At 35.8% G+C, this 112,105-nt stretch overlaps 5 protein-coding genes and 1 pseudogene across 14 annotated transcripts; 2 read left to right on the plus strand and 4 right to left on the minus strand.

The window, feature by feature from the left end:
• Positions 1 to 5,187: 5,187 nt before the first annotated feature.
• Positions 5,188 to 8,022, minus strand: LOC127566348 (uncharacterized; annotated as a pseudogene).
• A 4,261-nt stretch (positions 8,023 to 12,283) lies between these two features.
• Positions 12,284 to 12,917, plus strand: LOC117573154 (cytochrome c oxidase subunit NDUFA4). Its single transcript, XM_034256112.2, has 4 exons — positions 12,284 to 12,380; positions 12,453 to 12,495; positions 12,588 to 12,734; positions 12,790 to 12,917. The coding sequence occupies exons 1-4, from the start codon at positions 12,307 to 12,309 to the stop codon at positions 12,850 to 12,852; spliced, it is 327 nt and encodes a 108-aa protein (XP_034112003.2). The 5' UTR covers positions 12,284 to 12,306; the 3' UTR covers positions 12,853 to 12,917.
• Positions 12,918 to 14,788: 1,871 nt separating this feature from the next.
• Positions 14,789 to 16,387, minus strand: LOC127566344 (uncharacterized). 3 transcript variants are annotated; one of them, XR_007955646.1, is made up of 2 exons: positions 15,144 to 16,387; positions 14,789 to 14,962 (listed from the first exon to the last, which is right to left on the minus strand). XR_007955646.1 is itself a non-coding variant. In XM_052008370.1 (2 exons), the coding sequence occupies exons 1-2, from the start codon at positions 15,319 to 15,321 to the stop codon at positions 14,949 to 14,951; spliced, it is 192 nt and encodes a 63-aa protein (XP_051864330.1). In that variant the 5' UTR covers positions 15,322 to 15,403; the 3' UTR covers positions 14,789 to 14,948. The 3 variants fall into 3 exon arrangements, 1 of the variants encoding a protein (XP_051864330.1); XR_007955645.1 differs by having other exon boundaries at positions 15,028 to 16,387; XM_052008370.1 differs by having other exon boundaries at positions 15,144 to 15,403.
• Positions 16,388 to 22,036: 5,649 nt separating this feature from the next.
• Positions 22,037 to 24,030, minus strand: LOC117573162 (28S ribosomal protein S5, mitochondrial). The gene is made up of 2 exons (XM_034256124.2): positions 23,738 to 24,030; positions 22,037 to 23,190 (listed from the first exon to the last, which is right to left on the minus strand). Exons 1-2 carry the CDS (start codon positions 23,862 to 23,864, stop codon positions 22,097 to 22,099), a joined length of 1,221 nt encoding a protein of 406 aa, XP_034112015.1. The 5' UTR covers positions 23,865 to 24,030; the 3' UTR covers positions 22,037 to 22,096.
• A 2,110-nt stretch (positions 24,031 to 26,140) lies between these two features.
• On the plus strand, positions 26,141 to 91,288 carry LOC117573244 (autophagy-related protein 2 homolog B). Of its 8 annotated transcripts, XM_034256299.2 has the most exons (20): positions 26,141 to 26,379; positions 27,884 to 28,205; positions 31,939 to 33,053; positions 38,055 to 38,329; positions 48,863 to 49,025; positions 51,563 to 51,645; positions 55,329 to 55,468; positions 56,277 to 56,397; positions 58,111 to 58,565; positions 59,370 to 59,533; positions 61,584 to 61,688; positions 62,718 to 62,800; positions 74,785 to 74,917; positions 75,705 to 76,334; positions 76,436 to 76,650; positions 84,139 to 84,963; positions 85,273 to 85,400; positions 88,022 to 88,176; positions 89,719 to 89,862; positions 90,943 to 91,288. In XM_034256299.2, the coding sequence occupies exons 1-20, from the start codon at positions 26,215 to 26,217 to the stop codon at positions 91,171 to 91,173; spliced, it is 5,652 nt and encodes a 1,883-aa protein (XP_034112190.1). In that variant the 5' UTR covers positions 26,141 to 26,214; the 3' UTR covers positions 91,174 to 91,288. The 8 variants fall into 8 exon arrangements, 5 of the variants coding, with proteins under 5 accessions (XP_034112190.1, XP_051864334.1, XP_051864335.1 ...); XM_052008374.1 differs by lacking the exons at positions 84,139 to 84,963; positions 85,273 to 85,400; positions 88,022 to 88,176; positions 89,719 to 89,862; positions 90,943 to 91,288 and adding an exon at positions 78,854 to 84,037; XR_007955648.1 differs by lacking the exons at positions 76,436 to 76,650; positions 84,139 to 84,963; positions 85,273 to 85,400; ... (1 more) ...; positions 89,719 to 89,862; positions 90,943 to 91,288 and having other exon boundaries at positions 74,765 to 74,917; positions 75,705 to 75,837.
• LOC127566346 (cytosolic non-specific dipeptidase-like) lies at positions 46,125 to 47,149 on the minus strand. Its single transcript, XM_052008377.1, has 2 exons — positions 46,332 to 47,149; positions 46,125 to 46,279 (listed from the first exon to the last, which is right to left on the minus strand). The coding sequence occupies exons 1-2, from the start codon at positions 47,035 to 47,037 to the stop codon at positions 46,236 to 46,238; spliced, it is 750 nt and encodes a 249-aa protein (XP_051864337.1). The 5' UTR covers positions 47,038 to 47,149; the 3' UTR covers positions 46,125 to 46,235.
• Positions 91,289 to 112,105: the final 20,817 nt, after the last annotated feature.

The raw sequence follows: 112,105 nt of genomic DNA on the forward strand, positions 1-112,105 counted from the left end.
TTGCTGGCAGCTCCTGAGAAACCTTAAGTTTCTTAGCGATGAGCCTTTGCCGTTGGTCCATTGCCCTACTATGATATGGGTCATTAATTAAATAGTTTTTTTTATATCGATTAAAAAAACTATGAATAAATTAGCGCTCCATATTTAAAGAAAATTGCAAAATGAAATATAAACTATTTATTCCTATTATTCATATTTATTCTATTTATCTATTTATTTAGTTTTTAAGTATTTATGAAATAGATCTAAATTAGCTTTAATATTTCAACGTTCTTATTCCGTCCATGTTTTCTTTTGTTACCTTATTTGCCTTCTCTTTATGTTTCTTAATTTAAATAAATTTGTTATAATGTTTAGTATGTGCGAGTAAGTTTTCAAATTTGGAACCATGCAGCGTTTGTATGGGGAGGGTCGAGTAACGAGGAGCTTCTCCAAGGGATCCTGTCATTTAAATGGATTTTTACATTGGCTTTGCAGGATCATGGTAGGGTGGGCGTCTGCACCAATGAGTGCACCGCAAAGGAGAAGTGTTCCAAGTCGAAGGTAGATCCCTAACTTGTCTTTCTTCTAGTTTACTTTCAACTCTTTTGTTTACTGTCCTTGTATGTCTCTTCCCCATTTTCCCCCTTCCTTAAGTACGCGAATTTTCTAATAGTATAATTAATCTACGGAAGCACCTAGCGGAAAGGATTTTTTCTCTTTAGCCCACTCCCATCCGACCAGACAACAGCCGTAGCGATCGCGTACACCTTTCGTATCGTTACAAGTACACCAGCTTCTAAAACGAACAAGCTTCGTTACACGTTACAGTCTCCATTTGAAAAGTTCAAAGTTTTAATCACATCCGATCCAACATTAGTTTATCCAAATTTCCAGAAACCATTCTCATTAACAACCGATGCTAGCAATTTCGCTATAGGCGCTGTTCTGTCACATGAACACAAACCAATTTGCTATGCAAGTCGAACTTTAAATGAACATGAATCAAACTATTCAGCTTTAGAAAAAGAACTATTAGCTATTGTGTGGGCAACTAAATATTTCCGTTCTTACCTATTCGGTAGAAAATTTCAAATTTTAAGTGATCATAAACCATTAGTTTGGCTCAGTAATATTAAAGAATCTAATATGAAATTTAAAAAATGGAAAATCTGATTAAATTAGTATGATTATCAAATCAAATATTTACCAGGAAAAGAGAATAATGTAGCAGATGCACTTTCGCGTATCAAAATAGAAGAAAATTTCCTAGGAGAACATTCAGTTAGCACATGAGCAACTATACATAGCGCTCAAGATAACCGAAAGGCCTTTAAACTATTTTAACAGACAGATAGAATTTCTGAAAGGTGATGATAACAAAGTCGAGACAACTCGTTATTTCCATAAACTGAACTAAAGTAATGAAAACAAGCCTGAAATTAATTGACTTACAAACCTTTGCAGAATTCAAAGAGTTAATAGTGAAAACACAAAAAAAAACTTTTTCATCCAGGAATTGAAAAAAACAATTAATTGTTTCAAAGAAAAATACTATTACCCTGACTATCAGAAATTAATACCAAATTTATTTAATGAATGTGAAGTTTGTAATGTAGGTAAAACTGTACATAAAGACACAAAACTCACTTTCGAAATAACACCTGAAGTTCTTAACGTTAGAGATAAATATGTAATAGATTTCTATATGATCGATAAAAAACAATTTCTTTCTTCGCAACATTAATAGAAGTTCAAAGCGGAGATTGGTTAGAAGCCAAAAGATCTTTATTAAAAGTTCTCAATGAAATGGGAAAACCCTTAGAGATAAAAGTAGATAAAGATTCAGCATTTATTCAGCAGCTTTGCAAATTTGGTTACAAGAAGAAAATATAAAAATTAACATTACCACAAGCAAAACTAGAATATCTAACATAGAAAGATTCCATAAAACAATAAATAAAAAGTTACGAATAATAAGAAGTGACGATGATGTAGAAAACAAAATAACAAAATTTGAAGCATTCTTATATAAATATAATCATAAAACAAAGCATAAAGCTACTAATAGAACCCCAGCAGACATTTTTATTTTTGCAGGAACTCCTGAGTATAATTCACAAGAAGACAAAGTAAATCAAATAGACAACCTTAATAAAAACAGAAGTAATTTTGAAGTAGATACAAGATTTAGACAAGCCCCGTTAGTAAAGTCTAAAATAACGAACCCTTTCAAAAAGATGGGTAATATCAAGAACCTTGATGAACAACATTTTGAAGAAACAAACAGAGGAAGAAAAGTCACCCATTATAAATCAAAATTTAAAAAGAAGAAAGTAATTAATAAAAGTAAATATTACAATTCCATGCCAAACGATGAAACATCCTAAGTTGCTGTTGCTATTTATACTATCAATTATTTGTACACCTATAAACACTCAACCAGTTGAAGTTCACCCTATTCAAAACGACCAAGGATGCTCCCTATTCGAATCAGGAATAATCAATTTACCTGTATTTTTTTAACATCATTACTTAACTGTAAACGTGTCACAAATAGAAAATTCTTTTGACTTATTAGTAACTCAAAGCCATATCTTCAATAAATACCCTGAAAAAAGATACTTAATGAATAAACTTGAAAAACAAATGACCGGTATTAGAATAGCAAGTCGTACCAAACGTGGTTTATTCGATTTTATAGGATCTTCTTTTAAATTCCTTTTCGTTACATTAGATAATGAAGATAGAAAACAAGTTGAAAATCAGATTAATATCATCGCCCACAATTCAAACCAAGCAAGCAATCTTAATAATTTTATAAATAAATTTGATCAAGGCATAAATATAATAAATAGCCAAAGTAAAATTCTGAAAGAAGACAACTAAATTCGTTAATATTTAATATTGAACACTTTACCGAATATATTGAATTGATTACAATTAACCCGCTTAGGTATCTTTAATCCGAAACTACTTCAATAGATCATATCAATCATGAAAAATTAATTAGTATAAAAACTTCAGATTGGTTCAATCCAATTGCAAATGAAATTTTTCTGATGCAATCTTCTTAGCAATCTCGAAGTTAAAACTTTCGAAATAATTCCATACCCAGACGGAAATGGACAGATCATTAGTGAAAATATTGAAGGGAAATTTTATTTACATAATAACTTTGTTTCAAATACTATCTCAAAGAAGATCATAAATGACCAATGCATTGCAAATATAATAAAACATGAAGCACCAGTTTGTACTTTCAATAAATATCGCAAACAAGTTCTTATACAAATAGTAGAACCAAATATTGTAATAACTTGGAATATAAAACGAACCAAACTAAACCAAAATTGTAACAATTTAGTTATTTACATTGAAAAGGATAAAATAATTTAAATTAAATTAATTGTACAATCGAATTAAAAAATGTAAAATTATCAAATAGAGCCCAACAATTCACAACACTTATATTTACAGAATACAATGTAACTAAAATAGAACCATTATCATACATAGAAACAAAAGAAATGATTTTGTATAACAATACAGAAAATATTAACTACAAATATTCAACAATTACAATTGTATTAATCTTAATTCTTATTGTTATATACTACTTAGCAAGTAAGAAAATTAAAACACCTTTCAACACAATTATACAAAAATATGTAAGAAAAAATGAAACGAACACAAGTGCTAATGCTGAAATTGAAATTACAAAAAACCAGTCCCACTTATATACCCTGAATTAAACGCTTGAGGACAAGCTAATTTCTATAGGTTGGGGGAGTGACATATCCACCACCACACTCATTTCTCGTACGTGACACATTCTCATAATTATTCCCGTATCTCCAAAATATCCTATTGCATTCACATAAAGATCATATTATATTCAAAACATAAACTTGTCGCGATAGCGACCAATCGTAACAAACAAAAGGGTTCTATTGCATTAAAATAAAGATCATATTCTAAACATAAATTCATCGCGGCGGCGACTAACGTCAAGCAAAAAGATCCACTTCATACCACTTAAAAAATTCCAGTGCAATTTGAGGACTCAGCATTAAAACAGTAACACATACATAAAACATTACACATATGTTAGCTCTAAGTCGCAATAAGAAGTTTCTTGTTCAAACGAGTAGTCAGTTTTTAAAGACACTTTCCTCAGACAAGACGCGTAGCCCGCTAATCTTGCAATACCCATAAAGTTCGTCTACAAGTTATTTAAAAATAAAATCGTTGTTTTATTTTTTAACCTTCGCGTTACGCGAAAACGCCCTTTCTGAAGCATCACAAAATCCAGTACCATGGAGCTTCACTCTTGTTTGGAACTGAACCCACCTTGGAATCCGAGTCTTAGTCAGAGCAGGATAACTCCCGCGATACTCCTTCCACTGAAGTAAAATATCCGCGGGTAGAGGTTCGTCCCGTTCGAGCATTTTCGACCAGATCTCCTGCATGAAAATCTTGGGTCGGATAACGAAAGGGGCCAGCCACGCGGCTGGGGCGAAGAGTTTGGCAATCTGCGATAGTACTTTCCTCTTCGTATAGTAGTCCTGATGGACCACTTCTGGTGGCATGAAGAATAATTCGTTGTCGTGAGCTTGCCACCTGATGCCCAGAGATTTCGCCATACTCGAGTCCACGAGTTCTAGGAAGTCCTCTCGGAGTAGGAGTCTTGTTGTTCGACGTGCACTTCCCGGCGTTGTCCAGGGCTGCACACTCTTCCGTAATGGTCCGGATGGCCTCTTCCTTAGTGTGTGTCCCTACCAGGACGTCGTCAACGTACATGCCGCCAGAGATGACTCGGCTTGCGAGAGGATACTGCAAGCGTATATCTTCAGCGAGTAGCTGGAGAACTCGTAGGGCCAGGAAAGGCGCGCAGTTGACACCGAATGTAACTGTTTAACTCGAAGTTACCGATCTCACCGTCCGTGACGCGAAACAGGATTCGCTGGAACGGTGTGTGCTTCGAGTCCATAAGGATGACGATACATCTTCGTTATGTCCGCATTGAACCGAAAATATCGCCATTTGAGGATCTGCCAAGTAAGATCCGATTGGAGAATGGGCCCTGAATGAAGGATATCATTCAGACTCTTCCCATTTGAGGATGGACAAGAAGCGTTAAAAACAGCTCGCACCTTTGTTGTGGTGCTATCTGGATTGAAGACGGCATGATGAGGCAGATAAAAATTAGGAGTCGTGACAATCGCCTGCGGCGATGACCCAAGTCATCGAGGCTATCAGTATAATTACAAAATAGCCCTTGTTGGCAGCAGCGGACTGGCAAGCTTTTAGTATGGCGAAAGATTCGGCGGTGAAAGTTGAGCAGTATCCGGGAAGGAGACCACCAACGATGATGGTGATATCGCTGTTAACGACGGCAAAGGTGGTGGCATCGGGAGTTGTAGAGCCGTCGGTGGAAAGCCAAGATTTTACACCAAACTTATTCTTTTCGCAATAGAATCTGGCCAGAAATTCGGAACTGAAGGTTTTGCTTTTAGGAGATGATGCAAGGTTTGTGTTGACGTTGGGCTTTTGTCCAGACCAGAAAGGCCGCGGAACGATTGCAAGACTTTGTGTGGGGGCGGTCAGGCCAAGACGTGTACTGTAAATGGCGCAACGCCGCAGAGTGGAGGTGCATTTATACTTCCGTTTGTGTTTCGATATTCCAATGAACTCTTTACTTAGCAGGGCATTCGGTGTGTTGTACAGTTCTGAAATGAGCTGCATGGTTGTCTTTACAATGCGATCTGCTATACTAGGAAGGCCAGATTCCACTAATATGCATCAGGTTGGGGAGGAAGGAAAAGCGTGATTGTATTTTTTTGATGTGGGCCATCCGTAGATAGGGAGCCCGTAGTCGATTTTAGAGAGCATTAAGGCACGAGTAATATTTACAAGCGTATTGGTGTGAATTCTAGAATATTTAGAGTTTATAAATTTAATAATATTAAGCGAGAGTCTATTTGTTTTCTGAGGTCGCAGTAATATTTAAATATAAGTTTAGAGTCGAAGGATATGCCCAGTATATCTAGTTTAACTACACTTTTAATACTTTAATAATAATAATAATTGTTCTTAAAAATTAGGTCTGGAAATTTACAATAGTGCTCAAACGTAATTATGAAGAGTACAACAGAGAGTGGAGAGCCTTGTGGGATACCATTATATAAACAAAAGGTATCGAAAGTGGTGTTGTTAACTCGGACCCCAAAGGAACGATGGGTCATAAAGGCATTTATAAGATTATAAGGCCTAGGACCAATGCTCCAGCATTTAAGTCTAGATAGCACTGCATGTAGCCCCAATACTTGCAGCTTATGTTGAGAGACAATGGAATATGTTTCATGGGGTAGGAAATTTATCGGCACCTGGGCTTTTTCCTTTAGCAGTTGCCAGCGCTGCATCTATTTCAAACAACGTAAAATTCTCGTCTAAACGTTTTGGCCGAGACAGAAAACACGTTGGGCTGATATGTTCTAGATAGATACAGTAGTTTTTGTTGAATATAAACTGCTAAAAAGTTGCTGTCCCTTGAGTAATTTAAACAGGCTTGGCCGATCTTTTTGGCAATTAGATGGGGACGGGTAACAATACCTGAGTCTGTTTGAATAAATTTTATAGGGATGGAAGGAGCGCCGGATAGTCATGTCAGGATAGAATTGGACGGAAAGGAATAAGGTTATAGGGAAGTGATCACTGCCGTGCAGATTATCTAAGATAGCCGAACTACACCTGTCAGCAATTTGGGGAGATATAATTGAAATATCAACATGGGTGAAGGAACTGTGTGTTGAAAGATGGGTTGCCGAACCGTTGTTAAGGACGACCAAATTTTTTTCCGCAATGGCGTGCTCAATGTTCTTTCCGCGGCGACTGGAAGCAGACGAACCCCATAAGGGGCTCCAAGCATTAAAGTCACCCACCCACCCAGTCAGAGGCCCGTTGATTTGGTCAAGGATAGCAGAAATGTCCTTGCTTGAGACAGACTGGCTAGGAGGAATATATGCATTGATAATGGTAATGATATTACCAATATCCAGTTGTAAGGCTGAACAGGCGCCTTGCTTGGCCGACGTGTTTTGTGGTCAGTTGAATAAGTAACCAGTGCACTGGTCGATTTCCACTCTCAAATGACACTCATAAATGGCGGAAGATTTTCATTCAATTGTTTCGACGCTGATCCGCCATTATCTACAGGTACAGTAACTGTTGGTTGCGTCTCACTCCTACATAACGGTACGGTTCCACTCGACGACAGCGCACTTAATTGCATTTGAAATACGCTTCCAGGTGGATTATCTTCTTCACAAGACTTGCAATCGTAATCCCACTGCTGCATACTTCGCTAGCACTATCTTTGCGAACGCATTGAAAGCATTGTCGCTTTTTCAATGGCAGCGTGTAAACTGCCTCCAGCGTCAGCGAGTGTAAGTGTCGCAGGTTTCCGTAGTACCCGACCAATCAATAGTTTCTCGTTTTTCTGGGGGAATGTTGAGTTGACATTTCCAACAAAGCGTCGTCCCTGACAATCAATATTTAGCATTTCTCTTCCTGAGGTGGAATAGTGCTTCACCCGGCACTCCAGTTCCCTTAACTTTTCAAAGCAAGTTTAGCTTTCTCTCCAACACTTCACATCAGCTACGATTCGTAGCCTACGAATAACCAATTCGTTGCTGCATGTGGCGTGCGAAGAAATGAAAAAGGCCTGTCGCCCACATAATTAGAATTAGTGCTGGAATCCGAAAAAGTTCAGTTTATTCCATAACATATCGCTTACTGCAGTGATTTCCTATAATTCTGTACAATTCGAACTTAAAGGCACATTTTTCAATCATTCATTCTGTACAATTCGAACTTAAAAGCACACTTTTCAGTCAGCATCTTAAATATAATAGGATGTCAAAGTCACAAAGGTCATTGTTGAGCTATAAAGCTTTTCTTAAAATCGGTAGTGTGCCGTAAGATACACTCTACTCCCGGCTACCAGACCAAGAATCTCGGCGGTATGAGCTTGAAAGACATGGCGTTTATTATTGAAGCGCTTGTCTAACAATTCACGAGCAAGACGACCAGCATTTGCAGTCTCTAAATTAGTGATCTAGATATCCTTGTCAATGATTGTCGAAAACAGTTTGATGAAATCTGCATACTGCGAGTATCTACCAACAGATATCGGCAACGTAGCTCCAGCAAGGAGTGAATTGAGTGCCACAATCACCGTCCGCTATTTTGGCTGCCCAGCTCTAAATGTAGAGCTGGCGCCTAAACATTCTATTTTGCAGACAGATTTATACAATAATATTATACAATTTGTCTCTTAACTCGCTGCCACTTTGGTAAAAAAAAACCAGCTCCTCAAGCTCATTATACACCAAATTAAAAGACGATTCAGTCTGTTCAATTAGCTTCAAATGCACAACTAATTCACTATCATCAAGTGATTTTACATTGGCAGTTGTTAGTTGAGCACGAAGCTTCACTGCAGAGCGAAAGATCGATTTGGCTTTGAGCGTCAAAAAGACAGTCTTTCGATGTGGATGTGCTTTGCGTATTGCTATCAAGCCACATATTGCAGTCAAGCCCACACAACCGGCTAGCTTCGTTAGTTTCGAACTTATTCTTCCATATTGTTTCAAACGTTATAATCTTGCAACTAGTGACAATACAAGTTATAATAGTAACCAACGAAAGTAGCTTAAAAATGGCTGATAAATTTAGAGCTGTGTGCTTTACAATCTCTTTACAATTCCGTTGTGTCATATAGGTTTCGGCGGCTACTGTTTAACCAATCATCAAAATACCAAACATTTCGTTCTTTGAACTTTCGGTTACAAAAAACGATATACTACTAAACAAGATACAAATGAACTTACATCGATTCGTGACAATAACAATATCAACTCAGTGTTTATACCAGCTACCCATAGGGTAGAAGGGTATTATAACTTTGTGCCGACAGGAAATGTATGTAAAAGGTAGAAGGAGGCATCTCCGACCCTATAAAGTATATATATTATTGATCAGCGTCAACAGCCGACACGACCTAGCCATGTCCGTCTGTCCGTCCGTCCGTATGAAACACACTGGATCTCAGAGACTTTAAGAGAGACTTTTTTACTTAAATGCTTTTTTAGATTTTGTTCTACTATATGCCCAAAATTATGGAACAATATTTGCTGAAGCTGTTCTGTTAATGCTTACCATCACTTTTAGTGACAAATAGATTGTATAGTGTTGTAAAGCAACCTCAAAGAACACGCCAATTCTTATCGTAGCGTCACTAAAGGCAAAACTGAATTGATCTGAATTTCAGTGTGTTTTGATTGTTTTAAAAAATGTCAAAATGTCAGTTACTGCATATGTATGTACAATCACCGCAAAACTTTCTGATTTGAGCGCCCATGCCTTGACCAGAAAGCATAAAAGTGCTAGGGGCGGCTTTATGCAAAAAAAAAAAATAGATTTTGTAACTTTGCCGGTGAAGACTATGGAGCAAAAAGCAGCGCTATGCCTTTTTGTAGCCGAGCATACATACATTTTGGCTCATTTGAACCATTTAGGAAACCTAGTCGTTAAATACTTTGAAGACAACGGCGCTATTTCTACTTAAAATGACAATACACTTTATTCTAAATCATGCATTTACTGTTATGGCTTGCGCAGACTGGACAATTGCTGCTATACATATGTATAAGCTTCCTAATAAATTCCCAAAAATAATAGGAACAGGATGAACATATGAACATAAAAATGAGGAGAATGAGGACAATAGTAATGAAATTCTCAAAATATTGTAAATATTAGATCAACTGCTTTTCAAATTCTATACAAATTCCATACATATAAAACCGATTTCGTGCGCTCACTCTGTGTCTATCAGAAAAATATAGAGAATCCAATGAATTGAAAACCAGCTTTTTTATAGTTTTTTTTTCGAATTATTCAACTTTTTTGCAGCGTACTTCCCGTCAAAAACAGTTTTTTTTCTCAACAAACGTTGGCAACACTGCTTCTTATGCCCCTTGCATAAATTTCCTGCCGGCACAAAGTTATAATACCCTTCTACCTTATGGGTAGAAAAAAATAGATGAAATCATCTTATTTGCCTAGTTCTATAGCGACAATATCCTAAGCACATATTGTAATTTAGTTGCAGTATTTTTTTTATTTTCAATTTCATATACGAGGGTTGATACTAGGACCAGTGTTACCAACTCTTCTGGTCAGAAAAAAGCTAAAGTGACATATGAAAAAAGCTAGAAACCGCCAGAGAATTAGAATGATAGCCAAAATATAAAACGAGGTTAGTAAAAAAACAAATTGTTATTAAGTATTTTTGAGTAGTTCGTAAATTTCGTCAATCATGCCCTCTTGTGGTACACTTGAAAATTGTTCCCGCACAACAATCCCAAATGGTCAATGGGGTTGACCAATGAAATGCATCGCAATATATAAAGACAATGCCGCCTCTTGCTGACAGCTTTTTGCAGAGACTCACGGAACAAACGTTATTTTGTTTGTCTGTGAAAACCAAAGATGACGATTTTTGATGATTTACAAATTCCTTTTTGCTTTTTAAAAGTCTATTAAAAAAGTTTGAACTTTAAAATTTTGTTTTTACATTTTAAGATAACAATAAAATTTCAGTAAATAAGAGAAAATATAAATAATACAATTATTATTAGTAAAAGTTCAATCTTTTTTAAAAGATAAATACTTTTTTGTAATTTAATTTTAATTTTAATTTTCGATAGAAAATTTTCTAATAAATTAAAATTAAAACTGGTAAAAAATTTAAATATAAATATTAAAAACATAGTGTTACAAATATAATTAATATTTTATTTTAATTATGTTTTTAATATTTTTCTATAATTCTGAAATGTTATTGTTTTCTGAATAATGTAAAAAACTACATTTTAAAGTTCAAACTTTTTTTAAATTGAGTTTTATTATTTAAAATTTCAAAATTGTAAGTCATCAAAAATCAATGCGCGATTAGATTTTACTTCTGTCAGTAAAGTTGAAAGGGAATGAAAAAATTTAAATCGCATTAAAAAAAAAACAAAATATGCATATATTCCCGATCGGGATTTGAACCCGGGCCCACAACACGTTGGGCTTGCAAACCACCAGCAGAGCCAACGCGGTCCCTGTGCAAGTGCCATTTAACTGCAAACATATAGAACGCGAGCAATTGTTGTTGTCTTTATCTTCAAGACTTTCGTCGCGGCAAAACAAAATTGGCGTGCGCCAGCTGCTTGTTTGCGAGGCAACTGCACGTTGCAAAACTTTACATGCATACACATACTAATATAGGCGAGCATGTAGATACATACACGCATACATAGAAACGAAAGCAGAGCGCAACTTCGAATTTTCGAATGAGCCGAAGAGGCTCGGTGTTCGAATCGCAGCGCACGGCCCGACTGAGGCTGCAATAATACTGTTTTTAATGATACCTTTTGGATGTATGACTTGACGCATCTACATATGTATTGTATGGTTAGTGGTACATAGTAAAAGGATTGAAAAATCTGCAAAACGAAAATTCGACTCTTTGCAGATATTGTCGTTGCAACATGCCAAATTCAATTGATTTGTGATAACAATAATCACAGAAATTGAATTTTCTCGAAAACGGCTATAACGATTTGAATAAAACAATAAGCAAAATTTGTGTCTATGTGATTCAAATAGAATGAAATAGCGTGGCATGATCGACAAGTTCGTCAAATGTAAAGAATAATTTAATGATAGTGTTAAATATTTTTTGACCGTTGACTTAAATAAAAATATAAAATGACGTATATTTATTAATTAAAATAAATCAATTATATTATATGTAAATAGCGAACGTAACATTCGACCTGAACGGAAAAAACCGAGGTTTTTTGGTGCAGTGAAAATAGGCTATACGTTGTCTCTGGCCTGACTGGTTCGGCACTGGTTCCAGTTACTCGATGAACCTGCGAAATGAACTTGTTTTGGCGGGTCAACCAAAGGTAATTTTTTTAAAAAACCCAATTTTCATTCCCGATTTAGTGCATAAATACTGTATGCAATGTGACAAACATAGATTTAAAGGAAAGATAATTTAGTTTTCTTTTGTTTTGCATTTAAACTTTTTTAATTTAAGACTATCACGTAAATAGACAAAAATAAAATGTTTGTTTTATCCGATATTTTTGTATCGATATGTGACGCTAAAGTTGCGGGGTTGACGTTGCTATATAACTAATAATTACGATACATCGGTATTAATGTTGAGTTGAAATGAAATAAAATCGAACTATTAATGCTGTAATGTTTTTGCACATCTCTAAAATTTTCTATTTAGTTATTGCGAGTTCTTGGTTTAAGCAATTTGAAGTTTTAAAGTATAAACGATTGAGATTTGAAGTATTTTATAATAAGCTATCTGAATATTAATGAGTTTCTTTTTATTTCAGAATGCAAGGATTAGGATTGCAGAGTCTTAAAAAAAATCCGGCGGTATGTAACATTTCATTTCTGTCTTGTTATGCAACCAAATTTAAATTGTAAATGCAGATTAGTAATATTTTTGTTTTACTTTTGGACTTTAGCTGATTCCGCTGTATGTTTGCGTTGCTGCTGGAGCCGTAGGCGCCGTTTATTATATGACTCGTCTTGCTACCAGAAATCCAGATGTTACATGGAACCGCACTTCAAATCCAGAACCATGGCAAGAATACAAAAACAAGCAGTATAAGGTAATTTTCAATTCTAAAAAAAAAAAATTTAATTTAATTTGTATTTTTATTGCAGTTTTATTCTCCCATTAGGGATTATTCCAAAACCGAGAGCGCAGCTCCCAAGTTTGAAGAATAAAGTGTGGTAACATAAACACTGAATATATTATCTTAATAAATGCAGTAACCGTGTAACAAACTTAAGTTGTTCTTTTTTATTATTCAAAACTCCTTTTAAAGAAGATATATAACAGACAAAAGGTATATGGGCAGGTTACTATAAAATAAATATATACCGAATGCTATATTTAGTATATTTTTAGTGTACTCCACTCAAAATATACCATTGAATACAAAACTTACCAGATTGTCAGTCAAAGCAACAAAGACCCGTAATAATTTGGCTTACTTTTCCATACAAAAGTGTTTCTTTAATTTTTATCTGATTGCAGCCATATTTTTAGGAATCATAAAGACTATATTAGAGTATGTATCATGACTAGATTAAAAATTACGATTGTTATTCGATTTTCGGTGGCAAAAATTTGAAACAAACTTGATCAGGGTGCAAACATAACAAGTGCCGTCGAAAAAAAAATATGAATATCTCTCCAGAGATGTAGATGTTTATACAAACGGACGGACACACGGACTATATCGTCGCGGCTATTGACGCTGATCAAGAATATACATATGTACATATAAGTTAACAAATAAATCATTTATTTGTTTCATTACTCCCGGAAGCCAAACGCCGAAATCTAAGCGTCAGCGTTTATCACTGCAACCGTCATCGGCAGTAACCAGACACTTATGTATGTATGTTTATGCCGCAACATAGCATACGGTTATTGCCCGCTATTATGCTGACTCGACTTGCCGATTGATAGTTGGTGGCGTGATGCTTACGCTGCAAGTATTTCTTTTGGGTTTAGCTTAAGAATAAATATTGTTTATCAATTTAGTTTTAATTCGGTCTTGGCTGCAACGAAACGGTTCAGCTGTCCCATCGTTTAATTTTTCATTGATCACGGCACTTCGGCCTGGTCTTTTACAAATATCAAAATTCTTATACTTAAAATTTACACTACAACTACAAGTAATATTGTAACGAGTTTATGAAAATAAAAATTAACTCTACAATAAATAAAATAACTCAAACATCTAATTGTCATCTTATATACTTTATAGTGTCGGAGATGCCTCCTTCTGCACAAAGTTATAATACCTTTCTACCCTATGGATAGCGGGTATACAAATTATTTGTCTTTAAAACAACACAAGCAAACGTTTCAATTTAGTTATATCTACATATATTATTTTAATATTTTTTGTTATAAAATATATTGCTCTCTATATCACCTTACAATCCTTTGCACGAAGTATCGAAAAATTCAAATTCACTTATAATTTACAGATGAATCTACATAATTGTAAATAACTTAGAAGTTATTCAAAAAATAATTGATAATGTTTTAATCGGTTGCAGGTGTTGAGTTTAAATATGTTTTATTTCACACGCTACTGTGTCCATTCACCTCTAGTAAGCAATTATTATATTATTAACAAAATAGTGAAAGTGTCCCCCATGTAAAAGTTGTTAGAAAAGATACCTATGAAATTTGACTGACCAAATCTACAATTCTCAAATTGCGACAGAAAAAACCAATTAAATTGCAACCTAAGCCTAAGCTTGAGAGATTTTAGTCCTACAGTCCCTGAGATTTAGGTGTTCCTAAGACAGACGGCTATATCGTTCTCCTTGCTGATCAAGAATATATCTATGTACATATATGATTTATGGAATCGGAGATGTCTCTTTCTTCCTGTTACATACTAGAGGTGGAGAACTATCGATAGTGGGCGCCATCGATAGTCGACGATGGTTTATTTTAAACTATCGATAGTGTCGATAGTGCCATCGATAGTGGCTCGATAATGGCTCGATAGTGTAGCCCAACAAAAAAATTTTTTTTAAGCAAATATAAAAATGTTATGCTTTATTTTAACTAAGTTACGATTTAAAAAAAAAGAATGAAACGAATACAATAAAATATGCTTTATTTCAGCCAAGAGTTGCGATTTAAAAACAAAAGAATGTTAACATTTTTTTCTTTGAGCCGGGTTCGCCTCTCCGATATTATTTGGCCCGCCTTGCTGAATGTTCTTTCAGACTCCACGGACGTAGCCGGAATGCAAAGATATTTGGCGAAAAGGCTCCCAATGGCAGGGAAATCAGTTTGATTCACCTGGAAAAAAGTAATATACTTAATTATATGCAATTTATAACTCGGCACTTTTAATTAAGGCATACCTTCATCCATAATAGAGGGTCGATATCTTGTCCGACAATTGCCCTTTCCAGATACTGCCTCTTAGTTAAAATTGCATCTACTCTTGAGTTTACAGAATTATTCATGGAACGCTCACCCAAAAAATCTAACAAAGTATCCTGTAAACTTGAATCCGGTGCTACGGGTTGATTACTTGCGGTCTCTTTAACTGGAAAATTGGCCAGCTCATTTTCAAAACATGTTGCTGCTTGTTCAGCGTTTGAGCTATGTTGAAATCCACTTTTTTTGAACCGTGGATCCAAAAGCGTAGCCATCCTGCAGACTGTTCTCTGCTCATATACGGAAAGACGTTACTTGATTGATTCCATCAATATTTTGTTTAAAGTTTTTCCTTGAAGAGTTTGTAGTAAAGGTACAACACTTTCGATTTTCCGAAAAAGTCCATATGTCATGGGAATAATCAGCGATATCGTTACGTATTTTCCGCCAGAAATTTTCTCGCTTGCTTGCTGAAAGAAAGCCAATACTTTTTCAATATCTTTCAGCATAAGTATTTCCTCAGCAGTAAATGGCTGCGGTGCATTCGTTGTTGATAGTAAAACTTTGGCAATGGCATCGTTCATTTTTATAATACGCTCAATCATAAAATAAAAACTATTCCACCTAGTGGGCGTTTCTTGCAACAAAGTATATTCTGAGCCTTCTTGAGCTAATTTGAGCTTTTCATTTGATATAGTGCTTTGCTTGAAAAATCGAACGATTGATTTACATTTAGTAAATAAAGCTTGAAGCACTGGGTCATCAACTTTTAGAGCATCTTGCACCACGAGATTTATAGTATGCGCAAAGCATGGCAGATTGCGAATATGCAATAGATCACATGCTTTAAGCATGGAGCTGGCATTGTCGGTAACAATACATACAGTTTTTTCCAGTATGTTCCATTCAATAAAAATGTCCCGCAATGTATCAGCAATGTTTTGTGAACAATGATTAGTTGTGCTTAGAAGTTTTTTTGTTGCTAAGGATGCTGTTTTTAATTCGTAGTTATATACGAAATGACCCGTCACAGTCAAAAAACTAGCATTGGCACTTGATGTCCACAAATCACACGTAACTGCGATATTCGAAACATTTACAAGGATTGCTGATAACTTGGCAGAAGTTTCGGTAAAATAATTATGCATCAGCACATCTCTTAAGTGCGTCTTGCTGGGTAATTTATACCGAGGATCCAATACATGATTGTATTGCACGAACCCTTCGTTTTCGACAATATTGTAGGGCTGCACATCTTTGGCAACCATTTCAGTTAGAGCTTTATCTATGTCTGTCTTTCTTTTAGAATTTGAATCATACATGACGGCTCTTTTAAAGTAAGACGCCACAGAGGTCATGCTCGATCTGCAACTGCTGCTTGTAGATGTAGTGACGTTCCTCTCAGCACGTACAACTTGTGTGCTCGATTCTGCGCTCTTTCTTTCCACGCCAGGATGGAACCTTTTTAAATGGTCGTGCAAGTTAGATGTATTGCCGCTTGTCTTGTATTCTTTGCCACAATCGAGACATTTGGCATATTTCTTGTCGTCAGACCTTTTAAAATATTTCCAAACATGTGAAATTTTCGACTTCTTTTTGTTACTCTGTCGATTTGGTTCCAAATCTTTTTCAGAGTCTGTGCTGGAGGAGCACTCACAGTCCGGCTTGTCGGCACTTGATGAAGACACTCGACGTTTACCTTAAATTTAACAAATTATAGATCAAAACACTTACGTATATAATATAATAAACATACCCAGATTTAAAAAGCGATCCATATTAATTTAACTAATTGTTTCTTGTTTTTAAATTTTTCCTCGCTGTTGCATTTGACGCCGACACAGAAAATGCGCGAACAAATTTTTTAGGGATGTAAGAAGCGCACTATCGATAGCACCATCGATAGTGGATGGGCCACTATCGAAGGTGTCTGCTGCCATCGTTGGTGGCTCGATAGTGCTAAACCATCGATAGTGGCGATAGTGCTATCGATAGTTCTCCACCTCTATTACATACATTTCTTACAGTCAGTTGATTATTATACTCTTCTACTCTATGTGTAGCGGATATAAAAACGCTCGTCAAAAAATGTTCGCATCGGCATTTCGTTTTACATTCAAGCACAAAATAAATACATATAGCGTATCGATGCTCCAATACTAGAATATAAGTGGATCTCAAATCAGCTTTCCACAGAAAATTAAAAACCTATTTTCACTTCTTTCAATAGGAGGTACTACTTGGACGACCTGTAACGATAAACTTCATCGCCGATTTTTTTTAGACAAGTATATTCGTTTAAAGCAAAAACAGGGTGTTGTTTTTCCATGAGTAGTATAGTGAATATACATACATATATATTTATATATAGTATTGCCAACCAATTAAATGCTATCGATAGCTGTGGATGTATTGGTTCCGATCAGTTTATTAGCGGGGTTAGTTAAATCTATGAATATTAATATTTTTCTCATTTCATTTTTTTTTTTAATGATCGGGTGGTTTTTGTGATGATGATGATAGCTTATTGGAAGAAACTTTCGATATTATAGTTGTTACGGACTGTTTGTCCTCCCTGGGGCCGCGCCGGCTGGCTCATCGGTACTCAGGTGAAGTTCCATCCCTGACCCGCAGTCCGCATAATCGATAACTTCACCGAAACGAAACAGCTGCTTTAAAATAGAAGAAACGTATCACTAACAAAACAAAACAGCTGCCGCTAAACAAAAGGAAATGTACAAACAAACTATTGACGACAGTGAGTAAAAAGAAAACAACAATAAATACACTCACTGATCCATTTTTATGTTTGAATAGGGCCCAGTTGGTCCCCGGCGTACCCACCTTGCCTGAGATTGACCACATCGGCGCCATCTCCCTTGCGTTGGCCACTACATCAGTGGCTGCTCCTCATCAGGCGTACAGCTGTGGATTTCATCTCCCTCCCATGCTGAGAAAACTTACACAACCATGTTCATCAACGTAAGTACTATTATATTATTCAAGAATTTCCTTAATTACTAACATTTAATTTATTATATTATAATATAATATTTATATATTATAATATTTGAACTTCAATATGGAAAAGAAACAAGATTCAAAAATCACGCAGTAGGACGATGCGAAACAACAATGCAGCCACAACGGAGTGATGGACAACTTCTATACGTCGCGCATTCAGGAGATTGGTATATATATTCATTTATTAATTTATATAAGCATATTTGTATGCATATATACATATTTTTGATTCGCTTAAATATCTACCTCGACCTGCCTAAGAGCTCTTGGGGTTAGTGAAAGGGCGATTTAGGTGAGGTGATAGAAAATATAGATATATATATGAATTTGTAAATATATAGATAAATATATATATAGTGACATATCCACCACCACACTCATTTCTCGTACGTGACACATTTTCGTAATTATTCCCCTATCTCCAAAATATCCTATTGCATTCACATAAAGATCATATTATATTCAAAACATAAACTTGTGACGACAGCGACCAATCGTAACAAACAAAAAAGTCCTATTGCATTCAAATAAAGATCATATTCTAAACATAAATTCGTCGCGGCGGCGACTAACGTCAAACAAAAAGATCCGCTTCACGCCACTTAAAATTTTCTGGTGCAATTTGAGGACTCAGCATTAAAACACTAACACATACACAAAACATTACACATATGTTAGCTCAAAGTCGCAATAAGAAGTTTCTTGTTCAAACTCAACATATTGTAAAGTTAGTTTTTAAAGACACTTTCCTCAGACAAGACGCGTAGCTCGCTAATCTTGCAATACCAATAAAGTTCGTCTACAAGTTATTTAAAAATAAAATCGTTGTTTTATTTTTTTTAACCTTCGCGTTACGTAAAAATATAATTATATATCTCGCGCGAGTAACTTTACAGGTAAGTTTGTGTTCAATTAATGTGTCTAATCGTCTCTACTCTGTCACTTTTACAAAAATAAATGAGGATCTACTTTCATTCATTTTCAATTTAATTTAATTTATAATTTTAATTTACTTTAAAATCTATATTACATTTTAATTTATTTCTTAAATTTATTATCGTTTTTCTTTGACACGAACATGTTTTGGTTGCCTGTTTTATTCAATAATATTTTAATGTTCTAGCGACAATACAAATAATAAATTAAGAAGTAGTAATTGAGCAAAGCGAGAAAGTCGGCATATGAATAAAGGTCTCGAAACTCCAAACTAATTAGTTGCTGTTTAGTTTATGGTCAACGGCAACTCGAGCGCGATCGAGCAATCTGCTACCACTAATGAATGCGTGTCATGGAATATGTCGGAGTGAAAGTGGTCTCGGAGTGGGCCTGGTGTCGCCGCATTGACTCACCAGTCGGACTCCTCCTCTTTGTTCGGCGTTGGATGCGTCGACTGGCATCCGCTGTTCCACGTCGTTGGTGTTGCTCCATCTGGTGGTGAACGGCGTCCGTTCCTCGTGGTTCGTCGTCAGAAATGCCTGGTGTCGCGATACCAAGTTCAAACAAACCAGTCGGCATCTATAGCAGGTGAGTCAATCTCACTACAACCGTATATCCTTTCTGTGAAAGACTCCAAACGATCTTCCCTGCAGATCTTCTAATTGTTTTTGTTGTCTCCTCCACTTCCTTGGATGGACCCTTGTCGCGCAGAGGTGGGACTTCAACCTCGTACACTACCTGTTGGACTCCGTGTGGATACCGGGTTTATTGTCCTTGTGATGAGCGCTCTCGACGACTCATGTATCGCTCCACTTCGATACATTCTTGGTACGTATATCCATGGCATATATGTATCTTGCCAAACCATCCTTTAATAATACCCAATACATTTTGTCCGTCTCCAGTATCTGGACGCCTGTTCACATGGGTATTCGTCAGTTCTTTGCGTGCGGATCGTACACCTTTTCAGGGCTGCTCGTCAAATAATCCGGACGCGGATTATGCAATGGCGGCACCGGCTCACTCTTGTGGACCCTCGGGATTGCTCCTGTATTTGCCATCGATTATTGCTGCGCAGCGGCGGGTCGACTGCCACTACTCTCGTCCGTCTGCGGTTGAATGATCTCCTGCATCAGCTTCATCATCTCCAGGAATCCTGCGCGAATCTCATCGCGTATCGATGCTGTAATACCCTCCTGCAGTGAACTCCTGTAGGTCCAATGGTCCTGCGCGAGAGCTGCGTTCACGATCGACTTGAGGACTGCATCCATCGGCTCCGGTAGATAGATTTGTCGGCCTGTATCCGTCGAATTGCTGGCAGTTGCTGATACCACCTCAGATACTACTGCTGGTTCACGACTCTCTGACATTTTTGTCGAATGTGCTCGACTGTGAGATACCCGCTATCCATTTTGAATAAAAGCATAATATTTCGGTAATAATCTCAAAATATTAAAGAAAATATGCATGTATTCTCGATTGGGATTTGAACTCGAGTACCACCGACCGGGTGGTTAAAAAACAAAAAAGTTTGTACCCCGAGCGGGCTCGAACCCGAGCACCACAACATGCTCAGCTTGCACTCTACCACCAGAGCTATCGCTTATGAACCATCTATTCATTGAGATACTAATACGACTACATACAATACATACATAGCCGTCGTTTTTGCCCATACAAAACTATTTCTTTAATAAATTAAACAATTTTTATCCGATAGCAACCAAATTTTCAGGAATCACAAATACCATTGTTATTATTGTAAATACCAAAATTTGTCTAGCTTTAAATTACTCTTGTTATTATTGATTTGCGGGGGTGGAAGTGGGCGTGGCAAAAATTTGTAACAAACTTGATCTGCCTGCAAACATAACAAATGCTGTCGAAACAAAATTATAGCTCTATCTCTTATAGTCTGAGATCTATGTGTTCATACGGACAGACGACGCTGATTGTTGACGCTGATCAATAATATATAGACTTTATAGGGTCAGAGATGCCTCCTTCTACCTATTACATACATTTCCTGCCGGCACAAAGTTATAATACCCTTCTACCCTATGGGTAGCGGATATAATAATAAAACAGCACTTTTTTGGCTACATTCAAAATGGGTAGTGCGTATCTCACATTCGACTACGCTTAACTGTGGTTTTTTTACTTGTTTATTTTGTTAAAAAAATTCTTTATTAAGATAACACTTGCTGGAAGATACCGCTCCCCAGAGGAGTCACCGCACCCACAATACAGCAATTGTCAAAACTGCTTAATAATCTGGACAAAAAAAAAATTATTTATATCACAAAGAAACACACTTAACTGTTAGAACGTGTATGTATTTTATAATTTTTCCTATTAATGAAAGGTTTATTTCTAATTTAGTTTTGCAAGAACCTTACCTTTTTAAATTTGTATGAATGGGACAATTAGTAAGTGTTTCATCTGCTTTTATTGTTGTGTAAAAACATCGGACATAAGCCTCTAATTAGACCATCTCATTCGCACTACACCACAGGGCGGTGTCACAATAAATAAAACACATTTCATGGACATAGTTAATTTTTAATTTGTTCATATTTTGTAGGTCATAGTAAAATATGTAGCTTTTATAAAATACAAAACAAATTTGTCCGCAGCTTTCCCGTAATGTATTTAGTTACATATGTATATGTAAATATTTGTATTTCAAAATGAAATCAAGGCCATGCAGTTTATAGGTCTTTCATAAAAGTGCACTTCAGCTTCTCATTTCAATACGTAAAAGGCAATTTTCCGCCTTTTTGCGACCCCTTCCCGCCAAACTTTGGGCCTTCGCTTAATTCAATTGCAAGAATTCCAAACAAATAGTGAAACATCTTTGCAACAACATTAATTAAATATAGTTAGAATTGAATATAGAACGAATTTCGATGTAGTGCACCATATTGTTATAGAAACTTTCTGGTGTCATATTCTATCCCAAATGAATATACTCGTACATACATATTCAGATGTAGCGTGTTTTCAGATATTTAAGAAAAACAAAGAAAATATGTTTTAATAGTATATTATAAAACCGATCACATTAAAAAACAAAAACAAATACTGGTACTAAGTATAGTTATAGTTGTAGTTATTAACCAGTTTGTGTAATCGTACGTTAGCTTGATTTCGAAATCGCTCTTTTTTTATTTCATGTTTAGTATAACCCATTGATTGAGCGTAAAATGGAGGAACTGATTTTTTTCGTAACACTATTTTGTTTCCTAAAGTGAATTGCATAAAATCAATTATCCGGTCGTTATCTGCATTCTTAGGGTCCATGTGAGGACTGGCTTTTATTTCTGTATATCCATTTCTAGCCATTTGACTTTCAACAATATGTAAACACGATTCATTTGCAATATCCTGGTACGTTTTTTGGCGCATAAGTCCAATAAAGAACGCTTTTACAATATGTTGGAGATTTGTTGAACCTTCAATTTTTGCATGTAAATCTCTTATCCCTATTGCCTTGCATATAGTTTGTAGAGCGCGATGACATACCAATCCATATCCATCAGGTTTTTTTGAAACAAATATTTTTGTTTTTCCAAACCCGGTATAAAAGTCGTGATTTATGGTTCTATTTTCATAAAGGTTAATGCTCATCAACTTTTGCCCAGCCCGATTTTTAGATTTTCGAAGAGCGGTTCGAACTTCTGGACCTTTAGCTAAAGCAAAGCCAGCCAAGCCATTTTTATTTCCAGTCACCGACAATACCGAGTATCTTCGTTTTCTTCCCATGTTTCCTTTCATTATAAAAACTATTTTATTTTCAAGCACAAATGTATCGAATGAAGTGAATTCCTCCTCCCCCACAGTGTCGGGAGGCCCAATACTACGACCAGGCATTTTGGTTCCAGACCATCCGCGGTCTATTGGATTTATTTTCATTTGTTTGAAATTTCCCATAGAATCACGAATTTTTTGTATGTTTTTCTCTCTATCAATGTTTTCAGATTGTTTTTGTTGATGTAGAAGTTCGTTGCCTCTAATGATTGGAGCGTTTAAGCCCGGCCAAATACACGTTTTTTTTCCAATGCCAATAGCTTGCCCTTTATTAAGGTCCTTTGCTATTTTTTTTCCTGTGCCTTTTCCACGTCCTCTCTTTTTACCAGCATTACTAACAGCTGTTACCCCGCGCCATATATCTTCAGCAGGCACTATAAAGCAGATAAGAAATCAGTAGTGTATATAGAATACAAATGTTAACAAAATTAGAAAAATAAAAAAATGGCTTAATGGTTTAGGTTCTGTGAAATAAAAAATTCGATCAATTCGTTGTCGTAGGTTCTCGAACATTTTTTATCAGTTAGAAATCCCAGGTTTTCGAGATAAATTTCTATTCAGCGGATAAAGCAGGCCACGAGAGAATTTGTTGGAAAACATGTTGTCAAACCTGAATTTAATTTGCCACCAACTAGTGCAAACATTTCTCGCAAATATTGTTTTGTTATATTTATCAACGAGTCAACATGTCACAGGTCACCGAGACAGTAATTGCCTTGATGGCAATTCCCATGATTTATTTCCATATTTATTTTTATAGACATCGCTTTTAGCTGGCCTGTTTAAGGATTGATTCATTCAACTCCTTATATATTATGAACAGTGACTGCAGCTCCTGAGTAACTGTAACTATTACGCTATGGTACTTGTCACATCAAACCAGCAACCACATTAGACTTACATAATTTATTTGATACTCACATTTATTAAAGAAACTTGTACTTCGAGAAATTAATAAATTCGATGATAATCCACCTAAATTTACAAAATTGCCCACACGAAGGGATGACTTCCATCTCTGAATGGATTTTAATAGTAATCCGGCCATTACCAGCACTCTCGTTTTATTCGACTAGTTTTGTAAATTTGGTCTGGAATAATATCTAGGCATATTTATCGATAAGACGCCACTATGCAAATATCGGTATGTTTTTTGATAACATTCTATATTTTTTGTTTTTAAATTCTTTTTCTTATAAAATACTCATTTTTATTTGTTTAATAAATGTCTCAAAATATTTTGTTGATGCTTAAACTTAAAAATTTAAATTTGAAGTCAAAGTGCATTTTTATAATTTAGTTTGTCAAAAGAATACAAAATATTGGTTACACTGGCCGAATCATTAAACATATCAGAAATGTCAAACCGTCTGTCTAATGTTTCCATTAACAGCTTTGTGAAGTGTATACATACACATATACATATACACATTACTAGAATCCACGTCAAGACTCCATTTCTTATATGTATATATATTATGCTATCACTTAACAATTTTGAAAGTATTTGCCTTCCCAACAAAAAAATTAAAGATTAATAATATTAAAAAATATAAGATGACACCTTCTTCACCTATTTCTTTGGCTACACATGTACATATGTACATATGTAACTATCCCAACCACATTTTGTTGCAACTTTGTGGTTGTTTCTAAATTTTATGGACAGTCCTGCGTATCCATAGCTTTAATTGTTTACTCTTCAACGAAAAAACAATGGTATTCACATTTGTAGATACATGCATCTGTAGATACATTTTTTTCGTTCGTGGAATAATATATTTTTTTACAATAATTACGTTTCCAGAATAAAATTTATATCATCCCGTATATTACCCTAAGGTAGTGCTGCAAAAACATCGGCACACTATCGATACTATCGATGTTTTTATTTTTTTTAAAGAAAACATCGATGTTTTTTTGCGCTATCGATGTTTTGTTTGAATGGATTACCATCACAAAATTTACTAAAAGCGCGCGAAGCAGGTTTGGGTAACATTATATTTTGTGTGTTCCAGCAACGTCAATTGAGAGCGAGAGGATTTTCAGCAAAGCTGGAATTATAATTTCAAATAAAAGGGCATCCCTTAAGCCCTCAAATGTGGATAAAATAGTGTTTCTTAGCAAAATTCAATGGATAAACGAATAATTATTATTACTATTAACATTTATTATAAGTCCAACGATCTCAACAGATCTCAAAGCAGAGCTTTTGGCCTTGAAGGCTGTTATTATTATTTTGTTGATTTGTTATTTTTGATTTGCTTACTATTCATTGAATTAAATTTATTATTTGTTTTCTTTAGAAAAAAAACTCGCTTTTATTTAAGATTTTAAACTTGTATATCCAATAATTACAAAAAAATTGTTCTAAACATCGATACTATCGATGTTTTTTTTTTAAAACATCGGAAACCTCGATGGTGCCAAACCTCGATGTTTTTGCAGCACTACCCTAAGGGGACCAAGCGCATGTACTTGAATGGTGCGATTCTATGATGCAAACGCTTCCACCAAACTCACATTATTTGAATAACTGTTTAAGGGGGCTTTTTATAGTGCGAAAAAGAAAAAGGTTAAATTTAGTTTAAATGTATATAAACCTCAACTTATTGAATGTCTTCAGTGTCATATAATTTATTAAATTGCTCATTTTTGATTGCTTTGCTTCTATTACCCGATATACTTGCTTTTCCTGTCTGAGTTTGATTACTTTTGCACCCCAGGGGTTTGAATCGTGTGAGTTTGCTCATTCAAGCTGATGCAAAAAAGGAAGGGAAATTGACAGAGACATAAGAAAATGTTAAAAGATAATCGCCAAGTTGCTTATTACGATGTAAAACAGATATAAGTAAAGTCAATTGATGTATAATAAATAATTTGGATAAACATATAATTTTTGAATGTTCTCAGCGTCGCATAACTTATTAAATTGCTAATTTGCCGGTTGATTTGTTTCTAGTGCTTTTGACATTCTTCTTCCTGCCTGAGTTTTTTTACTTTTTCATCGCTAAACAGCTGGTTGCGTGATGCAATTTTGGTGTAAGCACTGGCATCATAGAACTGCATCATTGCAGCAAATGCCCATAGTCTACATATTGGATTAATTGCCTTTTTCCACTGCCACTCAGTTCATTTACGTTTCGAACCGCCTTTTTTTCTTATCGGTTTTTACATGGGACGAACGTAACATTCGACCTGAACGGAAAAGAACCGAGGTTTTTTGGTGCAGTGAAAATAGGCTATAAGACTACAATCTCTATGCGATATATCGTATTTGTGGACAGATTGTTGTGGTGATTTATCGATATAAAATCTGTCATAACTAAATCAATGAAAACAATAACAAAGGATAAGCTGAAAGATTGATTCATCAAATAATATTTCAATTAATTAAAATGTCTTGGTTTAATCTATGGGATGGATTGAAAACTAAGACGTGCAGATACCTCTTACAAAGGTATTTGGGACAGTTTTTTGAAAATAATCTAAATTTAGAACAGTTAAAAGTGGATCTTTACAATGGAAAAGCTGTTGTTGAAAATATTTCACTAAAAGTAAATGTAAGTTCTGCTTGAAAATGATTATTTACCAACAAAGCAATGCTTTGATTAGATTTTTTTGCTAAGCTATTCAAACCTGATGTAAAGCTGTTTATAGGTCAAATAAGTTTAATACGATCAAAGTATCATACTTGAATTTAAACAATCATGTATGTACATGTGTATGTACATATGTATGTGCATACATATATATTTATTGCGCCTTACCTATTACTGCCGATGATAAATAAATATGTTCGCACATAGGTTTATGTATTTTTCTATTTACTTTACAATAAAACTATTAAATTCCTCATTGTTAACATACAGAAGATAAGATCTTTTATCATATAATAATTCAGAAATTCCCATACAGAGTGTGTTAAAGAATGTACATACGAGAACACATCTAAGTTTGTATAAACTAAGTTTGTATGGAATATGAAGCAAGTTCTCTATCTCTATAGTCGATTGACAAGCAACTATGCTAAGCGTGCCTATGTACACATGTACATATGTCAATAAAATACACAAATGTATAGACTCAAGCATTTTGTTTATTTCCATTTGCCGCAGTTAACATAATACATAGATGCGTCATCCCATAAAAAATATTCAAAATATCATTAAAAACAGAATTATGGGGACCCCCGTCGGGCCGAGCGCTGCGATTCGAACACCATTTGTTATGTTTAGAGTTGGTATATACAATAATTTTGGTATATACAATAATTTTGGTATATACAATAATAACTATAGTAGTTATGATTCCTGAAAATTTAGTTGCGATCAGATAAAAATTGTCGAAGTTATTAAAGAAATACTTTTGTATGGGCAAAAACTACAACTTACTAGGGGTCTTAGTTGCTTTGGCTGACAATCTGGTATATTGTGCCGTCTATGGTATATTTTGAATGCGGTATTATATCGATACACCACATATACCATTTGGCATATTTTTAGTATTTTTGCAATATATTCGGTATATTTTGAGAATAATACCGCAAAATATATTGCTTTTATTCAAAATGGGTAGCGGGTATCTCACAGTCGAGTACACTCGACTGTAGCTTTCTTGTTTCAATTTGCGGAGTCGGAAATCGGCGTGGCAAAAATCGAAAACAAACTTCCCTTACGTGTCATTCGAACATGAATATATCGGCAGTTGGTGCTCATAAAGAATATATATATATATATATACATATATGAAGTTATTTTATTACTGTTTTTTTTTCTAATCAAAAATTAATACCATCTACAAATTTAAGTTCGAAAATAATATATTCATACAAAATTCAAAAGTGCCCAAGAGAAATACACCTTATTTGGTGTTAATTTAAGAAATTGTTAAAAAAAAACAATTTTGTGATTCCTTAAATTCGTATAATTATTTTAGCAAATCAACTTCTTTTCAATCATCAAAAAAATAATATATTTTAAACTAATTTTAATGCAAGTAAACGTATCCTATGACACTAATATGCTTCTATTGTAATTAAATAAACAAACTTTTTACTTTTTTCAGGCTATAAATGAATTATTTGAAGAGCAGGGTTGGGCTTTTGAAGTTATTTCTGGACACATTGGATGTTTGACCGTAATGGTACCATGGAATGCTTTGATGACAAATGACAGCTCTCTAAACATCTCAGATATGACAATAACTGTGAGGCCAGTAACCCGGTCTCAAAGTGCCACAACCATGCTAGAATCGATGTGGTCATCTGTAAGCAGCTCTATGCAAATGGCAGAAGAATGTATGAAGCAAATCGATGAAGACATACCGTTTTTAAACCACAGCAACACACTAGTTGGACTAGAAAAATTTGCTGAAACAATTGATAATGGTGAGTTTACAGGAAGAGTGGAAAATGTTGGTGCAAATTTTGGTTTAATTATTTCAGATGCTTCAGAAACCCTAAAATTTGAAAAGTTTTTAGCAATTTTACCAACTTTATCGAACATGACCTTTCATGGCTCGCATCATATCAAATTAAATTTTCCTATCTTTAAAATCTTTAAAATTTAAAAAAATCAATGCTACAGTCGAATTGGCTCAACTGTGAGATACCCGCTACCCATATTGAAATAAAACAAAACAGGAGTGCATTACTAAAAAAAAAAAAAACTGAAATAATATACCGTAATAAGCCGAGACATAGCAAATTGTATTTTTGGTATATTTGTATAGTGGTACATTCAAAATATACTATACAGTGCAAAATATACTAGACTATCAGCCAAAACAATTAAGAACCCTAGTAAGTGGGCGAATTTTCCTATACAAAAGTATTTCTTTAATAACTTCGACAATTTTTATCTGATCGCAACCACATTTTCGGGAATCAGTTTTTATTGTATGTACCAAAATTCTTTATCTCTTATAGTCTCAGATCTAGGTTCTCATACGGACGGTCGGACAGAAGGACATGGTTGTATCGTCTCGGCTGTTGACGCTGATCATGAATATGTATTCTTATGGGGTTGCAGATGCCTCCTTTTACCCTATGGGTAGCGGGTGTAAAAATATCGTACAACAATCATTAAATAAATGACGCGAGATGATGGTCTTAAAGAAAAGTTTTGTCTGCTTTCTATCCTTTACTACTTTTTAGCTAATACGTGTATCTTGTTGAGATACTTTCTAGTTTTCTATAGTTTTACTTTCGGCTTTTGCTTCCATATTGTTTTCCTTAATTGAATGAATCAATTTTGCATTATCTTTTTCAATAATCTCAATTCTAATGTTCACATCAGCATTTAAACTTTTCACTCGACCATGGATCTGAGGGTTTTTAGTTTTTATAACCGCTATAGGATACAGGAAATGTACGAGGTGTGTTCAAAAAGTAAGGTGACTTTTCAAATTTCGCGGGCAACATATTTTCGATTATCGATTTTTTTGTTTTGTTATATTGGTACACTCTTCCCTAACATCTGTACCAAGTTTCAGTTGAATCCCCTTTTTTGTTTGGTTGTGAGAGGCGTAAAGGTTACAAGTTGTTTTGCGTGCCCGGCGATTTTTTGCTATCGAAAAATATGGATCAAAGGATTTGCATCAAATTTTGTGTAAAAAATAAAATTAAGTGCTCTGAAACACTTGAGATGTTGACAGTGGCATACGGTGAAACTGTTCTGAGTAAAAAAAATGTGCACAAGTGGTACAAACTCTTCCAAGATGGCCGGGAAGATGCCAATGACCAGCCTCGCTCTGGACGCCCAAGCACGTCAACAACTGATGAAAACGTTCAAGCAGTGACGAAAATTGTTTTGGAAAATCGTCGAATCACTATCAGAGAAGTTGCTGAAGATGTCGGTATATCGCTTGGCTCGTGCCATGAAATTTTTTTCAAACATTTTGGGCATGAGTCGTGTGTCAGCGAAGTTTGTTCCGAAATTGCTGAATTTTGACCAAAAGAACCGTCGCATGAGCATGAGCTCAAGAGCTGTTGAATGACGTCAACGACGACCCAGATTTACTCAGAAGGGTCATAACTGGTGACGAATCATGGGTATATGGTTATGATATCGAAACCAAAGCCCAATCGTCCCAATGGAAGAGCCCAGGTGAGCCAATACCGAAAAAAGACTGCATCGCTGAAAGAGCTCAAGGCTATACCGAAAAGTGCTTATGGGAAGTGCTTTGAGGATTGGAAAAACCGTTGGCATAAGTGTATTGTATCTGAGGGGGATTACTTTGAAGGGGACAACATAAATATTGATAAATAAATTAATAGTTTTTCTTGAAAATACAAAGTCACCTTACTTTTTGAACACACCTCGTATATACTACTGTGCGAATAAACACCTTACTTGTTGTCCACTATACTAAAAGTAGCACCTATAAGGAGGAATCCCGATTCTATAAAGTGTATATATTCTGTCCGTCTGTCCGTCCGTTCGTATGAAACACTGGATCTCAGAAACTAGTTAGTTATCAATTTTTCAACAGCTTTTGTTGTTTTCGTTTTAGGTAAAATTAATCGAACCACAATAATTTGGTTACGATCAAATAAAAATTATTGGTTATTTAAGAAATACTTTCGTATGACAAAAAACTCGTACTGCAATCGAGTCTTACTTGCCTGACAGTCCAGTATATTTTGAACATAATACAGTATCGATATCGATATACCAAATTTATCCTTTTGTATTGTTTTAAATATTTTTCGGTATATTGATGCGGTATATTTTTATCTAACAATCGAGCACACTCGACTTTAGCTTTCTTACTTGTTGTTTACTATGGTAACACCTAGAAGGGTGAATCTCCGATCCTATAAAGTGTATATATTCTGTCCGTCCGTTCGTAAGAAACACTGGATCTCAGAAACTAGTTAGTTAGTTGTTTTTTTTCGACAGCTTTTGTTGTTTTTGTTTTAGATAAAATTAATCGAATCGCAATAATTTGGTTGCGATCAAATAAAAATTGTTGAAGTTATTTAAGAAATACTTTCGTATGACAAAAAACTCGTACTGCAATCGAGTCTTAGTTGCTTTGCCCGACAGTCTAGTGTATTTTGAACATAATACAATATCGATATCGATATGCTAAATTCCTTTTGTATTGTTTTAAATATTTTTCGGTATATTAATGCGGTATATTTTTATTGAAAGCGGGTAGCGGGTATCTCACAATCGAGTACACTCGATTGTTGTTTTTTTCCTTATCTATTTTTACTGCCCTTTATTTTGGCATAGTCACTGAATTTGGACTCTTAGACTACAATTAACTGAAAACATACTTGATATGAAACATTACAAGTGCTGACGAAAAAGAATTAATGTTCCATTTTATACAGTCTCTGCAATGCAGTGTTTCGAACGGATAGACAGGCAGACGCCATTGTATATTTTTATACCCGCTACCCACAGGGTAGAAGGGTATTATAACTTTGTGCCGGAAGGAAATGTATGTAACAGGTAGAAGGATTCTTCTCCGATCCTATAAAGTATATATATTCTTGATCAGCATCAACAGCCGAGACGATCTAGCCATGTCCGTCTGTCCGTCTGTGTGTCTGTTCGTCCGTCCGTATGAAACACTGGATCTCAGAGACTATAAGAGATAGAGCTATAATTGTCGACAGCATTTGTTAAGTTTGCACGCAGATCAAGTTTGTTTCAAATTTTTGCCACGCCCACGTCCGCCCCCGCAAATCAAAAAAATCGAATAACAAGCGTAATTTTAAAGCTAGAGTTGAATTTTGGTATATACAGTAATAACTATAGTAGTTATGAATCCTGAAAATTTGATTGCGATCAGATAAAAATAGTCGAAGTTATTAAAGAAATACTTTTGTATGGGCAAAAACGCCTACTTACTAGGGGTCTTAGTTGCTTTGGCTGACAATCTGGTATATTGTGCCGTCTATGGTATATTTTTAATGCGGCACAATGTCGATACCAAATATACCATTAGTGTTTTTAGTATTTTTGTAGTATATTCGGCATATTTCCGCAGAATATATTTATTTTATTCAAAATGGGTAGCAGGTAGCTTTCTTACTTGTTATGCATTACATAAGCTTGCACTGTATTACCATATCACATACCCTAATTATTTAATTTTATTTCTAGTTCTTAATCGCATACACGCCAAATTAAGCAATACGACTCTGAATATTGAGTATAAGCTGCCGAAATCTTCCAAGAAACTTGTCGTTGTGCTTAAAGCAAATCATGTAGAGTATAAAAACCAAACTGGTTATGAGAAGAATACAACTCAATGTAAAGAACCAGGCAGAACGAATAAAACTGATGAGCAAGCTCCCTTTATTAATACATTACCAATGATTGCTAAACATCACTTAGTGACAACTGAGTTAACTATATGGACTACTGAAATAAATACCAGAGAAATACAACAAATGGAAATTGGACGACTATGTAAAATTGTTGAATTTATAGGAGACCAAAACTTTAAAATTAGCATTAAACAAACTGAAAATATAGTTGGGCCGAAAGTGAACTTGGAAATAGTAATTGACCACATTTATACGATGCTTACGCCACGTCAAATCAAACTCCTTACTCGTATTTCAAAGGCATTTAATAAAGAAAATCCACAAGATAATAATAAACTATTAAAACCGTATGAAGACATTAAACCGGAAAATTGTAATATATCCTATCCCATGAGAACGGCTGACATTATTGACAAAGATGTTGATTGGGACTATGCACAAAAGTCGAAATTACTTAACGATTTTGAAAGAACTAAAAATTGTGAATCGATTATATCAACCACATCCACAAATAGTATGGCAACTACGTTTAGTAATACTCAAATAAACGTCGGAAGCAACGAAATTTCAGGAGAAATTTTGAAATTTAAAATTCAAATATTCAAAATTGTTGGAATAATTTTACATAATGAAATTCTATTGGAAAGTTCTGCATGCAATATTGCTCCGAATTACATATTTACAGATGAGAGTGTAATAAAATATTCAAAAATGGCTGATCATTTTTTTCCGAGTACACGTAAAATGGATAATTTACTAAACAGTTCAATCCCAATATCAAACAACAACTATATTTTTTGTATGATATCCTCGTTATTGGTCAATGGAGAGCAGCAAAGATTTTGTCAAGAGTTAATATTGAAGACAACATTATCAGCTACAATGGTGGATTTCAATGAAATTGTTGACAATGTAGAGTATCCCCTCATTTTATTTGATAGAAAAAAGGTTAGTGCTAAATATATTCGTAATATTATTATTTTTATTTTTATTATTTTTTTACTCCCTTCTTGTCAACTTTTAACGGACAGTGAAAATATAATAAGCTAAGACAATCTTTTCCAACTTGCTAGCATTCATATAAAAAAAGTTATCTAAAATATGATTATCCTAGCATTATGCCAATATATATATTTTATATACTATAAACAGTTTTCTTGTGCTTGCTTGAATTTTAATTTCCAATTCAGAATATTTGGCAACCGTGTATACGGTTACGACTTTTTTTTTTAAATTCAGAGAAAATTGCTGCCCCAAGCTGTAGTTTTTTTTTTTTTAATTTTTTTTTTAGTTTATTAATGTGTTTAAGGCATAGTGCTAGTTTGTTCAAGTATTGTCATACCACCTCCGACTGTTCTCAGGACTACTAAATCTATTAGTTTTTATATTTATGTGTCATTGTTATTTGCGCTTGAATAGAATAAAATTGAAAATGTGGAAAATAAATAAAATGTATTAAAATAAATTAGAATTAGGTTAAATATATACGTGACTACTTGTCACATATATAATTAGCCTAATTCTAATTTAGTTAGCATTAGACAATTGATAAAATCTATACAATTAATACCATAGAACTCTTAGAGGGTAAAGCAAGGTGTAATAGGAATGGTAAAGATTAGTCGCGATATGATCGTTAATAAGTTTAAAGAAAAAAAAAGAAATCTAGCTCAACAATTTAATGGGAAAATTATCTGATTTAACTTTAACAAATTGAATTCCCTAGTTCCAAGTTATCGAAACCTCATATAGGATAAGATGAGATGCTCGCAACCACCGCGGCACGTCGCTGCAACAGAGCCAACTTTTGTTTAAAAAAAAGTAAGAAAGCTAGAATCAAGTGTGGTGAAATACATGTGCCAAGACATTATTTTAATATTGTACAATTTGAAACTCTTGGTTGGATCTATAATTGGTGCTAAGATTGATTTTGGGCAATTGTTCGTTTTTAAGAAAATTACAAAAATTTGGGCATTCGCACGCGACACCGAAGTTAGTTTTTCAAAAACCAGTTAAAGCACTGATTTCATTTAGTTTGAATTAAGAATATTAAGTTGTTTGTATACCAAAGGGTAGAAGGGTATTAAAACTTTGTGTCGGCAGTAAATGTATGTAACAGGTAGAAGGAGGCATCTCCGACCCTATGAAGTAGAATATATAATTCTTGATCAGCGTCAACAACCGAGACGATCTAGTCATGTCGGTCTGGCCGTATGAACACCTAGATCTCAGAGATTATAAGAGATAGAGCCATCATTTTCGACAGCAACCAAAATCGAATAACAAGCGCAATTTTAGAATTAGAGCTGCGAATTGTGGCACTTTTCTTTTAAAAATATCTTCAATAAAGTTATATACTTAGGTACATGAAAAACTTAATTACCTATCTCAAATTATATCATTAATGTCAAAAATGCTGTTCTGGTAGATTTTGTCTGTTGGTTATTGCACCCAAACCAATGCATCTGGCTTATATCAAGTATGTTGTGAATTTTTCATCTAACTTATAATGACAAACCCTCAATTTGCGCAGATGATATGAAATTTATATTGTTTTCTGCACATAAAAAGAGTAATAAAAATTAATTACCGAAAACATAAAAAAAACAAGTAAGAAAGCTACAGTCGAGTGTACTCGACTGTGAGATACCCGCTACCCATTTTGAATAAAAGAAATATATTTTGCGGTATTTTTCTCAAAATATGCTGAATATACTGAAGAAATACTAAAAATATACCAAAATATAGTACCGCATTCAAAATATACCATAGATGGAACAATATACCAGATTGTCAGCCAAGGCAAATAAGACCCCTAGTAAGTAGGCGTTTTTGCCCATACAAAAGTATTTCTTTAATAACTTCGACAATTTTTATCTGATCACAACCAAATTTTCAGGAATCATAACTACTATAGTATATACCATATAGCTTTATTTCGTTTGCTATTCAATTTTTTTGATTTGCGGGGGCGGAAGTGGGCGTGGCAAAAATTTAAAACAAACTTGATCTGCGTGCAAACATAACAAATGCTGTCGAAAAAAAATTATAGCTCTATCTCTTATAGTCTCTGAGATCTAGGTGTTCATACGGACGGACGGACAGACACACAGACGGACAGACAGACAGACGGACATGGCTATATCGTCTCGGCTGTTAACGCTGATCAAGAATATATATACTTTATAGGGTCGGAGATGCCTCCTTCTACTTGTTACATACATTTCCTGCCGGCACAAAGTTATAATACCTTTCTACCCTATGGGTAGCGGGTATAATTACTTATCATGTCGCGACAAATTTTAAACAACTTTTTTTGTTGGTTGCAAAATATATGTTTGGATACAATTTCTCAATTGCTCACTGGACAAAAACTTTACAGTCAGCGCCACAATAAAAGCCGGACTTAAAAAATTTAGAAATTGTGCAATCACAATGCTGGGGTTCCCCTAAATTTTATTCTCTGGGCATTATTTTTTTAGGCTACTACTAACTATTTTCGACATCATTTTGTCATTTGAAGAGCGCTGTTGCTTAAGTTGCCTTTGGTAGAATTTTTTTTGTAAAGACACCTGTAAAATCATGTCAAAGCAAAAGCAGTTCATTGATCGCGATAAAGAAAAAAATATTTTATTGGCTGAACAAAATGTGTCAAATCGGCAAATAGCGGCTGAAACACATTTCAATGAAAGCTCAGTGCGTCGTTTTTTAAAAAAATATCGTGAGACAGGTGAAGTAAAAAGGAAAAAGGAACAGAACGAGCCTACAGGATCGTTTCAAAATTGCAGTGCAGATAAGTAGATGCAAGTCGCACGCGACAGAAATAGAAACTGATAAGAAATTTATCATTAATAGATATTGCATCATTGTGTTCGTGTCGTTTTGTTTCGGGCTCATAAGCATAGATCCATGATTCCTCACCTGTGACTATCCTATAATTGCACCGCGAATGTATTTTTTCAAAATTTCTTTGCAATCGACACGAGCTTTTTTTTGAGCAATTGTCAAATTATGCGGGATCCAACGAGAACAATCCTTTTTTACGACCAGGTGTTTATGCAAAATCAAATGTATTCTGGTGGACGAAATGTCCAAGGATGTCTCTATCTCACGATATGTGAAATGACGATCCTGCATTATCAGTTCACGCACGGCATCAATGTTTTTTGGCACATTGACTGTTTTTGGACGACCTTTACGACCTTCGTCTTCTAGCGATTATCGGCCACGAGAGAATTAACTAAACCAGTTTTTCATAGGGCTATAGGATGGCGTTTCATCGCCATACAAAGATTTAAGTTTATCGGCGCACTCTTGTCGTAATAATCCACGTCGAAAGTTGTGAAAAATTATTGCTCGAAAGTGTTCTAATACCATTTTTCTGCCGAGGTAAGTTTTTATTAATCGTTTGTCGATGTCAAACGTGGTCACATTAAAAAAAATTTTTTTTTGGAAAACAGCCAATTGGTTTTAATATGGCAAAGTGACCTAGGCCAGAAATATATATAGCAACCCTCGTATTCTTTGGATATAAAACGCGATTTTAAAGTGCGAGTATCAATGCACACTGACTCTCTTTGATAAAATGAATCAAAATCAAACTTGTAGTAAAAATGTTCAAAACAGAACTTTAGCTCATCTTTGACTTTCCATTGAAATATTTCAAAATGTGTTATGCGTAAATGTAAAATACGCTTATATTAGTTAAATTTAATATTATCCCTATGAAGCTATGTGAAGACAACATAGTTTGAAATTTTTGGCGGCGGTTGCAGTTTGTGGAGGATTACCCATATGCTCTTAAAAAATCCTGAAATAAATTAATAAAATGGTCTCCAAGATTTGACGTGAAAAAATCGAATATGGGAATACTGCTGTCTACCCTCTATTTTAGTATACCAAATATTAGGCTAAAGGTATGTTCGTCCCCATCATATACATATGGGTATATGGTATCTGGTAAATGTCGCGTGCGACCACCTTTACCGTTAAAAAAAAAAAAAAACTAAAATTTTAAAAATAACTGAAGGTTATTCTTAAAGCTTTAGATTAGTACTATTTTAAGAGCTAAGATTGATTTTAGAAACTTGTTCTGTTTTACGATAAAATATATGTATAAATACGTTAATTTTTTGGTTTTGCGTACGAATTTGTTATTTTTTGAACAGAAAACAAAACAGAAAGAAAATTCTAAAACCATTCTTAGGTCTAATTAAAGTACTAATCTAGAACTATAAGAGTAACCTTTTCTAATTTTTAAAATTGTTTCAGGTTATGTTTTTTTTTACTGAAAAGATGGTCGCACGCAACATCCGTCAGAGAATTACCCATATGTATGTATAGGTTCTTGATCAGCATCCGTCTGACTGCTTATCCTATATTTCTAATAATAAATGAGCATTTTTTTTACATCTGTTAGTCTTGCACGCAGATGAAGTTTGAGCCACCACGGGGAAAAAAATTATAATTTTAAATTTTATCATTTTAATTCTGAAAATTTGGTTAAAATTAAATAGAAATATGCAATAGTATCTACAGTCTTTATCATTCCTGAAAGTCGCGATCAGATTAAAAATGTTTAAGATATTAAAGAAAAACTTTTGTATGGGGAAAATGACTTACTTACTTAGTTGCTTTGACTGAAAATCTAGTATATTTTGCACTCTATGGTATATTTTGAATGAAAATATCCTTTGATATATGTTTTCGAATTTTTGCGATATATTATTTTGGTAAATATATTAATTTGGTAACGGGTACCTTTCTTACTTGTTTTGTAAATAATTTGCTGCCGAAATCTGCTTCTGTTCTTGGATTAAATTATTGTGAATGAGTCATGTGTCTTAACGTTTTAGTTTAATACAATATACCAAGAATAAGGAAGATGTGCGACATTTAATAATATTCTTATTGGATTATTATAATCGGTATTTATATATTTATTTTCAGAATTGTTTCGAAGGATATCACACTCGTCCTGAATTCGTTCTATCCCATACATCTTCATGCTTCTTTAAACAGAATTCAAACAGAAGTAGCAATAAAATTGAATGTATTCTTGATGAGTGTACTATAGATATGGATATTACAATTTATGATCGATTGAGTGATCTGCTTGAGTTGTCTCCATTCGACAAAGAGAGTGATACTAACAAGCCATTGCAAGATGACTCAATCCCAATGGATATTCACTTGAAGTGCAATTCATTCAAGTTACAGATTAGGTAAGTGATTTATACTTTTATGTTCGACTATCGGAATAGGAAATTAATTGGTATTCAACTGCTGTACACAAAAAGTAGTTTTCTAGAAAAATTTTCCGCAAGTTCTCCCGTGATGCGTTCTAGTTGTAATCCATTATCCATTATGTAATCGATATCTTAAAAGTATTTTTTCCTGAGGCCATTTAGCTATTTGGTTTCTTAGCAAATTCATTTTATAATAATTAGTTTTCAAATATGAATTCAAGATTACTTACCATTTTTATTTATTTTCCACAATTGACGGTCCTTCTTGTTATTCGATTAAGTTAAACCAGGAACATAAACCCTCGTTGAATTAATAGTTGTACCGACTGTCGCTAAATCGTTAGAAGCAATAACATTAACAAAGTCAAGTGTGCTCAACTGTGGTGGCAGCTATCTAGCCATTTTCATCAAAAACCAGTCGATTGTACTCGACTGTAAGATACCCATTTTCAATAAAACTAAAACTGAAGGTTATATTTGGTATATACATAGGTATATTTCATATTAAAATTTTACCATAGAGTACAATATATACGAGATTGTCAACCAAAGCAACTAAAACCTGGCAACTTTTGTCATAAAATTATATTTTAAATAGCATATACATATAACATATACATAAAGAATTCAGTTATGATTTATTCCAAAAATGCTAAAAATATAAAACAATCTTATTCTGGGAAATAATAACATATCTCTTGTTGTCTTTGAAATCCACACGGAAACACAGATGACTATACTGTCATGATGGTTGACGCTATTCAAGAATATATGTACTTCATAGAGCCAATGGCTGCAAACAGTTTTTGCCATTTCAAGTCTTAATATCTTGTATAATCTAGGCATCATTGTGAGTACCAAAAATTAAGACTATCAGGCGTGCTCCAGTATTCACTTTTCATTTTCGTTTTGCTATCAAAACCGAGATTCACAAGTTTTTGATCATCGTTTTGCTATCGGAACGTTTTATTTCTTACTGCTGAATCAGCTGACGTGTGTTTTGGTCAGAAGTAAACAAAGCGAAAAAATGCCTTTCGTATGTCCAATTTCCTGCATGGATTAACTCACATAAGGAAAATTTTACCCTGCATAGATGATTTATGCTTGCCCTAAAAGAAATATATTTGTCTATTGTCTTTTTTGCAAATAAACAAAGCGAAAAAATGCCTTTCGTATGTCCAATTTCCTGCACATAAGGAAAATTTTACCCTGCATAGATGATTTATGCTTGCCCTAAAAGAAATATATTTGTCTATTGTCTTTTTTGCAAATAAAGATTTGAAACTTACATTAAAACAAAATCAGTGGAAACTTAAAGTCATCTGTTTCATTAAACAAGTATTTTTTTTGTGCTTTGAGTTACCACCCGACCCATGGGCAGTGGGGGATTATTTGGCCGCTCCCTAACCACCCGACCGAGAAATGGTCGACGCCTTTATAAGGTGAAAACCGCCACGATAAATTGATTGAAGTGTTCAATCAGAGGTCCAAATTTGTTTCTGTTATGAAGTCTATGATGGTTTTAATGTGCTCGACATTTCCTTCTTTCAAGAGATCGTGAATGTTGTTGTGTTTTTTCTTAGTGTTTGATAACCTTGTCGTACAGCCTCGTATTTCGAACAGCTGAGGATTGCATGTGAAGTGTTATCGATAATTCCGCAAGTATTGCACAAGTTGTCCAAAGTGACATGCATTTTGAAAAGTGTGGCCTTATCGAAGCCGTTACCACTTAATAAGCGATTGATCGTTTTTATGTCTTTTGGTTTCATATTGAATTTATTGTTGGAAAACCACAGTTTCTTGATTAAATATGGAAAGATGTCACAGAAACCTCGAGGTTTCCGAATTACGAAGGAGTTGTACTCCTCTTCCCATTCCAATTTAATGCGTTTTTATATCTCGTTGATTGCGTCTTTGACTGACCAGTTTAGCAGTGTGAAGCTGCCTTTTGTGCGTGCTGCATTATCGGCTTTTGTGTTTTGTGGGATGTTTGGGATGTTTTGCGGAATTAGATGGTGATGCCGGTCTATTTTTTCAATGATGTTGACTGGATTGTGTGGAGATTGTGGATTGTGGATTGTTTTGCGTAGATTGATAATGCTATTTTTGCTGTCCGTAATAATAGCTACACGAGGAAGATTGTTGGATAAGGCAAGTCAAGTGCTTTGTCAATTACAAGAGGTTCAGCAGAGAGTGAAGACAGTACTTTGTCTGTGTAATAACTGGCTATGTGCTTTGACCTCTCGTGCAAAAAAGCTGCACCTGAATGTGTTCTTGTAAAAGTAGTAAAAGCAGTAAAAGAAAGCTCAAAATTATCGCGGTATATCGCGAATAAAACGCAAAGGGTTTCCTCATAGCCTAATTGAGTGGATATCCTTATACCTTAACAACAGAATTCAGAATGTTTATGGTTTTGTATCTAAATGTGTCCAAGTCACTTCTGCTGTGCCCCAAGTCAGTCATTTAGGTCCTCTATTGTTCACTTTGTTCATAAATGATCTTCCTTCTGTTATTGAGCATTCCCGTGTACTTATGTACGCCGATGACGTTAAGCATTGCCTGACATTTAATGATAGTCTTGCGAGCTCACTGTTACAATGTGACCTTAATCGTCTAGAATCTTGGTGGAGAGTAAATATGTTACATCTCAACTGCAATAAGTGTAAGGTTATGACCATTTGTAGGGGTTCTTCCCAGTTAAATAACTATATGTTATATGATACTCCTCTTGAGCGAATTGATGGTGTGAATGACTTAGGGGTTCTGCTTGATGCAAAACTAAAATTCGATAAACATATTCTGTCTGCTGTAAATAGGGCCATGGGTGTTCTGGGATTTATAAAACGCTGGTCGAAAGAGTTCAATGATCCCTACGTACGTCTTTGTACGTCTCACTGGTTTGTCCTATCCTTGATTACGGATCTCTTGTCTGGAATCCCCAGTATAGGGTTTATCAAGATAGGATTGAATCGGTGCAGAAACAATTCTTATTATTAGCTCTTCGTAGCTTAAATTGGTATCCTAATGTTAGATTAGCACCGTATCGCAGTAGACTTTTATTACTAAACCTTCCTTCTCTTTCTGACCGTAGAACTATGCAAGGTGCTGTTTTTATACAGAGACTAATTAATGGTGAAATAGACTCTTTGGAGCTGTTAAGTCAAATTTGTTTTGCAGTTCCTGTCAGGATCACTAGGAATTTTCTTCCTCTTCTCATTTCACGTAGATCTACTAACTTTGCTTGCCATAATCCCTTCCGTATTCTGTGTGTGAACTATAATAATCTCAATAACATAGTTTGCTCTAGTAAATCTATTCCTTTACTTAAAACCTTATTATTAGCTTATTGATCGAGTATTTATTTGTTATTTATCTTATTATACATATATTCTAACATATTTTTAATCTAATTTAATTAGCTGTCCAGCGTCTTTTAATATTTATTCGCGGTTTTCGTTTAATACATGCTGTTCACAAATTTATTTTGTTTTGTCCGCGCGTCAACAAGCCCGTGCTTGGTATCGCTGGGCCACTTCTGCCGTTAGTACGTCAACGTCCAAAAAAATAGCATCGCATTCGATTTTGGTAATGGGACTGAGAAGTTTAAAGGTGATGTTGCTTTTGATATAAATTCCTACCCCTCCATATCCGTCTTCCAATAAAATTTGTAATCAGGTATGCTACAATCTCTGTTGTCCATAACCCAGATTTCTGAAAGAATAGCCGAGACACATATACAGAAGTTGTTTGTTGTTGTTGTAGGTCAGTCTTTGGATGTTAAATTGGAGTATCTTCATGATGATGGAACGTTTCCGAGAGGGAGTTGGCTAGTTATTTTACGAGAGGCTATTTAAGTTTCTAGCATAGGTCACTTCTAGCCATATTAGGACCATTTGGCTATTTCCTAAAAAAAAAGTTTGGACTTTTATCGATAAAAGCTACATTCAACTTTTTCATGTGCGACCACGTTTGATATCGATAAACGATTTATCAAAAACTTACCTCGCCAGAAAAATGGAATTAACTCGTGAAGACTTTAGAGCAATAATTTTTCACAACTTTCGACGTGAATTATCACGAAATTTCACCCTATGAAAAACTGGCTTAGTGAATTCTATAGTGGCCGATGCTCGCTCGAAGACAAAGGTGAAGGTCGTCCAAAAACAGTCATTGTGCCAGAAAACATTGATGCTGTGCGTAAACTGATAATGCAGGATCTTCATTTCACATATCGTAAGATAGAGACATCCTTGGACATTTCTTCCACCAGAATACATTCGATATTTCATAAACACCTGGTCGTAAAAAAGGATTGTTCTCGTTGGATCCCGCACAATTTGACAATTTCTCAAAAAAAAAGGCTTCTGTGGATTGGTTCAAAGAAATTTTGACAAAATACATTCGCTGGGCTTCAAAAGACATTTATAAGATCGTCACAGGTGACAAATCATGAATCTATGGTTATGAGCCCAAAACAAAACAGCAATAGACCGTGTGGGTCTTTGAGGACGAGCCAAATCCAACGAAAGTTGTTCGTGGAAGAAACACTGAAGCAAATGGTCGCCTGTTTCATCGGTAAAATTGGTCATGTGGCGACTGTTTCGCTTGAGCAATGTAGGACGGTTGTACACCACAATTTGTTAGCCTGAAGTCCTTGTAGATATTCGAAAAAAGAATAAGAAAAGATGGATCATTCTGCACCATGACAACGCGAACTTTCACACACCAGCTCAAACCCTCGCCTTTTTTTCCCGGTAAAAAAGTGGAATTTATGGGTCATCATACAGCCCTGGTCGCCGTACAGCCCTGACTTGGTACCCAATGTCTTTTTTTTATTCCCTCACATTAAGAAAAAAAGATGTGGTCGTCGATTTTCGATGTCAGAAGATGCTGTTGAAGCGTTCAAAAACCATGTTTTGCCTTAATCAGAGTGGAAAAAGTGCTTCGATAATTGGTTTGAGCGCATTCAAAAGTGTATAAATCTTGCTGGAAAATTCTGTGAGAAACAATAAATCCATTTTCATTATTAGGCCAAAAATATAAATAGCTACCCTCGTATATGCATCTATCTCTGCGTTGGCTGAATTTATAAAATCCCTTAGCTCCACGAGAAATGCTGAAAAGAGACTGGTTGTGGTGTCTTCTCTGCACTCAGTGACTCAGTGGTGCCTAACTGGCTGAGTTTCTCCTCAGCTGGCTGCTCTAACTGGATTTGAATAGGATTGGACTGGCGTACTCTGAAATGAAGAATTAGAGGATCTGGCCGATCTGAGGTTGCCTGTTTGCTTGGGTAGTTGTGGGAAGTTCAACGCATCGAGCGGAGGGGTGAAGCTTTCTGAAAAATGGAGGGGAATTTAGTTTTTGCATCCTTTCTAGAGATATTTTCGGATGCCATTATTTTTTTAATCGAATATTCTTTTTTGCTGGACAATTTGGGTCATTCGCCACATGTTGCTCCTTGCAGTTGACGCATGAGATGGAGGCGCAAGGAACCTGCTTGTCATGTACAAGGCCGCACCTAAAGCATCTGGCCTTGCTCTTGCAATGTTCAACCAAGTGACCAAACCGGAAGCAGCGGAAACATTGGCAAAAGTAAATGTACAGCTCAACAGACACTCTGGAGTACATGAGCTTTATTTCATTGTGAATCTCTGCTCCATTAAGTTATTAGCGGCCTGCGCTGAGTTGCAACAGACTTTACACCGTCCGTACCCCATCTTCGTAATCTCCTATATACCTTTTGACGACAGAAAAGCCGCCAGCTCGATGGAGTTTATGGCTCCGCCATTTTCATTTCAGATTTTTTCCAGATAAACCGCGTAAGGGCCCTTGTGGTTGACTTGGTAAAAGCATCCATTTACGTTTTCCTTGGTAGCTCCCTTATCCATGGTGATTATTGGTGTTTTTACTTTTTCCATTTTATTATGTTTTGTTGCTTTGTCCGTTATTTCTGAGCGCGTGGCTTCAGAATTGGTCATATTTTTTTTTATTGGTTTTGCAGTACTAATTTTGTTGGATTTGTTTTCCAATTTTGAATTATTAATTTTTGAGGAAGCCGAATTTATTGAGTTCGCAGTTGTTCGCCTGGTGACGATTCTCCCGCTTGTATTGGTCGTGCTGGCCATGATCGCGCCTACGGATTCTCCTATTCCCCTTGTGCTTAGAGTCTAGAGAAAATAGTGGGAAAGTAGGGGAAAAAACCGCTGAGATGATCGAAATGGGCTGAAAAGGGAGCGAAAGAAAATCGTCCGCGCAGGATGAAAGCTAAACAGAGACTGAACAAGTATTTTTAGCTTGCTTATTCATTCCACCAAATGTAAGGCAGCTTAGTCTATAACTCGATAAATCCGACACATTTATCGGTCGCTCACCAAAACAAAACTTGTTGTTCCCGTCGGCAAAATTTTATTTTCAAATTTAAGGTGGGGTCAGACGATTTAAAAATAATTACATGCCTAATTGATCTTCTGGCGGTCTTAAAAGAACGACAATAAACCAATGAGTCAACTATTTTTTCCTTTTGCAAATAAGATCCGATTTGATGTAGAAACAGGCATTTACTTTTCATTTCGGCAAGACAAACTCGTTTTGCAATTCGAAAAAATCTTGTGAAAGTGAAAACGCACAAATTTTTTCGTTTTCGTTTTCAAAACGAAAAAGAAAAGTGAATACCGGAGCACGGCTGTATCTTTTGAATTATGCATGAAATTAATTTTTTTTTTTTCAATTTATTTCTTTAAGCAAAATAAACTTGATCTGCCAGCAATAATATCTTTATCTATCTATCTGACAGACGGTCAGACAGACATTTTAAAATCGGCTGCTGCGGCTGATCCAGAATATATATATGCTGATGTGATACTTTGTTTTCCCTGTTACACACACGTAAAGTCATTAACTCACTTCACGAAAAATATTTTGAAAGTATAGTACATGACGTTTTCAGAGTGGGGCTTGTGCGCATTGATGATTTATGTAATTATTAAAAAAAAGTTTTTGCGAATGTGTATATCGTAGATAAATCCTGTTTAATATATACACCACTCACCTTCACACCAACCCAATTTACCACATTTTGAAACTTTTAGTTTAAACAGGCTACATCTAAAATCTATATGGGAACTAAATTATTATTGTTTGTGGTCTTTCTGATTTGACACGATATTTTAATTTTATATTTGTTTATCATCGCCGTCTAATATGCGCTTTGCATATTCCCATATAAAAGCTGTCAAGAACTGGCTGCCCATAATATAATTTTCGACACTAATTCGCTCATTAGTTGGAGAACCACCATTATCGTTTTTGGCTATGGGTAAAATAAGTACATTTTTTTTCAAGTTATGTTGAAAAAGCGAAGGTGTCAAAAGTGCACCACCATCTCGAACGAAGTTCGGACTTATTTGATAGGTATCAGTCATAGCTTGGAATGCAGCATGGTATTCTGGGGTGTCATAAATACCGTTCCAAGGGGGTATTACTAATTTCTCATATAATTTCATTTTATTAGGAGATCCTCTGTTCACCCAAGTGCTTCCTAGATGATGTTGTAAATCTTCAGTCGTCTGCTCAGCGTTTTGATGTGGTGCTAGCGATATTGAAAATTTTCCAATTACTTTATGCGGAATGATAAAGCGGAGATTACCCTCTGCATAGGCACCATCTATACCATGTATGGATATATGTGGCATGGTCCAATTTTCAGCTAGGGCTGCTTGCTTCTGAGCCTTATGGGGAAGATCTCGGACATCTAGACTTTGTCCAAATTCATTATAATTGAATTCTGTAATACGAAATACATTTCGATCGATTTGGAAAGTATCGAGCGATCCTTTAAATATTGTGTGCATTTGGCAATTAACTAGTGAACTAAGCAAATAAATCAAATCGGGAAATGCCTCATATAAAGTTCCGCTATGCTCGCAACTACTGAGAGACCGATTAGCACACTCAACTTCCAGATGATAGTAAACCAAACCTCTTAAGCCATATATAATGCATGGAGTAGTATTACTTTGCCATCGTCTTCCTGCAATGACAACACAAGACACTTCTCGAAAGAAACTTATACGTTGTTGTAGAACCGTTTCCAATCCTAAGCTTCCGCAATGCGCCATGCTTTCAATAAGGAATACAATGTTTAACGGAAGTCGTAACCCAGCATCACGGTATGCCTGTACTGCATTAAGCCAGCACATAAGAGGTCCCTTGTCAAGTGCCACACCTCGGCCATACAAATAATTGCCCTGCTCACTCATTACAAATGGATCAGTTACCCAACCGTCCTTAAACGATGCCTCCTCTACATCAAGATTTCCATATACTAAAATCGTTGGCTTATCAGCACAATATTTTAGGAGTCCAATTATAATGTTGGGCATACGAATAATTTTGAACGAATCTGGCATAATTTGCATACCTAAGTGTTCGCTAAAGGCCACTACATCCAAAGCTACCAATCGTTTTAATAGCCAATCTATTGCGCGCTTAAATTTACTACGATCATTAAGGCGCGTTGATACCGTCTCATGACCCACAATCTCCCACAAATCATTAACATAGCATTCACGCTTGATTAGTACCATTTGAAATAATCTTTTTAGTGGGCTGCTTGTATTTCGAGTATTTGGAAAACTCTTTCGGCTAGAATATTCCGATACAATTTTAACGGAATGGTAGTTCATAGCGGCAAGATAATTAATGAAATAAATTTAAATATCAATTTTGGCTTCAGACAAAAATGTTATATTATTACTTTTTCCTTCTAAGTGTCACATAAATCTCTGATATATTGTTTTTTAAATCTGTCAACTGTCTAGGCTATGCTAACCACTCGGTATGCTGTGGAATACGAAATTTTTTTTAGTGGTTTCCCAAATTATATCTTTTTATTCAATGAAATTTTTATACCCGCTACCCATAGGGTAGAAGGGTATTATAACTTTGTGCCGACAGGAAATGTAGAACGAGGCATCTCCGACCCTATAAAGTATATATATTCTTGACCAGTGTCAACAGCCGAGACGATCTATGCATGTCCGTCTGCCCGTCTGTGTGTCTGTCCGTCCGCCCGTACAGCTCTAATTTTCGACACCATTTGTTATGTTTGCAGGCAGATCAAGTTTGTTTCAAATTTTTGCCACGCCCCCTTCCGCCACCGCAAATCAAAAAAATCGAATAACAAGCGTAATTTTAAAGCTAGAGTTACGAATTTGGGTAGATACAATAACAACTATAGTAGTTATGATTCCTGAAAATTTGTTTGCGATCAGATTAAAATAGTTGAAGTTATTAAAGAAAAACTTTTGTATGGGCAAAAACGCCTACTTACAAGGGGTCTTAGTTGCTTTGGCTGACAATCTGGTATATTGTTCCGTCTACGGTATATTTTGAATGCGGTACTATATCGATATACCACATATACCATTTGGTATATTTTTAGTATTTTTGTAGTATATTTGGTATATTTTGAGAATAATACCGCAAAATATATTGCTTTTATTCAAAATGGGTAGCGGGTATCTCACAGTCGAGTACACTCGACTGTAGCTTTCTTACTTGTTATTATTCGCTTCCCACAATATTAATTAGGAAATTGAAACTAAATTAAACAATTTCGAAGGCTACAGTCTAGTATGCTCAACTGTGAGATACCCGCTACTTATTTTCAATAAAACCAGATTCTACGACTATATCAACAATATACCGCAAAAACACTTAAATATTGCAACGCGTTGCATTGCTATAATAATATAGTACTACACCCGCGTAGGCGTTTGTTGCTAAAGAAAAGTATTTCTAAAATATCTTCTACAATTTTTATCTGATCTGAATCAAATATTTAGTTAAAATAGTATGTATCAAAAATCTCGGTTTGCTATTAGATTTTTGCTGGTTTGACGGAAATGGGCCTGACAAAAACATGAAATCAATTTAATTCGCGTGCAAACATAACAGGTACTGTCAAAAATTATAAAATTATAATTTATAATTACGCTTACAAAAAAAAAATTAAAATATTTATTTCAGTTCTCTAAGGTTTTTACAACATATTTTTATTTTGAATAAAAATGTAAGTTAACCTCTCAAATTCAGTGAAAGCCAGTGAATATTAAACATTTTAATTTTAAGGAACTACAATATATTTAATAAAATATTGTGTTGGTTTTTCGACTTTTGGAAACATTTATTTTTCCAAATTTTTAAATTTCATATAAATAATTTCTTTATTCAAAGAGTAATTAAAACCAAAAGCAATTATATGTTAGGAGGAAAATCAAATATTTTATTTTTTGCAACCAATTTTGAGCATCCGCGCGGTATGCAGTGCACACTGTGCATCAGCAAATAGTTTCTTTTTAACTAAGTTTAGTGAAATATTATAAAATGCTGTAAGTCGAGCATTTCCAACTAAAGCGGTTTTATTAATTGTTATATAGTACAATACTTTTTTTTATAACTTATTTGCATTCATTTAAAAATGGTAACTATTTAACTTTATAATTTTAGATTTCCAATCGTTGATGGCAGATTACTTTTGGATCCAATGAAAGTATCGGGTCTAGAGAAAAATATACGAAACGATTATATCTTAATTGATTTTCGAAATATTTTGGTTGAGTGGAAATCCTTTATTAGTATCATTGTTGATGAAGTTAATGGATTTTACTGTGTAAGTATTTAAAAATATTGACTCAATATTATAGGATTTATTAAAGATTATCCAGCTTGCACACAAAATAGAAAAGTGATTAGTTATTGTCGCCCAATGTACAATAAAAAAAGCTGTAAAAAAATGCCTTTTATAAAGATACTCAACCTATTACAAGCTAATATTAACTTCATGTATTTTATTTACTTAAATTAGTATTATTAACCGTGCTTCGTTATTCACTTTTCGTTTTTGTTTTGAAAACAAAAAAATTGACAAATTGAGCTGATTAGCCGGAAGTCATATTTGATCACATGGCTACATTTGCTCGCCTTCGGCAGGAAAATTATTTTAAAGATCCTTCAAAGAGTGGGGATATATCCTATGCGAGACACACCGAATAAATCTTCGTTAACCAGGGAACAATCGCAGATTTGCTGGCATTCAGCATTTCTGGCGAAAGTCCATCGATAGACCAAATTATTTTGTTGGCAGTAGATAAACCGGCAGGGGGTCTCATAACTGGGAGACTAGGAATGAGCTGCCAGTCATTGATCGATGTTCAAATACATCCCGGGAAATGAGCTGAGAGCAGTGCCTTAAGAGTATCAGCTCTGCTCTCCGTCGACACTCCATTGCCCGTCTTGAGTAGACTGGACAGCAGCTTCCTCAGTCTGGAGGCGTCTTTAATGTTGTCCAGATCTGAGGATAAAGGCTCTCCATGAGGACCTCTTAGATGAGCGGATCATCTTCTTGTAGGACTTCAGGAGAAACTTATACTCGTCCCAGACAGAAGTTGTCCACTTTCTTAGCAGGTAGAAACATGCTAGTAAGCTCACCACGAAGCGATGAGAGATCTGGGTTCTACCAGGGTGGCTTCGATCTTCTCGTCGGTCTGGAGAGCCTACAGGATTGGCGAAACGCGGAAAGTCGCGATGCTTAGGCCTAGCACGTTACAAGAGGTGGGACCTATAAAAGTAGCTTCCTCAGCGCTTTTGGTTACTCTCAGCTGAAAGTTTAGGATTAAATCAAGTACTGACTCACCCCTTTCATCAATAATTTGCCTATTACAATTTTTTTAGACCGCTTAATTACAATTTGAATTGTTGTAAAAGTTAAGAGCTTAAATTTTATGAGGGTTGTATTTTCAAAATAAAAATATGATAATTATAACATAATGCACAGCGAACCAAGCTGGCTAGGATATTATAACTTTGTGCTGGCAGGAAATGTATGTAACAGGGATAAGGGGGCATAAAATAACAAATGTAATTTACAATAATAACTACAGTCTTTGTGTTTCCTGGTTGCGATCAGATAAAAATTAACAAAGTTAGTATAGAAATACATTTGTATTATAAAAGACGTCTACTTACCTTAGTTGCTTTGGCTGACAATCTGGTATATTTTGCACTCTATTTAGTACTATATGAATATATACATTTTGTATATACAGTAGATTCCGATTATAGCGACTTTCAAGGGACCGATTTTACGTCGTTACCCGGAAGACGCACTAGCCGAAAGAAGCAAAACAAATTTTTGTTTTTTTTTTATGATTGCCATGTTCGTAATAGGGTTTTAAGATAAAACAAATTAATTTTTTAAACAAAAGAAAACAAATGTATAAATTTCATTAATATCATCGTTTTTCTATAATAAATCATATACCTGCATGTTCCTTAGCATAAGCTAAGGCGTCAGCTAAAACTAACAGAGAGTAGTGAGAATATAAGAGCCTTCCTGTCGCTCCTACGAACGGTTAGTCGCTAAAAGCGGAGACGTTCTAAGCGGATTCTACTGCATATATATACAGACATGCTCCGGTATTCACTTTTCGTTTTCCTTTTGGAACCAAAACCGAGATTTTCGATTTTAGGAGCTCCGGTTTTCACAAGTTTTTGGTCATCGTTTTGCTATCGGAACGTTTAATTTTTTACTGCTGAAACAGCTGACGTGCTTTGTTCAGCTTCTTCCCAACTTCCTGCGTGGATAGAACTGACATAAGGATAATTTTATCCTGCATAGTTGATTTATGCTTCCCCTGAAAGAAATATATTTGCCTTTTGTCTTTTTTGCAAATAAAGATTTAAAACTCTCTTAAAAAAAATTAGTGTAACGACAATAAGCTGTTTTCCACAAAAAAGGGGATGCCACATTTTTAATGGATTTTATTCCGGTCATTTCAACAATTTTTTGTATACAATTTTAGCATTTCAGTATTTATATAAAATACAGTAGAATCCGGTTATAACGACTCCGCTTATAGTGTCCGACCGGTTATTACGACGGAAACTCCAGTAGTATTTGTATGTATATTATTTTGGTATATTTTGAGAATAATACCGCAATATTTTAGTTTTATTCAAAATAGGTAGCGGGTAGAGCACACTCGACTGTAGCTTTCTTACCTGTTTAATATTATATAAGGAAATACAAACTCAGATGTTGATTTTCTACTTATTTATATTAATTATTGACGAGCCAAGTACTATATAAAAACCTTTTAATTAAATTATTTATGTTTTAACTAAAGTATTATGTTTGTCTTCCACTAGGGTGAAGCATTTGAAAACAATATGCACGTTATGAAATGTTCGAGTCGCATTATGGGCGAGAATATAACTCCAGAGAATGAAAAGTAAGCAATTTATTTTTAATAAATAAAGGATGTAGCTAAAATTACACTGTGACAGAGGCCTTTTCTCTATATTTAAAATTAGTTTCTTAATAGCATTACATCATCTTGATCCTATTGAAGTTTCCAGTTTAAGATACATACATATCAAAGAATATAATTTAAATTATTTGACATATTTCAATCAAATTAAGTAAGTTGAATTCTTTGAGAGACATTGAATATTTGAATTCAATGTCCCCGTAGAGCTTTTTTTAAATGTTGGATTCATATATTTATAATTTTTCCTATTAATAGACACGGGTTATATAAACAAATCTCATCCTAATAATTAAGTTTATAATTTTTTCCCCCGCTACCCTTAAAAAAGGGTATATTAATATATATATTCCTGATCAGCGTTAAAACCTTAAAAGTGGTAGCTATGTTCGGCTGTCTGTCTGTTCGTATAACATATATATATTTTTTTTATATCATTTGTAATTTTTGCACGCAAATTAAGTTTGTTTAAAATTTTTGCCACGCCCACTCCCGACCCCGCAAATAGAAAAAAATTAATAAAAAGTATAATTTTAAAGCTATAGTCGCGAAGATACAATAATAACTACAGTACTTATATCTGAAAATGTGGTAGCGGTCGGATAAAAGAGGTCGAAAGTTTGTTTTGGTTGACAATCTGGCGTATGTTTTAAATGTTGTACTATATCAATATACCAAATATAGCCTTAGATATATTTCAGTATTTATACCCGCTACCCATAGGGTAGAAGGGTATTATAACTTTGTGCCAGCAGGAAGGAGGCATCTCCGACCCCATAAAGTATATATATTCTTGATCAGCGTCAACAGCCGAGACGATCTAGCCATGTCCGTCTGTCCGTCTGTGTGTCTGTCCGTATGAACACCTAGATCTCAGAGACTATAAGAGATAGAGCTATAATTTTTTTCGACAGCATTTTCGATAAGTTTGTTTCAAATTTTTGCCACGCCCACTTCCGCCCCCGCAAATCAAAAAAATCGAATAACAAGCGTAATTTTAAAGCTAGAGTTTTGGTATATACAATAATTACTATAGTAGTTATGATTCCTGAAAATTTGGTTGCGATCAGATAAAAATTGTCGAAGTTATTAAATAAATACTTTTGTATGGGCAAAAACGCCTACTTACTAGGGGTCTTAGTTGCTTTGGCTAACAATCTGGTATATTGTGCCGTCTATGGTATATTTTGAATGCGGTACTTTATCGATATACCAAATATACCTTGGTATATTTTTAGTATTTTTGCAGTATAATCGGTATATTTTGAGAAAAATACCGCAAAATATATTTCTTTTATTCAAAATGGGTAGCGGGTATCTCACAGTCGAGTACACTCGACTGTAGCTTTTTAACTAGTTTTATATTTTTTAATTTTATTTATTGAATCTTCTCTTCAAACTTTATAAATTATAGTCTACCAAAATTATTTGAAATTGTGAAAATATTATCCTTTTTAAAGTAAAGATGATAATAGCTATATCGGCAGCACAAGTATTGGGTTGCCCAAAAAGTAATTGTGGATTTTTCATGTAGTCGCCGTTTATAATTTTTTTAACTGCTTGTGACTCTGTAATTGCATTCTTTTTTTTGTCAGTTATTAGCTGTCACTATTAGCTTGCTTTAGAAAAAAAGTGCGCGTAATTTTGTTTACATTTGTTTGATTGGCGCTCTTTTTAATATGGAGTCCACAAAATATCATTTTCGTCATATTTTACTTTATTATTTCCGTAAAGGAAAAAGCGCAGAGAGAGTTGCTAAAAAGTTACGTGAAGTGTATGGTGATAAAGCCTTAAAAGAAAGACAGTGTCAAAATTGGTTTCGCAAATTCCGTTCTGGAGATTTTTCACTTAAAGATGAGCCATGGGATTGAAAGGGTGTGGTATATTTTGAGCTGCTTCCAAGGAACCAAACGATTAATTCGGATGTTTACTGTCAACAACTGGACAAATTGAATGCAGCCATCAACGAGAAACGGCCAGAATTGATCAATCGTAGGGGTGTCATTTTCCATCATGACAACGCCAGACCACACACATCTTTGATGACCCGGCAAAAACTGGGACAGCAAAATTTGCCGGGAAGATGGCAAAAGGTTATCGAACAAAATGGAAATTATATATTTGATTAAAGTTCATTCTAAGTTTGATTAAAAATGCATTTTTAAAAAATCCGCAATTACTTTTTGGGCAACCCAATATTTTTCCAAATTGTCCAAATTCTGTCTCCCCCTCTGTCTACAGTAGCCAGATTCTCATTAAACCTCGAAATTCAATAATCTAAATGATTTAAAGCGTAAGAAAAGTATTTTAGTTCAAGTGATTTAATTAAAATCTAAATACTTAATAACTACCATCGCATATCCAATTGAAATGAAGCGTAGGTTTTTAAGTATTACGAGGGTTGGTATTTATATTTCTGGCATAATAATAAAAATGCGAATATTTATAAAAAAAAATGGATTTATTGTTTGTCACAGTATTCTTTTGAATGCGCTCAAACCAATTGTCGACATGGTTCCTCCAAAACATGGTTTTTGAACGCTTTAACAGCATCTTCTGACACGCCATTTTTCCTTGATGTGCGGGAATAAAAAGAAGTCATTGGGTGCCAAGTCAGGGCTGTACGGCGGATGACCCATAAATTCCACGTTTTGACCGGAAAAAAAGGCGCGGGTTTGAGCAGGTGTGTGATAGTTCGCGTTGTCATGGTGCAGAATGATCCATCTTTTCTTGTTCGTTTTTCGAATTTTTACAAGAACTTCACGCTAAAAAAATGTTGTGTACCACTTAGAATTGACCGTCCTACATTGCTTAAGCGAAATAGTCGCTGTTTTACCGAAGAAACAGGCGACCATTTGCTTAATAGTGCTTCTTCCACGAACAACGTTCGTTGGATTTGGCTCGTCTTCAAAGACCCACACGGTCGATTGCTGTTTTGTTTTGGGATCATAACCATAGATCCATGATTCGTCACCTGTGACGATCTTATAAATGTCTTTTGAAGGCCAGCGAATGTATTTCGTAAAAATTTCTTTGAACCAATCCACAGAAGCCTTTTTTTGAGCAATTGTCAAATTGTGCGGGATCCAACGAGAACAATCCTTTTTTACGACCAGGTGTTTATGGAATATCGAATGTATTCTGGTGGAAGAAATGTCCAAGGATGTCTCTATCTCACGATATGTCACATGACCATCTTGCATTATCAGTTCACGCACGGCATCAATGTTTTCTGGCATCGGCCACGATAGAATCCATTAAACCAGTTTTTCACAGGCCTATAGAATGGCACCTCATTGCTTTACAAAGATTTAAGTTCATCGATGCACTCTTGTCGTAATAATCCAAGTCGAAAGTTGTGAAAAATTATTGGTCGAAAATGTTCACGAGTTAATTCGATTTTTCTGTCGAGGTAAGTTTTTGATTAGTCGTTTATCGATATCAAACTTGGTTGCACATGAAAAAGTTGTATGGAGCTTTTATCGATAAAAGTCTAAACTTTTTTTAGGAAATAGCCAATTGGTTCTATATGACTAGAAGTGACCTAGGCCAGAAACTTAAATAGCAACCCTCGTATAGATTCTATGAAAATATCGAAGAGCTTTAATAATTTTATTGACTGATTGCAATTGTATTTATATTTTCAGAATTAATATTAAAGTCCATATTCAAGACAAAAGAAGTGATTGTTCTGAGACCAATAAAAAACATGAAAATAAATCACCATTTAGTTCAAAATGTTCGTATGGATTTTCTTCAAATATTGATGGAATAAATGAAAGTACAGGTAAATCTAATTTTGTAGACTGATTGATTGAATAAAATTACATTCAAAATGTTCATATATGTATCGATAATTGTGTTGCGGATATAGCTTGTACTAAATTGAATAATATTTTGTGAGATAAACCGTCTTGTTCCAGTTTTCACTCGAAAGTGAATTCTTTAACGTTGATAAAACTTTAACAATATAAATAAACAATATAAAATTTTATTTTTTGTTAGAGACATTTTATAAAATTTCCATTTTTTCCCAAATAAAAGTTAATTGATATGAGAGAGCCAATTGAGCTGAAGTGTTTGCTTTGAATAATTTGTTGGGTCATTGTATTCCTTAATGCAAGAATAATACTGTATTGTAAGACGGTATTGTTTCCAACAGGAAAGCTTCAACGGTAAATTTAGAGTGTAAAACAGATGCTCAGAATATTGTAAACTTTGACCCCTAAAGTATACATTTCTCAGCGATCAATAAATTGAAGAAGAATTACTTATAAAAAACAGTATTGTAATTTGCATAGCTTTGCTTATTATCATTATGCAATGCATAATATGCATTGTTGTGAACTCCTTTTAATTTTTTTTTACCCGCTACCCATAGGATAGAAGATTATTATAGCTTTGTGCTGGCAGGAGATGCCTCCTTCTACCTGTTACATACATTTCCTGCCGGCACAAAGTTATAATACCCTTCTACCCTATGGGTAGCGGGTATAAATAACAAATCTTATTGCGAAATTAAGAATTGAAAATTGATATTTGTTTGTTATTGATAAGTTACAAATAATTAATTTTCGTTTATAATTTTTTTGCAGATAAAAGAGAAATATTTTTGCCTGGAGATACTGAAGAAATAAATGACTTCTGCCAAAGCTCTAAATATTACTCCCACATGATAGTTTATATTTATATTCCAAATATTAAAATTGTTTTAGAGTAAGTATAAAGTTAAATTATTAAACTTTTTGCGCTATCCATAAGTTAGGAGGATATGAAAATGTAATGTGTAATGAGCTTATAAATTTCAATAACAAAACCATTTCATACGGACTTTAGTTCGCTATTTAATGGGAGGCTTAAATGGGAATTTTTGTGGAACATAAACCATTCTTGATATGCAATTTTGTTTAGCAGTTAAAGGTTAACATATTCTACGCTTTGGGTGGAGGGCATAAAAATATTTTTATACCCGCTACCTATAGGATAGTAGGGTATTATAACTTTGAGCCGACAGGAAACGTATGTAGCATATAGAAGAAGGCATCTCCGATCCGACTCTACAAAGTATATATATTCTTGATCAACAGCCGAGACGATCTAGCCATGTCCGTCTGTCTGTCCGTATGAAACACTGGATCTAAGAGACTATAAGAGATAGAGCTATAATTGTTATGTGTGCACGCAGATCAAGTTTGTTTCCAATTTTTGCCACGCCCACTTCCAACCCCGCAAATCAACAAAAATCAAATAACAAGCATAATTTTAAAGCTAGAGTCAAATTTTGGTATATACAATAATAGCTATAATAATTGTACTTTCTGAAAATTTGTTTGTGATCAGATAAAAATGGTCGAACTTATTAAAGAAATACTTTTGTATGGACAAAAACTACAACTTACTAGGGGTCTTAGTTGCTTTGGCTGGCAATCTGGTTTAATATGCCGCCTATGGCATATTTTGAATGTGGTACTATTTCGATATACCAAATATCCCATTTGGTATATTTCCAATACCTTGTAGTATTTTGGTATATTTTGAGAATAATACCGTAATATTTTGATTCAAAATGGGTAACGGGTATCTCACAGTCGAGCACACTCGACTGTAGCTTTCTTACTTGTTAAGTAATAATTAATGCGAAATGAGAGGGTAAAATGTACCATATAATGACAAATATAAAGGTATTCAATAAATTAGCATAGAAAGGCACCGGGACAGGGCTGATTGATGAAGTGTAAAATTCTAATTTGTATTAAAAAAAATTAATTTAATAATATTATATAATTAATAATAATTTAACAATATATCAAATTTTACACTATTTTTATAATTTTTTCTCAAAAAGTTATAACAGTCTGACAAAGTAGGTCGTTATCTACGAAATAAGATTTTTTCTGCTTCTTCGATAGGTCAGAAATTTTGATCTTAGAGGACGACTGTTCCTGTCAACCCCGACACACTAACTGCCTTCGCGTCGATCATGGTTTCGCGTTCAGTGCTGCCATATCCTTTCCCAAAGCTCGAGTTGCCACTCGTTGCCAGCAACCAGTAGTGCCATACTTCACATACATATGTATATGTACATTTACCTATGTATATTAATTATTATAATAAGAGGTCTATTAAAAGTAAACTCATTTTGCTTAGAGGTACCATATTTATATTTTAGTGTTTTTTTAACTTATCTAAGAGGGAAGTCACTACCCAGACAGCTATAAAGCGTTGCTTATATATGTATGTGTATTGAAAAATCGTATGTTTTGTTTAAATGAATGATCGTTGATATTAGGGAAAAAAACTGTATATAGCTTAATTAGGTAATATATATACACACATATATATATGAAATAATATATAAAATATATACACACGCACACATATATATATATATATATATATACATATTTTTTATTTTATTTTTTTTTTCAGATCTAAGGAGCTCTATGAAATAATTTATAATCGTCTAAATGGGGATTTATTCATGTGGGAACCTCGAGTTAATTTGCTTACGAGCACTGACAACAGTAATATAATTCATGACAATATTCCAAAAAGAAAAGGAGATATTCTACAATATTCTAAAAACGTTTATATAAATTTATCAGATGAAAAAGATTCTACCTCGACTGAGAGCTCTATATACGACAAAGCAACATTAAACGAAGTTAATAATATGTTTTCCTTTGAGTTATGTGTTAAAGAAGGAATGTTTATAATGTACCCAGAAATTCCAGAATTTGAAAAAAGTGATCAAACAAGTACAAAAGGAAAACTTCAATTAAATTTAAAAGAGCTGACTTGCTTTTTTGTTACTGGATGTAATAATGATAAAAATCTAAGTTACTTATGTGTTCAAATAAATGAAGCAGATATATTACATTGTGGTGAGTGTATTTTCATTTAAATGATATATTTCTTATTTTTCTTACATATATCATTTATAATTTTTATTTGTATCTCTGGAATTCTTTCTGAAAGAAAAAAATGTAATAAATTTTGCGAAATCGGCAATATGATTAAAAAGTTTAAAAATATACCAAAAATATAGTAAATTATATAAAAAAGTAAAATATATATCGATCTAAAAATTTTGTTTTACTCATTTTGTCAATTAATTATTTAATTTTGCAGTATACTGAATGGACATTCACAAGTGAATATGTCCATTTCGACGTAACTATAGTCATTTCAGATAAATGGTGTATTTGATGAACATTATTTTTATATGAAAAGGTCGTGTACAGAATGACAGCAGAAATAAGTGGTGCTAGAGTTTGTCGAAACCATATCTCAACTGTCATTAGCTGTTTGTCATCTGTTTTGAAATAACTTACACAAATTTTTACATTTTTCTACTAAATTGAGTCGACACGTTCCTAAAAAACCATCTTAACAACTTATAAACTGTAACGAAAAGGAGTTTTCTCTATTGTGGCCCCCAAGGCGCATTTGGATGTGAACGCGAACGCTTTATGCTATGCATCAAAATAAAATTGTATTTCTTAGCATACGATAAAGTTATCAATATTGTATTGACCGTTCAAGTAGTTGTATGTCGATTTTGAGTTAGTGAGTAAATAAATCAAATCTAAATAGATAGAAATTTACAAAATTGACTAAAACATTGGATATTTCATATAAAAATAATAAATCTATTTTTTTTTTTACATTTTTTTTTATCATTTTAGGTCAAATAATTGAAGAATATTCATCAGTTTGGAGTGACGGTCTTGATGAAAATCTGAAACGCATTATTTTTAAAAATTCCAGGGACTGCAATAAAATAAATAATCGTCACGAAATGATATCTGTTGTCGCTGAATTGAAAAAACATCCGGTTAACCGTTTAAAGGTAAATTTTAAGTTTCAATTGTATTATATAAATGTACATATGTTTCTTATATAAAGGTAAGAAAGCTACAATCATGTGTGCTCGACTGTGAGATACCAATTTTAATAAGAGCAAAACCGATCTGTATTTATATACCACAAAAACACTAAAAATATGCCAAAGCCTATGTTATGCATAGACTGCAAAATATACAAGATTGTCAGCCAAAACAACTAAGACCAGACCTTTAAAAGTAGGCATTTTGGAACAAACAAAAGTATATTTTCAATCACTTCGACATCTGTTTGATCGCAACAAAATTTTCGGCAATCGTAAATACTATAGTTACTCGTATTATTGTTTATACTTCTGTCGATTTGCGGGGGAAAGTTGAAACAAATTTGATTGGTGTGCAAACCTAACAACTGCTACTGAAAAAAAATTAGATTAATGTTCAACATTATATGTACTTTTTAGGATGGGAGATGTCTCCATCTGCCTGTTACATACATTTCCTGCCGGTACAAAGTTATAATACACTTCTACCCTATTGGTATTGGGTATAAAAATATGCTATAATTCTTGTATGTATTGTATTAGAATATTCCGGTGACTATTAAGACCCCATTGCAGTATTGAATTTTTGCCATATAAAATAAATTCTTCAATTTTTAACTGATCGTAACCAAAAATTATAAAGGAATCATAAATACTATAGTTATTATTATTTTTACCAAAAATCTCAGCTCTAGCTTAAAAATTAAGCTTAATTGATTTTGTTTCATTTTGCGGGGGAGAAAAACTCGATTTCATCTTTTATAGTCTCTAAGAATCAGTTTTAAACTGACGGACGGACACTCAATATGGCCATACCATACCAGCTATTAACGCTGAATATATATATATATATATATATACACATATATATAATACAACCTTTCATATATTTTTAGTATTTTGTGGTATTTTAATTCGGTATATTTTAAAATGGATATCGGGTGTTTCAGAGTCGAGCACTTTCAACTGTAGCTTTCGAATTTGTTAAGAATTTTAAAAAATTGTAGATGCCGTAGATAAAAGTGCAATAAGAAGGTTAATTTTGAAAATAAAAATTAGTGAAGTATTAATTCACATTAATTAATATGACAGTCTCATATCAAATCTCATTTAGAATAATCTGTGATAGTTCATTCATGTTATTAGTGAGTTTGAGCAAATGGTGACCATTGATTTTAATAAGGGAACAATTAAACTGTCTTTTCCATTAACGTTGAAATAATTGTCTAAATAATTATATTTTTATTGTACCATAAATAAATAAACCTATTTAAATATTTAAGCAAAATTTTAAAGCTAATGCTTGAAATTTGGTGAATTAAAATTACTCTGCTACTCGACCAAGGCAGTAACAGAATTTGCAGAGCAACTGAAGCATAATGACGTTTAGTTTTATCAATATTGGCAGTACCAGTATTGCTGTGATGCTCTTCTTTTTCAAATATTTACAATAGAAAGAGCATCAGTTTGTTTGAATATATTGAAATTGCTTTACAACCTGATATCTCGAACTTTTTGTTTTGTTTCGCACCCGAAATTTTCAGTGAAGTTATTGAAGTAATGAAAATATCGATACATTGCCGATACAAATAGCATACATTTTTAATATTTCAGATGTCAATCTCAAATCTGAAATCTGAAAATTAAACAAAACGATATAAAAAAAAAATTCAACTGCCCGCTGTTTTCAAATGTTTCCCACAATCACAAGTCAAACCAAGTAAGAAAGCTAAAGTCGTGTGTGCTTGACTGTGAAATGTTCGCTTCTCATTTTCAATAAAACAAAACACTGCGGTATTTTTCTTAAAATATACCGAATTAATATATCAATAATAGAGAGTGCCTTATATAAAACAATATTCGGTATATGGATATTCTAATACTATATATACTATATACTTTTGAGTACAACATATCCCATATTCTCATACAAAGCAACTCAGACCAGCCTACAACAGCCGATTTTTGTGTGACCTTAGAAATGTAATAATAATTTACTTTTTCTATTCAACAGCGAACTAAGCTAGCATTTGGTATAAATGGAGCTATATTATTGCATTTGCCCGCAAAAGCAGCTTTCAACTGGATTTATCAATTAATAGATTTCGTTAATATAGCAGTAAGTATCGTTGTTCATCTAGGCATAAATCTATATATATAGATATATTTAATATGTTATCCCGATAAAGATATTTTGCATAAATTTGATAACATCATTTGATCAAGCTATATGAATGAATTTCTCGGAATTCGCACTGTTCTGTTTTAAACTATAAATAATTCATTCTAAGGTGAGATTGCCAGCTAAATTAAATTTGCAAATAAATGCTATTTATTTTGTCAACATCCACAACATTTATAAAGGCGATTTTACCAACGATTGCAAGACTAAATGTGAAATGAAAGTGGTAAAAAACAAGAATTAAGAATGACGCAGTCGAGTATGCTTGACTGTAAGATACCCAAGATACCATTAAAAAAAAAAAATACTGTGAAATATTATTCTTAAATTGTATGAAATAATAAATAATATACCGAGAAATTTGTATAATATACCGAAAGCTAAGTTTGGTACACATATGTATGTATCAATGAACTAATACTAATAATACCATTTTCAAGAATCATAAAAACTAACGAATCATGAAAACGGCCGACACCATACTTTTGGTGGAATGAAAGAGCAAGTTAAAAATACTTGTAAAATGAAACGGATGGCATTAAATTTGTTGAAGTTGGGTAAAATTGGACAGACATACTAAAGTCATTTTTTCGCGTTGTATATAATATTTTGTATATAATATATTCAATGTAGTAGTACGGTATACTAAATATGGTCTTTGTCATATTTTAGTATTTTTTTTTAAAAATTTTAATTGGGTATACTTTAAAAATAATACGTTGTATTGATTTTCGACTATAGCTTTCCTACTTGCCTCGTATTTGTTCGCAGAAATAATAACACAATGTGGGTGTGAATAAATTCTGTGAAACAGAGATATAGATACTTTTCTAATGCTTATTTTAGAATACAGTTTTATGAACGCAGTAGTCTGCATATGTACGTATATTATATATGTATATATTTTCCTAGCGATAAGTTTTAATATTAAAATTAAATGGCACAATTAAAACAATTTTTTTTTAGGACTTTCCCATCGAAGAGTATCAACCATATGCAGTTGTCTCAGAAATACAAGGCCATATATGGAATTTTGCAATTGACTATAGGTGAGATTTTTTCGTCATTATCACAAAAGGGTTGGTAGTGAAAAGAATGTAATATCTATATTGGACGCCAATGTACATAGTATGCACTAACTTAGTCACTAAGTAATTGTAAATTAAGTAAGTTAGTATTTAAGTTAAAATATTATTTTACATGTAACCACAAACGCCGAATACTTGTCATATAGTAGAACATTAATTAGCCACTCTCAGACAGGGTGGTCTATTTATACTCGCTACCCATAGGGTAGAAGGGTATTATAACTTTGTGCCGGCAGAAAATGTATTTAACAGGTAGAAGGAGGCATCTCCGACCGCATAAGGTATATATATTCTTGATCATAGTCAACAGCCGAGACGATCTAGCCATGTCCTTATGAAACACTTCGACAGCATTTGTTATGTTTGCACGCAGATCAAGTTTGTTTAAAATTTTTGGCACGGTCAAAAGGTATTGAAGAAATATTGTAGCGTCTATTTTGAATGTGGCACTATATCGATATAACAAATATACCGTTCGGTATATTTTTAGTATTTTTGTAGTATTTTCGATATATTTTTAAATATATTTTGCTTTTATTCAAAATGGGTAGCGGGTATCTCACAGTCGAGAAGATAAAGAAGAGAATAGGCTCAAATTGTTATATGAGCCGGCCCTTGCAAATGAAACAAGGGACAGAGGTTTATGCCAACGCTTCACAGAGGGGCAAGTCGATGGTGACACTAGCGCTAGGTAGAACCTAAATTATTATGGTACATTAATTTGAAGGCGACATATTTCATTTTACCAGACCGGAAGATGAACAGATGAACAAATTTCCTTTCATACCTACTATTAGAGTATCATATGAATGTAAGTTGCTCAACACAAGTTTTCAAAATGATGATAGACAGAAAAAATGGCTTTTGCAAGCTGCTCAGTATTTCTGAAGATTTCATGACATCAATGAAGAACGCTATGCAGATGTGCAGGGCTCTCCCAAGAGGGTCGTTCAATAACAATGGTAGAGAAGTCAATTGTGTTACAAATGGAAGAAAGGTATTGGCTCATTTTGTTACTAGTCAAGCTACGGCACTACTATCAGTACCGGAATCCAAGGTTGGAAAGCGCGCATTAAGAAATCCAAAGTGAGCATATTCTACAAGGCTCGTAAATAGAAACTAGTTGCTACGCATTGTCCAGACAACTGCTTAATGCCAAGCAACGCAAAAAACAGACACTTGCAATGATACATGAAAAGGTGGTGCAGGCATTTCCTTGCACTAAGTTTTGGTACGTGCAAGGAAAACTGCGTTACTGAACAAAACCTTTCGAGAAAACAGAACAGAAAAAACTTACGCCTATGTGGGAATAGCTAACCTAAAAGCGAACCTAGGGACCACGGTTCTCATTAAAAAATAGAATACATGCCACTAATGAAGAAAACGGTCGTTCTTGTGAATTCTAATGACGTGTTTCCACTGTCGCTTTGTTTGTTTAGTTGGAAGGCTCCACCAACACCTCCATATGGGCCATATGTCCAACTCATCCGTAAATGTTCTCCAATCTGTTAGTATACATTGTTGTTCATGCACTCAAATCAAGTTCGTTTTTTTAATTTTCGTCATGACCAAATAGAAAGGAATCGAACAGAAAGCGTGATTTTGTAACAGTATATAGTAGATTTTAAATACATACAAAAACAAGTAAGAAAGCTTCAGTCGACTGTGAGATACCCGCTACCCATATTGAATCAAAGAAATATATTTTGCGGTATTTTTCTCAAAAATACCGATTATACTGCAAAAATACTAAAAATATACCAAGGTATATTTGGTACATCGATATAGTACCGCATTCAAAATATACCATAGACGGCACAATATACCAGATTGTCAGCCAAACCAACTAAGACTCCTAGTAAGTAGGCGTTGTTGCCCATACAAAAGTATTTTCAGGAATCATAACTACTATAGTAATTATTGTATATATAAAAATTCTCTAGCTTTAAAATTACGCTTGTTATTCGATTTTATTGATTTGCGGGGGCGGAAGTGGGCGTGGCAAAATTTGAAACAAACTTGAACTGCGTGCAAACATAACAAATGCTGTCGAAAAAAATTATAACTCTATCTCTTATAGTCTCTGAGATCCAGTTTTTCATACGGACGGACGGACAGACACACAGGCAGGCACACAGACGGACATGGTTAGATCGTCCCGGCTGTTGACGCTTATCAAGAATATATATACTTTATAGGGTCGGAGATGCCTCCTTCTACCTGTTACATACATTTCCTGCCGGCACAAAATTATAATACCCTTCTACCCTATGGGTAGTGGGTATGAAAATCAGCGAAAAAAAACTTGTATGGGAAAATACGGCGGCTGTAACCGGCTTTTAGTTACTATTAACATGCATTGTTTCATTATTAATCCTCTTATAATTAGGTTTGTCTGTAGATAGATCACATTATTCCCTGTCATCCATAAGAGCTTCGAATTACTCTTAATGGACATTATCATAGATGTACGCATCGGAGAAACCCCTTCTCTTGAGTGTAAGACCGGGCCAAGATCAACGGACCTCTATCTCTAGACTTGCCAATTCTCCCCAACTGAACATAACCGACAGTCAAAGTGTTCTTAGCCTTCCGCAGCTTTATCTTCTGATTGAACACAATGAATGTTACTAGCTAGGAATCTCTGGATTGTTGACCGCAACCCTTTTTCAATCACAATTGCTGAATAAGCAAATTTTAAATAGATTAGAGTTAGTTCTGAATAAAGCTCCAAATCGATCATCCCGTTATTGGAATTATTGAGATAGAGTTTTAAATTTTATAATAACAATTTTTATGAATCACGCAAATCATACATACCTTCCATAACAACTTCCGTCCCAGTAAAAATTGAATAGTCAGCGTAAGCCAAAGATTTAGTAGACTGTAAAATATATTATTAGCGGGATTTATGTTAGTGCAATACATATATGTTTAATTCGTTTGGTGGGTGGGGTGGCATCGATAGGTACAAACACTTTGTTTTAGATTTCAAAAATTTGTTTTCCTTTGATGGTTGCCATTGGCAGGCCGCTGGTGCCCGGCAACAGGCCAGGCTGAATGATGTGAGAATGCACATCTGCACCGAGCACCAAGTCTTCGAGGGGAGAGCCAAGTCGAGGGTCAACGACGGATATCCGAGGTCAGGGAGCAGATGATTGCCGTCCAGACACCCTCCGCACCAATGATTCGGCTGGTCAGAGTACACGGCTCAATCATCATCTGCATCCTGATAGTTTTGCACCCGGTTTCTAGCAGAATATTTATATTGGGGAGAATTGTCATTGCTGCAGCAGTGACATCAGAGAATTTTCCAGTGCCCCTTATGTGATAGCTGTTGAGAGGGCTGAAGGCGCTCGAAAGGTGAGAGCCAGCAGGACGGTGATACGGTCGAAATGTAGACCGCACGCGTTTGCTTGTGTCCGCTGCGCTAGCGTCCTCGGTGCCCGCCGTGAGCCTTCTTGGAGTAAAGATCGAAGGGCGAGTGGGAGCGGGACCGTGATACGGCCGGAAAGGTTCACGGGTGGCCGCTCCGCTGCCGTCCTCGGTGCTCATCGCGTGCGTGTGGTCTCGGTTGCAGATCCGTCAGGTTGCAGCAGGAATACCCTGCCTGCAGACTCTTCTCTCAAGATTGCTGTCCTCAATCGGGAGCAAAACTAATTTTGATGTAAGCACGTCCACGACGTGGACCTTTTGTCCATGCCAGAACATGTGGCCATCACGCGACCCATATGCCGTTGGTAGGAATATTGTATTCCTTCACGATGACCATGTCGCCGGTCCGCAGATTTGGTGTGGGGGATGGCCATTTGGTCCGCTTGTGAAGCTTCTTAGTGTGCTCGTCTTTCCAGAGGAGAGAAAGTTGGTGCTGAAAAACCTTTAGGCTATGCCAGCGGTTGAAGATGGATGCGACGGGTTTCGCGATTGCTGGACAGTGGACCGCATATTATGAAGTCACAAGGAATCAAAGTCACTGAAGGTTTGAAGGATGGCGTGGCATTGTAGAAGAGTGACCTAAATTTCATCGTGCCCGCTTTCCATAATGCGCCCATATTTGGGGCGCCCGAAAGATTGAAATGCCAGGATAGGCCTTGATAGTCAGGTTTAGACACAATTCATTCTCGTATCGTTTCCAGAAACTCTCGAAATCTGCTTAGTCGCTTTAACGAAGGACTTTCCGTTGTCAGAATACATCTGATGCGGATATCCACGTTGGGTCACAAAACGGGAGAAGGCAAACTAAAAATTTTTCGATGAGGTTCAAATGTATTGCCTTCGTGCTGAAGCATACGAAGATGCAGACGTAATGTTAAAAGATCCAGCGAAATCGATCGGTGTGAGTAAAAAAAACCCGTAAAGGAGTTGTGACGTGGGCAGGTCACCCATCATTTGAATTTTCAATCTTTTTTTGAAAATCATGTAGGCCATACATGCGTGGATGGCTTTGATGAGAACCTTTGACCAACCAATTTGTTTGGCCCTACGCAAGGATATGCGATGGGTGAATCGGACCAACAGGCGAGCACACGACGAAAAATATGCTTTCATTGTAGCTCAAGGAATTGGACTCTTTTCCGTGACCGCACGTCTCCTTGCCGTCAATAAATGGATTCATGTCTCGTTCAGTTTCTGGCAACTCAATCAGTGCTACTCGGTTGGAAAGTCTTTGCATAGCGACATGACGATTAGTCGCTTTTGAACTTAGGAGAGTTCGTTTGAGCTGATCTGAATGGAGCTTGGAGTGGCCAGTTTCCGACTCCCATCGATGAAGTGAATGAAAGTCCGAGAACCTGCTGAAAAGGTCTTCAAACTATGGTAAGCACTTAATACGGTGCTCAGGTAGAGTCTCCGGAATGGGATCTGCAGGGTTTTGTTCGGATCGAACCTGGAACCAATTTATGATTTGCCTTATCTTGGAAATACGGTTGACAATGGTAGAGCCGAGAGTTTACGAAGAGTGACTGCCACGAGTTCAGTCAGAAGAACTGCACCTCATAGTTCTAATGTAGGGATGAAAAAACGCTTGACCGGGGCTACCCTGGTCTTGGCTGTGAGGAGGTGCGTGGCAACGCACTGTCTCAATACGGAATACATAGAAGCCGCGGTATTGCTGAAATTGCAACCACCAAGAGCCGCTGATGTTATTTATTGCAGGAGAGCTCTCGAGGTATTCCTTCCATTTGCCTAGAATATCTAGTGGCAAAGGTTTGTCCCACTGGAGAGTCTTTAGACAGATCTCATACATGAAGAACTTGACTTGGATGACAAAGGGGTCTAGCCACTCGGCTGGGTCGAACAGCTTGACAATCTGGAAGAGAAATTCCTTCTTTGTATTGGAATTTTGCTGACGCCAAGCATTTAAGTCGCAGGAATAGCGTGTCCCGGAGTGGCTTTTATTTTATCCATGACGATGTACTACTACAAGACGGAGTTCTACTGGAATTTTAGGTCTGCGTTTCTGGAAAAAACAGTTTTAATTTTTTAGAAATTGAGAGAATTTATTTTGAATGACCCAAATCAATGCAATCGGGTGTTTGGAACGGAAAGGTCACAAGATATGAGTGAAGTTCTCCTCACAATCGGAGTCCTACTCTTTCAACAGCTCTACCGGAATATTCCTTCTAAAAACCAGAAAAAAGCTTTTCGAGGATCTTGCGTTCGCACTCGGACACTCTCGTTTAGAAAGTGAATAAGGAACTTGGCACACTCTGTAAGATGGGGCCGTTGAGAATCCGGACAATCTTGCCACAAATATTCAGTCGGGAGCTACTAAGGAAGATGGAAGGAAGGAGATCCACGCCGATGAGAATATCGATCTGCGCGCTTATGTAAAAGTACGGAACGTCGAAAGCTGATGCTTCAATATGGAGTCTCGGCTTTGTTTGAAAGCCAATGCTGAAGTACCATAACTTCTGTGTTTGCGCAGCAACCGCCTGGTTAAGATCGGAGATTTGAGCTTGCACGGGTCAGAAAGTCAACTTGGTGCGCTAGAGTAATAGCTCAGAAATGAACTTAGCCTCGGACCCTGTGACGATTCTAACTGACATCCTTTAATGATCGCCGTGCCGAGGAGAACACTCTGTGTATTCACAGAGAAATCGATTTCTACGTTTATGAACGATTGATTTGTATATTCGGATTTGGACTTGGATTGGGGGTTGCACAGGCACTAATCTGACTAGTATCACAGCGATGTAGCTGAGTGTTATGGGGCCCTTTGGACGTGAAGCTATTATGTGCGTTAGTGCACACTCGGAGCTGGCTGACTACTATTGTGAGAGTATGAGTTTGGGAAGCTTGGACGAGCATAGAGACATATAGATGCAGTCTGCGAGTGCACTGCAGCTCCTTAATCGCTGCCCCGGGCTCTTGTGAAACCGCGAAGCCGACGTGACGCCTTTATTTGTGAGCGGAAGCTTCACAATGATCTTATTGGCCTCTCCTGCGGTCTTGGAGTTGAAATGGAAAAATTTTTAGACTGCCGTCAACCTAAGATTGTTGATACTTTGGTAATTTGTCCCTTTACACGGACGAGAGTCCGCTCATAAACTGAATAACAGTGGTCGAATTTGGCTTCCATGGTCTCTACGGTCGCCGTCCCAAATTTGTGCATTAGCGCATGTGGCATAAGTGGCCTCGACATTATCCCAGAGATTTTGCAACTGGTCACGACGAATTCCATATGTTGTCGTTCTTGGATGCAGGTTCTTTGGCCTGACTCTCAAACCGGACTAACATATCCGAAACGGTGATGAAATTTTGCTTGGAAGGCTCGAGTGGCTGCCTCACTACGCTGAGCACTTGCAGCCTTTGAAGCGGAAGCGTCGCTGTGGTGAGTGGCAAGTCGTCTTGGCAAGGAAGGAGTTTTTACAAACGAAGTAGCAGGCGGAGTCAAAACAAAGAGTAGATGGGCAAAGGCCAAGTAGCGGAAAGTTTGACAGTTTCATAAAATAGTGATAGAGACTCAAAAGAAAGAAACCGTACACACTAAAGTTTTGTGTAGCGTAAACCGTTCTTGTAGTGCACTTGCGCAAGGAATAGAATCTGTGAATGCGCAGTTTATGTGGTAAAAAAAAATTTATTATATGTATATAGTTAAAATTTACTAAAAATTAGTAAAGAAAAATTGTATTTTCTTTAGAATTATTGTGTAATTTGCAAATCATTTGTAGCATGTGTTGTTAGATTGTGTACTGGAACAAAAATTTAACAAAAAAATGACAGTAAATAAAACAAGTAAAGAAAAGCATAAATTTATAAAAAAAAAAAAAATGAGAAAACAAAAAAGAAATTTTTGATTATTTTTTTTTTTTGATAAATTTTTTTTTTTAATCATTTTTGCACTTTGCAAGAAAATACTCTTAATGTTCAGGCATACAATTTGCTATGTACTTTAACACCCCTGACAAAATCGATTACCTCTTCGCTCGGTGTATATTGCATTTGCAGCGCCGTGTGTTGCATGTTTGACTAATGGTCAATCTAATGTCAGGTAGGTTTTTTCATACATTTTTTTTTTCTTTAAAAACAAAAAATATCCAAGAACTCAAACAACATTGGTATAATATTGATAAACATTGGAATAAATAAGAAATAAAAGTGCTCAGAACCATTAAATGCGAAATTCAACACAAAGTTTGATTTTAGAAAATTATGATTAGATATCTCTGATAGGGATTGAGTTGAATCCGAAAATGATGAAACTCATTTGTTTGAACGTTGATGTAGAAGTATGCACGTTCAAGTTCAAGCGATACCAAACAAATCCTTGTTACGCGCGGAACCCAATTGACAAACAATACCCAGATCATCAAAGTTTACATAGGTACCCGTTGCCGTATTAAAACTCTCGGTAGATAATTTATGAACAATGTGGAGATAAAACGCCGAGATGACTACGCTGAGGAACTCCATAAGTATCTCGTAAATAATAAGAAACAAACAAACATTTTAAGTTCTTTTAAAATAGTAACTTGATATTCAGCATAACAAATTGTTTGGGAATCCAATAAGGTTAAGCTTATATAACAAAAGGGAATGGTCATAAGCATTTAAGGCCTAATCGAAGTTTTAGCTCAGCAGCTGATAGATTAATTTTATTAGGTCAGAAAACTTCTGCACAAAGTATAGAGAAGTTTTGTAATTTAAAAATCATTAAAATACTGTAGACCAACGCTTAATTTACCCCAGTACGCAACAAAAAAAAAACCGATTAGCTATGTTATAGTCGAGATATAAAGGTCAAAGTTGGGCCTTGGAGCTAAAAGGATACATATGAAAATCATACTCGTACCTACCTAACTCAATATATTCAAGATGTTTTGCATTTTTTTTTAAAGACAAACAGCTACGTTACACTTATTGCAATTAAGATTTCTGTGTACACAATGAGAATCGGCAGACGGTAAACATAACATTACATCTTCTGCATACCTTAACACACGAGTGAAACTTATAGCTGATGGAAGATCAATAATAAACAAAGTAAAAAACAAGGGACCAAGGTAGCTGTCTTGAAGAACCCCGGAATTGCTCCCAGCTGATCTGAGACAAAGCCGTTGAAATACACTTTCTGGGTTCTAAAGCTTAAACATCCAATTAAAATCCAAACTATTAGGTTCTTTGGAAATCCCATTAGGTCGAGTTTATGTAAAAGAGAGCAATTAGAAAAATCTAATCTTTTGCTGAAATCTTGTACTGTTATTAATTATTCAACAAGTTTCTTTCTGATCTAGACAGAATTATGTAGTCTAATTCACAAACAAAGCACAACTGTAATTGACGCCGCAGAGAAAAAGTCATGATCATTCCAAGAAATAATGAACGAAAAGTTATCACTTGAGGTCCAAGTAGATGCAGGCTAGTAAATAGTTGATGGTAGTTTAATCTGTCGCAAAATTTGTCACACCTATTTTTACTATAAAACTAGTTGTAATTGACTTGCGTGCTTGGAACTGCTCACGTACACCTTTTGACCATCCATATCATAATTACTAATGCAGTGAAAATGCACACGTTTTTAGGGCGTCTCCATTGCTATACCCCGATGAAAACCTAAAGTCTGGAAGAACATCAACATTAAGTTCAAAATGTAATTTCATGAGATTATTACTATGAAGCGATATTCTATAATGTCATAATTTCATTTAATACATGTTTTAATATGTCAATGTTTTTTGTCAATTGAAATTACGCCCAAGTAGCAAACGTTTTCATAGAATATATACGCAAGACGGTGAACCTATACACCGACAACACTGTTGTCGATACTCCACTCCACTACAAAAACACCATAATTTAGGTAAAAAAAAATATTTTATGGTAGGGGCGGCGCAGAAAATTTTTGAAGGATATACAATTATGTGTAAGAATAGTAATATAAAATACAAATCATAAAGACACATGAAAAAAAATCAATATTAAACAAAGCATGATAAACAAGTAAGAAAGCTACAGTCGCGTGTACTCGTCTGTGAGATACCCGCTACCGCTACCCATTTTAAATAAAAGTAATATATTTTGCGGTATTATTCTCAAAATATACCAAATATACTGCAAAATACTAAAAATATACCAAATGGTATATGTGGTATGTCGGTGTAGTACCGCATTCAAAATATACCTTAGACGGCACAACATACCAGATTGTCAGTAAAAGCAACTAACCCCCTTAGTAAGTAGGCGTTTTTGCCCATACAAAAGTATTTGTTTAATAACTTCAAAAATTCCAACCAAATTCTCAGGAATCATAACTACTATAGTTATTATTGTACATACCAAAATTCTAGCTTTAAAATTTCGCTTGTTATTCGATTTTTTTGATTTGCGGGGGCGGAAGTGTTCGTGCCAAAAATTTGAAACAAACTTATCTCTGAGATCTAGGTGTTCATACGGACAGACGGACAGACACACAGACGGACAGACGGACATGGCTAGATCGTCTATAGGTCCTAGTAGGGTATAATAACTTTGTGCCGGCAGGAAATGTATGTAACAGGTAGAAGGAGGCATTTCCGACCCTATAAAGTATTTATGTATGTTCTTGATCATCGTTAACAGCAAAGACAATCTAGTCTTTCCGTACGATTTTAGAGACTCTAAGAGATAGAGCAATAATTTTTCTTCGACAGCATTTTTTATGTTTGCACGCAGATCAAGTTTGTTTGTTTTTGCCACGCCCACTTCCGCCCCCGCAAATCAACAAAAATCGAACAAGCGTAATTTTAGAGCTAGAGTTTTGGCTAAATTAGCTAAAAATTGTCGAAAAGTTATTAAAGAAATACTTTTGTATGAGCAAAAACGACTACTTCCTAGGGGTCTTAGTTGCTTTGGCTGCCAATTTGGTATATTTTGAACTCTATAGTATATCTTGATTGTAGTACCACATCAATATATCACATATACCATTTTTAAAAGTATTTTTTTTGGTTTATTATTTATTACCGCAATATTTTGCTTTTATTCAAAATGGGTACAGTCGAGTACAATCCACTGTAACTTTCTTACTTGTTTCAAGTTATTGCCACGCACACTTCTATCCCCATAAATCGATTAAAATTGAATAACAATTACGTAATTTTAAAGCTAGAGTCGATTTTTGGCACAATATAACTTAAGTACTTATGATTCCTGAAAATTTATTTGCAGTCGGAAAGTGGGGGTTATTTAAGAAATACCGAGGTATGGCTAAAAACACGTAATGCAATGGCGGTGGTACGTGCTTTGGCTGACAATCTGGTATATTTTGTACTTTATTGTATATTTAGAGTGTAGTACTATATTGATGTCATAAAAATAGTCTTTGGTATAGTATATTAATTTGGTATATTTGCAGAATGTTACCGCCTCATTTTGGTTTTATTCAAAATAGTTGGGGGTATATTTAAGTAGAGCCCACTCGACTGGCTGATCTGAAGGATCACAAGTCCGCCATTTTATGGCAAAGGAGTCCAGCTTGGCTCCCTCCTATAGGACATCCACTCGTTTTGGTGACGGTCAGCCTAAGAATATTTTTGGGCCATCCTAGCATTTCGGGATTTTGACACCAAATCGTACCTTCGAAGGTAGACATTAAGCTGTCTGGTGCGTTTCCATCCTGACAAACACTGCGTCGACGAGCTTGCCATAGGACAAGTGCAGCCGCTCTACGGACATTTTTCCGTCCCACCTGTCGATGAGACCAAAGACCAGATGCCGCCTTGCACTTCCAGTAAAAGTTGCGGTTCATGTGCTCGCTGTCTCTTGATCCCTGGAGCCCCTTGCTATGAACTCTCAGCAGACCGTTGGTGCTTGGTTGCCATGGACTCCATTTTTGGGTTGAGTTGTCAGCCACTTTGTGTTTGGCCGTTTTCTTTATGCCCAAAGAGCCCCGCTGCTTTCACCGACGTTAGGCCTGTCATGCCAGTCGGATTTTAAGTGTTTATATGCTCCATACTAGCATACTTGTTACCATTAGACAAGAAGGAAATCCCTTTATCAGTATCTCGAGTTCCCACGACATCGGCGCGTAGTAGATCTGCTACTTTGATGTCTTGCAGACCCTAACCAGCCGGCAGGATTCAGTAGATGGTTTTGATGGTAGCAACATACCTCCGCGCGACATATCTCCGCCGAACTTAAAACGACATACATATGTGCGCGCGGAGATATGACGTTTTAAACCATCATATCTCCATCGCCTATAATAGTCATATCTCCGCGTAGATATGTATGTTGTTTTGTGTTCGGCGGAGAAATGTCGCTTTAAAAGCGACATAAGTCTCCGCGGAGATATGACGTTTTAAAAACAACATAGATCCGCCAAAAAAAAAAACGGCAAATTTCCGCTCGAAAATTTTACCGAGCGGAGATATGTCGGCAGAGATATGCCGCTATGTCGGTTTTGATATACGGCTAAAGAATAAAATTGTTTTTAAAAATTGATAGTTTTTATTTTTTAATTCTAGGCCAAAGCATTTTCCTTATCGGGCGTCTCTGGACATTAGTTATGGCTCGTTAAGTAGTAACATTACATATCCCATGACAGGATGTACCTTACGGGTAATGACTGAGGATTGCATCCTGTCTATAGGACCTGCAGTAAGTAAATATTATATTATTATTAATATAATCAATTAAGTTCGTTCTTTTTTTCCGACGATTTTAAACAAAAGATGATTTAGACTTTAAAATACGACTTAAATTTCTTAATAGTTTATTTAAATTTGTTTTATATTAAATCCAATGTTCGTTACTAATCATATTAATAGTGTTTTTTATGCTTCACAAATGAGACTCAAATGTTGTGAATGTTTCAGACATCCCATAATTTTTGCAGTCATTGAAAAAATACTTAAATGGATATATTTCACACTAGAAACTCAAGAGTCGTCATAAATATGCGAATAGTTTAACAAATATCCAAGTCAAAAAATGAATGTTGATACATAGATAAATGAATTATCAACTCGACACGATGAAAGTGTCTACTCTAACTTCTTCAATCGCTTATATATACAATTTGGTATATTTTGAGAATAATATCTCACAATCGAGCTGACTATACTCTAGCTTTCTTACATGTTTTAATAACCACTCAATTCCACTAAATTTCTTGATATCTCGATGAGTTCCAACGCAATTATTTTCGTGTTCGCAATCGTCGTATGTATGTTATGTGCTGTTCCCTGCAATGACAAGGCAATGAACAATACGTAAAAAAGCTAGAGTGCTCGATTGTGAGACACCCAAAGACCGTTTTTATTGAAATTGATTTCAATGTTTATTTTTAGTATATAATATTTATCAATTTATTTATTTTTAAAGTAAAAAGCTTCTTTAATGTAACTTTCGCATAACAATTTATATTTTATTTTTTAATATTTAGGAGAATGGCTATAAGGATTGTTTCAACAATAATTTGTTGGCAGTCTTAAATGTTGGACTCATTAATATTTCAATATTTCTTAATGATCAGAACACGTTATACCCGAAAATAAATTTACGATCTTCAATTCACGATGTGCATTTAAAAACTTGTTTTGATTCTGCGAATGCATTGGCTCAACTTATTGCATATATAGCAAATGATAAAGACTTAATATCAACAGAACAAAATATGGACAAAAATAAAAGTGATAATTATCAATCAAAAAGTTCTGACTCTAAAGGCGATAGAACGTGCCAACATATAAATACGCTTATGGCAGACGCTGTCAAAGACGTCGAATCTAATCTTTCAACACATACTTCTTCTATGGAAAAATATAGAAAACATATGCTTTTAGAAGATGATGCGAGCCTGAAAACCAGTTCCTGCTCATGCTTTAGTAATTCCGATGAAGGCAACATTTTAAAATTGGAGTCTAACCGACTTTTAAAACCCTGTAATCAAGACAATTTAGAAAAATCTTTACCGCAAATTGAGTCTGAACTGGGGACAGCAACTTTCATGCATAAATCAACAGTGGAGGAGAAAGATTTCCACGTTATTCGTGAGGATGAACTTTTTTTTATGGTAAGTTTTCTATTGCCATTTGACTGCCAACAGTGAATGCGTCAGTAATATCGAACACCTCAAATCGAATACCATTAATGTTGGGAAACAAATTTATTTAGGATAATTTTGGAGTTGACGAAGTTTTTGTCTCTGAAGATCCTCTCCGAATCGTAGACAATCACTTCAGTATGCCACATGAAAAAGTTGACCTCCTTCGATCACCTATAAGTTTTCCTATTTCGGAAGAAAGCTATACCTTGTGTGAAATGACATTTACGTGGCATCTATTTGGAGGCAAGGACTTTCCAGACCCAGAAATTAAATCTACAAAACAGTAAGTATTTTTTTCTGTGTACAGGTAAATAAGGTAAATAAATAGTCTGGCAATGAATCATAATTTGTATATTATTTCTTAATTGGACTTTGACGTACATATCTAATATTATATTTGTATATGTATGTGTATAAAATTCGTTTATTCAAGTACAACAATCCTCGAGTGATTTTATACCCGCTTGCCTTAGGATAGAAGGGTATTAGTATATAATTTTCTGCCTGCAGGAAATGTATGTGACAAGGAGAAGGAGCATCTCAGATCCCATAAAGTACATATCAAAAACGCACGGGTATACACACTCAACCGGTGCACCTGTTATTCATGTGCTTTTTTGAAACATTTGTACTCATGAGTATGATTATCAAAAAATACACTTACTCAAAATGAAACCATCCATTTGTCAAAGTAGAAACTCGCCAAAATCATTCATAGCCATAAAATCTAATCAAGAACCGCAGAGAGAAACTATCAAGTGTTTGTGAAAATACTCTGGTAAAATGATCTGGTGGCGAAAAGGCAAAGGCAAGAAAGGCATAAGTATGACAAGCACACACACTCGCAGTGTCCACACGATTTCGAGTGTGTGTGTATCTCTTACTCTGTTTGTGAGTGGTGAGAAGCACAAGCACACAAAAAATTTATGGGTGATGAATGTCGAAATTTGCACCCTTGACGATGTCTGGTGCATGTATTCTTGATCAGCGTCAACAGTCGAGACGATCTAGCTATGTCTGTCTGTCCGTATGAAACACTGGATATCAGAGACCATAAGAGATAGAACTATAATTTTTCGACAGCATTTGTTATGTTGGCACGCAGATCAAGTTTGTTTCAAATTTTTGCCACGCCAACTTCCGCCCCCACATTGACAAAACTTGAAAACCCAGCGTAATTTTTAGTATTTGCAATAATAACTATAGTTCAGATACAAATTGCCGAAGTTATTAAAGAAATACTTTTGTATGAACAAAAACTACAACTTACTAGGGGTCTTAGTTGCTTTGGCTGACAATCTGGTATATTGTGCCGTCTATGGTATATTTTGAATGTGGTACTATATCAATATACCACATATACCATTTGGTATATTTTTAGTATTTTTGTAGTATAATCGGCATGTTTTGAGAAAAATACCGCAAAATATATTTCTTTGATTCGAAATGGGTTGCGGGTATCTCACAGTCGAGTACACTCGAGAAAAGAAAAAAAAAATACCGCAAAATATTTTTTTATACCCGCTACCCATAGGGTAGAAGGGTATTATAACTTTGTGCCGGCAGGAAATGTATGTAACAGGTAGAAGGAGGCATCTCCGACCCTATAAAGTATATATATTCTTGATCAGCGTCAACAGCCGAGACGATATAGCCATGTCCGTCTGTCCGTCTGTGTGTCTGTGTGTCTGTGTGTCTGTCCGTCTGTGTGTCTGTCCGTCTGTCCGTATGAACACCTAGATCTCAGAGACTATAAGAGATAGAGCTATAATTTTTTTTCGACAGCATTTGTTATGTTTGCACGCAGATCAAGTTTGTTTCAAATTTTTGCCACGCCCACTTCCGCCCCCGCAAATCAAAAAAATCGAATAACAAGCCTAATTTAAAAGCTAGAGTTGCGAATTTTGGTATATACAATAAATACTAAGGTAGTTATGATTCCTGAAAATTGGGCTGCGATCAGATAAAAATTGTGGAAGTTATTAAAGAAATACTTTTGTATGGGCAAAAACGCCTACTTACTAGGGGTCTTAGTTGCTTTGGCCGACAATCTGATACATTGTGCCGTCTATGGTATATTTTGAATGGTCTACTATATTGATATACCAAACATACCATTTGGTATATTTTTAGTATTTTTTTTAGTATTTTCGGTATATTTTGAAAATGATACCGCAATATTTTGCCTTTATTAAAAATGGGTAGCGGGTATCTCACAGTCGAGCACACTCGACTGTAACTTTCTTACTTGTTTTTATTCGAAATGGGTAGCGGGTATCTCAGTGTACTCGACTGTAGCTTTCTTACTTGTATGTTTAAGTTTGGTTTAACTAACTTTGTTTTAGCAATATGTAAGTCCGCTATATCAAAAAATGCCGGGTGCCGGTTGGTGCCAAAAATGGGTTTCGTTTGTTGCTGGTTATGCGACAACGTAGCACATGAGAAATGTGCTGGCTTTAACGGCCGTATTGTTAATTTAATTTCAGCTAAGTCAGGATTGAGATGGACCTATGAACACTGCAGGGACTCCGAACGCGATATCGCTGGGTTTGTACGGCAGACGCGAACTGGTTTTAAAGATGTAGCTTCTCCGTCCCTGTTGATGTTCTGAGTTTATCCGTACCACCCGCTGGTGAGTTAATGTAATTTAGTTCTCCGTCCCCTAAACCCTCGGTAGCCCTGGAAGTTCCACACCATAACATTACGTCATTAAGCAAGGAATCTCCTGCTACTGCTTCGACTTTGGTGTCGGCTGAGATGGAGACGGTTGAAGAAATTCAACCATCATCATCCTCTGTTGAGATCATCAGTGCTGTAACGATTAAAGAATCGCCTCTTTAGTTGTCCACAACACGTTAGTTGAGGTGCCACCGCTTAAACAAATTTTTGTCTCAAGGCTTGCCCGTTATACGACATCTGATGATGTTCGAGCTTATATTAAGTCCAAATGTCAAGCCAGTGGACAACTTTAATTTCTCGTACGAGCGGGAAATTGCATCTTTTACAATAAGTGTTCCTGCTGAACAATTTAGCATAATGTGCAGAAAAGAGTTTTGGCCGGAACACCTATTAGTCAAAGAATTTGTTGCTATAAAAAAGTCGGTCTCCGGTTTCTGTTTACTAATAGTAACAATAATACTACATAATTCAAAGCCTTTTTCTTTGTCTGTCAGTTCGAAAAACTAATATTCTCTTTATTTCTTGGCTATCAGAATGTAAGAGGTATTTGCAGTAAACTTACTGACCTATATTTAAATAGTATATCTTTCCCTTTCAATGTCTTTGCTTTTACTGAAACATGGTTAAAGAATAACATTCTTGATACTGAAATTTTTCCTAGTAGATTTTCCTTATACAGACGTGATCGTAAGCTACGTCGTGGTGGTGGGGTTTTAATTGCAGTAGATGCTCAGAATTGATAGATCACACTTCTGATATTGAGCAAGTGGTTGTAAAATTAGTTTAGTAGTTTTAACATTTTAATTTCTTGCTTGTATATCCCCCCTGTATCCCCTGCATTTAGCTCATTTTTCTATAATTAATAACATTTCTAACATGCTTTCTGATCGAGATTAATTTTTAGCCCTTGGTAATTTAAAATTCCGCAAAGAATTTTAATAAACTGTGCTTCTCTACATCCCATGTTTTTATTGATAGTATTTTCGGAGTATCATTGTCTCAGATTAATGGTATTCCAAATTGTTTAAACAAGTCTCTAGACCTTATTTATGTTTTAGATTCCAGATTCCAGTTCTCCATCGATAACATCTCCTATATCCTCTCCTGAAGACCCTTCCCATCCCACTTTATAAATTATGCTGAAGCTCCCATATATTGCGTCAGAGTCTAGTGTACCTTGTGGTGAGCGTTCTCGTTCTTTTCAGAAAACCGATTTTGAGAAACTGCTGTGCTTATATCTCAAACTGACTGCTCGCAACTTTTTTGGCTATAGCGATTGCATTTTTTTTTGCATTTTTCCACATTTGTCTGATAAACCCTTATGGTTTACTAAGGAATTATTGAATTTAAAAAAATCGTAAGTTGAGACCACAAAAAATTCAAGGAAACTGGCTCTTCCCTTGATTTTCTCCGCTATTCTGTTGATCAAGCAGCTTTCCGCACTCATAACAATGAGTATTATAATGATTATTTGACTAGGTGCAGAATAAGATTTCAGCGTGATCAAAAACGATTAAAAACGACTTCGTTAACTCGAAGCGTAGATCCGCGTCGTTGCCAGCATTTATGTCTTTGGAGAATATGACAGTATCTAATGGTCCTGGTATCGCGGATTTATTTGCTGACTTTTTCCAAACGACATATTCTGTTTCAATTCTCTTATTCTTATCAGGTAAATTCATTTAATGGTATTTTTGTCCTTTAATTACTGAAAGCTCTATTTAAACGGATATAAACCTGTTTTTTCGGCAGGCCCGGATGAAGTGTCTAGTTGTGTGCTAAGGTATTGCGCTGGTAGTATCTGTAAACCGCTTCTTAAATAGTTTGAATTATCGGTTAACTCATTCTCTTTTCCAAAAATCTTAAAAAATACGTATCCTAAAAAAAGGGAGCAAATCTAAAGTTCAAAATTATCGCGGTATATCTAATATGTTTGCGATTCCGAATGCATTTGAAAAAATCATAACTTCTTAACTGCAACATCTGTGTAAATCTATAATTTCACCTTACCAACATGGGCTTGTGAAATCTAGGTCCACATCTACTAACTTATTGGAGTTCTTCTCTATTGTAATTAAAGGATTCGAGAATAAAATGCAAACGGATGTCATTTACACCGATTTTAGTAAGGCTTTTGACTCAGTAAATCATGAATTCTTACTTTATAAACTTAATCTTTTAGTGTTTCTTAATAGCCTAATTGAGTGGATCTCCTCATACCTTTCCAACAGAATACAGAATATTTATTATAATGTCTTTGTATCTAAATGTGTCCAAGTTTTTTCTAATGTGCCCAGGGTAGTCATTTGGGTCCTCTATTGTTCACTTTGTTCATAAATTATCTTCCTTCTGTTTTAAAGCTTCCCGTTGACGTTAAGCTTTGCCTGACATGTAATGATAGTCTGGCCAGCTCACTGTTGCAATGTGAATTGTCTAGAATCTTGGTGCAGAGTAAATATGTTATATCTCAATTGCAATAAATAATAATCTTATGACCTTCTGTAGGGGTTCTTCTCAGGTAAATAACTGTGTTTTATATGATACTTCTCTACCGTGAATGACTTAGGGGTTCTGCTTGATGCTTTAGTAAACATATGCGGTGCAGAAACAATTTTTGACATTTCTCTTCGTAGTTTAAATTGGAACCCTAATATTAGATTACCACCTTATCGCAGTAGACTTTTATTACTAAACCTTCCTACTCTTTTTGACCGTAGAACTATGCAAGATGCTGTTTTCATTCAAAGACTAATTAATGGAGAAATAGACTCTTTGGAATTTCAAATTAGTCAAATTAGTTTTGCAGTTCCGGTCAGGATCACTAGGAATTTTCTTCCTCTTCTCATTTCCCGTAGAATTACTAACTTTGCTTGTCATAATCCCTTCCGTATTCTGTGTGAGAATTATAATAATCTCAATAATCTTCAGTAAATCTATTCCTCTGTTTAAAACTTCATTATCATTTATCGAGTATTTAAATGTTTTTATACCCGCTACCCATAGGGTAGAAGAGTATTATAACATTCTGCCGGCAGGAAATGTATGTAACAGGAACGACCTTATAAAGTATATATATTTTTGATCAGCGTCAACAGCCGAGACGATCTAGCCATGTCCGTCTGTGTGTCTGTCCGTGTGAACACCTAGATCTCAGAGACTATAAGAGAGAGCTATAATTTTTTTTGACAGCATTTGTTATGTTTGCACGCAGATCAAGTTTGTTTCAAATTTTTGACACGCCCACTTCCGCCTCCGCAAATCAAAAAATCGAATAATAAGCGTAATTTTAAAGCTAAGGTTGTGAATTTTGGTATATATAATAATAACTATGGTAGTTATGATTCCTGAAAATTTGGTTGCGATCAGATACAAATTGTGGAAAGAAATACTTTTGCATGGCAAAAACGCCTACTTACTAGGGGTTTTAGTTGCTTTGGCAGACAATCTGGTATATTATGCCGTCTATGGAATATTTTGAATGTGGTACTATATCGGTATAACAAAAATGTCATTTGGTATATTTTTAGTATTTTTGTATTTTTGGTAAATTTTGAACAATACCGCAATATTTTGCTTTTATTCAAAATAGGTAGCGGGTATCTCACAGTCGATGGCTCACGGTTGCAAAGCGACCTTAATCTTAGCGTATGTTTATTACTTTCTTTGGGAGAACCAGGTAAATAATTACATACTATGGAATACTTCTCTAGAGCGAATATAGTCGTTGAACGACTTGGATATTCTTGATTTAAAATTAAAATTCGATGAACATATTCTGTCTGCTGCAATGGGTGTGATAGGCTTCATAAAACGTGGGTTGAAGGAATTCAGTGATCCTTGCATAACTAAATATTTGTGTATCTCAGTGGTTCGTGCTATACTTGATTTGATATGTATGGGAATTTATCAATTAATGTATTAATAATTTAAATTAATTAATAATTAGTAACGCAGTTTGGATAAGTAAATCTATTCCTGATACACTTGTCAATTAATCTGAGCACGCCTTGCAAATGGCAGCTTATCGATGGACCCCTAGGTAGTTTACTTACTAACACAGAATAGAATTTATTTCTCATTTAAATCATTCAGTTATATTGCTTACTTTATAAGTAATATAGCTGGTTGATTGAGGGAAGGAAATTCGTTGCTTGTGACGAACAGGAAGTGACATGCTTGCTTACAGCTCTATATCTTCAATAATTGGTTGGATTAGCTTCTATAACTTTGTCCATATATTTTAGAACGAATTATGTATCTATTATTATTGAAAAGAAACGTATTAAAAATTTAATATAAACAAAAACTAATTTGAATTATATAATGGAATATAAGATTTTGTTTTTATACCCGCTACCCATAGGGTAGAAGGGTATTATAACTTTGTGCCGGCAGGAAATGTATGTAACAGGTAGAAGGAGGCATCTCCGACCCTATAAAGTATATATATTCTTGATCAGCGTCAACAGCCGAGACGATATAGCCATGTCCGTCTGTCTGTCTGTCCGTCTGTCCGTCTGTCCGTCCGTCCGTCCGTATGAACACCTAGATCTCAGAGACTATAAGAGATAGAGCTATAATTTTTTTTCGACAGCATTTGTTATGTTTGCACGCAGATCAAGTTTGTTTCAAATTTTTGCCACGCCCACTTCCGCCCCCGCAAATCAAAAAAATCGAATAACAAGTGTAATTTTAAAGCTAGAGCTACGAATTTTGGTATATATAATAATTACTGTAATAGTTATGATTCCTGAAAATTTGGTTGCGTTCAGATAAAAATTGTGGATGTTATTAAAGAAATACTTTTGTATGGGCAAAAACGCCTACTTACTAGGGGTCTGAGTTGCTTTGGCCGACAATCTGGCACATTGTGCCGTTTATGGTATATTTTGAATGGTGTACTACATCGATATACCAAACATACCATTTGGTATATTTTTTAGTATTTTTTAGTATTTTCGGTATATTTTGAAAATGATACCGCAATATTTTGCCTTTATTAAAAATGGGTAGCGGGTATCTCACAGTCGAGCACACTCGACTGTAACTTTCTTACTTGTTAATTAATACAACTACAAAATATTTTTTTTAGGTTTTCAGCAGTGCCTAAAATGTCCGAAACATATAAGCATGGCGTGTCGGATCCAAATGAAAGCCATGAAAACATGAGAAAAATCATTCCTGATGCATCAGCGCTATCTCAACGTAACCCCGATATTCTTGTAGAAATACAATTAACAAAAATTCGTATTTCTCATGATACATACCCGATTAATGCGGCATATTCATCTAGACAAGTTCTAATTATTTCTGAAATAGAAATTCGGGACCGTTTAAAATCATCAGAAATTAATAAACTTCTTTATCACCCTTTTATCAACAACATTTCACACAAAAATAGTGAAAACATGATCACTGTGAAAGCGCTTAATTCTCGATCCAATGCGAATAAGAGCAGAGCGGAGGAATGTTCTTTGAAAGTTTCAATCTTGCCAATACGTCTTAATATTGACCAAGACACGTTAATTTTCTTGGAAGAATATTTTTCTGCATTAATTGAAGCGTCCAAAATTGTTGAGTATTCATGCAAAAATTTAGATTTAGATAGGGATGTGCCAATAATGACAGTAGAAGTTAACCCAAGTGTCGTAAATGAGTTAAAATCTACTAATCCATCCGATGAAGATGTAGCTGATCCTTTTGAAAAAAATGCATTAAATGCAAATGAATTAGAAGAAGGCATGATTTTAAATGAACCTATTTACTTCAAAGAGTTTATATTTAGTCCATCTTTGCCTATATGTTTTGACTACCATGGTCGAAGAATTGAATTATCCCGGGGTCCAATAACAGGATTGGTAATGGGACTTGCACAACTACAAGGATCTGGAATTAACCTTCGTGAAGTTATATGTCGGTAAGTTTTAATTTCTATAGAAATAAAATGAAATGAATGGTATCAAGAAGACAAAAACCAAATCTCATTATTGAGTTTATTGGTTATTCTCATATATTTTTTATGTTGTGATAAAAGATTATTTTATGATAATTAGTGATCTTTACAAGTATTCGCGATCGAATCGATGCCAATCTGCAACTTCTTCGTAGCATTTTTTTTTTTTTTTTGATTAATTGGCACTAAATTAGTGCAATGTTTAAATTGAGTATACACCGTAATTTTTGTTTATTTCATTGAAGTAATTTATATTATTTTCCGACATTTTAGACGAGGTCTTCTAGGGTGGAATAAGTTACTAGAATTTTTGTGTCGTGAATGGCTTAAAGATATTAAAAGGAACCAGCTCCCCAATATTTTAAGTGGAATTGGGCCAACGAATGCTGTACTTCAATTATGTAAGTATGCACAATAAATCAAAGCTAACAAATCTCATGTCGCAAGGTAAACTTCTTGCAGTTTGGTTGACTACAATATATAAATTATTGAAACAGAAAAAGCCAATCGTCGTTAAGTAGATCAAATTCGTAAAATACTATTAAATACATTATGTCAAGATCATGAGAAGCCTTCGTCCGGTATTCGGTCGCTCTCTGCTTTGTTGACGCACTTTACCACGTTTTCCAATCTATAATTTTTTTTCGTCATCATTTATTATGTTTGCACGCAGATCAAGTTTGTTTCAAATTTTGCCAAGCCCACTTCCGCCCCGCAAATCTGGTATATTGTGCCGTCTATGGTATATTTTGATTGTGGTACTATATCAATACATCAAATATACCATTTTGTGTATTTCTAGTATTTTTGTGCAAATATTGTGCTTTTATTCAAAATGGGTAGCGGTTATGTCGCAGTCGACCACACTGTTTTTTTTTTAATTTATTTGAAATAAGGAATTTATCGAATATCGCATTTATATTGGTGTTTCCTACTGTTTTTGTTTGCTTAGATTAGATTGACATTTTTTGATTAACATTCACATTCAAAAAACTTCAAAATACTTAAACATATTTCTTTTGTTTTGTATTCTTGAACAACTACCTAACTTATTTTGAATTTTCATTTTTGCAACTCTGAGCTTACAATGTTTGAGTTTAATTTATTTGCAGGCCCTTTATCATTTTTATTTTTACTTTCTACATTGTTTAAAATTTTTCATATTTTGTTTATTCTTTATTTTCTAAAATACCTCCATCCATTCTCAGCAATATCTAGAATTGAATTGCGGTGAATATAATAAATTTGGGAAGATCTTCGATTTTGCTGTGATCACCGTTTTTTGATTATTTTTCGTTAAAAAAATCAATTGAACGGCAATCAGCTGTTTTTCACAAAAAAAGGGGATGCCACCTTTTTAATGGATTTCATTCCGGTTATTCCAACAATTTTTTTTTATAAATTTTAGCACTTAAGTAATTAAATTAAATAAATTAATTTTTATAAAATATATTTGACCCAACTTAAACAAATTGAATGCCATCCGTTTCATTATACATATATTTTTAACTTGCTTCTCGATTCCATCAAAAGTAAAATTGTTGCTGCCGACGACAAAATTTTATTTCCAAATTTGAGGTGGGGTCAGAAATTAGTCGTTTTAAAAATAATTGCAAGCCTAATTGATCTTCTAGCGGTCTTAAAAGAACGACAATAAACCAATGAGTTAACTACTTTTTTCCTTTTGCAAATAAGATCCGATTTAATATAGATAAAGGCATTTACTTTTAATTTCGGCAAGACAAATTTTCTCGTTTTGCAATTCGAAAGAATCTTGTGAAAGTGAAAATTTTCAAAACGAAAACCAAAAGTGAATACTGGAGCATGCCTGTGTAGTATGTTGTTTTTCTTAATCGAATCCGATTCTTTAATTGGAGCGATCTGGATTTTGTTTTTCAGAAACTTTTGGTATTTTAAACCTTTTTGTTTTGACCCGCTCTGAATGCAACATTTGTTGCCTCAAACCATTCTAATTGAGTAAGTGGTCACTCCTTCCATAGCATTTTTATGTTCTCGAGCCTTCTTAGTTGTTAACTAGTCTTTTTAAAATTTTCTGCATCAAATATAAATTCTTCATACTCAAATTTATTTGTTAAGATTTTCAACAAAGGTTGTGTAGGGAGGATGTCGTTTGAGTAAATAATAACACTTTTAATTTTGCAAATTATTAGAACTTGTAACTTTGTAATTATATTTAGTACACTTGAAAAGAATACATGTGCTTGAGTCGATTTGAAACATATGATAGAAAGCGGAATAGAAAAAGCACTAAAAAGGGTAGGGTGACCAACTTCAGAGGAAACCAAGAACAGTGTGTCTGCGCGTATGACTGTCAGCTGGCCTGGGTGGTCACACCTGCAGTCATCTGGCATCAACAAAGGTAATCTATTTTATTTCTGATAAGAAGGAGGCGCTAATCGTTATTATTAATACCTAGCCGACTCACAGTTTCATTTAAATAACTCCTGAGCGTCTCCTTTTTATTGTCCTTTTTTTCTATATTTATTGTCTTACATAGAGCACATAAATGACTAGAGGTAATAACTTAACTACAATTACATGATAATTGGAGATAGCACTTGTTTTTTTTTTTGCACGCATATCAAATTTGTCTCAAATGTTTGTCATGCCTACTTCCGCCCGTCGATCGCATAAAAAATTAAGACTTATTTTTTCCTCAGTTCCTAAAAATACACGCACGCGATTGCATATTGCGTAACGTTTTCTCAAACATCATATATTTTGACGATTTTAAACCACACACATATCTTCTCTGCACACCTAGATCGAGCTGCATTAAAATCTAGCAATTGACAGGAACAAAGCATACTCGTTGCCAATCATGGCAATGAGTAAAAATAAAATGAGGATTAGGCTTTACTGTTTTATTTCTACTTGGAATCGATTGGACTTTAACAACAGTATTTGTTGTGAGAAACCATCCTATAAAAACCTCAGTTTGCTACTAACTACAGAAGTACCGTTGTTATAATTAAGTGTTTACTTATTTTAATTTTTTCAGTCCAAGGATTCTTTGATTTATTTCGACTACCATTACAACAATACAATAAAGATGGCAGAATTATAAAAGGTTTTCAACTTGGTGCCCAAAGTTTCAGCGCACGAACTGCCATTGCAGCACTGGAAATTACGTCTAGAATAATTCATTTACTCCAGGTAACACTCATATTTATATAAAAATTAATTATTTATTTTAATATTAATCTAATACCTAATTTATATTATTTTGAAAATTGTAGTTGCTATATATATAGCAACTACAGTTTTCAAAAAAAATTTCACTATTTGAATAGTATTAAAACTTATTGGTGCATATATCTTAGTAGATTACAAACTTAAGAAAATCATATTGCCAACTATTTATATTCAAATATTAAACAAAAAACAAATTCAGAATCTGTCTCAGACATCGGAAGCTATTAAGTTAATGAAGCTATTTTCTATAGGTTGAGCGAGTGACATATACACCACACATACATACAATTAACTATCAGGTTGCACTGCGAAAGGACAAATATTCTTTTGTAAGCAACCACGTTCACCAAATTATCTCAACACAAGAGTTAGAGATAAAACCGCGGCCATTTATAGTGACGTAATTAGCAACTGTATCTGCAACACAATGAATCGATCGCTTAATACTATCGATCCTAATCATAGTACGATGGAATTTATGTCAATTATGCGGACAACTACACATCTCAAGAGAAGTGTTTTGATAAAGCTGCTTGTCTTACAAAAATAAGCAATAACAATCAATGTGGCTCCTCTTCGTACACGACAATAGGACGCGTTCCACTTCACAAACATCGATTGCAATAAGAATCACCGTTCGGGAAAGCTCATGGAGACGTCGGAATCTTGATAGGAAATCACATTAAGCACTCACCGTTCTCTAACGATCGCCACCATATTTTGTTATTTTTGGTTTTTAATATTCGTATAAAGTTAATAGGCTATTTTAACTTACTAGGTATGTTTATCGCCAAGCACACACTGGAGATCCTGACCTGAAACCACTTTATAATGCTATTATAAAACAAAACAAGGATGCTATTATAAAACAAAGTCGCACTTTTTTGATTATGCAAGACATGAAAATATGAAAAACATCCTTCGGATTTTGATAAGCTTCATTTCTTTATCTGATCTATAGTCACATCACTCACCCAGAAAGCATAGACTCTCGTGGAGAAAGATAACCAGCTCACATACGAACAATAGCAAAGTTCACCCACTGTTTCGAAGAGGCTCTGGAGTACTAATCGCAGCGCTCGGCTCTTCTGGGGTCGCAATAATACTGTTTTGAATGATACGCTTTGCTTCAAGAGTTGGTGTATCTACATATGTATTATATGGTTAGTGATGAAATCTTAGAGTCTTACCTCTGCGATAGGAAATATGCAGAGAGATGCGTCTCTGCTATATACGCCGACAAAATAAAACCAGTAGTTTTTTAAACTAGAGTGTTTACGAACATACATACGTGTCGTCAATAAGTCTTAGTTTTATTTGCAACCAAATTTTTTTTTTAATTGTGAAATAGAAACTTGTAACCAAATTATAAATATTGAGGAGGAATGGAATTTTTTCAACTAGACCATTCTTATTTGTTTTATATTAAATGCATTCAAATGTTCAAGGCGTCAATATGGAACTGTGCATCTAAGAAATAAATATTTATGCTTTTTTTTCCAGTTTACCGCAGAGACCACGTTTGACATGCTTTCTGCAGGACCATCATTAAACAGAAGAAAAAAACCAAAAGTTGGAAAGAAACGCCATAGCCGCCCAAAGGATTTACGTGAGGGTGTCGCAAATGCTTATACAATCGTAAAAGAGGTATTATTAGATATACATTTAACAAACTATGATTATTGTTTTTTTTATTGTAAATCAGTAGTACCCTATTTAGACCAAGTGGGACTGCATAAAAATTGCGATTTTATATTATGTGTTGAAATTAAAGTTTATATAAGTTGTATTTGATATTGATTAATTTGTACTATTTTTCCCATTTTGCATAATATTAAGCTACTATCTCTGGTATGATCATATTGCAATACAAAGTGATAAATTTGATCGTAGCTTTACTACCTTTTAATTTTTCACATACATATTTTGTTTTTTTTTAAACAATTTCACATAAGTTTGAATAATCAACTGATTTTCATAGATATCGTACTTTTTTCGATTAATTTATAGGAATATTAGCCAAAATATTGCCACATTTTCAGAATCATTGTCGTATCATTGTTGAGGCGGCTTCATCAACCGCTTAGGAGATGAAGGCGTAATGTTCTAGTTTTCAGAAATTTTTAATGGTGCAGCCCAGTCTAAATAAAACGTTTTCTTTATTTTTAGTGTACACTTTTCGAACTGATGAAGCGAAAATGTGAATGGGTTTTCACAAGGGCGTTTCTTATCGCTAACTGTGTGAATTCGATTTTGTCACATTTTAAATTGTAAACAATGCCATAACATCTGATGCACAGGGTTGCTTTGCAATTAGGCGAATTCTATCAATCTTAACTTTCTGTTAAGATGCGATCGTTGGATCCATAAATATTCGGATCGTATGCATCATTCCCTTATCACTGACGATTTTGCAATGATTCTGAACTTGTGGCGGTACTTTGACTAATATTTTGGAGTACTTATCGCAAAATGTGCAATATCAATGGATATCAGTTGATTATTACAAATTTTTTAACTTTAATATTATTTCAGTTTGCCTTTCAGCTCTTAAAAAGAAAAAAAAACAAAAACTAAAAAAAAAGAAAATTAAAAAAGAAAGAAAAAATAGAACCAAATATAAAACTAATTAGGGTATTAAATAATAACGATTAGTCTTTAACAAAACTCTTGTCATACTCGAATCTCCTACACATCATTTTTTAATATATATTTTTCTACATATAGGGAATAAATGAAACCGCAAACACATTAATGGAGGCTGCCGTTGTGGAGCATGATCAAAAGGGTTACAGTGGCGCTGTTGGTGCTGTTGTCAGACAAATACCTCAACTGGTCGTTTGCCCGGCTGTTTTAGCTACTCAGGCTACAACTAATATACTAGGAGGTGCTAAAAGCTCTCTAGTACCAGAAGCGAAGCGTGAAGCCAAAAATAAATGGAAGTACGAGAAAAATTAAAAAGTATATTATATTTTTATTATTATTTTATAATTAATAATAGCTCTTTTTAAATGTTAGCAGTCAAAAACTTTTTACAATAACAAAAATATATTTTGTGATTTTTTATGGGAAATGAGTAGTGTTTTTCTTTACCTCAAGAATAAAATTGGGTCAATGTAAATGGCAAAAAAATGCAAAACGAAATATAAAAAACTCTCGATGCTCAGATAAAAAAATTGTCTTATTTGCAACAAGCTTATGAGTTTCTCAAGAGATGCTACAACAGTGCGCAAGCCAGAAGGTGATAGTTATTCAACTATTTGAAATACCCTTCAACAAGTACGGCTTTTAAAAATATTTCAGCACAAGTATAATGTTAAGATCTACTCGTGTGGTGTAGGTTAGCACTGGTTTAATAGTTAAAAGTTGGCCTCAAAAATTAGGATTTCAAGCCCGACTTAACTGCATTTGTTTTTGTTTCGCCGAGGTGCAGCGGAAAGACTTGCTCAAAATTCTACATCTAAACTAACTCTAGTGCCACCTATTAATAAATTAATAATCATCCTCACAATTAGTTTGAAATCCTTTAATACTTTCTGCGTGTTACATTGTATTATGCAACAGCTAATATTCCTACATTTCCTGCAGGTGGAAGGAGCCATCACCGATCTCTTAAAATATATATTCTCAATCAGCGTCAACGGCCAAGACGATATAGACATGTTCGTCTACCCGGTACCCATAGGGTAGAAGGGTATTATAACTTTGTGTCGGCCAGAAATGTATGTAACAGGTAGAAGGATCTCCGACCCTATAAAGTATATATATTCTTGATCTGCGTCAACAGCCGAGACGATCTAGCCATGTCCGTCTGTCTGGATCTCAGAGACTATAAGAGATAGAGCTCTAATTATTTTTCGACAGCATTTGTTATGTTTTCACGCAGTTTGTTTCAAATTTGTGCCACGCCCACTTCCGCCCCCGTAAATCAACAAAAAGCGTAATTTTAAAGCTAGAGCTTTTGGTGTATACAATAATAATAACTATATTAATTGTCATTCCCGAAAATTTGGTTGCGATCAGATAAAAATTGCCGACGTTATTAAAGAAATACTTTTGTATGGGCAAAAACGCCCGCTACATGCTCGCCTTTATTGGTATGTGTATGCATGTGTAGTTTTGCAGCGCAGATAAACACGACAACAATTGCTCGTGTCTTAGATGCTTAGAATTAAATAGCGGCTTCATAAGCATTGTGGTGGGTTAGGTTAGGTTGGACCGGCCGCCCCTGCTAAAGGTCTGTAGCTGTACCGGTGGAGGGTGTCTTCGTCTCAGAAGTCGAGTAGTATGGATGCATTTTTGGCAAAGACCAGCAGCATCCTAGGTGGTAGCCGAGAAACATCACTAAGTTCGTTATGACACGGTGAATCAAGGTATTTCATCCGGAGCCGGGATAGCGCTGGACATCTACAAAGCAGATGCTCAAGTGGTTCCTTGACTCCGGACTGGACACTGTTCGCGATGCCCATCCTTACAGCATGGACAGCCGACAGACAGTGGCCAGTTAGTCTTTCCTTGAAAGCTGCATGACGAAATTTGTTAAATTGGTATTAATTGAAGCACACATCAGCTCTCCAGTTTTGCACGAGTTGATATTGCACCAGCTCGCGTTCCACTGAAGTCTAGAGCGTACTTCAATTTCCCTGCCTAGAGATCTTAGGGATAACGGCACATTACACATGTTACCGAAATCAAACCCTACCCACTCTTTGTCAAGAGTATCTACGATCTTGTTGCCTTCGATGCCCTGGTGGCTTAGGATAGTAGTTGATACGTACAACCGCAGATGCGTTCAGCGACTCTATTACTCTTCTGCTGTCCAGGACAACTTTGGACTTGACCACATCTGAGGACATTGATCTTATTGCAGCCTGGCTGTCAACAAAGATGTTAATAGAGTTGTAATTGTTCTGTATACCCCGAGCCACCTCTGCAGCCTTACCTATGGCGAAGACTTTCGCCTTGGAAACTGGGTTGGGGCAGTATACGGCCGCGCCGACTCCGTTGTCCATCTTCGACCCGTCGGTGAAGAGGTTGAGGGCGTCGGCATATCCTTTAAAGTGGTCTGCTTTTTCAATGGAGGCTACAAGACCATGAAGAGCCGTCTCAATTGATTTGCCCTTAGTGTACGCATGCTGATTTGGAGACAACAGATGTAGTGAGTTGCTTCTGATGTGTAAATCAAGTAGCTTCTGCAAAGTTTTTAGCAGGGAAGAGGTTAGGCTGATTGGCCGGAAGTCATTTGGGACCACATGACTGCATTTGCCCGCCTTGGGCATCACCCCTTTCGTTTATGTCGGGACTTCCCCAAACGCTATAGTGGGCGTTATTAAATGTTTATTGGAGGAGCAGACCATGTCCACCAGTCTCCTCAACTCTTCAGGTGGAGCCAGTGCGTCATGGGCCATGTAGCAGGATGCTAGCAGCATACATCCTTCAAAGCTCTCCAGCTCCACTACCACGGTACTCTTCCTCTAGGGCGAGGAGTAGCTCGCGGGGGGCCCGTCTGCATGTACAGTTCCTCCCCTACCTCCTCCGTCTCGTCAGTCAGGCTGAGGTGCAGGGTGGCGTCGGTCATGCTCTCAAGACCTCAAGATCTGAATGATCACGTGCTGCCCACCACTAGGTAAAGGTTTATCAACCTTCAGCACTAACCAATCATTATCGGCATGGCCGGGTTCTGTTTCCTAAGCAGCTGAAGCGCTCGCTTGCCCTGCATGGCTATAGGGACTTTAGCCTTCGGTATGGACTAAATGTTGTTCCTATCCACTACGTCGACCTTGGCCCCCTCCTACAAGCCGTCCAGTTTGGGTACGGTCGCCTTCAACAAAAGCAACGTTGGATCGTCCTTGCATGTTAGTATTTTTAAGTCATTCATCCAGCTCATGCATTCAAAAGTAGGCATTGGGCTGTCTGGGGCACTCTCCATCCTAACAAACAGTGTGTCGACCAGCTTGCTATGGGTCAACCGCCACCGTTCTGCAGACATTTTCCCGTTAAAGTCCCCTCTGTCAATGAGAGCAACGTCGAGATGCCGCCTGGCGGTTTTCGCAACCGTTGCTCTCTGTCTATGTCTGTTACTGTCTGTGTTATTGTTGGTGGAGTCAAGTGCTCCCAGCCTCTTGCTCACTGGAGCCCCTTGCTTGGAACTCTCAGCAGACCGTTGGCGCTTGCTTTCCGTGAACTCCACCTTCGAGTTGGCAGAACCAGTCTGCACCTTATTGCCTTTTGGGAGGGGGCTAAGTTGGCTTTCACGCATCCACGCAATAGCCCAGCTAGCCTCTCCTTGAGGCCTTCTTCTTCAGCCACCCGTGCCCCGCTGCGCAACCTTGGAGGCGCTGGCGATAGGCCGAGCTGACTGAAGAGGATGACGTTCCTCCTCCACCGTAGAGGTTGACGCAGTGCTCACTTGGTCCGAGTCGGCTAAGACCACGGCACCCGCGGGCATCAACCTCGAGTTGTTGATTGTGACATTATTTTTACAACTGATTTAGCCTGCACCCGCCGCATCGGAGGTGTGACCACTGGCGACACGCAGAGCGGATCTCTCCCTCCCGTGCCCGCGGGTGGTAGCAGTCACGCCTTCCACCGTCTTTCGGGCTGACATCCCAGTTGGTTTTTTAAAATGCTCCATCCGAGACGTTTTCAGTCTGCCGCCAGACACTTCGTACCATAGATTCTGTTTCTTACCTACAGATAGATGTCCGAAAGATAAGGAGCAGAGCCCTCAGTTAGGATCGGCAGTACCTGAAACGTCGGCGTATATTAGAGATCTGCTACACGACGACAATGAGGTAATACAGATCCTACCCATCCAGCACCCTCGGGGAGGGTTCAGTAGAGAATTTTTGCCAGGCAAGCATTGCGGTAGCTCTGGTGGTAGTGCAAGCCCAACATGTTGGAGTGTCCGGGTTCGAGTCCCGGTCGGGAAAACAAAATTTTGTATTCTTTTTTAATGGTAAGAATTAATCACGCATTGATTTTGATAATTATCTTAGATGCCTAGAGTTAAATAGCACCTGCATAATTACTGTGTTGGCTCTAGTGAAAGGTTGCAAGCACGGCATTTTGTGGTGATCGGGTTCAAATCCCGATACATGCACATTTTTTTTTTTATATTTCGAGATTATTGCCGCAATATAAAGGTGGAGTAATAAGTCGATTTCCACCAATATTGCACTATTTTCGATAAGTAAACCAAGATATTGACAAAAAAAAAGCCACATTTTCAGAACCAAATAGTCGCTTTTGGAATTATGCCGCGAAAGATTCTACTTAACGGAACTTTTTAATAATCCTGTCCAGTCTAAATAGGTTTAACTGTTTGTTACCATTCTAAATAGGGAATCAAATTAAATCAACTATAAAAATTCGATCTTACCTTTTGAGAGACTACTGCAAAAGTGTCATAATTGCATTAGATCAGATAAATATATTCAGACAGCATGTGTAGTTTGTAAATTTAAATAATATACAAATATATATAAAAATACGATCCCCTTGTATTGAACGTTAATTTTATTTACAGTAGTGGCCAAAATGATCGTATTGACGATTTTCTAATGCCTCTGTCTATTTTCTTTTATTTTTCTAACATATTTTATTTTTGTTTAAGGAATTGTAAAGCAATTTGAAATTATATTAATTAATAAACAAAATAATTTGATACAATAACAACACTTAAACTAGATTATAGCGAATTCGTGATGAAGCAGTCCCAGCTTATCTCGCAAATCTGATACTAAATATCAATATGTTTTGTTCTTTTGTGACTGAGGGGTCGTTTGCTATAATAATACATCCCTTATTGTCTTCATAGATTATAATTGGATTTTCAAGTTTGATATATGTAGCGTACAACGATGCTAGTTCGCTGAGGGAAGCTGGTGTAAATGTAGCGCTAAGAAAGGCGTACGCGATCGCTACGGTTGTTGTCTGGTCGGATGGGTGTGGGCAAAGAAAAATTATCTTTTCCACTACGTGCTTCCGTAGATTAACTATATTATTAAAAAAATTCTCGTACTTAAGTTGGAGGGGGAAAAAGGAAAAGGGACATATCAGGACAGTAAACAAAAGAGTTGAAAGAAAACTAGAGGAAAGACAAGTTAGGGATCTACCTTCGACTTGGATCACTTCTCCTTTACGGTGCACTCATTGGTGCAGACGCCCACCCTACCATGATCCTGCAAAGCCAACGTAAATATCAATTTATATATAACTATCTGAGGATCCCTCAGAGAAGCTCGTCGTCACTCAACCCTCCTTATACAAACGCTGCATGGTTCCAAATTTGAAAAATTACTAGCACATAATAAACATTATAAACAATTCATTTAAACTAAAATACATAAAGAAACGGCAAATAAATCAACCAAAGAAAACATGAACGGAATACAACCGAGTGTACTCGACTGTGAGATATCCGCTACCCATTTTGAATAAAAGCAATATATTTTGCGGTATTATTCTGAAAATATACAGAATATACTGCAAATATACTAAAAATATACCAAATGGTATATGTGGTATATCGATATAGTACCGCATTCAAAATATACCATGGACGGCTCAATATACCAGATTGTCAGCCAACGCAACTCAGACCCCTAGTAAGTAGGCGTTTTTACCCATACAAAAGTATTTCATTAATAACTTCGACAATTTTTATCTGATCGCAACCAAATTTTCAGGAATCATAACTACTATAGTTATTATTATATATATCCAAATTCACAACCTTAGCTTTAAAATTACGCTTATTATTCGATTTTTTGATTTGCGGGGGCGGAGGTGGGCGTGGCAAAAATTTGAAACAAACTTGATCTGCGTGCAAACATAACAAATGCTGTCGAAAAAAAATTATAGCTCTCTCTTATAGTCTCTGAGATCTAGGTGTTCATACGGACAGACACACAGACGGACATGGCTAGATCGTCTCGGCTGTTGACGCTGATCAAAAATATATATACTTTATAGGGTCGGAGATGCCTCCTTCTACGTGTTACATACATTTCCTGCCGGCACAAAGTTATAATACCCTTCTACCCTATGATAGTGGGTATACAAAAAAAGCTCTGTTACGAACAATATGTGAAAAAAGATATGTATATAAAGCTCACTTACATCATTCTCCAGCGACGAAAGATCTTTCTCAGCCGGTGATATGGGTGTTTTGTTGTTGTTGTTTTGAGCTGTGGAGCAAAAGTTTAAAGCCCTGACCAAAAGCTTTCTACTCGAATGGTGATCTGAGCTTTTATGCCAGATGTTCCATTGTTTTGGTAAACAAATATAAATTAAATTTTAAAATTGCAAATCTTGACAGAGAACAAAAGTATTTACGGACAAGATATATGTAGGATTCCTTTATATTAACTAATGAAGTTTATTTACAACGGTTACATAGTATAAAATACCACAAACAGTGCCATTATAAATTAAAAAAAATTTACAATTACAATTACAGTTTTTATTTTATTTTAATTTTTCTTTATTTTAATAAGTCGGATACATCTATTACTTTAAGGCAACGTGAGTTTTTAAAATATCGTTTATTTTTTAGAGATGCGAGGTTAGCACTTACCCATGGCCAATCGACACCTCCAGTTCTGCAGGATAGTTAAGTGATCCTAACCAAAGAAATCTGACAGCTTTAAATAAAGCCATATACTTAGCTTCACTGTTTGTGCCAAATATTTTAAACAAATATGTATTTATCTTCAAACATCTCCGTTCTTAACCCTTTCGGGACTACTGGGACAATACGTCCCAAAATTTTTCATTGCATCGTATTTTCTATAATTTTAATGCTAGAGCACTTGTGAAATATCCCAAACACAGTTTTAAGTGTCTATTTCATAATGTAAACAAAAAAGTAACGGTGAATATCTTCGTGTGCGCACAAGTCGCTGAAGAATTTCACAACATCGGTCAAATTTCGTCAGTTCGATGAAAACATTTGCACAGTATATACGTAAAATCTAGTAAGTGGTCACTTTTAGTGCATAATCGAGGAAAAGAATATTTGTTCTAAACAATTAATAACATTAGAGGTGGTTATCACTTTTATAATGTAAGTTATACATGAATTTATAAAAGTGGGACATAGCATCCCAATCTATGTTTTGGTTGGGACATACATATAGTCCCAACCAGTTTTTTGAGTGGGTTATATAATCCCGATCAACATTTTAGATGGAACGGAAAAGGAAACTAGATCACAATGCCTGATGTTTGCTTGGCATTTGATCGCTTCTTTACTTCCATAAAGTTATTGGAAATACTCGGCCGTCCAGCAATTGGAACATATATGGCCAACAGAAAGAATACTCCAAAATTTTCTGGCAAATTGATGAAGGGTGATAGCCAGTTTCAGCTCAATGAAAACGGCATTTTGGCAGTTCGCTGGATGGACTCCAAGGAAGTGCTCTTAGTTTCCAATTGCCATGAGCCAATCCTTGAGCAAATTCAGCGGAAACAACGGGATGGCACTAAAAAACTATTAGACTGCCCAAAAAGTATCAGCGATTATAATAAAATAATGGGTGGAGTTGACATTTCCGATCAAAAGACAGGGCTGTACGATTTCAACCGCAAATCGCAGAAGTGGTGGAAAAAAGTTTTCTACAAGCTTTTAATGATTTCTGTAACAAACACATGGATCATTTATAATGAACAAAAACAGAAAAAGCTGCCTTTCAAAGAATTTTTAGTTCCCTTAGCAGAAAATATGATTTCCGAGGGCAAAAAGAATATGGACAAACAGCCAAGACCACGGGGAGGTAGACTTCCCAAGCGGTCAAGATCTAATGCTCTCAATATTGGAGGCCACTTGCCAGTGAATCAAGGCAATCGGAGACGCTGTGCACGATGCACATCACTTGGCCAGGAAAAACGGACAAAAATGATGTGCTCAGGCTGCAACACACCTTTGTGCTCGATTGTTTTGGTCCTTATCATACATTGAATAATTAATATCATTACACAGCAGTTATTTACAAATAAAACTTTCGTTTCGAAATGAGTTTTATATTAATTTTTTAAGATTATATATCCCGCTCAAATTATGTATTGGGATTATATATCCCGCTCAAATTATGTATTGGGATTCTAAATCCCACCCAAAAAACGGATTGGGATTATATGTCCCAGGATAAAAGGACGAATTCAGGATTTCCAAGAATGCAGTACATAATTATTTTTAGTCATCTTTCAGAATCTGAAAAAGGATTTTCTCTAACTATCTTGGTTTTCGAAATAAAACCCCGTCCCGAAAGGGTTAAATCTGTAAAATTTCGTAATTCTTTTAAATCTCTCATTCTAGACTTTTGTGTTATATATTTTTTAACCATAACAACTACAACATTCGCAACTGTATCGACAGCGCGTTTAACGACATCATCAGCTATTAGCGCAAACTTTACTACGTCTGTCGCCGCGCTGCCCGAAAAACAGAACAAAAACAATGAACTTACTAAGCCGGCTGTGCAGACTGGTATGGATCGCTACATTAAAATTAAAAGGAAGATGAGCCCTCTAAATTCTCAACGCAAAATAACCCGTGGCAATGCTAGCCTAGCTGCAATAGAAACGGACATGAACTCTAACCGATTCAAAATCTTGGCAGACGCCTATGAGGTTGAGGCGGCCGAATCTACTCAAGTCGAGAAAAGGAAGACAAAGCCTCCGCCTATTTATATACGAGAAAAAAGTTCCAATGTTCTCGTCAACAAAATTATTGAGCTTATTGGCAAGGATAGCTTCCACATTATACCCCTTGTAAAGGGCAACATTCACGAAACAAAAGTTCATATGAAGTCTGAAGACAATTACAGAGTATTATCGAAATATCTTACCGATAATAAAAAGAACTTTTACACGTATCAGCTTAAAAGCAGCAAGGGCTTGCAAGTCGTACTTAAGGGTATAGAATCCGAAGTAACGCCTGCAGAGATAACAAAGGCACTACAAGAGAAGGGATTTAGCGCAAAGGCAGTCTTCAATATCCTTAACAGGGATAGAAAGCCGCAGCCACTCTTAAAGGTTGAGCTCGAGCCAGAAAATAGGCCCCTGAAGAAATACGAAGTGAACCCTATATATAATCTTCAGTTCCTGCTGCACCGCCGAATTACAGTTGAGGAACCGCACAAACGCAATGGTCCGGTACAATGTGCGAACTGCTAAAAATATGGTCATACAAGGTCATACTGTAAACTGCGCCCGGTGTGTGTAGTTTGTGGAGAGCTTCATGACTCCGCACACTGCCCAGCGAGCAAAGATGACTGCAACTCGAAAAAGTGCGGCAACTGCGGTGGCAATCACACTGCTAGAGGTTGCCCAGCCCGAAAAGCCGCATCCATCAGAAAGGAATTACCGCACGCACCCAAAATAAAACATTGAAAGTCTCCAGATCAAACCCTGAAGTCTTCTTCTCGACTGCAGCCAGATCCTCACTAGGACCTATAAACTCTGACAAAAGTGTGACATATGCAAGCGCTTTAAAATGAGGACCGGCTACCCCTGCCCCAAAAAGTTCATTTCTGCAATCAGCATACCAAGAACCGAACATGGCTCAGCAGCATCAATCACCGGAGCAGCCAAAAAGCAACTTCGAAGCTATGATATGCAGCTTACAACAAAGCCTAACCGAATTTATGTCATTTATGCGCACAACTATGCAAGATTTAATGCAAAACCAAAATCTATTGATTCAAATGCTGGTTACACAACAATCCAAATAATGACTCCCCTACGGATCTCTACGTGGAACGCTAACGGCGTTTCGCAGCATAAGCTTGAGTTAGCTCAATTCCTACTCGACAATCAAATCGACGTAATGCTGCTCTCAGAAACACACCTTACAAACAAATTCAATTTTCAACTACGAGGATATACTTTCTACGGAACAAATCATCCAGACGGTAAAGCACATGGTGGGACTGGAATTCTAATCAGAAGCCGTATTAAACACCACCATCATAACAAATTTGCTAAAAACTACCTACAGGCCACATCTATAAATATAAAATTAAATACTGGCCTCGCTTCACTATAGCTGAAGATGAGTTTATGCAGTTTTTCAATTCACTAGGAGACCACTTCATAGCAGCAGGAGACTACAATGCCAAGCACACTCACTGGGGATCTCGTCTCGTGACTCCAAAAGGAAAGCAGCTCTACAATGCCATTATCAACGCCAAGAACAAGCTCGACTATGTTTCTCTTGGCACACCTACATACTGGCTGGCAGACCCAAAGAAACTGCCCGATTTAATAGACTTTGCGATTACCAAAAACATTCCAAAAAATCTGATAAGCGCCGAATGCCTTCCGGATCTTTCATCTGATCACTCGCCTATACTGTTTATTCTACTCCGGCATCCAGGAACATTGGAACAATCATTAAAATTGACCTCACAGAAAACCAATTGGCTTAAGTACAGAAAGTATATTAGCTCACACATTGAGCTAAATCCCCATCTCAACAATGAAGCCGACGTAGTCAGCTTTGTTAATTCACTGGAGTCTGTACTTGTCTCTGCAGCCCAAGCTTCAACACCTCAAACCATAAATACACAAAGCAATCGAAAGAAGACAAATCTACAAATCGAGCAGCTCGTCCTCGAAAAGCGACGCTTACGTCGAGAGTGGCAATTCCACAGATCGCCATCTGCTAAGCAAAGTTTAAGACATGCCTCACGTGAACTTACTAAAGCTCCACAACAAGAAGAAGCATATGTCCAACGCCACTACATAGAGCAACTGTGTACTTCTAGTACAAAAAACTCACTATGGGGAGCTCACCCAACTCTGAGTTCACTGATAGAAACCGTGATGCCTATTAGAAATCCCACAGGACGCTGGGCGCGCAGTGATGCAGACAGAGCCAGCACGTTTGCCAACCACCTCAAAAATGTATTTCAACCAAATCCTGCCACAAGTGAGTTTACTTTGCCGACTATCCCATATGAGCCTCAGCTTCAACATGAGCCAATCGAATTTTGCCCAAATGAAATAGTTAGCATCATCAAAAATCAACTGAATCCGAAAAAATCCCCGGGCTGCGATCACATAACTCCCAAAATGATCATCGAACTCCCATATTGCGCCGTTTGCACTATCACCCAGCTTTTCAATGCCATCGCAAAACTTGGCTACTATACAGTGAGATGGAAAAAGTCAATTATAATAATGATAACAAAGCCGGGAAAAGACCACACAATCCCCACGTCGTATAGACCTATTAGCCTACTTTCATGCTTATCTAAACTCTTTGAAAAATGCGTAAGACTCCAGGAAGGAATCCCGTCACACTAATTTGGGTTTCGCGAAAAGCACGGAACAATTGAGCAGGTCAACCGGATAACATCAGAAATTCGGAACGCGTTCGAAAAACGAGAGTACTGTACTGCCGTATTTTTAGATGTCTCTCAAGCATTTGATAGAGTCTGGCTAGAAGGCCTAATGTACAAGATCAAGACAACGCTCCCCAGCAACACCCATAAGCTTTTAAAGTCTTACCTTTACGACAGAAAATTTGTTGTGATATGCAACAGTGCTATATCTGATGATTTCACTGTTGGAGCTGGAGTTCCTCAAGGTAGTGTGCTAGGGCCAACACTATACGTCCTCTACACAGCAGACCTCCCGATAAGCACACGAATAACAACATCTACGTTTGCTGATGATACAGCTATTCTTAGCCGCTCAAAATGCCCGAGGCAAGCAACTGCGCAGCTAGCTCTTCACATGGTCGATGTTGAAAAATGGCTATCAGATTGGCGAATTAGAGTGAACGAACAAAAATGCAAGCACGTTACATTCACCTTAAACAGGCAGAACTGCCCGCCGCTAACGTTAAACAACACTCTACTCCCGCAAGCAAACGAAGTGACATGTCTAGGAGTACACCTCGACAGAAGACTCACATGGCGCCGGCACATTGAAGCCAAAAGAAAACACATAAAGCTAAAAGCCAGCAGCCTCCATTGGCTTATCAACGCTCGGTCTCCCCTTAGCCTTGAATATAAAGTCCTGCTGTATAACTCGGTACTAAAACCTATATGGATGTACGGCTCCCAGTTATGGGGGAATGCCAGCAACAGTAATATTGACATAGTCCAGCGAGCTCAGTCGAAGATCTTGAGAACCATCACCGGGGCACCGTGGTACGTTCGCAACGAAAACATACAACGCGACTTAAACATTCTACCAGTCAAAGAAGTGATCGCAGAACAGAAGAAAAAGTACTTTACTAAGCTACTGTTGCACCCTAACCACCTGGCGAGAGGTCTAACAAGGTTGAGCAACCAATCACGTCTTCGTCGCAATGACCAGCGACCGACTTGAGGGACGCGCAACCAGAATGCAGTCTTAACACACTGTTAGATAAATTTTAATGTTAAGATTCGTAAACTTATTGTTAGTCTCAAAATTAAGAAGAAGATTCAATAAATAAAAGCAAAGTTCTCAAAAAAAAAAAATAAAAATATTTTTTAAATCTATTCATCCTTGTTTACATGTGTACATATATATATATATATGTCGGCACATAAAGACTGCGTATTTGCAGTTGCGTTTCGGCACATTGACACTGCGTACTTGCAAGTGCGTTTCGGCACATTGACGCTGCGTAATTGAGAGTGGGCATGTGAGATTGCATTATCCTTTATTTGCGCTGTGATTGGTGGTCTGCATTTTGTCGCTTTGACAAGTACACTTATTGCGGGGCGACAGCGTCTCGTCGCTGGTTCGAAGGCATAGGCATAGAAGCGATTCGGACGACAGGACAGTGTACTGCCGTCGTCGCTTGTGTAAATCTCGAAACGTAATGGAAAACGATCATAATTCGACATCAGAAGTGGGATGTGGCCATCTGCCTTCAATGTTGAAACGACCATGGCGTGCCATTATGGAGTTACAAAATCAAAATTTAATTGAACTTGTGAGAGCCATCAAAACCACGGTACCTGATGCAGAACAGAACAAATCTGTGCAACTACTCAAATTCAACCCAGACAAACCAGGCGCCAACGCATCATCTTGGTGAACAACTGTCGAAATAATTTTACAAGAAAACACATCGAGAAGCAGTGCGTTGGTTATGGCTTTCAGTTCAGCTTTAGAAGGAAGCTCTTCGCAATAGCTTTCGCAAGTGTGCTACGCTGAAATTACTTGGCCTGAGTTTAAAGAATTGTTTATGCAACGCTTCGTACTATAGAAACACCAGCACCCATATTTCTTAATATGCTATCAAATCGACCTACTGATGGCGAGAGTCTGGCTGTTCATGCAAGTCGCATGCTTACGGAACTAACAACTAAATGGAGCCAAATGGAAAACGAAGAGATTGCCGTGTCTGTGAACCTTGCATTGCTGGCAAACTTCGATAACCGATTGCAGCGTTTAAGTTTGTAGTGTTGGCTTGGACCGCAATCATTTATTGGATGGGCCTAAAAGTAGGCAAAGTTTTTTGGCTGTTGGAAAACGCCAAATATAGTTATGTTTATATGTATATGTTAAATATCCAATTTTTGTTAGTTAAATGTTAGATGTTTAGTGCTAGTATATACTTTTAGGATAATTGTGTTTTGTTAGCCAAAAATTTATTAGCGTCATCTGTGTGTGTGGCTTGACAACATCGCTTACAGATTTTTAGCGATAGATGCATCTTAAGGCAGTGAATGACAAAGAAAATGGGAAGATAAGAATGCATCAAAGTTTAATGTCCATTTGACAAGGCACATATAATATTTATTCATTCGTGATGGTCATTCATTCTCGCAAGTCACCTGTTAATTTTGGCGTGGCAATGCTCACAAAGTGTAGAAAAAAAAATATATTGTATATATCGCCAACTAAAAGACAAAAGTGACACAATTAAATAAATAGTGAATAGTGCAAAAAAAAAATTGTGAGAAATCACCCCTCCATTTCGGCCAACAAAAAAGAGGCGACAGGCGGAGAGAATCTTTGGAATTTTGTATGGTGCCGTCCAAAAAGCAGGGTAAATATTGCTCACGGCAGATATTACATATATGATAGTAATGCTCTGATTTTTATTTATAAATCAGACGGCACGCAGCCTCAAATTGATCTTTTGGATGTTGTTGGTGTAGGCGCTTCATACGAAGTTAAGCCACCAAACCAATCATCCACTCCGCATCGTCACCCGGCAGCAAAAAGCTTGCGATAAAGCCTTGAAAGCTTGAGCACTACCGCTTCGAAAGCTGCAGCGGATCAGCTGATAGCGAGAGGCCAATTTCTTCAATTTGCCAGCAATTACGAGGAGCGATTTTCCAGTGATACTGCGCCGCCGCCACCTCAAATTTACCTGGAAGTTGTCTCCAAGAGGCATAACAAGGAGAACGCCAGCGTTACCACTGGTGTATTGGTGCAATCGACCGTACAACAAAAGTCATAAGTGTCTCCGAAGCTGATGTCCGTGCCTATAGATGTTTTTTGTTGTTTAGTATATATCAGCGTTATTTCTCTTGGGCCTTCTGCCATTTACTTAGTGCGTTTTTTTTTTATTTTATTTTGTTCATTTAATGTCTTGTTTTCGTACAAGTATATATGTTGAATGTAAAACTGTGTTGTGAATTTATGTATGTATCAGATGTAAATAAACTTCATTAGTTACCATAAGTTGTCCTTCATATATCTTGTCCGTAAATACTTTTGTTCTCTGTGAAGACTTGCAATTTTAAAATTTAATTTATATTTGTTTACCAAAACAATGGAACATCTGGCATAAAAGCTCAGATCACCATTCGAGTAGAAAGCTTTTGGCCAAGGCTTTAAACTTTTGCTCCACAGCTCAAAACAACAACAACAAAACACCCATATCACCGGCTGAGAAAGATCTTTCGTCGCTGGAGAATGATGTAAGTGAGCTTTATATACATACATATCTTTTTTCACATATTGTTCGTAACAGAGCTTTTTTTTATACCCGCTATCCATAGGGTAGAAGGGTATTATAACTTTGTGCCGGCAGGAAATGTATGTAACACGTAGAAGGAGGCATCTCCGACCCTATAAAGTATATATATGTAAAGTATTTTATTAAATGTAAATTAATTGTTTATTATTAATCGTGATAACTTTATATATGTATTTATCAACTACGACTTTTTCTGCAGCAACGACTTAATACTTCGCGACTTTCCAAGGAGTGAAGTGCGTTCGCAACTCTTGTTCTTCTTTATATTTAACAGAGTGCATGAGCTGCCGGATCGCTAAACTTATTATTGACAGAAGTGACCTGTTTACATTCGGCCCTCCTGATCTTCTTCATCTGTCCCAGATGACAGTAACTCCTCGTTGTCCATCACAAACCTCCAGAGCTTCATATTGTCGCAGCTAGAAGCAGTGATATTAGGCCCTTCAACATCAGCTGCTTTACGAACGTCATATCGCCCATTTCCCTTCGTCTTTGTTATCTCGTATGGACCAAGATACTCGCTTGCCAGCTTACGTCCGGCGACAAATTGCGTTTTTTTTATGGCGACAAGATCTCCAATTTTATATGTCTGCTCTAGCCGGCGCTTCTTGTCGAAATTGCGTTTGTAGACCTGCTGTGTCTGCTCTATATTTCGTCCCGCCTCCTCACGTTGCTTTTGACGCTCATTGTTGAATTGACAGACCAACTCCTCCTCTAACATCTGCAGTAAAAGATCTCTTGCCACGCCTGTCGTCGTCTTTACGTGGTCTACCTTCATCTCGTCAAGGAATTGTTGAAATCCATCCGATGTGAATGCTGCTCTCCTGTCCGTAATAATACGCTGGGGCAGCCCGAACACATTGGACCACTCGTTCAACCTCTTCACAACTTCCTCATGGCCAGTCGACTTGGTTGGAAACAGCCATACGAACTTGCTGAATCCATCTACTGCCGCCAAAATATACTTATATTGCTTAGCAGATGCATCCATGGGACCTAAATAATCCATATGTAATGTGTGTAAGGGAGCATCGCCTTTGTCGATCGTGTTTAGAAAACCCTCTTGTTTTCCCAATTTCTTGCTGTGGATTATACATTTTATGCAATTAGAGATCAAATTAATTGTCTTACTCTCCAGAATTGCTGATGGATAGCATGCATCGTCTTTTGTGTCGAAAAATGACCAACTTCGTGTGCTGTTCTCCTGTATTTTTGTTAAATGCCTTAAATGCGGCGCAGTCCGTCAGCAGCTTAAAGTTAACACCCAGCAAGTAGGGTCTAAACTTTTTGATGGCTAAATAGGCTGCTTTGACCTCTAAGTAATAGATGTGTCTTTTTGATTCGGCGTCTGTCGTTTTCTTACTCCAATAGTTAATCGGGTGCATCTTGCCCTCGAACAACTGCAGTAATACAGCTCCAAAACCGTCTTTAGAGGCATCAGTGTAGAGCTCGGTCGGGGCATCTCTTGAGTAAATATGCAATACCGGTTCCTTCGTCAGTATATCCTTCAACTGCTGCATCGCCTGTAGCTCTGCCGTAGCAATATGGAAATCTGCTCCCTTCTTTAAAAGATCAGTTAACGGGCGTGCAATGTGAGCATATCCGCAAACGAATTTTCTGAAGAATCCCGTCAATCCCAGAAATGACTGTACTGCTTTGATATTCTTCGGCGTGGTGAAATGGCTGCCTGCTACAGTTTTCTCCTTTCCCGGCCAAATTTTACCAGCCTCAATGGTGTGGCCCAGAAAATTTATTTTGTTTTGCATAAAGCTGCATAAAGCTGAATTAAATGGAAGAATTTAATTTTTAAGCCATACTGCGCTGCTGTCTCCAAAACTCGTCTGGTCTTCTGCAAGCATATCTCAGGCGACTCGGCGTATATGATTATATCATCTATGTACAGCTGCATGTCTCCAGATTTTCTAAGGTTCTGGAATGCAAACTGAACAAATCTTATGAAAGCAGCTGGCGAATTTTTAAAACCAAACGGCGTTTTATTAAATTCGTAAAGCCCTTCACGTGTCATTAAAGCTGTCATCCATTTGCTTTCTTCTTGAATTGGCACGTGGAAATAGCCATTCTCCAAATCCATTATCGTATACCAACGTGCAGCCTGCAAACTCTCAAACACTTCCTCTATCAGTGGCACCGGAAAACAATACATCAGTACCATGCTGTTAAGTTTTCTGTAGTCGACGCATACTCGCAGTGTGCCGTCCTTCTTTTTAACAACAACTACTCGGCTTGCAACATTTGACGACGATTTGCGTACGACTCCGTGATCAATCCACTCTTCTACTTGCTTCTGTACAGCGGCAGCTTCATCTGGTGATATCCGAGCAGGTGGATGGCGAAACGGCTTAACCACTCCATCTGGCACTATCTTTAGCTCGACAGGACACTGTTTAACAACTTGCGGCGGCTTCTCGTAGGTGTCCTCTATCAACTGCTCGACAGGCTTCCGATACTTGGCGAAACTGTAAAAGAAGACACTTCGCAAATATTATATACTTCATACTCATCATTATGCATCGAGCTTCCTTCCATATTCAGAAAGTATATCCTCGCTTGTCAGCAACCATGCGAAATTTATTGATGAAATCGTGCCCTAGCAGTACATCGTATTCCATTTTATTGCTAGGCACAACAATAAAATTTTGGTCAGTTGACAGCCGATCGACCACTACTTGCGCGTTGAAACATCCAGTTGGTTGCCCAATCCACGCAATACTGAGGCAGTCTTAGTAAGCTCTACGTTCTTTATTTGATCTACGATTTTTGCCTTTATCAACGTCACATCCGATCCTGTGTCCACCAGACAGTCTACTTCAAGATTGTTGACTTTTATCTTTTTGTGCGGCTGTTCTCGTACACAACTTTATTAACTTTTTCAACTTTTGTAGGACAATTACGCGAAATATGACCCTCTTGATTGCAACTAAAGCATTTTGTGCTGGCATTGCAATCCTTTCTTTTATGCTCTGTCGAACCGCAATTATAGCAATGATCTTTTTTACCAGCTGACGTCATTTACTTGTTGTTAACATTCGTTTTCTGTTGCTCACTCTTCTTTTCATTCACATTCAGCTTATCGTAAATCTCAAACTCTTCTTTCAATGACTTAAGTGACTTACATCGCAACATACTGTAGTTATATTCATTTTTAATGTCGAGTCCATTTACTATGTGATTAATTACAGCAATATCTTCAATGTCCCCAAGTGCAGCTATCACATCTTCAGACTCCAGGAATAGCTTGGCTGTTCCAACCATCTTGCCTCTGGCTTGAACATATTTCTGCTTTTCTGAAAGCTCGTAGGCATCTGCATTTCTTTCGAAAATTTCAAACCACTTTTTAACTGGTATCGATTTTCCATCGTAATCGGCCACAACTTTTTCAAACTTATCGACCGGTTGAGCCCCCAAATGTAAAGTATTTTATTAAATGTAAATTAATTGTTTATTATTAATCGTGATAACTTGGAGTGAACAATACTACGCATTATATTTTATCAACTACGACTTTTTCCTTCGCGACTTTCCAAGGAGTGAAGTGCGTTCGCAACTCTTGTTCTTCTTTATATTTAACAGAGTGCATGAGCTGCCGGATCGCTAAACTTATTATTAACAGAAGTGACCTGTTTACATATATTCTTGATCAGCGTCAACAGCCGAGACGATCTAGCCCTGTCCGTCTGTGTGTCTGCCCGTATGAAACACTGGATCTCAGAGACTATACGAGATAGAGCTATAATTTTTTTTCGACAGCATTTGTTATGTTTGCACGCAGATCAAGTTTGTTTCAACTTTTGCCACGCCCACTTCCGCCCCTCAAATCAAAGCCATGTCCGTCTGTGTGTCTGTCTGTCTGTGTGTCTGTCCGTATGAAACACTGGATCTCAGAGACTATAAGAGATAGAGCTATAATTTTTTTTCGACAGCATTTGTTATGTTTGCACGCAGATCAAGTTTGTTTCAAATTTTGTCACGCCCATTTCCGCCCCGCAAATCAAAAAAATCGAATCACAAGCTTTAAAATTAAAGCTAGAGTTGCGAATTTTGATATACACAATAATTACTATAGTAGTTATGATGATTTAAAATTTGGTTGTGATCAGATAAAAATTGTCGAAGTTATTAAAGAAATACTTTTGTATGGGCAAAAACGCCTACTTACTAGGGGTCTTAGATGCTTTGGCTGACAATCTGGTATATTGTGCCGTCTATGGTATATTTTAAATGCGGTACTATATCGATATACCAAATATACCATTTGGTATATTTTTAGTATTTTTTCCAGTATATTCGGTATATTTTTAGGAAAATACCGCGAAATATATTTCTGTTATTCAAAATGGGTAGCAAGTATCTCACAATCGAGTACACTCGACTGTAGCTTTCTTAGTTGTTTTTCATTGAATCTGTTGAATGTAAGATTTATAGTCTGAAATAAGTTTTCTTTTCGTTTTGCTGGCAGCTTAATTTCGTTGCACCTGAGACACCTTAAGTTTCTTGGGGCTGAGCATTTGCTGGTGGTCCATTGCCATACCATGATGTGGACTCATAATTAAATAGTTTTATATTGCATAAAATTAGCGATCTATATATAAAAATTGCAAGATGAAATATTGGCTATTTATTTCTATTATTCATATATATTCTATTTATTTAGTTTTCAAGTATTTATGAATAATATAATTTTGCTTTAATTTTTCCACCTACATATTTTTTTTGTATTCCGTTCATGTTTTCTTTGGTTGATTTATTTGCCGTTTCTTTGTGTATCTTAATTTAAATAAATTGTTTATTATGTGCTAGTAATTTTTCAAATTTGGAACCAATGTTATTTAAATTATTATTTACGTTGCACTGTGGTTCCACCAGAGGCAAAAAATCAAAAAAACGTTCAGAAAATATTGAAACTCAATTTACACAGTTTGTCTCTAAAATGTCCAAATTTTCAATTTGCAAGCCTGTTTTCGCTGGAAACCTAGCGGTACTTTCTAAAAATAGAATCAAAAGCATGAATACGTGTTCATTTCAACAGCGCATCGCAGCTCTGGTGAAATATTTTGGAGCAAAAGCGCACTTCAAATCGGGCTGGTAACTATTCAAGTTTATAAATTTATATTATTTAAAATGGATTTTGAAGCCCAAGGTATTTATTTTAATTTATAAAATTAATTTATACTATACTTGATATGAAATTAATGAAAACTAACTTGATATGTGAAACCCTTTTGTTTGTACCTTTTTTGTGAGTCTTAAATGTGTTTACCTAAAGTTTTAGTTGGGTTCCCACACAATGCCACATTAGAATTATTATTTTTTTTCTTTGTCATAGTTTTAAGATTTTTAAATCGTTAAAGTTAGGTGCGGAAAGTTGCGAATGTATTTGTAATCGTTAATATGGTTACACGACTTCTTATTTTTTCATCAACACGTTACTGCAGGCCAGATTCGTTTTCAGTTCAAACAAGTAAGAAAGCTACAGTCGAGTGTACTCGACTGTGAGATACCCGCAACCCATTTTGAATAAAAGCAATATATTTTGCGGTATTATTCTCAAAATATACCAAATATACTGCAAAAATACTAAAAATATACCAAATGGTATATGTGGTATATCGATATAGTACCGCATTCAAAATATACCATAGACGGCACAATATACCAGATTGTCAGCCAAAGCAACTCAGACTCCTAGTAAGTAGGCGTTTTTGCCCATACAAAAGTATTTCTTTAATAACTTCCACAATTTTTTTCTGATCGCTGACCAAATTTTCAGGGATTATAACTACTATAGTTATTACTGTATATACCAAAATTCGTAACTCTAGCCTTAAAATTACGCTTGTTATTCGATTTTTTTGATTTAAAAGGGCGGAAGTGGGCGTGGCAAAAATTTGAAACAAACTTGATCTGCGTGCAAACATAACAAATGCTGTC

This window comes from Drosophila albomicans, unplaced genomic scaffold (assembly GCF_009650485.2).
Source record: "Drosophila albomicans strain 15112-1751.03 unplaced genomic scaffold, ASM965048v2 utg000051l_pilon, whole genome shotgun sequence".
NCBI classification, from domain to species: Eukaryota; Metazoa; Arthropoda; class Insecta; order Diptera; family Drosophilidae; genus Drosophila; species Drosophila albomicans.

Coding starts and splice junctions, on each gene's coding strand:
- LOC117573244 (XM_034256299.2), top strand. CDS start 26,215: ATGTCTTGGTTTAATCTATGGGATGGATTGAAAACTAAGACGTGCAGA. Junction 51,646..55,328: donor ATAACTCCAGAGAATGAAAA/GTAAGCAATTTA, acceptor TTATATTTTCAG/AATTAATATTAAAGTCCATA. Junction 89,863..90,942: donor CTTATACAATCGTAAAAGAG/GTATTATTAGAT, acceptor TTCTACATATAG/GGAATAAATGAAACCGCAAA.
- LOC117573154 (XM_034256112.2), top strand. CDS start 12,307: ATGTTTTTGCACATCTCTAAAATTTTCTATTTAGTTATTGCGAGTTCT. Junction 12,496..12,587: donor GTCTTAAAAAAAATCCGGCG/GTATGTAACATT, acceptor TTTGGACTTTAG/CTGATTCCGCTGTATGTTTG. Junction 12,735..12,789: donor ACAAAAACAAGCAGTATAAG/GTAATTTTCAAT, acceptor TTTTTATTGCAG/TTTTATTCTCCCATTAGGGA.
- LOC127566344 (XM_052008370.1), bottom strand. CDS start 15,321: ATGGCTACGCTTTTGGATCCACGGTTCAAAAAAAGTGGATTTCAACAT.
- LOC127566346 (XM_052008377.1), bottom strand. CDS start 47,037: ATGAACTACCATTCCGTTAAAATTGTATCGGAATATTCTAGCCGAAAG. Junction 46,280..46,331: donor CATTATATATGGCTTAAGAG/GTTTGGTTTACT, acceptor GTCTCTCAGTAG/TTGCGAGCATAGCGGAACTT.
- LOC117573162 (XM_034256124.2), bottom strand. CDS start 23,864: ATGGCCGGATTACTATTAAAATCCATTCAGAGATGGAAGTCATCCCTT. Junction 23,191..23,737: donor TACAAGTTTCTTTAATAAAT/GTGAGTATCAAA, acceptor TCTGCTTTATAG/TGCCTGCTGAAGATATATGG.